This window comes from Sorex araneus, chromosome 2, assembly GCF_027595985.1.
Source record: "Sorex araneus isolate mSorAra2 chromosome 2, mSorAra2.pri, whole genome shotgun sequence".
In the NCBI taxonomy this organism is placed as follows: Eukaryota; Metazoa; Chordata; class Mammalia; order Eulipotyphla; family Soricidae; genus Sorex; species Sorex araneus.
The window spans coordinates 261200066-261340749 of NC_073303.1; the positions used below are offsets into that span (position 1 = coordinate 261200066).

The 140684-nt window shown below is 59.5% G+C and overlaps 1 protein-coding gene and 1 long non-coding RNA gene across 3 annotated transcripts; one reads left to right on the forward strand and one right to left on the reverse strand.

Moving 5' to 3' along the window:
- Positions 1–2418: 2418 nt before the first annotated feature.
- Positions 2419–55268, reverse strand: SH3PXD2B (SH3 and PX domains 2B). 2 transcript variants are annotated; one of them, XM_055127028.1, is made up of 14 exons: positions 55026–55268; positions 39183–39263; positions 34103–34178; positions 30444–30520; positions 27789–27880; positions 27169–27194; positions 20779–20913; positions 19127–19231; positions 17828–17911; positions 16097–16214; positions 15167–15393; positions 13860–13909; positions 12355–12480; positions 2419–7203 (listed from the first exon to the last, which is right to left on the reverse strand). In XM_055127028.1, exons 1-14 carry the CDS (start codon positions 55098–55100, stop codon positions 5710–5712), a joined length of 2766 nt encoding a protein of 921 aa, XP_054983003.1. In that variant the 5' UTR covers positions 55101–55268; the 3' UTR covers positions 2419–5709. The 2 variants fall into 2 exon arrangements, with proteins under 2 accessions (XP_054983003.1, XP_054983004.1); XM_055127029.1 differs by lacking the exon at positions 17828–17911.
- An 838-nt stretch (positions 55269–56106) lies between these two features.
- On the forward strand, positions 56107–71095 carry LOC129401937 (uncharacterized). Its single transcript, XR_008628454.1, has 3 exons — positions 56107–56232; positions 60444–60547; positions 70988–71095. It is a non-coding gene; the product is annotated as an uncharacterized LOC129401937 (long non-coding RNA).
- The last annotated feature ends 69589 nt before the right edge of the window (positions 71096–140684 follow it).

A 140684-nucleotide genomic window follows, 5' to 3' on the forward strand; every position in this document is an offset into this window, starting at 1 on the left:
GCGGTGCTCGGGGGACCATACAGGATGCTGGGGATCAAACCCGGGTTGGCCGTGTGCAAGGCAAATGCCCTCCCCGCTGTACATCGAGCTGCCTTATGTTTTACTCATTCTTATTTAATTTTTAGTTTGGGGCGTTTATCCCGGAGTGCCCAGGAGCTCAGTGGTAACAGGGATTGAACCTGGGGTCCCTGCATACAGAGCACAATCCCCTGGCCGCCAGAGGGCACGGTCACCACACAGAAACAAATGTCTGTTCAGGGTCCTCACAGGTCTGACCCCACAAACACTCAGAAAAACAACAACAATCTCGGTGCAGAACACCACCACTTCCGTGGCTGCTTTTGTTTGTGCTCGTCTTTCCCGATGTCACGGCCTTGTGTGTGGGGGTGGCGGGGGGTGGCAAGGCGGGCCCCTCACAGCTGAGCCCCTTCACCCCTCAGCGCCCCACTGAGTACCACGGGGACAGTTGACAGCACCTGCCTCTTCCCTCCCACAGGCTGGCAGGGGAAGCCCGGTGCAGACACTGCGGGGGTGGGGGGGCGCCGGGGGGTGTCTAGTCTCAGGACACCAGACGTCCATGCCATGTACTCACTGTGCCTTCCAGCGCTGAGCTCAGGGTAGACCCCGGGGCTGCAGGCCTGAGCGCCGGCCAGCCTTCCTCACGGGGCCTCGGACGCTGCAGGACATTCTCATCACGGAGGTTGGAGAAGCGTGGCCGGGAGGGAGAGGGTGTGGCCGAGTAAGGACTCCCTCCTGCTGATGGACTTGGCACCATGACGCGTCCTGGACCCAGAGGCTGCCGTGATGAGCCCTTGGAGAAGGGTGTGGGCTGGCAGCGGTGAGCGCTGGGTAGCGCCTGGCATCCGATGACTGCGGCTGGCCGGGCTGTGGCTCAGACACCACGTGACTACTCAGGACATCCCACCTACCTTTCTGGCTCCCGTTCTTCCTGTCAGTGCCCCGAGAGCACTCCTGGCCGTGCTGGGAGACCCCACGGCGTGCCAGGACCCCGACATGAGTCGGCCACAGCAAGGCAAGTGCCTGAAATCCTCTTGTCTCAATATTATCTTTCATTGTGTGGGGCTGGAGCCATAGCACAGCAGGTAGGGCGTTTGCCTTGCACACGGCCGACCTGGGTTCGATTCCTCCGTCCTTCTCGGAGAGCCCGGCAAGCTACCGAGAGTATCCTGCCCGCACGGCAGAGCCTGGCAAGCTCCCCGTGGCGTATTCGATATGCCCAAAACAGGAACAACAAGTCCCACCTGTGGAGATGTTACTTGTGCCCGCTCGAGCAAATCGATGAACACTGGGACAACAGTGCAGACAGTGCAGTGTCGGGCCATGCCCAGCTGTGCTCTGGGCTCACTCCTGGCTCTGTGCTCAGGAGTCACTATTGGTGGGACTTGGGTGACCCTATGGGGTGCTGGGGATCGAACCCAGGTCATGTTCTACTTGCTGTACGAGCTCTCCAGCCCCAACCAGCCCTCATTCTTTAAACCCGTGTTCTCCAACTGGCGGAGGAAAAGCTGAAAACTTTTCCCTTCCCCTGCTGGGGTGCTGGAGCCAGGCCACGGCCGCACCCCAGCCTGCACCACAACCTGGGCCCCCCGGAGTGAAAGGCCACGCGTCTCCGTACACGAGACATCTCTCATCTCTGCGTCCAGACCCGAGAATCTGGGGCAGGGGGGACACCAGCCAGTCTTAAGGAAGCTATCCTCTGGCAGACAGAAGCCATAATGTGCCCCTGGGTCATCGTGCCGGTGGCCAGGGTCAAGAGTGCGCACAGTGATATGAGTGGGGAGAGACGTGGGCGAGGGCCGGAGAGTCTGGAGGGGGTCAGGCGTGCATGCAGCTGACCCCAGTCCAGATCCTCGAAGCACCACCAGGGGTCACTCCTGAGCACAGCCAGGGGTAGGCTCCAAACTCTCTAGCCACCCCAAAATAGCTGTGACCTTGAAACACACACACACACCCACACACACCCACACCCACACCCACACACACACACACACACACACACACACACACACACACACACACACACACACACACACACACTCTGCCCAGCTGTAAGATGGAAGCTGTCACCTGGCATACTCGGGAAGACACCGGCAGAGCAGGGGACAGACCACACCGAATGGGAACAAACTCTTGGATCCTGACCAGCAAAGCTGGGTCATGGGGGGTGGGCACGCAAGGAGGACAGCAGCCGGGTAGGGACTGGTCAGACCGTGGGGGCGGGGGGCAGTGCGGTTCCACTGCCCTTTGGGAGGCCCAGGAAACCGGCTCTCTGAACCAGTTTTGTCAAGCATCAGTGTGACACAAAAGAAAGCAAACCGGCACCAAGAAAACCCACAGACTCCGCAGCTTCGCCGTGAGGCTTGAAACCAGTCAAGCACATTTTTTATTTAAAAAAGAAAGAAAGAAAGAAAGAAAGAAAGAAAATGTCTCAGGGGCAAGTACATAGTCCTACACATGCTACACCTACTGGTCCCGCCCACGCACCCCGGCCCGGAAGCGGCCCAGGGGCATGCCTGGAACAGGGGGGGTCAGCGCGAAGGTGCCCACTGTCTTGTCCCGTCAGCGGGAGGGCGCGGTCCACAAGGACGAGGTCCGACAGGCATGGGGGAGGGGGCTGCGGGGCGAGACTGCTTATTCCGGGAACCATGTGAACAGCGGGGGAGGGGGCTATCGCCGAGCTGAGACCCTTCCGGAACAGAGGCTGAACCCCGGGTCTGGCCTCCTTCCGGCAGAGGACAGGGTAGCCCAGAAATCAGGCCTCCCCTGAGCCAAAGGCTTCTCACCACGGCTCCGGGTCCTCCTGGCCGCACAAGGAGCCCCCACGCCCCCTACTCCCCCCCCCAACGACTCCTCCTTCAGGCCACACGGGCTGACTCGAGGAAATCTTTGGTCTCTGGTCACAGATGGCTGCTGGCAGCAAAGCCCTGGGCGACGCCCCCTCGGCAACCCCGAGGGGGGGGGGGGACACGACCTGGGGGGGGGGCAGCGGCCAACCCCAACCCGCAGCCAGGCACTCTGCAAGGCCAGCACCGCGCAGCCACCCTCCTGCTTCCGGGTGTCAACGTGGCCTCCATGTGTGTGGGGGGAACAACCTGTCTCCCGCCGCCGCCCTGCACCCGGGGCCCGGCCCAGCACGACCTACCAGACTGCCCGACTGTCCTTCCGAACCCGGCAGCCTGGCATCTGCGGGACCCTGTTCTTGTTCCGCTTGTTCTTAAACAGGCGCCAGAGTGCAGTGCCTGGCGGTACCAGGGATGGAGCTGGGGGGTAGTAAGGGCCAGGGGAGCCCCAGCACTCGAGCCGCCTCGGGCCACACTAGAGCTTCCCATTTGGCTTTGGTGTCGAGGCCCCCCCTGTGGTGCCGGGGAATCACTCCGACAGGCTTCGGACGGAACCCGGGTCGGCAGCACGCACGGCCGGCGCCTTCCCCGCTGGACTCTGGCTCCAGCACCATCAGCGGAGTCTTAAGGGGGACGGAGGGGACAGAGGACAGGCCAGCCCGGTCTGGACGGGTGTCTGTCCCCGCCAGCCAGGGGCGTCCTATCGATCTGTGGGCATCTGGGGGCCACGCCTGGCAGTGCTGGAGGGGGGAGCACCCTGCAGGGCCGGGGACCGAACTGGGGCCTCCCCCACATGTGAAGCCAGTGAAGAGCCCACTGGGCCGCCCAGACCACCAGGGCGGGCGGCTGCCCGGAACGTTCCCGCAGAGGAGCCGGGCTGGGTCCGGAGGGCGGGCCCACCCTCACGGGGACAGACGGCCCAGACTCCGAGAGCCGCAGGGCCCACAACCAACACCCCCGAGCCTCGGCAGCCGGGCCAGGGCCGGGCACCCTCCCACGTGCCCCAGCGCGGCACGAGGCCTGAAAGGGCCAGCCAGGGGCTGGGGTGACAGGGCAGCGGGAAGGGCACCTGCCCTGCCCACAGTCAACCAGGGTTTCCCGAGCCCACCGGGAGTTGATCCCTGAGCACAGGGCCAGGAATAAGCCCTGAGCACCGCCCGGTGTGGCCCCAAATAAAACCCAAAAGAAATTATTAAAAAAGGGCTAGGAAAGGAAATGGGTTTGTGTTCTAATGAGGGTTACGTGTCCCCAGCCCCCACCCGAGCCCGTGGGTGAGACCTCAGGAGGGGTCTGTGTGAGCAGGGTGCCCAGGCTCCGTCCCCGCACCGAGTCAGGAGTGGCCCCTGAGCACTGCCGGGTGTGTCCCCAAACCCAAACCAGCAAAACAACAGCAAAAATACACATGAAGTCTGAGGACTCCACCGAGCTGCCCAAGAGGCTGGAGCCTGCACGGGGGGCCCCAGGCTCGATCCTTGGCAGCAGGAGGCCCCCTAGTACTGAGCCAGGAGTGACACCCCCAACCCAGCACCACTGGGTCTGACCCCAAACCAACCGAACATATGATGTGGGAGGGGTGGGATCCTCCCAGCCCCCACCCCAAGCCTCCGTCACGGCAGCCCCCTCCCCCCCAGGTTCTGAGCAGTCCCGGCACCTCGGGGCGTGGCCCCAGCAGGGGGATGCAGGACTTCCAGGCGGAGGAAGGAATAAGGAACAGGCGACTGGGACTCCGAGGGAAGGATGCCACACCAGTCTTTGGCACTGCAGAAGGGCAGAGGGGGACCCCCGGATGGAGGCGGACACTCAGGGACACCGGGACTCTGAGGCCGGGCAGGCGTCTGCCTGCATCCTGCAGAAGGGAGCAGGGGGGCTCAGCCCTTGCACCCCTGGCTCCTGACACAAGTCCTGCCAGGAGTGTCTCTCTGGGCTCCGGGGTACCCCCTCTGCGGGGAGGGGGAGGGGCAGCGGCCAGCCGCGGGGAGCCATGCCACTGTGCCCTTCGCTCCAGAAACACCCCCCAACACTCCCTGCCACAGGGAGCACCAGCACCAAAGGGGGGGCCCGGGCCACCCCCTGCTCTCCAGGTGGCAGGGGGGCTCAGGGCAGCCTTGTGGTATACCAGCCAATGGATTCCAGGGCTTGGTTCCGCAGCCCTGAGAAGGGGGTCAAGTCAGGACCGCTGCACAGCAGGGGCCCAAGGCCACGCTCCAATTACCGCGCCAGTGAGTGGACTCCGGTCCCCACTGGCCAGAGGGCCGTGCAGACGAGGCGTCTGTCTCCGAGTCCCGGGAAAGTGCCGCCAGTGTAGGCTGCCGGCCCGTAGGGTCTCCCGACCGGAGGGGGAAGGGGGGCCTCCACGTCCACCCCCAGGGGGGCTGTACCCAGCAGCAACTGAGAGGTCCTTCCTAGGGCTGACCCCAGACACTCCGGGAAGGGCCGCGTCTGCCGTGCCGGGCGTTGGGGAAACCGTGCAGTCACGGGGCCCGGAGGCCTCTGGGCAGCCCGGCCGGGCATCGGGCACGGGGCTGGACTTGGTCCGCCGGTTCGAGCAGGTTCTCTGGGGGTGTTGCACGGTGCCCTGCGGCCCTGCAGAGTCCAGGCGACCGGGCGGGCAGGGCTGGGCGCGAAGGGGAAGGGAAAGCGTGGGGACGCCGTGGCCCCTGAGCCTCCAGGGGATGCCCAGGGTGGGGGGAGGCGGGTGTCACCCTCCGCCCTAGAGGGAAGAAGCCACAGGACTTGGCCCCCCCAAAAAACATCTTCCTTCCTGCGCAGCCGCTTTGGAGGTCGGTAAGTTAGAGGCGCGTTAAATATGGGGGTCGGCCAGCAGGGGCGAGCCGGGCGCGGCCGGGGGCTAGGGTTTCTTCCTGAGATAGTTGGAGGGGACCCACCCCTCCCAGGAGGGCGCCCCGCTCAGGACCTGGCAGAACCACCAGCCGCTGCCGCTCTTTTCCCGAACCTGGAACACGGTGCCCTCCTGGAAGCTGCTGGCATCCTCGTCGCCGTCAAAGTCGGCCACGGCCACGTACACGGAGTCCTTCGGGCTGTCGAGGCCGGGGGCAGGGCCTGCGGGCAGCCTCTCCCTGCTGACCGCCGGCCCACTTCTGCCCCGAGGGTCCTCGGGGGCCCCCAACGCACCAGAGAGGAAGGGTTTGGCTTTGGGAGGGACGAGCAGGGCCCGGCCCGGGCCCAGGGCGGCAGGGGGCCTGCCCTCGCTGGCTTCATGCGGTGGGCCCCTCACCTCCGCCAGGGGCCTGGGCGACGACGACGACGAGGTTTTCTTGGGGGGTGGCGGCCGCCGGGGCAGGACCACAGGCCGCTGCTGGGCCTCCTGGAGAGGGACAGGCACATTCTTGGGCAGCGGGTCTGCGATCTTGGCTGGCCTCGGGGGGACGCGGCAGGGCCCCTCCCTGGGCCCAAGCCCGTCCGGTTTGGCCGTCCTGTCCTGCGGGCGACCAGGCCCCTCCGTAGGGGTGAGGCTGCGGCTGGGGGCTCCATCCTGGCCCCCGGGAGCCTGGGGGCCGCTGTCCCCGTCCAGCGGGGGTCTCTCCGGGGCCTTGGCGGGCCGGAGCTTGCTCCTGAGGCTGCAGATGTCCACCGGGTCTTCGCCCGGAAGGGGCTCGGCTCTGGGGCTCGGGGCAGGCTTGGGCCTTACCTGAGGTTTGGACTTTAAGAAGGGGTTCTGGGGGATGGCCTCCGGCTTCTCCTCGGGGGGGTCGGCTCTGCACTTGGCCACGGGCCGGAGGTGGGGCTTCCTCACTTCCTTGGCCAGCACCTTGTGGCCACACTCCAGCCCCCTCTCATTCCGCAGCTGCAGCATCTTGCCTCTGTCCACTTTGGGCTCAGGCCGCCGGCTGTCCCGGGCCGGGCTCGGGAGCTTGGCGGGAAGCAGCGGCAGGGTCACGCCGGGCTTGGGTGAGGCGGCCCTGAGCTGTCCCCCTTCTGACTTGATGATGGACTCCTTCCGGGGCGGGAGGCTGGGCTTCTCCTCCAGGTCGGGGTCCGAGATCTCCTCGTAGCCGGTGCACGAGGTCATGTCCACAGACACCTTCCGCGGACCCTCCTTCCCGCCCTTCCAGTCTCTGGCCCACGGCAGCCCGGGGTCCGCAGCACCATGGGGGGCATCGGGCAGGGGCCGGGAGGGGCCCGTGGCTTCGCTGCCCATGAAGTCCGCCGCGGCCGCATCCCCCAGACGGAGCTGGGTGACCTCGTGGGGCAGGGGGGCCAGGAAGTTGGGCCTGGAGGCACTGCTGGTCTTCTTGTACTTGTCGATGAAGGTGGCAGGGGCCCAGCCCTCCTTGTCCTCGATCTGAATGTACCACCAGCCACTCAAGTTCTTCTCGATCACCTGAGGGAGCACAGAAGGAGGGAGCACTCAGTAGGCGTGATGCCAGGACCAGTGGGTCCAGGACAGGCTCTGGGGGCCATGTCAGCACGTGAGGCCCAGCGGGGGGACTTAGGGGCAGGGATGTTGGACTCACAGTGGCACCCATGGCAGAGCATCCCTGGTGGGTCCCCATACGGGATCGCCCCTGGCAGGTTAGCCCTGACCAATGCATTATCCCTGGCAGATCACACAGTAGATTACCCAGGATGGATTATCCCTGGTAGATCACCCATAGTGAATAGTGCCTGGTGGATCACCCAGGATGGATCAGCCCTAGTGGATCACCCAGGATGGATCACCCAGGATGAATCAGCTCTGGTGTATCACCCAGAATAGATTATCCCTGGTGGATCGCCCATAGTGAACAATGCCTGGTGGATCACCCAGGATGGATCACCCAGGATGGATCAGCCCTGGATCACCCAGGATAGATTATCCCTGGTGGATCACCCATAGTGAACAGTGCCTGGTGGATCATCCAGGATGGATCAGCCCTGGTGGATCACTGTGATGGATCACCCACGAAGAATCACCCCTCGTGGATCACTACTGGTGGTGGATCACCCATGATGGCTCAGCCCTGATGGATCACCCAGGCTAGATCGTCTCTGGTGGATCACCCATGGGGGATCAACCCAGAGCCTCTCACATGGGGTACGTTCCTCCCTCACTCGGGGTTCCCCCCAGGCAGCTCTGACACAGCTCTGAGGACAGGCCGTGGCTCTGCGAGTTGACGGAGAGAGCAGATGACAGAGGGGGGAGGGGAAAAGAGCAGCTTGTTGTGCTGGACCATGAGACGCTGCCGCATCAGGCTGTTCCCCGGAGTGGGGACGCTGATTTTCTGACCGCTAGCCTCCCGTCCCTGAGCCTGACATGGCCGGGACCCTGGGCAGAGGAGTTCAGAAGGCACAACACAGGGACAGGGAGGCAGCTGGCCGCCAGCCCCAGCGAGCGCGAGCACCCCAGCAGCACAGAGGCTGGTCCCGAGGTCACAGAGCTCAGCAGGAGACAAAACGCAGCCCAAAGTGCGGAGAGGGGCGGGGCCTCCCGGAAGACCCCGATGAGCGAAGCACAGGCTCAGCCCTGCTCCCGGGAAACGCAGACCCAGAGTACAGTATGAGACCAGCCGCAGCGACGAGAATATTCTAGCAAGTCAGCCAGTCAAGCAGCAGCGGGTGGGGGGCGGCGGGGAGGAAGCCTACCTTCCCCAGGGGTGGGGGGCCTGGCCCCGAGTCCCGCATTCCAGAGCGTCTGCAAATGACTCAGACCTCCTCCCATTCGATGCACTAACTGCACCCCCAGCTCTCGACGGCCCAGCCCGGCCCGCACACTCGGACCCTGGAGATTCCCGCACACCTACGCCTAATGCCCTCGACAACAGCCAGGCGCCGGGAACGACCCAGCTGTCCAGGCACAGAGAAGGGCTGCAGAGGCGGCTGGCCGAGGAGGGCTGAGCGGAGCCGCCCAGGTCCCCGCCTCGGCTGCAGCTCGGGTGGGACTGGAGGGAGGGCGTTACGCAAGCTGCAGTCAGTCGGGAGGAACGAGGCAAACACCAGATGATCTCACGCATACGTGGGATAGACTGAGGCCAAACAAGCCAACAGCCGAGGCCAAACAAACCAGCCTTTGGACGCTGACCACAGAAGGGAGGTTTCCAGAGGGGAGAAGGCTCCCAGCGGGGCCGCTCCAGGGGCCCCGAGGCCAGCGGTCTGTGCGGGGACACAGGGCCTGTGGGACTCTGCTGGTGGCTTCCGATGGGACTATACATCTATATTAAATTAATCCACTGTGTGATACAGTTTCAAAGCTTTATGATTTTCTTTTCTTTTTTTTCTTTTTGGGTCACACCCGGCAATGCACAGGAGTTATTACTTGCTCATGTACTCAGGAATCACTCCTGGCGGTGCTCATGAGACCCTATGGGATGCTGGGAATCGAACCCGGGTCAGCCGCGTGCAAGGCAAATGCCCTACCCGCTGTGCTATCGCTCCAGCCCCGAGTTTCAGTGTTAATGATGATCAAACACCCATCCCTCTGCCAGTGTACCTTTCCCACCACCAATGTCCCCAGTGTCCCTCCTGCCACCCCCGCCCCACCCTCTGTCTCTATGGCAGACGACTTCTTACTCTCTTTACTTTTGGGCATTAAGGTTTGCAATACAGATACTGAGAGCCCATCCTGCTTGGTCCCTTATCTACTTTCAGCACACGTGTCCCATCCTGAGTGATCCCCCAACTATCACTGACTTAGTGATCCCTCCTCTATCCCAGCTGCCTTCTTCGTGAGGCAGGCTTCCAACCACGGAGCAATCTCTCGGGACCATAGATTTTTTAAGAGGTGTGAAAAAGTACCCTTAACACAAAGTCTGGAGCAATAATGCAGCAGGTAGAGTGCCTGCCTTGTAGGCGGCCGACCCAGGTTCAATCCCTAGCATCACATACGAGTCACCCCGAGTCCCATCAGGAGTGACCTGAGTGTAGATCCAGACTAAGCTCTGAGCACTGTCGGGTGTGGCTCAAACAACAACGATTAAAAAAGAAAAAACAATTGGTTGAGGGGCTGGAGTGGTAGCACAGCGGGTAGGGCATTTGCCTTGCACGCAGCTGACCCGGGTTTGATTCCCAGCATCCCATATGGTCCCCCAAGCACCGCCAGGGGTAATTCCTGAGTGTAGAACCAGGAGTAACCTCTGTGCATAGCCGGGTGTGACCCAGAAAGCAAAAAAAAAAAAAAAGAAAGAAAGAAAGAAAGAAAGAAAGAAAGGAAGGAAGAAAGAAAGAAAGAAAACAACTGATTGAACCTAAAACTTTATTGGACAATTTTTCTCATGGAGCCAAGTTACCATTAGCAGAAGTTATGCAGGCTTCATGGAGAAATAAAAGAAATTAGGTCAGTGTCTCCTGCAAAGTTACCTGGGTGGGGGAGCCAGAAACAATGTGAGGGCATCCCCCAGGGAGACCCAGTACCTTCAGAAAACCCAGTGGTCTATTAACTGCCTAATGCCACGGAGACTCAGCCCTCGGCTCCCATTGTCTGTCCTGTGCACCCGTGTGTGTCCGTGTACCCGTGTCCCATGCACTGGCCTGTACTTTGTCTGCACTGTCTGCCCTTGCAGATTCTGGAACATTCCGAACCAGGGAGTGGTGGTGTTTATCAGCAAATGGCCAGCTAGCCAGCAAGCCCAAACAATGAGGTGTGTTTGTATGAAACGGGGGCCAGGCAGTGTCTTAAAGAAGAAAGTTTAACAGGGATTTTCAGACCTCTGGAGGAGGCACTTGGAGGACCTGTAAGACCGTGTCAGACCTTTGGATTCCAGACGGGGGTCGGAGGGAAGGACAGTTCCCAGTCTGGGCACCCAGAGCATGGGAGCCACTGCACGAAGGCAAAGGGAGGCAGATGGAGGGGAGGAGGGAGCACAAAAGACACGGCGAGGGTCACTGTGGGCAGAAGCAGCAGAAAGGGACTGTGGGCCAGGATGGCTGCAGAGGGCTCTGCTGTACGTGTGTCTACATGCGTGTAGAGGGCTCTGCTATATAAGGTGTGTGTGTGTGCGTGTGTGTGTGTGTGTGTGTGTGTGTGTGTGTGTGTGTGTATACTCTAGGCCTAAAGGACTCTCAGGGGTCTGTGTGTACATACTCTAGGCCTAAAGGACTCTCAGGGGTGTGTGGTGTGTGTGTGTGTGTGTGTGTGTGTGTGTGTGTGTGTGTGTGTGTGTGTGTGTGTGTGTACATACTCTAGGCCTAAAGGACTCTCAGGGGTGTGTGTGTGTGTGTGTGTGTACATACTCTAGGCCTAAAGGACTCTCAGGGATGTGTGTGTGTGTGTGTGTGTGTACATACTCTAGGCCTACAGGACTCTCAGGTGTGTGTGCGTGTGCGCACATACTCTAGCCTAGAGTATGTATGCATCTCAGGTGGGTGTGGTGTGGACGGCCAAGGACAACACAGCAGGGCAGCCAGGCTGCATGACCTGTGTCTGCTCGCAGGCCAGGTGGGACAGGGAGGCAACTGCTCACAGGAGAACGAGTGTGGGAGCGCGTGTCAGAAAAGAAACACTCTCTGGCGTGCAGAGTTCTGGTCGGAGGCGCCCCTACACGAGCTGCCCCACGGAGGCCGACCAGGGGTCACTTCCCAAGTGGGCTGTGCCGCCGCCCACACTGCAGAACCCCAGGGAAGCCCTGACACTGGAGAACCACGGGCCTGGCGCACCAATTCCACAGCAAGTGACTATCAGGGAGGAAGTGAGAACAACTACCGGCAGGAGGTCGAACTGCAGAGAGAGACACGAGGCAACCAACTCAGGGAAGAATAGACAGCCCCGAACAAGAACACGGCAATACAGAACACCAAAAAGAGACCTGAGGGAGGAGAGGAAGGAAGCAGCAGACTGAAGCTAGAGGGCAAACCAGCGAGGTAAGACCCTCCAAGACGGGAAACACGAAAGAGGAGCCAAGTGGCAGGAAGGGGAGGGACAGGAGACCCTGCATCTGTTACTACTATGCAGCGCCGGAAGTCAGACCCGGGGCCTCGCGCACACAGCAGGTGCTCGGCCACTGAGTGGCCGCGCTGGCCATCTCTGCCAGAGTAAAAATCAGGAGTTGAGGGGCTGGAGCGATAGCACAGCAGGGAGGGTGTTGCCTTGCACGCGGCCGACCCGGATTCAATTCCCAACATCCCATATGGACCCCCGAGCACTGCCAGGAGTGATTCCTGAGTGCATGAGCCAGGAGTAACCCCTGAGCATTGCCGGGTGTGACCCAAAAAGAAAAGAAAAAAATCAGGAGTTGATATTTGTTTTTGTCTTGGGGCCACACCCAGCGACGCTCAGGGGTTCCTCCTGGCTCTGCACTCGGGAATCCCTCCTGGTGGGCACAGGGGAACTCTGGGATGCCGCGGACGGAACCCGGGCAGACTGCAGAGCAAACGCCCTCGCTCTGGCCCCGGGAGGCATGTTGCTCCAACGATCCTTGAGCCCACGTCACACACCCCACCCCTGCCAAGGCTACGGGTGGTTCCAGACGAGGAGGAGGAATCCAGGAGGTTTGCTGGCTGGAACCAAAGAGACCACGAGGAGGGGGTGCTGGTGACAGGAAGGGGACCCCGGGGCACTCACCTCCACCTTCAGGCCGGCCTGGAAGCTGATGCCGTCGGGGATGGTGGTCTGGAACTCGGCGATGGTGTAGTACTCCTCCTCCACCTGCGGCGGCACGGGCGGCCGGGGCAGGTTCAGGCCTCGGGGCTGCCAAGGAGACACAGCTGAGCCGGGTCTGAGTGCACGGCCCGCGGCTGAGCGGGGGGCAGGGGCCTGGGTGCTAAGGGATGGGGGCGGGATTCTTTTTTTGGTTTGGGGGTACACTGGAGGATGCTCAGGGACTACTTAGTCCTGGCTCCGAGCCCCGGCTTCCCTCCCGCTGGTGCTGAGGGAGCCATATGGGGAGCCGGGACCGGAACTGGGTCAGGCGTGTACGGCAGGTGCCCCGCCTGCTCTGCGGTCTCCCCGGCCCCAACTGTCTTTTATTTTATTTTGGTTTTGGGGGTCACACCTGGTGGTGCTCAGGGCTTACTCCTGACTCTGCATTCAGGGATCACTCCTGGTGGAGCTCGGGGGGCCACACGGGGTGCCGGGGATGGAACCCGTGTCAGGTGCATGCAAAGTTAGCATCTTCCCGGCCCTACCAGCGCTCTGGCCCCTCCCCGTGAACTCTGAGCGGGGGCAGGAAAGTCAAACATCAGAATCGCACCCGGAACACACCGGTGCCTCATCCCACCGGGTTTCAAGGTTAAGGCCCACAGAAGGGCCTGGGGTCCAGGGCCCACCAAGCATCAGCCAGAGAGTCTTTGCTGCCTTGGGCAGTTTCTGGGTGCTCAGGGATCACTCCTGGCGGGCTCGAGGGACCCTAGACTCCAGCCCATGTGAACTGTATGCCAGGTAAGCGCCCTGCCCACTGGACTTTCTCTCCAGCCCTGAGGACACAGCATCTTTGGAACGAGTGAGGCGGGGGTGAAGGGGCCCAGCTGAGGTGGGGATGAGGACTCTGAGCTGCAGTGGGGGTGAGAGGGCCCCGCTGAGATGCATGTGAGGGGGCCCAGCAGGGGTGTGTGTGAGGGGGCCCAACTGAGGTGCATGTGAGGGGGCTGGCTGAGGTGGGTGTGAGGTGGGTGTGAGGGGACCCGGCTGAGGTGGGTGTGAGGGGGCCCGGCTGGGGCAGGTATGAGGGGGTCTGGCTGGGGCGGGTGTGAGGGGGCTGGCTGAGGTGGGTGTGAGGGGGCCCGGCTAAGGTGGGTGTGAGGTGGGTATGAGGGGGCCCAGCTGGGGCGGGTGTGAGGGGGCCCGGCCGGGGTGGGCGTGAGGGGGCCTGGCTGAGGTGGGCATGAGGGGACCCGGCCGAGGCGGGTATGAGGGGGCCGGCTGAGGCGGGTGTGAGGGGGCCGGCTGAGGCGGGTGTGAGGGGGCCCAGCTGGGGCAGGTATGAGGGGGTCTGGCTGGGGCGGGTATGAGGGGGCCAGCTGAGGGATGTGAGGGGGCCCGGCTGGGGCGGGTATGAGGGGGCCGGCTGAGGGGTGTGAGGGGGCCCGGCCGGGGTGGGGCCTGGGGGCAGTCCCAGGAGCTGCACTCACGATGGTCATGTCCCGCCGGGGAGGGGGTCTCTGCCTCATCCTGGGCGATCCTGTGGAAAAACAAGACTCAGTCCACTCTGGGCCGACCCGGGCCACTGTGGGAGATGAGACGCCCCAACTCCGCCCTGCGCAGGGCTGTGGGGAGCAAACGGCACAGACTGTCCATGCAGCTGTGTGGGCCGAGCCCTGGAGTCCTGATGAACCTCCAAGGCTCAGGGCGAACATAGGGGTGCGAGCAGGAGGCCCTCGCTGCTGACGGCGGGCGAGGCGGCCACCCGGGTGGGGTGGGCATGACCGGGAGAGCTCCTGGCACGTCTGTGCTTGGAGCATGAGCGGGCGGACACGGGCGCAGCACCAGCGCTCACCCTGGCACGGGGTTCAGTGGACACATGTCGCAGTGCAGGGCCCGAGCTGGGGGGACTCTGAACAACAGAGGCTCAGTACAGAATTGTGAAACAATTTGTTTTTTAGTTTCTTTGGGACCACACACAGCAATGCTCAGGGCTCGCTCCCGGAGGGTGTCAGGGAACCCTGTGGTGCCGGGGACAGAGCCTGGGTAGACCATGTGCCCGGCAAGTGCCTTGCCGCTGTCCTGACAACAGGGGCTTACACTGCACAGACCCACTCGAGGCCCAGGTTCCTTTCTCCCCGCAAACAAGCCCTGTGCTGCTGAAACACTGTCCTTTCGCCCGCGGGGACTCGGACTTACTCTCATTTATTCCTTGGTTTGGGGGCTGCTGCGGGCTCTGTGCTCGGTAGGGGTGGAGCCGGGGCTTACCCAAGCCTCTGTTTATTTTTTTTGGGGGGGGGGTCACACCTGGTAATGCCCAGGGGTTACTCCTGACTCTGCACTCAGGAAGTACTCCTGGCGGTGCTCAGGGGACCATACGGGATGCTGGGAATCGAACCCCGGTGGGCCACTTGCAAGGCAAACGCCCTACCTGCTACGCTATAGCTCCAGCCCCTTACCCGAGCCTCTGGCGGGCACAGCATGTGGCCGGCCTCTCTCCGGCCGACACTGTCCCTTTCCTTATGGTGCCGGGAACCGCACAGAGGTGCCCCCCATGCAGGGCCTGTGCTCTCCCATGAGCCACGACACCAGACTCTTCGGGTTTGGGGTCTTTTTTTTTTTTTTTTTGGCGGGGGAGGGTGTGAGGGGAAGGGGGTTTGGGCCACGCCTGGCTGTGTGCTCCTGGCTCTGTGCTCAGGGATCACTCTCGGTGACGCGGGGATGGAATCGGGGTGGCGTGAGCGAGGGTGACCTCTCCCGTCCCGGAGAGCGGGGGCGGTGGGGGCGGGTCACTCACGCTGCTTGCTGTCGCTGTCCGGCCCCAGGCGCCCGTCCAGGCAGCCGTCCCTCTGGTGGCTCAGGGGCTCCTTGTCCCGGCCCACTGAGTTCTGCAGCCGGAAGAGCCCGTCCGGCTCGAGGACGCCCGGGGGGGCGGGTGAGGAGGGGCCGGGCTTGGGCGCCAGGGGCTCCCCGCTGCTCTTCTTCAGGTAGGAGGCCGGGGCCCAGCCCTCTTTGCCCTGGTGCCTGGGGGGGGAAGGAAGGAGGCGGATGGAGGCCCGGGGAGGCTGACCCGAGGGCTTCCCTCCTGCCCCCACTTCCTGTTGCCAGAGCCTGATGCTGAGGCTGATAAGTGGGGGAAGGACTCTGGAACCCTTGTTTTATTTTGGAGAGGGGGCCACATGTGGGGATGCTGGGGGTTGACCCCTGGCCCTGTGCTCAGGGCTGCCTCCTGGCGGTCCTCAGCCCGAGTGGGCCACACGCAAGGCACGCGCCCTCCCCGCTGTGCTTATGGCTCCCGCCCCAGACTCTGTGACTTCCTACAGCAGGGACGGGGCCAGGCCGCCGTCCCCACGGGGGTCTAGCAGAGGTGGAGACGCTCAGACGGTGTCCGTGAGCGCGTCTCTGAGTCGCCGCCCACTGGCGCCCCCTGCACGAGAGCCAGCCCTAACACCCCCGCCTCAGCCCTGCCTGGTCCTGCGCTCCCCGGGAGGAGGGGGACTGGCTGGACGGCCCTGTTCCTGGATGGGTCGCACGGTCTGCGCAAAGGATTTCCCGAAAGGTGAACCGTGAGAATGACCTGGACGGGGAGGGCGGCCGGACAGACTGGCGTGTGGGGAGAAGCAATTTCAACTCTCGGGCAGAAACCTAACTCCCTCTGATCCCTCACGGGCGGGCAGGGTGCGGCTGGATCGCCCTGCGCCTGAGACCCACCCACCGAAGACGGTACCTGATTTTCCACCAGCCTTCCAGGTTTTTCTGGATGACCTCCACCACAGCCCCCCTCTCCAGGTTCATCTCGTCCTGGTCACGTGCCGCGTACGGGTAGATGACGGTGTACTTCTCTTCTGCGGGGGGAGGGAAGGACACTGAGGCCCCCGGGAGCTGATGAGGGCCAAGACTGCGAGCCATGGGCAGCCCTGGCCCCTCCCGGGAGTTCTGGGCCGCCAGCAGGCCCTCAGGGGGTTTCGGGTGACCCTGTGTGCCCGGACCAAGGACAGTGGCCAGTGGGCATGCTCCGTTCCCTCTGCAATCCCTCCTGGACACACACACACACACACACACACACACACACACACATGGATCCTCCCCCAGGTCATAGCTGCTGCTTGACCTTGGGGACCTCTAGTCTGTCTCACCCACTCACTCATTCATTCATTCATTCATTTGCCCGCCTCCAGAGCCAGGCCGGGTGCGAGGACTGTCCAGCCCTGAGGGAGGAGCAGAAGCCCCCGGCTCCCACCTAAGGGGCTGCTTAATCCCTGTAACCCCGCTTCCGGGCTCCTCTGAAGCTCGGAACAGTCAGTGTGGAACCTGAGTTCAGGCGGAAATCGGCCCCCAGGAGGGGACGCGGGCACCGCTGCTACCCCTCTGCTGTTTCCCTGTAGCTGCTTCCCAGCGCCTGGATCCAGCTGCACCTGAAGCTCGTCTGCATGTCACAGGGAACCTTCTACACGACAGCCCCAGGGTTCCTCCTACCTTCCTCCCAGAGCCCCAGACGAAGCAGCCAGATGACCCCGCCGCCCACCCAGAGAGGGGCCTCCCGCCGAGTCCCGTCCACAGCTCCCAGGTCCCCTCCGGTCATGCTTGGAGCACAAGCCCGTGGCTCGCTGCCTCACCCACTGGCTCTGGCTGTGGAGACGGAGGAAAGAGGCCAAAGGCCCTGCGGGTGGGGGGTGCTGGGGTCAGGCCCCGGAACTCCTGGGCGGGGAGTGCAGAGAGCAGTGGGGGAGGGGTGTGTGAATGGCTGGCGCAGACCTGCCCGGTGGGGCCTGGGCCGACTCGGTACTAGGTTCTGAGCTGTTCCCTAGCATGGGGAGGCAGCAGCGGGGTGGGGCGCCCAGTGATGCAGAAAGGGTCCATCTGGTCCCGTGGGAGGGGCGCATCCTGCCTCCCACATGCTGGGACGGGAGCTGATGGCGGGGGTGGGGCTGGGGGGTCTTCTAGTCTTTCTGGGCTCCAAGGGACACCCAGTGATGCCGAGCCTGAGACTGGAGGGGACCCTGCAGGCGGCATGGTGGAGACCACCCGCCTCTCCTGGGGGGCGGGGGCACTGCCAGTTTCCGTCCACACGGTCTGGCCCGTGACCCTGCGGCTGCTCCCGGGAAGGCGCAGGGCCTGAGTGGACCCGTCACCAGCAGTGCTGGGAACGGCACCACTGGAGGGTGCCCCAGGGGGGCGTCACCCCCAAGAAGGCCGTGGGCAAGGTGGGGGGACGGCCTTCTCTGGCCCTGGGTCCCACCGCGCTGCCCGCCTACCCCAGGCCTCGCGGGGAGAGGACGGAGACCCTCCCCTGCCTGCGTCAGGATCTCTCCCGCGTGACTCGGACCCTGCCTGAGGTCCCATGCGGCCCGGCCCCCTCCTCCCGCACCCGCATGCCAGCGGAGGAGCATGCAACAGGCAGGGGGCGGCTGGGGACATGCAGATGCGGCGAGCAGACACGCCCCACGGTCAGCGGCACCTGGACGCCAGCTGACGGCGTACAAGTCCCCCAGCGTCCGGCGGCGGCTCACGGGCTGGGGCAGAGACCAGTACCTCCAGGACACTAGCGGGCAGCATGTGGAGGTGAAGCACAGAAGGCAGCGGTGAGGAGAGAACGCGTCCGGAGCCCCCAAGACCCGCTGCCCGGGAGGATTAACCTTGAACTCAGGGAAGAGGCGGCCAGGGACAGGCGGGGGAGGGGCAGACCCTCAGGGAAACGGGGTTCTTCTCCCACTGCGCCTGCCGCCTCAGCGGTAAGATGCTGCCCCTTACAGAGGCATCCCAGGGGTCCCCAGGAATGGGCAGGGGCGGGGGGAGGGGAGGGAGGCACAGTGTTTCTATGGAGCATCGGAAACGCAAGAGCTTCCAGTACTGACTTTCGAGTCCCTGTGTTAGCCCAGGGGCCTGCCGGGCACCCTGTAACACAGAGCGAAGCCACGGAGAGTCTGCTCCAAGGGGCACTGGCTGCGCCTGCACCCGATGCACAGCCCCTGTGCTCTCTGGCTGGCCTCACCCTGGAGAAACCCACACGGAGGTGCCCGGCCACGAGGTTATAGGAACTATCCCACTGAGTAATTAAATAATGAAAAAATAACCAGGGGCCACACAGATGGTAGAGTTGTTGGGAAGCAGGGGCCGGAGAGATGGTACAATGGGTAGCGCGGGGCAAGTTCTTGGGAGTTGAAGCCTGTGTGGTGCATGGAGGGGGTTGTCGTAAATGTGTGGGCATGGACAGGGTCACCCCAAAAGTGTACTGCAAAGATGGGGCCACCCCAAACGTGTGGTGCACGCAGGGGATCATCCTAGCCCTGGGCCGTGAGGCCGGCAGAACAAACGGAATCTCAACGCACAGCTCCAGGCTGCAGATGGCTGGCCGCTGCGCTAGACCTCGGTCCCTGAATGACGCCAAGGAGGGAGTGTCCTGGAGGGGGCTGAGGGAGCCTCTGGGGACCGGGGCGGGGGATGGGTGGGGGGGTCTGGGCCCTACCCTGGCCGGCCTTGCCTGGTTCTCTCCCAAAGATCCCTGAGGTGGGGTTGGAGAGAGAGCGCAGGAGGCAAGGCCCCCCCAGTTTGGTCCCCGATACCACAAAGGGCCCCCCTAACACCACCAGGATAAGCCTTGGACATGGCAGCTATGGCCCCAACACTCCCCTCCAGGCCCAAAGCAAAGGTCCTCAGAGAGGTGGGCAGTAGCCCCGAGATCCGATGCAGCACGGTGGGCCCAGAACCACGTGACCAGACCCGAGGGGCACGGTGGGCGCTGGCGGCCCCTGCCTACCTTCTTCCGGCTGTAGGGAAAACTCATCCTGTACCCCGTCCTGCCCCTCCAGACAGGTGGCGGGCACCCAGCCCTGCTCCTCGGCCGTGCTGACGAACCACCAACCTGGGGAAGGAAGATGCGGGTGTCAGCTGGGCTGCTAAGGCGCCCCCAGCGGTGGACACCTCCTCCCAACAGCCACCCTGCCACGGGACGCCTGGCCAGGACGGGTGAACACACAGAGAACCCAGCCTGGGGTGGGGACAGGCAGCCTGGAAGGAGAGGCCAGATGCAGCTCCTGGGCCTGGAGGGGCGGAGCACTGGCTCTGGGCGCCTGGAGTCAGCAGGTTCAGATCCCCGGGGCCGCCGAGAAGCAGGGGCCGAGCCTCACAGCCCTGCCGGGACGCCCATGTGTCCCAGAGGGAGAGGGGACACGCGGCCGAGCACGCTGGGTGGAGGCGGGGGTGGCAGCTGCCAGGTGTGCAGGTGCCCAGACGTGTCCGGAGAGCTGCACCTCAGCCACACACATGCTGTGCGAGCACTGAGGGGCGGAGTGTCCCGCATGAGCCTCGGCCTGACCCCGCCCTTGCTTGGTCTGAGAGCCTCGACTGTGATACGGCAGCGGGGAGGGCGTTTGCTTTGCACACGGCCAACCCGGGCCCGATCCCCGGGCCCCCAGGAGGGTCCCCGAGCACTGCCAGGAGCGATCCCTGAGTACAGAGCCACAGCAGTGAGCCCTGAGCACAGCTGGGGATGGCCCCCAAACCGAAAGATATTTAAAAAAAAAAAATGTTTTTTCTTTTTGGGTCACACCTGGTGATGCTCCGGGGTTACTCCTGGCTCAGCACTCAGGAATCATACTTGGCAGTGCTCGGGGGACCCTATGGGATGGTGGGAATCGAAGCTGAGCCGGCTGCGTACAAGGCAAACGCCCTCCCACTGGACTATCGCTCCACCCCCAATTTTTTTTTTTTTTTGCTTTTTGGGGCACACCTGGCGATGCACAGGGGTTACTCCTGGCTTTGCACTCAGGAGTTACTCCTGGCGGTGCTCAGGGGACCATATGGGATGCTGGGATTCGAACCCGGGTTGGCCGCGTGCAAGGCAAATGCCCTACCTGCTGTGCTATTGCTCCAGCCCCATCCACCCCCAATTTTTTTTAAAACGAGAGAATCAGTGGCAATCCACCCCTTCGCACAGACGGGAAAAATAAGCGCTGTGAGCCGGGAGACGCTCCGTGTCCGCGTTCCTGAGCTCGGGCAGAGCTGTCGGGGCTGAACCACGCAGGCCTCCTCGCCTTCCTGAGGCCCGGGTTGGCATCGTCACCCCAGCTAAGTCTGGGTGCGGGTGGACGTGCCGGAGGGGCTCCTTCCCCAGATGCTGCCCACTACCCCCGCCCCCACTGCAGGGAAAAGGGCTCCCACGGGCCTGGGCCAGCAGGAAGAATGACCGGCCGGAGACGTCTGCATCCTAACCTGGAATCCGGCGAAGTGCTCAGTGACCAGGCAAAGGGGACAGCGGGCGGCGGGCCCGGCGTCCTCTCGGGAACATAAGAGATGACAAGAGGCATGGGCTCTGTCTCAGAGAACACAGATGCCAGCCGGGGGCCCAGGGGTCACACACAGGTGGACTCCCCGCGGCACTGTCTGGCCGGCCCTGTGCAAGGCCCCTACCTGACTCGTTCTTCTCGATGATGTCCACCGTCTGCCCCACGCTGAGGCTGATCTCTGAGCTCTCCTGCTTCTGGTAGTCGGCCACCACCACGTACTGCTCCAGCACCAGCGGGTCCACCGAGGCCAAGTCGCCCCCTGTGGACACAGAACCGTTAGAGGTCACCTCTGGCCTCGACCCATGGGATGAGTGAGCAGGAGCCAGGGGAACAGGACAGGGATGTTCCTGGACGGGTCCCCAGCACCATCCCGTCCACTCTCAGGCGCCAAGATCGACTAAGCGCCCGTCTGGTGTGGGCACTGGGGCTACAGTGGACTGTCAGAGTGACCAGTCCTGCAGACGCTGCTGGGCCAGTGAAGACACATCCTCACTCATCTCTCCAGACGCACCCCTCGGCCGTCTTTCACCCCCGTGCAGCCACGCGGGCACCGGCCCACCCGCCCACCGTCCGACTCCAGCGTCCAGCAGCACCGACGGTCTCTCCCGTCACCCAAACCACGCATCTCTTCATTCGTGATGCACCAATCACGCTCCAGGCCCCGTCACAGGGGCACCGCCAGGAGGAATTCCTGAGCACAGAGCCAGGAGTATGCCCCGAGCATCGCCAGCCGTGGCCCCCCCCCAGAAAAAGACGAACAAACAAAATGGGACGGGAGAAGGGGTGCTACACTAAGTGGGGTGCCGAGCCCTCCCGGAGGGCGGCAAGGCAGCGCCGAGAGACAGCAGCTGCGGGGAGAAGAGCAGAGCACAGAGCAGGCGGGGAGCGGAGGGGAGGGTGTGGGGTGCGGCGGGACGGGCTCCTGCACGGCCAGGCCAGGTGGGCCGCGGTGTTCTGACCGTGCGCCATAGCCGGGCGGCGACCACGGGACTCCTCCACGCAGGGCCGTCTCACGCATTCCAGCCTGCCGGGCTCGGGCCTCGGCCGTACCTGGCAGGGCTCAGGAGACTATCTGCAGTGCGGGGAGAGCACTGAGGTCGGCCACACACGAGGCAAGTCCCCGGCGGCTGGACTGCCGTTCCAACCCCTGGATTTTTTTGTGCGGGGGCTTGGTTTGGGTCCCATCTGGCGGTGCTCAGGGTTTGCTTCTGGCTCTGAGCTGAGGGTGCCTCCTGGGGCTGCCCGGGGAACCGCATGCAGCACTGGGACTGACCACAAGGCCAGCTGGGTGCAGGGGAACTGCCTGACCCACTGGACTCTCTCTGGCCCTGTTTCTTTCTTTTTTTAATTCTGCAGGAGAAAGCCAGTTTAGGAAGGGATTGGCAGGGCTGGAGTGATAGCACAGCGGGTAGGGTGTTTGCCTTGCAAGCAGCCAACCCGGGTTCGAATCCCAGCATCCCATATGGTCCCCTGAGTACCGCCAGGGATGATTCCTGAGTGCATGAGCCAGGAGTAACCCCTGAGCATCGCCGGGTGTGACCCAAAAAGCAAAAAAAAAAAAGAAAAAGGGACTGGCATCTCTAAGCAGTGACAGCTTCCAGAGAATCCCGCAGGCAGGAAGGGAGCAGCAGGGGGTGCCCGCGCTCCAGGTGAGGCTCTTTGCACAGGATGGTGGCCCCGGCGTGGCGCAGGGTCCGGGCCGCGACGTCACAGAGCCTGGGCTCCGTGTGGGAGGACAGCCACTCATTTGCGGCCGGTTTTCTCCACGTCCTCGCTGAACACATCCGCTCTGGTTCCAGACACAGCAGAGAGTCCGGGTGACGTCCATCCCCGTGTCCCAGCAGCCCTAGGGGCTGACCTGGGTGTCGCCCAACTCTGCTGGGTGGCGTCTTGTCTGAGGCTTGGGATCAGTCTGAGGCGTCTTCACTGCTGGCAAATGCTACACAGAACTTTCTTATTTCTTTCTTTTGCTTTTTGGGTCACACCTGGCGATGCTCAGGGGTTACTCCTGGCTCTGCACTCAGGAATCACTCCTGGCAGTACTCAGGGGACCATATGGGATGCTGGGAATTGAACCCGGGTCAGCCACGTGCCAGCAAACGCCCTCCCTCCTCCCTGCTGTGCTATAGCTCCAGCTTCCCCCCCCCCCCGCCCCAACAGCTGTGCTCAGGGATCAGGCCTGGTGGTACGGGGGGACCCAATGAGGTACCAGGAACCCAGCCGGGGCACCACGCTCAAGGGAAGTGCCTCAACCCCTGCCCTTTCCCCCGGGTGCGGGGAGCAGCTCCTTGCGTCGGAAAGCTGGTATCAGCATTCCCAGGACCCCAGCCCCACTTCCCCCCGCCCCCGCGTTCCCTCGCCCAGAAGCCACACAAAGCCCTTTGTTGGGAGCATACAACGCGCTGCATTTTCCAATGTGGAAAATCAGAACCGGGCCTTGTGTTGAGTCCAGGGGCTCAGGCCATTTGCCCTGTTCGGCTGGGGGCAGAGGGGCCCCCGGAGGGCCCCAGGAAGGCCCCGGTCACTTACAGCCTGGGCGGAGAAGGCAACTCCGCACAGGGAAAGAGGGAGACGATGACAGAAGCAGGACGGGGACTGTCCGGAAGGCTGATGCCTATCACAGCTCCACACCCCCCCACACACTGTCGGCCCGAGTGGGTCCCCCCCGCCTATCTCATAGGCTAGGGCCAGCTCCGGAGCACCAGCCCAGGGCACGTGAGCCAAAATCCCATTCACTGGTGCCAGCAGGATTCTCAAACTGGGCCGTGGAGGAGACGGAGGCTGGAGAGCCGAGCTCCCTAACACACTGACTCCACAGCACCGACACCCCCCGCAGGAGGAGACACTCTCGCACAGCAAGCACGAAGCTAAGTACTGCTAGGGAAGGAAGACCATTTCTTCTTTTCTTTTGTTTTGCTCTTTGGCCACAGCCAGCAATGCTCAGGGTTTCCACCTGACTCTGTGCTCGGAGGAGCCTGTGGGGTGCCAGGGATCGAACCCGGGTCTGCTGGTGCGAGGAAAGTGCCCTCCCCACCGCACTATCTCTTCAGCCCCAGTAATGTCATTTTTCCCTCTGCTTTTGGGCCAGGCCTGGCCGCGCTCGGGCCACGGGGGTCAGGGTGAGGACGGCACTGCTCCGGCTGCTGGGCCCGCGCCCGGGGCATGCGGCCCCGGAGGCTGAACCTCTGGGCCGTGCCCGGGGCCAGAATCACTCTGGGAAGAGCCGGTACGGTAATTCTCAGCAGGCAGAAACCTATCAAGGTTCCCACTGGGTTACGCTGTCTCTGCCCTGACCCCTTCTAAAGTGGACACTTGGGCCCTCCAGTGGTACACACTGAAGGCCTCGTTGGGAGGTCATTTGATTTAGGGGACTGTGAGAAAGGACATTCTGTGACGGATGGAAGTAGCAGCCTTAGAAGAAGAGACACAGGAGAGGGGCTGGAGCAACAGGACTGCGGGGAGAGCGCTTGCCTTGCACGCGGCCAACCCGGGTTGATCCCTGGCACTCTAGTGGGTGCCTTGAGCACTGCCAGGAGTGACCCCTGAGTGCAGAGCCAGGAATAAGCCCTTAGCACTGCCGGGGTGCCCCCCAAATCAAGAATTCTCTCTCCCTCTCTGTTTTTTTGGTCGGTCCCAACTGGCAATACTCAGGGGTTACTCCTGGTTCTGCATTCAGGAACTACTCCTGGTGGTGTTCGGGGGACCATGTGGGATGCTGGGGATTGAACCCAGGTCGGTCGCATGCAGAAAGATGCCATACCTGCTGTACTATCACTCTAGCCAGCCCTCCCTCTCTCCCTCCCTCTCTCTCTCTCTCTCTCTTTCCCTCTCTCTCTCTCTTTCCCTCTCTCTCTCTCCCTCCCTCCCTCCCTCTCTCTCTCTCTCCCTCCCTTTCTCTCTCCCTCTCCCTCTCTCTCTCTCTCTCTCTCTCTCTCTCTCTCTCCCTCTGTCTCTGTCTCTCTCTCTCTCTCTGTCTCTCTCTTCTCTCCCCCCCAACATTCCATTGCTCAAGTCCTCGGTGCTGTTATGTGTGCCCAGAGAGGGAGGATAAAGTGGCCTTCCCGCCCCGAAGGCATTCGCTCTCCTGGCAGCCTTGATTTGGTACATGCCTGACTGCTGAGCTAGGCGAGCGTCTCCGAGAGGGAAGGCTGGGGAACTCGGGCACGATGCTCCTGAGTCGTCGGAAAAATGAGGTTCTAGCGGGCAGCCTGTTCCCTGCGGGATGCGGGATGAGCAGCATCAGGAGCCACAGTGGACACGCTCTGCAACCACAGAGCAGACACAGCGCTGGCCGGGGGACTGGGCCTCCTCCAAGGCCTGGCACGGCGACTCAGTACTGGGACCAACCTGAGGCCCCTTTCCAGCATCAGAAGGCGGCTCCGACCATAAAGGACACGGCCAAGGGGCAGGTAAAGCAAAAGGCGCTTCCTAGCAGGGGCTCTGGGCCCAAGAAAGAAAGATGCTATTTTCCACCCAGCCGAGCTAGAAATAAATCCGTCCCCCATCATTGCCGGAAAGTGATGTCACACTGGGTCACCACAAATTAGAGCCTCGGGCTCCGCCAGACCAGTCCCCTCATCAAGCTTGTGCTGATGGGACACTTTTGTCCTCCCAAATAGAACTGACCGTTTCCTCTCTCCCTCCCACCTGCGCCCTCCAAGAAAGCCTCGGGGCCTGGGCCCAGACTGGCCTCCGCATTTCCTGCAGGACCCAGCAGCCCTGCAGCTCCCGCCGGAGGCCACGGCCCTTGGGGCAGGAACAGTAACCAGAGAGCACTTGGGGGAGAGGCCTGGGGATCCAGTTGCTTCCCGTGAAGTCCTGCCAAGGAGGGCACGAGGGCCCCCGACCCCATTCCCGGGGCTGGGAACCGCCACAAGGTTCTGCGCAAACCCGAGTCACGGGAGGAGTCAGAGCAGCCAGGGACGCTGACGCCTCCCTCGGGACCCGCTGGGTGCTGCTCTGGCGGCCGAGTGCGTCCTGCCTCACGGCCCAGAGGCAGTGACGGCTGCTGCACCTCACAGAGGACGCTGCTCACGGGAGGGGGGGCGTCCTTCTCCATTCAGGGACCATTGTTTGGCCACCTTTCTCCTCCTCCGCCTCCCGACAAACACCCCGGCATCAAAGTATTGGATTCTGAGCACTTTTTTGGGGGGAGGGGGGATTTTTGAACTACATCAGATGGTGCTCTTGGCGTACTCCTGGTTCTGTGCTCTCAGGGATGCCGGGGATCGAACACAATGGGCCATGGGCAAGGCAAGATCCTCCCCCCTGTACTAAACCTCCAGCCCCAAGGAATTCTAGAAGCTCTGACGGCTGGTTCCGGGCGAGGACCCCACAAGGACCCCACAGACACAGGAGGTGACGGTGGGCGGGAGGGAGGAGCCGGCTCCGGCTACCAGCCACCCGCGGGGCCGCTGAGCGCCGCGTCCCCCTCTGTGCGCACCCAAACGTCCACTCCCCTTCCTCCGTGACGGTCCCACCGTAAGTCACGCTGCCCGGGAAACAGAGAGAAGGAAGACAGGGGCCTGGGGAGAGGGCGAGGGTGCCTGGCCATCTGGAAGAGTAGTGGTCAGCGCCCGGCTGGAGTCGGGGGCCACACCAAAACCCCCCCGCGCGTGGGCGCGCCCCTCACGCACGGCCCCCTCCCAGCACGCCCTTCTCTCGCTCCGTTTCACCCCTCCCCAAATTCTAAGACAGAAAGCTGCGTTCTGAGCGACCACGTTCCCTGTCTCCAGCAGGGGCGGAGGGGGGTGGGGAGTCGTTTCCCCGCCCCCACGAGGCCTTTCTCGGGAGACATCAGGCCATGTGCAACTGGCAATCTTTCTTGGTTTTGTGGTACCAGGGATCAAACTCCGGGTCTCACAATAGTGCCTGACCACTCAGCCACATCCCTGGCCCCTTACCTACTCCGCAATTTTGACATACAGCGTGAGGTCAACCCAATACTTTTTGTAAAGACAGGACGGGAGATCAACCAAACACCCATCGATTCTTCACCCATCAATCCACACACACGCGTGTGCATCTGTCCGTCCGCGCATCTGTCCGTCCGCACATCCATCCGCACATCCATCCATCCATCCATCCATCGACCCACCACCCCCATCTGTCCGTCAGTCCATTCATCTACGCACCTTCCACTATCTGTCCACTCATCCGTCTGCCCACCCATCTGTCCATCCGTTCATCTGTCTACGCACTGCACTTCCGTACACCATCAGCCCATCATCTGCTCATCCCTCCCTCCCTCCCTCCCTCCCTCCCTCCCTCCCTCCCTCCCACCCCCCTGCACTGCTTCACCACAGGCTCTCAGCTGGGACACTGAGAAGGAACAAACGAAGAAAAATACCTTTTTAGCAGATTTCCCAAGCAGCGCTCAGACCCCCTCCCCCACCCCAAGGGGCCACTGCTGGTGCTGTTCGGCGGGATATGCTGGCCTCGGGACCGGCCCATGGAGGACACGCACTCCAGCCTTCTGAATCATACCCCCGGCCCCCGTGGAAAGCATTCTTACCGGCTTTCTTCTTCCCGACATGCTCCCTGTGGAGGAGAGAAGGGTGGGGGTGAGACTGATGAGGTGGCACCTTCAGTACCCAGTTAGGAATAGGGTTCTTCATCCCCCGCCGTCTCCACCCAGTGAGTGAAATCCCAGTCCCTGCCCTGCGGTCTCCAAGCCGTCACGACCCTCTGCACGCCAGCGCCCTGGCTTCCCCCTGATTTCTCCTGGGGGCTGCCAGGGAGGCCACCCTGCCCGGGGAGGGAGGGGTCCCCAAACTCATTTTTTTTTTGCTTTTTGGGTCACACCCAGCAATGCACAGGGGTCACTCCTGGCTCATGCACTCAGGAATCGCCCCTGGCAGTGCTCAGGGGACCATATGGGATGCAGGGAATCGAACCCAGGTCGGCCGCATGCAAGGCAAATGCCCTACCCGCTGTGCTCTCACTCCAGCCCCCAAACTCACTCTTTTTATTTTTTTCTTTTTGGGTCACACCCAGCGGTGCACAGGGGTTACTCCTGGCTCGTGCACTCAGGATTACCCCTGGCGGTGCTCAGGGGATGCTATGGGGTGCTGGGGATCGAACCCGGGCCAGCCGTGTGCAAGGCTGTCTATCGCTCCAGCCCCACCAACTCACTCTTTGGGAGGGTTCAGGTCCTCGGGTCTGGTCTCAAAGAACTGGAGCACCTCGTCACACTGGGAGATGTAGGGGGGCAGCTGGATCAGGGCCTGCAAGAGAGCCGCGGGTGAGGCCGGGGGACACGTGGGGCGCGGGGGACGCCACCTGCCCAGGCTTCTCGCACCGCGGCCTCGCCTGCGGATTCAAGTGTGGGTGGGTCTGTGAGGGCGCGGGAGAAGGCTCCGGAACCGCTGCGGGACAGGGAGGGGGCTGGGCGGGGAATGGCAGAGGCGGTGTAGGGTTGCGGGGAAACAGACGCCCGAGGAAGACAGGCCCTTTGCACAGACGCGGCAAGGTGGGGACAAGGGCTCAGACAGCTCCAGCTTCCGGCACCGCTGTGCACCTCCTGTCCCCGCGCCCCTTCGAGCCTCACACTACTGATTGCCTGGAGGAGACGTGAGGCCGTCCCGGGGTGGCTGTGCCGCAGTGCAGGGAGGACTCGGACCCCCTCACGGCCTCGGGGGAGCCCCGTTGGGCCGGGACACGCCGCTGCCCGAGCGTCCTGCCTTCTCAGCCTCTTTCTTTCCTTTATTGTCCCTTCCCTTCTGTCTTGTTTTATTTTTGTACTCAGCAATTCCTCCTGGCTCTCACTCAGGAATCACTCCTGGCAGTGCTTGGGGGACTCTGTGGGATGCCGGGGATTGAACCTGGGTCTGCCGGGTGCAAGGCAAATGCTCTCCCTGCTGTGCTCTCGCTCGGGCCCCTCTCAGTCCTCTCTCTCCCTAAAAAGAACAGCCCCGAGGGGTTAACAGTTCTCTCTTTCTTTTTGGGTCACACCCAGCGGTGCACAGGGGTTACTCCTGGCTCGTGCACTCAGGATTACCCCTGGCGGTGCTCAGGGGATGCTATGGGGTGCTGGGGATCGAACCCGGGCCAGCCGTGTGCAAGGCTGTCTATCGCTCCAGATTTACTTTATTTTGATGTGGGGCTTGTTCCTGGCTCTGCACTCAGGAATCGTTCCTGGTGGGCTCAGGGGCTCCTAAGGGGGGTGTGGCAGACACGGAGCCCTGGCAGGCCGGTGCGAGGCCAGTCCCCCGCCCACTGCGCCATGCCCCTGGCCCTGTGCTAAGGCCCGTGTCCGGGGAGCTCCCTGATCTCCTTCAGTGAGCAGTTCTGGCCGGTTCGGTCGGCTTAATTCCAGTCGGGCTTTTTGGTTTATTTTAAACGCAGCCCTGGTGCTCTCCTAGGGCAAGGCGCGTGGCGCTTGTGAACCAAGGCAATGTTCCGTTCCCTTTCTCGCCTGTATTTCTGTTTTGCTCCCTTGCTCGCGCCCACCGGCCTGTGCCACTCCCCGTCTGTGTCTGGCTCTGTCCTACTCTGGCCTGTCTGACAGGCCCGGTGGTGCCCGGGGGACTGTGTGCTGCCGGAGATGCAAAGACACCTGCGCTCGGCCCTCTGCTCCTTCTCCCCTGCCCCGCCCCGCCCCCTTTGAGGCCTTCCTGGCCATCCTCGCCCTCCGGCACCCCAGCAGCTAGTGATTTCCAGTCGAGAGAAATAAGCACGAAGGAGGAAGAAGCTCCAACGAAACTTGCTCCTCTCCAGTCTCTAGCCACAGCCTCCGGCCAACGAAACACATTCCGTTTCCACATCCTCGGGAAGCTCCTGGATACCCCCACTCCAGGGCTGCCCCCGCTCCTTTCACAAAACGCGAGAGTATCTTTGAGTCCTCCAGAGCCCTGGTGCGGGGATGCGCAAGGGAAGTCGCTATCATGCAGGAACGTTTAGGGGACAAGGGGGGGGGGGAAATACCATAAACTCCTGCGTATCCTACACTGTCGCCGGGGGAGACTGTGGCTAAGAGACCCCGACAGGGCTGGGCCAGAGGGCTGACAATGGAACCAAAAAGCTGGTCCACGGGGGCTTGGGATACTGGAGACACCACCCAACACAGTTTGACCAAACGACCGCCCCCCCACCCCGACATCGTGTGCACTACGGAGTAACACTCAGCCATGAAAAGGGGACTCAAGGGGAATCTGGGGGGTGAATCGAGGGGGAGGTTGGGCCACAGCTGACGATGCTCAAGGATTACTCCCAGTGGTGCCTGGGGGACCACATGGGATTCTGGGGATCCAGCTGGGATCGGCTGCCTATAAGGTAAGGGCCTCACCTGCTGTACTGTCACTGGCCCCATCAAGGAAAACGTTTTTAATAGCAGGGGCGGGGGCGTGAGGTGATTCTTATAATTCGATCTCAAAGCGAAAGAGAAAGACCAGAAACAGAGTACGATGGGTTGGGAGGACAGTGAGGCAGGCAGGGCGCTTGCTTGCATACACCCAACCTGGTCCAATCCCTGGGACCACATACGATTCCCCCCCCCCCCCCCCGATCCCCACCAGGAGTGATCCCTGGAGTAAGCCCCGAGCACTGCCAAGTGTGGCACAAAAACAAGTGGGGCACGGTCTCAGTCCCTAGCAGGGTGCACAGAGAGGAGACAGAGAGGAAAGAGGCAGGAGACTTGTGGGGTGAGAGCCGGGGTGGGGGGCTGGGGGTGGTCCCGGCTGAGTGACCTCTGGTTCTCACTGTGTCCAACTCGGCAGCTGTGTAGACCCAGAAAGAAAGAGGGGAAGCAGCTGGGGAAGCAGGGAGGCCGGGCCGGGCCCTCGGGCTCACCTTGCAGTACTCGTCGATGGGGATCAGGCGCTTGACGGCCACGTCCCGGATGTGGCTGCGGCGGAAAAGGATTTTGCCTGTGGAAGACAAGGAGCGCGGAGCTTGGGACGGTGCGGGAAGGAGCACCTGGACCCCGGGCAGCGGCCACGGCAGCTACCACGTTCGAGGCTACTGTGTGCACACGAGGCCGACAGGCCGCCCGGTGGCCGCCGCTCCAGTGAGAGGGCGGGGGGGGGGGCGCTGGGGGGATGGCTGGGGGCTTTGGGGGAGGCTGGAACCCGAGCCCGGGGTCTGGAAAAGAAATCCCTGCACAGTGCAGGCACCCCAGGGTCCCTGTCCGGCCTGAGCAGAGTGGACAGAGAGATGGGTCCTTCCCCGCTGGGGTCCAGACACCCCCTATTCTCGTGCCTCTGTGCTTTTCCCTCTCCCTGACCTTGATTCCACTGCGGGTTTCACCCAACACTGAGGAAACACGTCTGCTGCTCAGTGGGGCCGTGCTGAGCCCTGGACACGGTGCCGTGGCCTGTCCACACCGCGTGCAGGCAGAGGGTGCAGGTCAGCCTTGCGAATGCAGGCACACGCACGGTGACACGCAGGGTATCTGGGATACCCGGGACATTGCAAAGTGAAGGGTGAGATTGGCTTAAAGCCAACGCAGAGAGGCTGGCGCTGCCCTAAGACGAAGATAAGGCAGGCTGGCTCTTCCCAGTGGCCCATTGCATGGGAGGGTGGGGGAATCAGAGGCGGACACCAAGGAGGGCCAAGGGGGTGGGGGGTGCTGTTTTCCCTCTGCCACGCTTGTACAGAGTCACCAGGAGGCCCTAGGGGCCAGGGTTGGGGGGCCAAAAAGAAGGTATTGGGGCTGGGGGTGCAGCTAGAGCACATGCCTGGCACGCACGAGGCTTAGGCTCGTTCCCTGGTACCCCAAAACAGAAGGGAAAGGAAGAAGTCAAGGAAGACCTGCACCCCCAGCTGGCGGGGCAGGAGCTCCGACGAGCACTGCTGACTCAGCCGCAGGAGGTGGGCGGAGGAGAGGAATCCGGGCAAGGAGCGTCGGAGCACCGTGCAGGGACGGTTCTGCCGAGACTCCGGCCACCCCGGGACAACCTGGGGGAGGGGCCGGGAGGGAGAGAGCAGCCAGAGCCAACAGGGTACGACAGGACCAAAGGGATGTCACGGGAACCAGGTGACTTGGTTGATCACTTATTTTTTGGTTCATCCTGGGGTCACACCTGGCAGGACGGAGGGAAGGGTCAGGGTCTAACCCTGGCTCAGCGCCTGGGGGTCACTCCCAGAGTGCACCAGCCACTGTGCAGTCCTGGAGACCAGACCTGAGGCTCCCACGTGCAAAGCCCGTGTGAAGCCCGGCCCGAGCTGGGATCACTGGGTTTGGGTGGGGGTGGGCGGGGCCTGGGCTAGGCCTGATGCTGCTCGGGGCTCACTTCTGGCTCTGCACTCAGGGACCACTCCTGGGGCGTCTCAGGGGGCGCTCTGGGTGCTGGGGACCAAACCCAGGTTGACCGCGTGCAAGGCACGTACCTTGCCTCCTGCCCCATCTTTCTGGGCCGCACCAGGACTATTTCGTTTTGTTTTGTTTGGGGGCCAGACCCAGCGGTCTTCCGGCCTTGCCCCTGGCTCTGTGCTCAGGGGTCACTCTTGGCTGGGCTCGGGGACCATCTGGGGTACTGGGCACTGAACTCAGGTCAGCCCCGTGCAAGGCCAACGCCCTACCTGCTGCACTATCTCTCCGGGCCCCTGCGCTGGGAATTTTCATTCTGGTCTTGGCAGTGCTCGAGACTTCCGCCCCGTGCGGTGCTGGGGTCGGGAGCCCGGGCTTCGGCGTGCCAGCCTCTCTCCCGTCCCCCCGGCTGGCCTCACAGCTCGGCAGGGCCAGGAGCAGGCACCTGCGCACCCACTGATCAACCAGAAAAGGCCAAGAGCACTCCAGATGGGCTCGGCGGTCTGTGTGTGTACCAGGGGTCGAACCCGGGTTGGCGGAGTACAAGGCAAGCACGCGCCCTACCCACCACCCTACTGCTCCGGCTCAGAGCCTCCTTTCTTGATAACACTGTTTTTTTTTTAAATAAAAAAATTGGGGGTCACACCTGGCAGTGCTCAGGGGCTACTCCCAGTTCAGTGCTCCGCAGACCCTATGGTCACAGGGATAGAGCCCAAGACTCGATCCACAGAGCCGTCCCCCTGGGCACGATGGTTTTCATTCTGCCAAGGAGTCAAACTCCCCACCTCCTCAACCACAGGAATGGTGAGAAAGGCCCCAGCCCTGGGTCCAATGTGTTGGTTTGGGGCTGGGGGGTGGGGTTCAGAAGACAGAGGCTGTTTTGAAGGGGGTTGTCTAGATTTGGGGGCCACACCCGGCAATGCTCTGGGGTCCCTCCTGGCTCTGAGCTCAGGGATCATTCCTTGCGGTGCTCGAGGGTGGGGGGACCATATGGGTTGCCGGGGATGGAACCCAGGTCGGCCCTGCTGTGCTCTCTCCAGTCCGGGTCTTCTGTTTACCTCCTCCCCAGACCCTAACTATTCATGGTTCGTGGAGCTGGCAGGTTCTGGGGTCCTTAGGACAGCGCTGCCCTGTGTCCGGCCTGCCTTTTGCCGTTACGCGGGGTGAGTGATCCCACGACACTCTGCCCAGACAAACCCCGGCCCGGGCTGGGCCCAGAGGATGGGCGGCCCTGAGATGGGCGGGGCTGGAGGGACTGCTGAGGCCAGGGACCCGGTGGGGGGAGACCCGGGCACAGCTGTCCCCCCGTCCTGGCCTGAGGTGAACTGTTTCTTGGATGGGGGCTGGCGGGCCGAGAGCCCTCCCTCGGTGGGGGGGCTGGGCCGGGCCGGCCGCCTTCCCCGGTGGAGGAGGGCCAAACTGTAATTCTTGGTTTTCCAACCCCAGGCGCTGCCAAGCTGGCCTCCCCCTCCCCTCCCCGGGCTGGCGGGATGGAAGATCGCCCGGGCCCGCCCCGTCCCCGGAGGCCAGCGAGGCTGCTGCTGATGTGGCGGTCTGGGCGGTAACCCACCCCCTACCCCTCCGCCTCTGGGGAACCCAGGCCCCCCCCACCCCGCCCCTAGGCCAAGGCCAGAGCCCAGCCGGGAAGTCAGACTGCAAAGTCACACTGGGTTCTACGGGGGTCCCTTGAGCAGAGAAGAGGGGTCCCTGCAACGGGCTGGGCCAGACGGGGGTGGGGGTGGGGGGCAGGAGGGTTACGTAAGCTCACAGGCTTCCAGGCTGGCCTCCAGCCCTGCCCGGCCCGCCAAGCTATTTCACAGCTGCCTGGGCCTCACACGCGGGGGAGAGCGGGGGCGAGCGGGGGCTCCCTCTTTCCACCCTGTAGAAAACACTGCAAGTTTCACTCTGGCCGGGCCGGGGGAAAGGCCTAGCACAAGCCCGACCCGCCTTTGATCCTCGGCACCCCAGAGGGTCCCCTGAGCCCACCCAGGGGAGATCCCCAAGTGCCGGGAGCACGGTGTCCCCCACCATCCTCCAGAGAGGGGCCCTGCTCCCCTGCAACTTGGCTCTGCCCCCGGGACGCCTCGTGCGCTCAGAGGCCAGAGACACCAGGGCCCACGGGGGCTTCCGGCGTGCAGTCACCCGGCTGGTGAACGGCTGGAGCGTCCAACTGGGGGTCCGGCTTGGGTCCCACCCTCACCTGGCAGGAAGGGGATAATCCGCTGCTTTGGGTCCTTCTGTCCTCCTTCCATGGGGAATTTGTCCAACATCTGCATCTGAGGGGTCGGGGAGAAACACACATCAGCAACTGCTTCCGTCACTTAAAGGATCGAGGGGGTGCGGGGGGGAGACGGTGCCCCAGGCTGACACAGGCTCTGCTGGTGGGGGGGGGCCCAGGTTTGACCCCCAGCACCGTGGTCGCCCCCAGAGCACAGGTGGCAGAGCTGAGAGGCGACTCCTGGCTGTGCCGGGCAGTGACACGTAGGAGGCTCCCTTTGTTCTGCTTCCCAGAAACTTTCCCAGAATCCTGCCGGGCAGATGCGTAAGGACAGAGGCACAGAACGGGGCGGGGGCATCTGGGGCTCTGCTGGGGTGTCCAGCCCCAAGGTCGCAAATGTGAGGCCCCCCTGGGACCAGCTGTGTTAAGTAGTACTGACAGTGTGGGGGATCACAGCACGGGGACCCGGTGACCGCGGCACGGTGTGAGGGACCCCAGCGCGGGGACCTGGTGATTGCGGCAGGGTCGGGGAACACAGCTCGGGGACCTGGTGACTGCGGCGAGCCTCTGACCAGGCGAGGTTCTACTCCTAGCCACTCGCGTCCCCAGGGCAGTACCCACACCATCAGGAGCCATTCCTAACAGTCTGTGATGCTGCAATATATATATATTTAAATATTTTTTTATTGAGGTACTGTAATTTGCAAAGTTATCCGTTGCTCCCAAGTTTACAATCAGCCAAGATCAAACTCCATGTGTGTGGTTTACCCGACCTCAGGAGGCCTCAACCTCATCACACCAGTCTCAGACATTGCTCTCGCCGGGGCCCTGGGGCCACACGGGGTGCCAGGGACCGACTCCGGCTCAGCCGCATTGCAAGGCGAACGCCGTAACCGCTGTCCTGTCACTCTGGCACCGAGACTGCGATATTCCTTTTGGAGGGGCGGGGGCCATCCCTAGGGGTACCCTGGGCACGCCCTGCTCTGCGCCAGCCGTACGGTCCTGGGGCACAGACTCTCTCGGCCAAGATGGGAGGCCAGAGACCGGGGCACAGGCCTGGGGCTCACGGCCGGCTGCCACCACACTGGGCACCCCTAGGCCTTGAGAAGCCCCGTTCCAGACGCCCCAGGCTGTCTGCGGCACTGGCCGGAGGCGCATCCCGCGCAGAGGGCATCCTCAGAACCCAACGCTGCCCCCTCCCCTCCACACATCTCAAGAGGAAGTGGAACCGGGGAAAAGGGGGAGAGGGAATCGGTGGCGGGGAGGGGAGGAGCCACGTGGCGTGGCCACGTCCAAGTGGTGGGGGGTGGGGCGGGCAGCAAGCAGCTACCCTCAGCACTTTCCAGCCGCTGGCTGGCGACGCAGGAAATGCAGGGGGGCGCCCTGGGGAAAGCGCCGTCGCAGCTGGCGTGGGGCCTGCACGTGGTTTGTGTTAGCCGCAGACTGGACGTGGCCGGGTCACCCCCGCCCCCAGAAGGAGCAGGAAGTCGGGAGCTGGGGGAGGGCGGGGGCAGGGGGGCCGCACACAGCTGCAGCCTGGCGGGAAGCCACGGGGATGAGGTCTGTCCGTCCCACCAGATGTGGCGGGGTGCTCCTGGGGATCTGCGCCCACGCCCCGGGAGGCACCGAGCCTGCTGCCCACCCCTGGGCCAGCTACCTCTTCACTACACCCCTCCCTAGCCGCACGGGCCTCTTCTTATGGGACCCCCTTTCTGAACAACCCCCCCCGCCCGGACCTCCTCACTGACAGGTGCTAGTCTCACCGCGGTTCACCGAGACTCAGCGCATCAGCCAAGGAGACGGCGCCAGGCCTGGTGTGCTGCACCATATCGGGGAGGCCCTGCGCCCCACGGTCCCTCTGTCACCGCCAGGTGTGCCCCAAGCACCCCCCCACAGGGGCTTGAGAGAGAGCTCGAAGGGTTGGGGCGCAGGCACTGGGAGGCTCCTGGGTGGGACCCCAACATCACAGAGCAGGAAGTAGTCCCTGAGCACTGCCAGGCACAACACACACACACACACACACACACACACACACACACACGCACACACACACACACACACGCACACACACGCGCACACACATACATACACACATACACACACATACACACACGCACACACACATACACACATACACATACACACACGCACACACACACGCACACACACACATACACACACACGCACACGCACACGCACACGCACACACACACACACACGCATCAGCCCACAGCGAGTGAAAGCAAGCAGTTAAGTGGCTTGACCGCCACGGTCCAGGCGGGTGGGAGGAGGCGGCCGGCGGCAACAGGGTCTCGCTCCTGCCCACGGAGCCCCTCCCTGCTCAAGACGGAGAAGGGGCAGCTCTGTCTCGAGAGACCCCCGCAGCCCTGGGAGGGAGACGAGTTCCCAGTCACCCGGGCCAGGCCCAGGGGAGACGGGGTGTGCCCGTGGCCACACAGTACAGGGGCTGGGGCCCGGGGCTCCCGGCCAGGCCCTCTGCCTTTTCCATGACGGAGGCGAGCGGGCAGCTGAGAGCGCGGCCCCCCCCAACTTGGCCAAGCCACGTTTAAGGCAGGGGGACAGAGGGAGGGAGGGCGGGTGGGAGGGCGGGATCACCCTCTTCAGGGCCTCCCTGCCGGTCCCTGGGAACAGCTGGCTGGGGCCGGCGGGGGTCCTGGCCAGGGCTCCCCCTCGGAGGGGTGGGAGGCAGGAGGCGGCACATTCCAGGAGGAGCAGGACCCTCAGGAATCCCCCCACTTCCCCATGTCGCTGCCCATCTGGGACTCTTTAAAGGTGGTTCCGGCTCTGCAGCCACTGCTTATGGGAGGGAGGGTGGGGGCGGCTCTGGGAGCATCCCCCCCCCCAGGTGGAGGTCTCGATCACGGAGAAGCAGAAAGCTCACTGGGAGCCCCTCGAGGAATCCCGGGGTGCAGCCAGCGGCGGCTGGCCAGGGAGTCTCAGGAACCGAAGCTTGGCTCCAGCGTTCCCCCGTGACGTCACCTCGGGGGAGCGCCTCTGAGTGGAGGGTCAGCAGGCCAGAGCCCCACCCACGCACCCAGGGCCAGTGAGCCTTCCCTCTCCGGACCAGGGGCCCTGACATCAAACCATCCCTCCTGAGCTGGGAACCTGCATCTGACAGTCCTGGAGAAACAGCGCAGGGGGGAGGGCGTGTACCTGGCACGGGCTGACCTGGGTTGGACCCCTGGCACCCACATGGCCCCCCGCCAGGAGTGATCCCTGAGCACAGACAAAGAGGAAGCCAAGTGAGGCCCCAAAAGCACCCTCACTCCCACCCTCCAAAAAAAAAAAAAAAACCCACAAAGAACCCAAAGTGGGCCTGGGGGGAGGAGAGGGAAGCAGGCCGGGCCGACAGCTTGTGGCCGTAATGCCCCCTATGGCCAGTTCGGGGTCCCCGCAGGGTCGGCACGAGGAGTGGGCACAGTCCCACATGCCCACCCCCAACTCCAGCAAGGACCGTCATAAAACAACAGGCCCCCGCCTTCCTCAACACCGAATGCTTCTGGGAAGGGGCTTTCTGTGATTCCTGCCGGGGTGGCACCGGGATCCCTGTGCCAACACCGCCGAAGAGAAACATGGCAGCAGCAGCAGTGGGGGGAGTGAGCCCCGCAGGAACCCCTTGATCCAGCTGTGCCTGAGCCCACAAGGCTTCCTCCTCCTCTCAGACACTCAGTGGTCCCAGCCACACAACAGACTCGCTCATTTAAGTCTGGGCTGAGTGGGGTGTCCCTGCACCTGAAGCATCCTAACAGGTACACAGAGGGACCAGGAAGACAGTCATCTCCTGGCCCTGCAGTGGGTCCCAGGGGGCTCCCAAGCAGTGCTCAGGGGGCTCAATTCTTGGAGCTTTCCGGCAAACCGAGACAGTGGTTCAATGCATGGAGGTGGTGCTGCTCAGGTTCCGCAGTGCCAGGAATTACCTGGGCACTCAGGTGCCTCCAAGGCCCTCCCCAGAGAGGTGATGCTGGGACCAATGCCTCACGCGTATCCCTACCCACTGCACCATCTCCCTGGCCCTCGCTGCCCATACTCTGCTCGGCTCCTCAGGAGACAGGAGGTGCTCCTGGCAGTGCTTCCTTCATTAGCCCCCCAGACACGGCCACATCCTCACACACGCCTCTCAGCAGAGTGAGGGTGAGACGCAGCGGGTCCAGGAGGCGAAAGAGGAGAGGCGTGGCAAAGGCCTGGGGGTGGGGCTGGAGTCACAGCACAGCGGGGAGGGCGTTTGCCTCGCATGCGGCTGACCCGGGTTCGATTCCCAGCATCCCATATGGTCCCCTGAGCACCACCGGGGTGATTCCTGAGTGCAGAGCCAGGAGTAACCCCTGTGCATCGCCGGGTATGACCCCCCCCCAAAAAAAAAGACCTGGAGGCACTTCAGGGCTGAGTGTGCAGGGAGGGGCTCTTGGGGAATCGGGAGGTGAGGGTCCTCCCCAGAGCCGGAGGGCCCCTGGGCCCACGGGGCTGGCCGCAAACGTGACTGCAGTGGCGCAGAGAGAGGCTGGAGCGGGTTCGAGTCTGCAGCAGAAGGACTTCACCTCCTTCACCTCCCCCGGCTCAGGGTGGGCGCCTGCCTCATCGGGAGGAAACCAGTGTCCGAGCAGACGGCCACAGGGAAGCCCCCGTCAAAGGGACACGTTTTGGGGGGAGAGGGTGGAAGGGGGCACCCACCTGCAGTGCTCAGGGCTTACTCCTCACTCTGTGCTCAGGGAATCACTCCTGGCAGGGCTCGAGGGACCCTACATGGTGTCGGGGTCCCGCCCAGGTGGGCCGTGTGCGAGGCAAGCCGTGCCCGCTGTCCTGTCTCCGGCCCCGGTGGACGCTTTCAAGAACCACCCGGGTCACTCCAGAGACAGATGCCATCCCCGGACAGGGCCGCGTCTGTCTCTAGACCCTGCCAACGGCCGCACTGCGCAGCTCCCGGGAGGCACAGATGGCCCAGCTTGTGGCTGCGGGGGCGAGGGGCGGGGGGCACCGGTTCCCAGGGGACAGTCAGCCCCCTCAGACTCTGCCCTGCAGCTCGTGGGAAGCCCCCAGGCCTTACCTGGAGGTCGAAGAACTTGCTGTAGCGCCGGTAGATGGCCTCGGTGGAGCCACTGGACCACGTGACGCGGATGATGTAGACCTGGGGGGTCAGAGGGGACAAGGGTCAGCACCCAGGGGACCTTTACATCTGCAGAAAGAGCCGCCGGCCTCGAAGGCTCAGGCCGGGCCCTCCCGGCTTGCACAAGCTCTGAGAGGAGGGCAGGACTCAAGCGCATGGGTCACCTGGATACATACCCCCAGCCCCTTGGACAGGAGGCACCCCGGGAAGACGAGCCCAGGCCGGGCGGGAGTGGCGACACAGACCAGCGGCCCCGGGATGGGGGTTCTAGCCCGGCCCTTCCTGCCTCCCCGTCCTCTTCCTCCTCCTCCTCCTCTCCCACTGGCCGTGTGAGGGCGGAAGGATAGAGGCCACGGTCCCCAGAGGCCCTGAGCCGTCATGGAGGGCACCGAAGGGTTCCACCAGGACGTCTGGCAGTGAGGGGAGGTGCCCCCGAGCCCCACCCTGCTCAAGGCCACCTAAGCACGTAGAGGTCTCTGGGAGGCTGGACAGGCGTGTGAACACGTGAGACAGGGGCCATGCGACCAACTTCCCAGAGACCACACGTCTGCTTGGGGCCTCCAGGGTGGCAGACAGCGGTGCTCAGGGGGCCAAGGAAGGCTGGGACCGACCCCGGGTGCTAACTCCGGGGGGACTCCTCGCCCCCACCCCCGTCCCAGGGCCTACGGAACCCAGCCAGTCCCGAGACCCCTCCTTGACAGACAAACTGAGGTCCAGCAACCCACAGCCCAGGTGCCCAGGCCCGGGGACATCCCGCCAGAGCCCGGTGACCCACCGTCCAGGTCACGGCCAATGTGGCGCCCGGGCCGGGGCAAGAGGGAAGACCACGAGGTGCTGATCTTCCCCCGCAGGCCCCCCGCTGTCTTGCACACAGCCCCCCTCGGCTCTGGCGGACAGTGCTCACTGGAAGAGGCCCGGACGGGATGTCGCATTGGGTGCCGCTCTTGCTGCTTCGTGCCAACGGCTGGGGCTGGGCCGGAACAGGCCGCGCATGCTGGGTCTGCACGCCCACAGCCTCTTCCCGTGGCAGGGACGGGGGAGGGGCGCAGGGCGGAGGGGAGAGGAGGGCAGGGCGGCGGCGGGAGCAGAGGCGCTGGCGGGGCGCCACTGCCTGACTAGCGGCAAACATGATCCGGCCGCGCCCCGCGGAGACCGCGGGTCCCCTGCCAGCTGCCTGCCCAACATCTGGCCTGCACAGGGCAGCCTGCCCAGCCGCGCTGGAACTGCAACACCCGCACTTTGTTCCGTTTCCCAGCACCCCAGGCCTCTCTTCGCCCCCCGCCCCCGGCCCTGGAAATGTGCTGAGGAGAGCAGAATTTCTCTCTCCTTTACTTCTTTTTTTGGATCTTGGGCCACACCCAGCAGTGCTCGGGGCTTACTCCTGGCTCTGCACTCAGCGATGGCTCCCGGGAGGCTCAGGGGACCGTGTGGGGTGCTAGGGATCAAACCCGGGCTGGCCTTGTGCAAAGCAAACACCACCCCCCCCCCCGGTTGTGCTATCAAACCCAGTCCCGGAATTTCACTCTTTTTTGGGGGGGAGGGGCGCGGGGGCGGGCTCACCTGGCAGTGCTCAGGGCTTACTCCTGGCTCTGGTGGCGTCTGATCCCCGGCACACCATATGGGATGCTGGGGATCGAACCCAGATCGGCTGCATGTGAGCCGAGTGCCCTGCTGGCTCTATCCCTCTAGCCCCAGAGCCTCTTTCATAAAAGAAAACACAGTGAGGGGCTGGAGTGCTAGAGCGGGGGGGTGGGAGGCTTGTCTTGCACATGGCGGACCCGGCTTTGATCCCCGACACCCCCCACGGGAGCCCCTCTAGGCGACCCCTGAACACAGAGCCCGGAGTCAGCCCTGAGCACTGCTGGGTGTGGCCCAAAGCCAAGAGAGAGGAAAGAGAGAACACGGTGACACTCACTTCTGGGGGAAGCAGGGAGTGGGGAAGGCGGGGGGGGGGTCCTGGCCTGGGAGGGGGATGGCGGGGGCTGTGCTGTGCAGGACCAAGCGTGGGGGCCCCAAGACCAGAAGCTCGACCCCTGGCCTGCAGGGGGGCGTGGGGCCCTCTGATGGGCAGCGCCAGGCCCGTCGGGACGCTCCTGGCCCGGGGCCAGTCCCTTCCGGCCCGCGTCAGTGTGAGGAATCGCCCGCTCGGGCGCCAGGACAATGACACAGAGTGGCGTGGCTGTCTGCCAGCGGGGCTGGTTCCCCCCCCCCCCAATCTTTTCAATTAAGTGACTGCTTGGAACCGGCCCAGATACAAGTGCTGGCGGCGTGAACGGCTGAGAGGAGGCTCAGCCGATGGCTCTGTTCTCGCTGCTCCCTGTCCCCGGCGGAGGTGTGAGGGGTGGGGCAGGGTCCGGGTGCAGGGCTGGCATGGCCCGGGGGAGGGGGGGTCAGCAAGGAGGGGGGGCATGCCATTTGGAAAACAGAGGCCCGCTGTGTTCTAGGCTCCCTCCGAGTTGGGGGTGGGGCATAGCCGGGAGGACGCAGGCACATGGCCGCAGAGCTGGTGGGCCTGGGGGTCCCCTCTGCCCCCCGCCTGAACGGCCATCACGCCTGGCAGGAGCTGTCCCTTTGCCATCGAGCAATGCCTCACTCCCAGATTCCAGGGCGCCTCACTGGGGCCCCAGGTCTGGGTCTGGGGGCCAGGGAGAGAGTACAGTGGGTAAGGCCCACCTGGGTTCGATTCCCGGCATCCTCTATGATCCCCTGAGGCTCACCAGGGGGTCCCTGGGTCCAGCGCCAGGAGTAGCCCCTGAGCATCGCCAGCTGTGGTCCCAAAACAAGACAAGTAGCCGAGTCCTGACTGGTGCCCACTCCCCAGTCCCCCGGCCACAAGGGCTGCTGCTCCCTGGGTTCTGTGGGTCTGACCTTGAGTCCCCCAAGGGGGGGCCGGCAGACTCGGGAGGGACCCGGTGGAGGACAAAGAGGCCAACGGACACTCGGACAGGGCGCCGAGGTGGGAAACGCAGGTGCCACCACACCAGGCCCTGGCGCGGGGGGGACGAGAGTGCTGAGAAACACCCGGGCCCGCTCCACACTGCCCCAGAACTTCTGGCCTGGAAACAGAGGCCACTTTGTTGCGGTGGAGAGAGCCCTCAGGAAGAGAACCCACCATTCACCCCGGGCCCCAGCTAGAGGCAGAGGAGGAGACGACCCCACCCCACCCCAGCTCCCGGGGCCACCTACCCAGGCTGCCGCCCACAGAAGGCGCGACTGACCCACCCAGGGAAGCTTCCGGCTGCGCCAACGTCAATGGAAAAGTGATTCCCCGCCCTCTTGACTTTTGGTCTGGGGGCCACACCCAGCGGCGCTCAGCGCTACTCCCGGAGGTGCCCGTGGGGTGGGGGTTCGAACCCAGGCCTCCGGCATGCAAAGCCTGTGCTCCCACCAGCGGGCTCTCTTCCCGGGCCCCCCTGTTATTCAACCTCCCCCCCCCCGACACACTGAGCCCTGCCTTTAGGGGGACCAGCCACGGCAGCCTCTAGCCCAAGCGGCCGCCCCATGAGCCCTGGCAGCCCCTCTCCTCGTCTGTGAGGGGCGGGGAGGGTACGGGAAGCCACAAGTCTGGGGCCGTGGACGCCGAGGCCAGCGAATGCGAGCCGGCGGGGGGGGGGGGGGGGGCTGGCGCCAGGCCCGTCCTGAAATCTCCGCCCGTCCGCAGACCGACCCTCACCACCTCCCGCAAACAGCGCCTGTGACGGCCACCCTTGGCCCGCCCCAGCCCCCGACAGCACCTCCTTCCTTCCTTCCCAGCTGAGCCAGGACACGCTGGCTGGGCCGAGAGCGCGGCTCGGGCCTGGGCCTCCAGCTGCCAAGCCCTGACCTCCTGCACATCTGGCCCGCAGGGGCGCTGGCAGCTGGAGGCCAGGCCCCGCTGAAACCAACCTGCAGGCCGGCTTTCGAGGAAAACCTCCAGGGCGGGCCGAGGGGCTGGTGCAGAGGGCCCGGGCGGCTGGGGCCAGAGGCTTCTTTCGTACGGGTGGGGGCCCCTATGCTGTGCGAGGGGCTGTACAGAGCTGCCCGCCGGAACTGGGCAGCTTCCACGGGGGTACGCGGGGAGTGCAGGGCTCACAGGCCATAGGGGGAAATGACCAAGAAACAGGAAATTAAGGTCGCGGTCTGGAGAAATGCCTCCTGGGCCAAAGTGTGCTCCGGGGAGCCCCGGGATCCACCCACAGACACCGGGCTGGGAGTCACCCCAGGTCCCCACTGCCAGGCAGGGCCCCAATTCCCCTTTTGCGCCCCCAAGATCAAGGTAGGGCTGAGGGGGGACGCTGCTAAGGACAGCCCCGTGCCACGGGGCAGTGCTTTGGTGAGGAGGGACTCTGGCCAAAGCGAGGGAACACTGGACTGCACCACCAGCAGCCTGGCATCAGGACGCTCACACCCCCACAACATCGCTCCGCATGCAGGGGGCCCTGGGGTCCATCGCTGGCACCACATAGTGCCCCCTGTCCCCAAGCACCGCCGGGCGTGGCCCCAAAGCTGACAACAGAAAGAAGAGGCTTCGTCCATGCAGCTGTTACTCCCGGTGCCCACGCTCTGGGCAGATGCTTCCAGCCCAGTCCCAGGCACTGCCTGGTACCAAAGATCACAAAGCATATGGTTACTGGGGTGGGGAGACCGGGCCATACCCCAGGGGATCGGGGGGCCAGGACCCCGTGCAGGCTGGGCACGCGTGGCCGTCACCTCTGAGCGGTATCCAGTACAGGGTAAGCACGTCCCCATTTCAGGGGAAAAAAAAAATCTCTGAACAAACCATCTTTCATTTGGAGCTATTTCGCGGGTGAAGGGTCCACACTTGGCCTTGTTCAGAGGGTCCTCTGAGCACGGCACTCTGGGGTCTCTCCTGGCGGGGCTGGGGCTCAAGCCTGAGGCTCCCAGGGGCCAAACATGTGCACCAGCCCTTTGAGCCGTGTCCCCGGCCTGAACAATGCGTTTGTGTGTTCTTTCGGAGGGCCACCGCTGGCGATGCTCAGGGGCTTCTCCTGGTTCTGCCCTCAGGAATCACTCCTGGCAGTGCTTAGGGGGCCCTGTGGGATGACAGGGTCAAACCCAGATCGGCTGTGTGCAAGGCAAGGCAAGCACCCCACCCCACCCCCCACCCCCCCCCGCACAGGACTATGGCTCCGGCTCCGGCCCCTCACCACAGCATTTCTAATTGAGTCTAAACAGTCACCGCATGAGAGTCTGTGTCGGTTGTTCAATCACGCCCCACTGCCATTTAGGCTATTCCCAACACGGGGTCACATGGAGACGGTGGGGGAGGCTGCTCTAGGTGGGAAGGTCTGTCCCACTGACTCTGCTGGTGCTCGAGGTGGGAAGGGTCCGTCCCACTGACTCTGCTGGTGCTCGAGGTGGGAAGGGTCCGTCCCACTGACTCTGCTGGTGCCTCCCAGGGTGTGCTCACTCCCACATCTGGGGGTGCTGTTCAGAATGCAGCTCCAGGGCTGGAGCGATAGCACAGCGGGGAGGGCGTCAAGCCAGGTTCGATCCCCAGCATCCCATATGGTCCCCCGAGCACCACCAGGAGTAATTCCTGAGTGCAGAGTGAGGAGGTAACCCCTGTGCATCGCCGGGTGTGACCCAAAAAGCAAAAACAAACAAAAAAACAAAAACAAATAAAACGCAGCTCCAAGGGCACAGAAGCACAGGCGGGAGGCCCGCATCCCCACACCCCTGGGGCCACTGCGCCAGGAGCAGGCCCTCCTCACTGCCCCGTGGGTGACCCCCACGGAAACAACGATGCCTTTCCCTAGCGAGGTGCCAAGAACCATAAAGGTCACGACCAGATGTGCAAACAGGCCAGGGTGGATTCGGCACCGTCACGAGACACGGCTGCAGGCCCCCAGGTGGCATCACTCACGGCCGGTACTAACTAGCCTTCCCCCCTCTCAGGAGAGACAGACGTGATGTCGCCTCCTCGGTGCCCAATCACTGTCCTCTGGCGGCTGCGCCCTCTCAGTCCCTCCCCGGGGTGATCAGTGAACAGGGCATGCAGGACCCTAAATGAGACAGTTTTGGACAAACTGGTACCCAAGACATTGCCTCAAATGCGTGTGAGCACACACTCGCACGCACTGCTCTACTGAAGCCATCACGAGGGAACGTAGCGGGGCGGCCAACCGCCACGCCCGCAGCAGCGGCCCGGATCAGGGGTTTGCGGCAGTCACGGGTGAGGAGTGTCCGAGGCCTGCTGCCGGCTTCACGAGGAAGGCAGTGCCACGCGGCCTTGGGGACGGGCACAGAGCAAAGAGGGACTCGCTTCTGTCCGAGTCCAGGGCCGGCCCGCCCACCCCGAGCCCTCCCCTGCAGGCCAGCCTCGTCTGCCCCAGAGTGCCCCGTCCCCGTGGGCCCCAGGGTAGACGCGCCCCCTGACCCAGAGGGCGCTGGGCGGTCCGGCCCCAGTCACCCCTGCCAGGCCACGTCACAGCTCTCGGGCCCCGGTGGGGCATGGCGAACAGCTGGCGACCTCGGAGAGGAGAGGTAGTTCCTCTGGCCCCCCGCATCCGTGCCACGGACTGGCAGTGCGGGTGGCCTGGAGCCACAGGCTGCTGACTCACACCTTGGCTGGGGCGGAGGAAACAGTGACGCCACGTGGGGGGGGGCTGCGGGGGTGGGGCGGGGGTGTGGGTTCTGCTCAGAGAGGCAGAACAGAGCATTTGGACCTTGTGTGCTCAGAGGCCACGGTTCCCTTGGGGGACCCACTGGCTGGACCAGATCTCCAGCCATGGGAGGGGCAGCACTGTCTGTGACCTGGGGCCAAGGGCCTCTCCATCCCAAACCTCAGTTTCCATATCTGTGAAATGGGCTGGAAACAGCCAGGGAGCAGATGTTGGCAAGCTTGCACCTGCCCAGGACCCCCCCCTCCCGCCACTCCTTCCGCAACTGCACCGCAGTCTCCTGGAACTACGCTCCCTCCTTCCTCGTGCCCCTCCAGCAGCTCTGGCCATCACAGTGTCCTGCCCACTGGACAGTCAGGTGACCCGGCCGAGCTGATTCTTTCTCCCTGGACCAGGACTCATGAGAATAGAACCAGAGGCAGGGCAGCTGCCCGCCTGCCTGAGCGGCCGTGAGCTCACCCACCCCTCCCCAGAACCAGGGCTGCACACGAACACACACAAAGATACAAACACACACAGACACACAGATACACCTACGCAGGCACAGAGACATACACATAGAGAGAAAAAACACAAAGACACACATGCACATACACAGACCCAGGCACACCTAGAGACACAGATAGAGACACAAACGCGCGCACACACACACACACACACATAGAAAAATACACACAAATAAGAGACAAAAACACATATAGACACCGACAGACACAGAGACACACGCGCCCCCCTACACACAGGGAAACACATGCGCACAGACACACAGACACACACACAGGCGTACAGAACACGCCAGCTGACTGCCCGAGCAGAGTCTCTCCCGGGCCCTGAAGGAACCAGCTTCCCTCCTGCCACCTGCAGCCACGGCTCCAATGGAACCGCTGCCTCTCGCACCCGCAGCACCACTGGGCGCGAAAGGCAGCGTGAAGCGGCTCGGGCGCCTCAAGAGCCCTCGAGGAACCACGGGTTCCTGCGGGAAATCCAAACGAAACGACAGGAGGGCTGCAGCGCCCGGGTTCAACCCCCAGCGTCCCCGGGCGCCCCGAGCACCATGGGAAGGAGCCCCTGAGTACCGCGGGTGTGACCCCAAAGCAAACAGACCAAAGCTACTGCCGAGTTGGGGGCATGAAATGAATCTGAAGTTGGGTCGGGGACGGGACGGCGGGCGGGCACTGGCCTTGCAGACGCCGGCCCAGGCGCCATCCCTGCACCCCCAGGGGCTCCTGGCCCCCCCAAGGAGTGACCCCTGAGTCCAGCAGCTGGAGAAAGCCCTGAGAAAGCCCCCCCCCCCAATTTCACAAACCCCACTGGCGACCCCAGTGCCCGCACAACTCTCCCTCCCTCCCGGCCTTCTCCGGCACCCACGTCCCCTGCCATGGACAGGAGGTGGACACCCAGGCGCTGGGCCGCCAAGCCACGTCCCACCCAGCTCCTCCCAGCCAGCGGGTGGCTCTGGGGCTCCTGGCCCTCGCCTACCTGTCAGGCTTCAGTGACCTGCCCCCCCCGCCCCCCCCCCCCGCGCTCCCCTGCTTGAACACAGGCCAGGGCGGTCCCCTGGGCGGACTCCGCCCCCTCCTGCCCACCATTCCTCCCACCCACTCCGCTTGGCAGGAGCTTCCCGTGCTTTGTCACCCACCGGCCTCCCACTCCGCTTGGCAGGAGCTTCCCGTGCTTTGTCACCCACCGGCCTCCCGTCAGTCACCTCCCTGTCTGGTCGCTCCAGAACACGCACCGGGCTGGCTGGAAACCCAGTACCGGGTCCTCGGGCCCGGGCCCGGGCGGGACGGGCAGCCACTCCTCCATGAGCGGTACACAGGAAGGGGCCGAGGAGAGGGCGCCAAGGGCTGGGGCGCAGGCTCTGCACACAGAAGGCCCTGGGCCCCTCCCTGGGCCTGCAGGGTCCCCAGAGCATTGCTGGGCATCACACACACACACACATACACACTACCCCCAGTTGGGCATCACACACACACACACACACACACACACTACCCCCAGCTGGGCATCATAAACACACACACACACACACACACTACCCCCAGCTGGGCATCATAAACACACACACACACACACACACACTACCCCCAGCTAGGCATCATACACACACACACACACACACTACCCCCAGCTGGGCATCTCTCACACTCACACACACACTACCCTCAGCTGGGCATCACACACACACACACACACACACACACTCTACCCCCCAGCTGGGCATCTCTCTCTCTCACACACACACACACACTACCCCCAGCTGGGCATCATACACACACACACACACACACACTACCCCCAGCTGGGCATCTCTCTCTCTCTCTCTCTCTCTCTCACACACACACACACACACACACACACCAGCAGCAGCAGCAGGAAGCCCTGAGAATGTGGTCACCACAGCACTGCCCACTGCCGGGTCCAGCACAGGAAGAGCCTGGCAGAACTGGGCCTTCCAACCAATAAACAATGCACGACTCCCCCAGAGGGGTCTCCCCGGCCCACCGTGTCCCTGAGACCCAAGTTTCACTGGCCAGTGCGGGCTGGAGCCCAGGGCAGAGGCATGACCTGCGTGCAGGGGGCCTTGCCAGGCTCAGTCCTCGGCACCAAACCAACAAACAAGCAGCTAATGGAACCGAGCTGGGCCCTGGGGTGCACTGTCCGTCTACCAACTCAGCGCCTGGGGGAGGGGCCTGCAGAACAGGGTGCCCCTGAGATCCGAGATATACCCCCCTCCCCTCGCCACCTCCTGGAGAAGGCTCTGGGCGGGGGTGCGTGCCAGCCTGCAGCTCCCATCTGGTGAGACAAGCGCTTGGCACAGCTCGGGGCAAAGCTGAGGCCCACAGGGAGGCAGACAGCGGGCCCGGCCCACCCACCACGGCAGCCCGGCCCGGTCAGCACAGGGCGCACCCGGACCCCACTGACCCCTCGGGGCAGCGATCCAGGAAGGGGCCTCAAGAGGGTTCCCCGGGCATCTCTCTCTCTCTCTCTCTCTCTCTCTCTCTCTCTCTCTCTCTCTCTCACACACACACACACACACACACACACACACACACACACACCGCCCGCAGCTCTCACTGTCTCCTGTCTCCTTGGCCTTCTGGCGCCCTTCCTGCTGGTCACCCACTGCCCGGAGGAGGAGCAGGGCCAGGAGCAAGGGGACCGCAGAGCCACCCCGGACCTTGCGGGGGCCTGGCCACAGGCAGCCACGTGGCTTCTTCCCAAGCCTTGGGGGCACCCTGCAGGCGCTGAAGCCTCACGCGTCCACTCACCGGGCTGCGAGGACGCCCAGCTGGGGGCTCTCCTGCCTACAGCCCGGGCACCCACAGCTGGCCGGGGCAGAGGGCTAGACGCACAGCACCTCCTCCCCGCCCCACACACCCGGCATGGGAGCGTCAGCCTGGAGTTGGAGGAACGAGGCGTTGGGGGCTGGGGTGCAGATCCCAGTGTCGTCCCCCCGAGACCTTGTTTGCTGTGAGTCCACCCGGCACCCTCTCTGGGGCCAGGCCAGGCCGGCCACGCAGAGAGAAGCGGAGCGTGGGCAGACTCTCAACTCCTCTCTCTCCTCCGCTGAGGCTGGGCGGGCTGGGAATCCTCGTCCAGGGGCCTCTCTCTGCAGGGGGGGTGGGGGAGCTCCCAGAGCCCCGAGACCACCCAGGGCAGATGGGCTCTCCGAGGAGTGGGGCAACCCCCCCACTCTGGGATGGGGTCAGAGCCCAGGCAGGGGGGAAGAAAGGGGCAGGCTGGGAGGGGCAGGATGTGGGAACCCGCCCTAGCTTGGGGTGGCCCCTTTCTGTGTCTTCTGCTTGTTTGGGGTGTTTTTCTGTTTGTTTTGGGGGTGCCATAGCCAGGGGTGTGAGGGCTTGCTCCTGGCAGTGCTCAAGGGACCCGATGTGGTGCCGGGATGAGGCCCAGGTGACTCGCCTGCCAGGCGAGTGTCCTTCCTGCCGCCCTATCTTTCTGGGCCCACTGGGTGTTTCACTAAGAACAGAAAACTGTGCTCACTGCAGGACATCTGGAAAACAACTGAGAAAAGCGTGAGTGAATGAATGAGAATCCCACACCCCCAAGCGCGCGCATGCGCGCGCGCACACACACACACACACACACACACACACAAGGACACGGGTTTGATCAGCTGGACTTCTGTGCCGCAGAACCAGGCAGAGAACAGCTGGCACGGGACATCCCTGTGGCAGGCCTGCTCTCCTGATAAGCTGGTAGCTGACAGAGAGCCTCTGTTTATTCTTTTTGCTTCGGGGGGCCACACTCAGAGGTGCTCAGGGGCTACTCCTTGCCCAGTGCTCGGGGATGACTCCTGGTGGTGTGTGGGATGCCCTGCAGTACTCCGGTCCTCTGAGCCACCTCCCTACCACCCTTTCCTGCCTCCTGTTGTCTGCAGGAGGAGGCCGAGGTGGGGGCCCCTCTGTCTGCCGGGAACCATCGAACCAGCCCCCCGGTGCCCACCACGCTCTCCAGCTCTAGCTTGACTGTGCTCTGCCCACGGAGCCTCGTGTGGAAAGAGCAACGACACGGATTCCCTCGGGGGGGGGGGACAGTGACTCTCCTCTGGCCACAGGTGCAGAGAGGGCCGCGCGGGGACCCCAGCTTCCTTTGACTGATTGTTTTGGGGGCTACACCCAACGATGCTCAGGGGTTACTCCTGGCAGTACTGGGGGACCACAGGGGATGCTGGCGCCCTCCCTGCTGTCCACTCGAGCCCCCCGCCCGCTTCCTGGCTTTCTCACCAGGGGCACGGGGAGACGCGGAGCTGAAGGCCACACAGTGCCCATCTCTGACCTTGGGACAACTGTGGGAGCCTCCACAAGAGAAAGGAACAGTCAAGAGACATCTACACACACACACACACACACACACACACACACACACACAAGCAGCACAAATTGAGTGCGAACAGTAAGCACATAGGTGTGAAAAGATGCCGACCTCAGCAACAGCACGGAAACAGAAGCCAGACCCACGGGAGCAAGGTGCTAGCTGACACCCGCCCGGTGGGCCAGCCGGGAGAAGACTGAGGACTGGGGACGCGGCATGCGGGGGAGGGGGCAGAAGGCATGGTCTCAGCAGCCCCACGTGCGAGCAATGAGCGGGACCCAGCAGGACAGGATGTGCTTTTATGTCACTTTCAAACACTCGAATGGGGGAGCGGGGAGAGAAAAGGTACGTGGGGACAGAAGAGGGTACAGAGGCAAGGCGCCTGCCTGCCACGCACCACCCCAGTTCAATCCCTGGCACTGCACAGCTGTTCACCAGGGCACCACCAGGGGTCACTCCTGAGCACAGAGCCAGGAAGAGTCCCTGAGCACTGAGGGTGTAGCTGCCCCCTTCACCCTGCAGTGAGGAAAAATAAAAGGCCCGTGTTTATGACAAACCGGCAGGAGGGGTCTGCTGGCAGGGGCTGGAGGGGTGCGTGTCAAGAAAAGCCATGCGATGATGGTTACAGAGCTAAACAGTCAGCAAGTCACACCCTTACCATGGGTGAATTTCATGGTCATAAGTTAGATCTCGATAAAAACAGTCGGGCAAGAAAAATAATACCTATTAGTTTTAAAAATGTAAATGGCGGGGACATGGTGCACAGGGCTGGATAACTGGCCTGCCTACAAGAGGCCCCAAGTTTGATCCCCGACACTTCAGGGTTCCCCTGAGACCACCAGGAATGGCCCCCCGCCCCCAAAATAAAGTAAGTAGGAATGAAAAATACATGAAACCGACGGGACTTTGGGGCGGACGGGCACAGCCACGGGGAGGGCACACTGGGGATGGGGTGTACACTGGCAATGTCTTATTCCTTTTCATAAAGCAGAAGGACGGGGGCGCAAAGAGAGCACAGGGGTTGAGACGCTCCCCTTGCACTGGGCCAACATGTATTTAGTTACTGGCACACACGTGATCCCCACATTACATATGTTGTCCCCCCAACCACCAACAGGGGTCACTCCTGAGTAGAGCCAGGAAGAACCCCTGAGCACTGAGCACAGCCTCCAGAAGCCCCCCAATAAAAAATTTAAATTAGGGGCTGGAGTGATAGCACAGGGGATAGGGCGTTTGCCTTGCATGCGGCCGACCCGGGTTCAAATCCCAGCATCCCATAGGGTCCCCTGAGCACCGCCAGGAGTAATTCCTGAGTGCAGAGCCAGGAGTAACCCCTGAGCATGGAGGGGTGTGACCCAAAGAGAAAAAAAAATTAAATTAAAAATAAAATAACGAAAAACAAGGGCTGGAGGGGCCAGAGAAAGTGCAGCGGGGAAGGCCCTTGCCTTGCGTGCAGCCAGCCCAAGTTCAAACCCCGGGACCCCGCAAGGACCACCGAGCCCTGCCAAGATGGACCCCTGAGCGCAGAAACAGAAGTAAACCCTGAGCACTGGTAGGTGTGGCCCAAACACTGGAAAGAAAAAAAAAAAAATCCTGTCTGAGGGGTTGGAATGATGGCTCAGAGGAGGAGCCCCGGGTCCAAGCCCCTCACAGCATGGTCTTCTGACGCTGAGTCATAACACTGGGGCCCAACACTGCTGGCTGTGCCCCCACCCCCCCCACACACAAGCAACTCCGCCTTGGAGGGACACCGCAGTGCTCACAACGTGCAGACCACAGAGGTGGTGTTCAGAGAGGTCAGGAGACCAGCCTGAGGTCACACAGCACACAGCTGGCGAGCTCAGGACCTCATGAGGCCCTGCAGTGCTCTCAGAGAACTGGACACCAAATGAGACAGCCGTTGGGGCACGGCCACCAGCTGCCACGTTCCTGCCCTTTCCTACTGGCTTGTGGGGCACAACAGCTGCCGAGCTGGGGAGAGGGTTCCCGGCAGAGTCTCGCCCCAGGGCCCTGCCACCCGGAAGCAGATTCTCGACTCCTGTGGACAGCGCGGGCCTCCATTCAAGCCGCCACCCCGCTGCAGGGGGTGAACCCCAAGGCCTGGCAAGAGGGGACGGGGGGGGGGGGGTCCCTCTGACTCACAAGGGAGGCCAGACGGGAGGCAGGAAAGCAAGCGTGGTGGTGAAACCTCCGCGTGACTCTGACTGCCCCCGTCACGGGGACGGGGAGGCAGGCATCTCCCTGGCCCAGGGACCTCCAATCTGGCGGAGCCCCTGCTCCCCCGTCCGGGGCTGCAGGCACCTCTCACGCATGGGGGGACCCCAAACTCAAGAGCACTGGGAGATCCCTGTTGCAGGGCCCCCTTCCCCCGCGCCCAGGAGGGCTTGGAGGCTGACAGCGACGCCCCAGAGCCCAGCACCTTGGCACCCTGGCACAGGCGCAGGGGGGGAGTGACGCCAGGGGAAGCAGAAGCCACAGAGCGGCCTCGGGTGGGGTCCGGGCTTCTCCGCAGACCTGGCCCAGGGGAAGTGGGGCCGGGAGGCGCGGGATCCGGAAAACCCTGAGGCTGCACTTGTGTTTGGGGGGGCCACACCCAGCCGTGCTGGGGGCATGGGAGGCGTGCGGAGCAGGGGATAGGACCCAGGCCTCCGTCTGGTCCTCTGTGAGATGGGCACGAGCCCCCCTGCCTGAAAGGCCAGAGCAGACCCCCGGCCAGTTGACCGACGTGGCTGCCCGAGAGGCGAGTCTGTCCCGGGAGCCAGAGGCCCTAAGAAGGAACCGGTGGGCAGCATCTGAGGCAGCTGGCCCCCCAAATAAGGCGGGGATGGGGTGGGTTGGGGGAGGGACAATCTGTGGGGCGGGGGGGGGAGGGCCTGGAATTGAGGGAAACTTGGCTCTATTATTACAGGGTGGGGGGGCGCCCAGGTCACAGCCAGTGGTGCTTTGGGGCTCACTGCTGGCTCTGCATGCAGGGGTCACTCCTGGGGGTGCTCGGGCAGCCAGATGGGGGTGCCCGGGGTCCAACCCAAGTCGGCCGCGTGCAAGGCAAGCCCTTCGCCCACTGGCTGCACTATCTCCCGGGCCCCCCAACTTCACGCTATTTAAAGATGCCACAAGTCCAGGAAATAGCTTCCCACCGCCCTGGCCAAGGGCTGAATAACAGGCTGCCTGGCCAATAACAATAACAGTCAGCACGCCCGCGGCGCTCCCTCCTGCCAGGATTTTACAGGCAGTTCCTGGGGGGGGGTCAGCGCGAGGGGGGGCGGGGGCTTGGGGGGGCGCCTTGAGATCAGCCCCGGAAGAAGGAGCCTCCTCAGAAGAGGCGTCCAGGCGGAGGCCAAGTCTAGCTGGGAGGCCGGGAGGTGAATTTGAGCAGCCAACGCCTGCCTCCTGCTCTTCATTGTTCCCCACTTCTTTGTTAGCGCTCCTCTCCCTCCCTCCTGCTCCTTGCCCCTTCCTGGCCAACTTTGGGCAGCTGGACGCTGCCCCTTCTCACCGCCAGGGACCCTGGTGCTCCCTTCTCTCCCCCTCCCCAATACGCAGGGGCCTCTCAGTGCTTCATCACCCCATCACCCCACTTCCCTGCACCCAGAACCTCCCTCCGAGATGTCCTAGGGACCCTGGAACCTGCATCCTCAGCTCAGAGGCGCCCCTGGGAAGCCAATTCCCCACCTGCGGGTACCCTCCCCCCACCCCATACACACACCTCCCAGAATCCTGCAAGCCCGGAAACCAGCTGGCCAAGGGAGCCTGCCCCCTCCCACCTCTGAGCCTCAGGCTTCCCATCTCTACAACACCAAGCTTTCAGCCCATTTCTCTCCCCGCGATGCCAGCTGAAAACCATTCCTGGAGGTGCCAGGAGAAAACTTTCCCACGAGTAGAAGTTCTTGGGGGGCCGGGGGCGTTCTCAAGGTGCAGGCTCTCGAAAAGGGGTCTCTGCTGCAGAAAGGCTGGCTCGTCCAAATGGAGGGGCACGGCCCAGGCGACCCCTAGGGGGGCTCCCACGGGCCGGGCACGGCGGTCTGAGCGCCCCGGGAGGGGCAGGGCGGGCGGCCTGGGGGCGCTGCTCTCCCCCTGCTGCGGTCGGTCCGCAGCCCGCGCCGCGGCCGGACTCGGGCAGAGGCGGGCCGGGACGACGGGGAGGAGAAGCGGGGCGCGGCGGGAGCGGCGGGGGGCCGGCGGCGGGGGGAGGGGAGGCGCCGGGAGACCCGGGCCGCGCGGCGCAGGGCCCCGGGGGGCGCGGGAGGCAGAAGTTCGGGCGCGGGGGCGGAGGAGGGGCCCCCGGGGCGCGGGCGCGAGGGGGCGTGGGGGGCGCGGCACTCACATAATGCTTGTTGGGCACCCGCCGCTTCTGCACGTCCAGCACCTTCACCTCCACGATGCTGCGCCGCGGCGGCATGGCCGCTCCTGCGCGGGGCCGTGCGCGGCTGCGGGCCGGGTGGGCGCCGCCGCGGCGGGGTCGAGAGCGTGAAGCGGAGCCCGGGCCGAGCACGAGCCGCCGCCGCCGCCGCCGCCGCCGTCGCCGTCGTCGCCGCCGCCGCCGCCCTTCGCTCCGCGCGCCCCAGGCCCGGCCCGCGCCGCCGCCAGCGCCAGACTCGCCCCGCGCCCCGCCCCCTGCAGGCCCCGCCCACACGGCGGCCCCGCCCCGGGCAGGCTCCGCCCACACGCGGATAGCCCCACCCCCGCGCCGTCGCCAGCTCCAGGCTCGCTCCGGGCCCCGCCCCGGACAGGCTCCGCCCACACACGGATAGCCCCACCCCGCCGCCAGCTCCAGACTCACCCTGAGCCCCGCCCCGGGCTAGCCCCGCCCACATGGGTAGCTCCGCCCCCGCCAGCTCCGAGCTCCCACCCCTGATGCCCCGCCCCTTTAAAGGGCCAGCCCACCCTCACCCCCGCGGGTTGCTCGTGGACCAGGCTGGCTGTCCCACGTCCTGCCTGCATCGGGACCTTTGTCCCGACGCGACCAAGGGGGGGGATGGGCGCGCGCCTTCGCCATCCGTTCGCGCACGGACTCACCGTGCCCTGCCCACACTCGTTTGCTCGGTGAGCCGAGTGGAGCGCCGGGCTTTAGGGCCCGGAACCCCGCGGCTTTACGAGTCGGCTCTGTGGCCTGGAGAGAGGGTCTCCACCTGCCCGCTCACTGTTCATCTGGAAGACGGGCTCGGACCAGCCAGGGCCGTCCTCGCCGTGGCAATATCTGATCGCCACGCTCTGAACGGGGACAGTGATCAACCCAGGTCTCTGAGCCCTGGGGGTTTCGGGGTGGCGCCCGGAGCTGGGGGCTCCTGGGCAGAAAGGGAGAGGAGATGATGCACGACCAGCGCACGGGCTAGCGGAGGAACAGGGACGGGGCAGTGAGCGTGCCTGCGGGTGCTTTCAGACCCCGCTCCCCGGAATTGCTTAGGATTCTTCTGAAGCCACACCCAGTGGTGCTCAGGGCTTACTCACGGTTCTGCGCTCAGGGATCACACCCTCCCCCCCCCTCGCTGCTAGGCTCAGAGGACCAAATGGGAGACTGAGGATGAAAACAGGTGAGTGGCGTGCAAGGCAAGTGGCCTTCCCTCTGGACCTTCTCTTCGACCCCCATCAGAAATATCTTTTCTCCACCATGTGCTCCCTAGCTTTCTCTGGGCATTGAACCATTTCCCAGAGCTGCAGGCAGGGCAAATAACTGAATAAACCTCCACTCCAGAGCCCAGCGGGTATGGAGGCATCAGGACCAAACTCATGACCTCACACGTGCAAGGCAGCTAGAAACACACACACACACACACACACACACACACACACACACACACACACACACACACCCTGGAATTGGAATTGGGCTCTTGAGCACACCTTTCCCTTAACCCATTCTGAGGCTTTGTCTGTTTCACGGATCTAGCTCTGGACCTGGAGGGGCAAGCCTAAGAGCCCGGAAGTGTCCAGTTGGTGCCCATCTGGTTTCCCACACTTCTCACCTCAACTTCCGCAGAACTCAATCTTTCCTAATAAGGCAGAGCCACAGGCGGCAGAGAAGAGAGGAAATGTGTGAATCAGCTTCCTGGGTTTTCCCTGGAAGATGCTGAGACCAGGCACGCCCCGCCCCCGCCCCCTCCCCCTCTGTCTGTCACACACTGAGCACGGTGCCCGCTGCCCCTCCCCTCTCCATGGCTTGCCCCTTCAGCCACCTCAGGCCTGGCCTGGCCACAAGCTTTCCTGGCCACATGCCTGTCCTGTCAAAGGTAAGTTCCCTCCTCGTCCTCGTGTTTCTGTCAGTGAAGGGATGCTCAGTCAGGTGCAGGGACCATTCCAGCCCGCTGTTGGGTGCCAGGGCCAGCCACTTAGGCACACTGATCTGCCCCCACCGCTCTCCAATCCCCCATCCGCAGGGTGGGATAAGCACGGGGGCCAGGAGAGAGGGTGCAGAGGGAAGGCGCTTGCTTTGTACATGGCGGACCCGGATTCAATCCCCGACAACCCACATGGTCCCTGAGCACCACCAGCACTGATCCCTGAGTACAGAACTGGGAGTAAGCCCAGGTGTGGCCCCCGAACAAAACAAACACAAACTAGACAGGAAACAAGAAAGAGGCAACACTCAGGGGGCCAGGGAGATAACCCCATGGGCTGGAGCTCATGTCTTGCATGTAGGAGTCCCGGGCTTGATCCCCGACACACTCACTTGGTCCCAGAGCACGGCCAGGCCCAGGTAGCTCCCAACTACTGTGAGGTGTCGCCCCAACACCCCTCCCCCCAAATAACTACCCAGTAAAGAGCTGGGGATGTGGACTGAGCGGGAGAGCACGCACTTCGTGTCCCCATCTCAGCTTCTCCGCCCTCACCAGCAGGAATAAGTGCCTGGAGGTTTATTCGAATGAGATAATACGCAAAGGCACCTGATTTTTGCTCTTTTCTATTAGCCAGCCAAGCACAGCTAACTGTCTCTATTTGACCTGCTCCAATCCCACACTTGGCTTTACTTGTTTGTGACGGGGCCACACCCAGCTGTGCTCGGGGCTGACTCTTGGTTCTGGGCTGGGAGGACCCAATTGGGCGACAGGCATTGAACCCGCATGCAAGGCAAACACCCTACCGTTGTTCTAACTCTTCCCACACGTGACTTTATTTATTTATTTATTTATTGGCTTCCTGGGGGGGTCACACTCGGCGATGCACAGGGGTTACTCCTGGCTCTGCACTCAGGAATCACCCCTGGCGGTGCTCAGGGGACCATATGGGATGCTGGGAACATCGAACTCCGGTCGGCCTCGTGCAAGGCAAACGCCTTCCCCCGCTGTGCCATCACTCCAGCCCCACCCACATGTGACTTTAATCCTGCCATTTAATCCATTTCATCGCCTGCCAGTGCCTCCATTTCCCTCAAGCACCAATGATAGAAATGATTTATCATGTCCAGAAGCAAGTATTTCCCCATCCACATGCCTGGGCAAATGCTATTCATTTCCTCGCCTTGTCTGTGGGTAAGCTCGTCTCTGGACTTCAAAGCCCAGCTGGGATGTCGCTTCCTCCAGGAAGCCTGCTGTTGCTGGTATGTAACTGCTTCCTTCCCGGGCCACAGCAATAGGTTCCCGATATCATTCTGGGCAGATTCTGAACGAAGGTCTGTCAAACCATCAGAGACCGGGACAGATTCTTACAGCCCTCAGTTCCTCCAGCCCCCGAGGAAATGGGGTTGTCTTAACTCCCCCATCTGGCACAGCCTGGCACAAAGGAGCCCCAAGGATAGGCCTGTGGGATGAGACCATTTCCTAACCCCATTTCCTTTTTGATTTTTTTTGGGGGGGTGGGGACGCCCAGTGGAGCTGGGAGGCTACTCTGGCTCAGTGCTCGGGGGTTGCTCCTGGCAGTGTTTGAGTTTAAATGTCACCTCCAGGGCTGAAGAGATAGTCCAGGGGTTAAGGCACTTGCCTTGCATGCAGCCAACGCCAGTTCTATCCCTGGCACCACCGTGCCCTCAAGGCGTTGCCGGGTAAAATGGAGGCAATGAGATGGGATTAAATGGTAGGACTGACCTCAGGTGCTGGAGTTAGATCAGCAGGTCGTGGTGTCTGCCTTACATTGAAGACTCCTGAACACCACTGGGTGGTCCAGGAAATCGCCAGCAACACAGGGCCCAAGCTGCCACAAACCCGCCAGCGCTCACAGGGACTCCCTGGCCCGCTGGGCTGAGAACCCTTCAAATGCACAAAGGAAGAAAATGAATAAAACAAATACCATCTCTGGGACCAGAGAGATGGGTCTCTGGGCTGGAGCACACGCATGGCGTGCAAGAGGCCTGGGTTCCATCCCTGACGCCGCATGGTCCCTGAAGAGGGAACCACCAGGAGTCACCCTTGGTCACTACGGGGAGTGGCCAGCCAACTGCCAAAGCTCATCTCTGCCCAGGCTCCCCTGAAACAGCCCCCTCGTGCTCTCTCCCACGAGGCTGTCCTTTACAGCACGTCACTCTGGCTCTCTGCATCATTTGTTCTCTCCACCAGGAAGCCACCTGGGCAGTTCTACCCCCCAGCGCGAGCCCGGGCCATTAGCGCCCTCCTGAGTCTCGCGGAAGAAGGGAACGGTTACCTTTCCCACGCAAGGGCCATTTTTCCCACCACGGCTCCCCCGCGGCATCAGATCCTTCACAAACTGCTCAGCAAATGAGTGAATGAATGAATGAATGGATAAACAAATGAATGGATGAATTGGGCAAGATGAAATAAATGTGCCCTGAGATTTGAAACGGTTCCGTTTCCAAGTCACTGGCTGCGTTTCCTGGTCAGCCGCCAGGTGGCGGCCTTGTCTCAGTGAGCCCTCCGGGTCCAGCACCCGCCCCAAATAACGACGAAATCACCCCAGAGCCTCCTACGCCAGAAGCATTCTTTGGTGAATCCATCTAATGAGCCTGGCCCCGCTGGGTGGGTTTGGCTCAGCCGTGCCCTCGCAGAGCAGGTGTATCAGGGGTTCAGTCTTGGGAGCCCCGTTAATGCACTCATCAAGGACCTCAATTCCCGGGGTTTGGATTTCCCCAGAGAAATCATCTTTGTCAGAGGGCGGGACAGGGAAGCGAAGGTCCTCTAGGCACTGAGAGAAGCAGGGGAGCCCCGGGACAGGGGAAAAGGTGGGTGCAGGAGTGGTCGGGGGGGGGCACCGGCAAAGTTCACCCTGCGGGAAAGAGGTTCTGGACTTTGGGGGTGCGGGTTATATACAGAGGCAGTCGGGAGCAGAGATGACAGAAATGGCGATCGTGGTCTCTGCCCGCCCCAGACGCACATGGGCCTGGCAGCGGGCGTGGAGACTGGAGTCCAGACGTGAGGGTTCAGAAGGGGAACAGTGGAGGAGGGCGGGGAGAGGGTGCAGGAGCGCCTTGGCCTGAGATGAATGACTGAGCAGCCAGCGAGCAGGGGAAGGGCTGGGATCAGCGGAACGAGGACAGGAGAAATGCATGGACTTGAGGAAAACTGGTTTTGTTTTTTGGGGGCCACTCCCAGTGCTGCGTGGGGTCACTCATGTTGGTATCAGATCTCTCTAGCCCTTAAGTAATATATGTTCGGGGGAAGAGTTTGGGTCATACCTGGTTATGGTCACTCCTGGCAGGGCTTGGGGAGCCCTGCTCGGTGCAGGGGGTCCAACCTGGTGGGCTCGTGCAAGGCTAGCGCCTGCCCTGCTGTACTGTGTCTCTGGGCCTCCAGCTGGGGGCATCTCCAAGCTGGAAAGACACCCCCCCCATGAATCACGACCTTGTCTTCACTCGCAGGGCTTTGTGGGTGCTACGTGAGGCGTGGAGGCAGTGATTGGCATGTTCCCTGGAACAGAGCGAATGTATCCATGTCATCGTGACTCCGGCTTCTTGCTGACACCGTAAGTCATGGGAGGCGTGTGGAAGAGGCCCGGGGTGTCACAGCAGAACCCCAACAGTCAGAGTGACTGAAGGCAAAGTAAACTAGCTGTAGGGAGCACAGCTGTCTCCAAACCAGCCCTCCTCTGAAGGAGCTCCTGGAGGAAACAGCGCCCCCCACGTGTGGGCGGGGAACGCGGAAACAGGTTTGGAAGCCAGAGGCTCTCAGAGAGGGCCGGGGGCTGCAGGCTTTGCACACGGGGCCCCCAGACCCAAGCCCTGCAGACCAAGCCCTGGCACCACCGGGTGTGACCCCCCAACCCAAACCAAACAGAACAGGGAAGATCCTTGGGGGGGAGGTGGCGGGGCTGGAAGGACTCCTGGGGTCTGTCGGGGAAGAGAGTGGGGAGGGGCCGTAGTGGGTGGGCTTGAACAATCCCTGAGTTCATCATGCCAGAAAAAGAAAAGAAGCTTCTCCTTCCCGTGCCCAGTGAGCTCAGAAGCGTCACTCTGTGTCAATCACAGATCCAGGCAAAGGCCCCGAGGGACCAAAGGGAAGGGATCAAGCCAAGGTCAGCTGCATGCAAGGCCAGTGCCTTGATCCCTGTACTGTCGCCTGGCCCAGCACGTGTGGTCTTAAAGCACCGCACCCACCTATCTGTCGGTTGCAACAGGAGTCAGGTGTGACCTGGCTGGGCCAGCCTCTGAGTTTGCCTGCTCAGACTCCCTTTGGGGCTGACCCCTCGAGCCTCCCCCTTCTCTCCTGTGGAAGGGGGTCTCACGAGGCCACAGTGAGGATTCAGTGAGAGCACGGGACCTAGCAGGGGCTCATTAGAAAGTAGCTCCCAGGGGCTGGAGCCATGGTAGAGCGGGCAGGGCGTTTGCCTTGGACATGACTGACCAGGGTTTGATCCCTAGAACCCCACATGATCCTCCTAGCCCAGTCAGGCGTGATCCCTGGGTAGAGAGCCAGGAGTATGCCTGAACACCACTGAAATAAATTAAATTAAATGAAAAAAACTAGCTTTCACAGAATTTTTTGTCCTAGTGATAGCACAGCAGGTAGGGCGTTCGCCTTGCATGCAGTCGACCTGGGTTTGATTCCTCAGTCCCTCTCGGAGAGCCCGGCAAACTACTGAGAGTATCCCGCCCGCACGGCAGAGCCTGGCAAGCTACCCATGGAGTATTCCATATGCCAAAAACAGTAACAACAAGTCTCACAATGGAGACGTTACTGGTGCCCGCTCGAGTAAAAAATCAAATCGATGAACTAGACAACAGTGCTACAGCACTACCCTCTGATGTCAGCAAGGGTCCTGCACTTCCGACTCCTGCCAGATGGTGGCAGTGTCGGCCTGCTAGTTCCCTAGTACTCTGGGCAGCCCCTCGCTGGAGGGGCTTTGTCACCACCAGGGGGCTACGTCGGGTCTCTGGAAAGCAGACTGACAGACCTGTAAAGCACACGCATGTCCCCGTGTGTCTCAATCCATCGCTTCCCCAGCCAAGAGGCCTCACATAGCGCCTCACTCTGCCACCTCCCTCCCAGGGCCCCTGTCTTGGGTCTTCTAGTGAGCAGGCACCCAGGGGAGCCCCCGGGACTGTCGCCCTTGCTGGAGCAGGAACCACGGCCGACTAAACCCTCAGCGCACTCGTCTGCCTTCAGCCTGGCCAGCCCACGCGGACGCGAAGGTGGTGGGGGACGAATGCGCTCCAGCCTTTGCAAGCCAGCTTCTAACTCATTCACAATTTCTGGTGGATCCACCCGGGGCGGAAGCAGCTTCGAAGCTGCCTGTGACTCAGCCTGGATTGCCAGGGGAGGGAGGGGCCCCGAGGGGGTCCCTTCCCCCCCCCCCCCCCCCCGTGAGCCCACATACCCAGCAGCGCTTTTCAGTCCGATACTGATTGTGGCCAGGATCGGAGTGACTTGACTGAGGTCGGGCCTCTGGGGGTGGGGGAGTGCTGGATACAAACACCAAATCCGGGCTTCGAGGCATCGTGAGCCCCCTCCCCCCACCCTGTCTCCATCCTGTCATAGGTTGGTGGCCTTCGTGGGGTCCCCCTCTGAGACCCTGATCCTAAGAGAAGGAATCGGGATGGACAGGGAAGGCAGGCTTTGCCGAACCCCGCCACCACGTGGTGTTTTTTTCCTTTTTTGTTTTTGACTTCATTTTGTTTGGAGCCACACCCGGCGGTGCTCAGGGCTTCCTCCTGGCTCTGCACTCAGAGATCACTCCTGGCAGGGGCTCGGGGGGCCCTATGGGGTCCCAGGATTGAACTCAGGTGGGCCGTCTGTGAGGCCAGTGCCTGACCCACCGAGCTATTGCTCCAGTCCCCGGAGGGCAGTTACTTCTGTGGCTGTTGATCACTAATGCTGCTGGAACATTCTGGGGCCACACTGGCGCCTCCCTCCCCCAGGTGGCCCCCCTGTGTACCGTGAATGCCATCAGGGCTCATTTTGGGCCCCGTGAAGGTCTTGTCAAGTTTACAGGTGTCTCCTTGCTCAGGCGCTGGGGTCTAGAGTACGGTCATGTGCTCATCGCATGTATGTGTGTATGTGCATGGGATGGCGGATATGGATCTGCGTGTGTTCCATGCCCATGTTAGCATATACAGGTGTTCACATGGAAATGTGTGTGGATGCTCATGCATGTGTCCATTGCAAGGACATGTGTGTGTGTGTGTGTGTGTGTGAGAATATCTGAAGGAGCCAGTGTGCCCACATATGTAGGGCATAGACGTATGCCGATTTGCACGGGTGTGTTTCCACATCTGCGTGTGCAAGCATGTACTAGCGTGTGCCTGCACCTCTCAGGGACGGTGTGTGTCACTGTCACATCGCCTCCCTGGAGTCTTCTTCCAGGACCTCTGCATGGCTCAGGTATGCTCGGGCCTTGGCACCCAATGGCCTCAGAGAATACAGATGGCATTAATGAGAAGAGCAGGATGCCAGGGTGGATATGAACCCATTTGGTTGCCATGGCAACTGCAGCACGGACCGAGGACCACTCCAGAGCAGGCCAGGCCGGCTAAGGCCACCTTAGAGAAGCAGGGCCCGCAGTTGGGGGTGGGGAGGAGGTGGCCCTGCTCCAGTAGCCCCCTACCAGGCCCCCTCCCCTAGTTCCACATCCTCAGTGGCTCCTCAAAACTCCCCCACGTCTGCCTTTGTTCACTGAAGACCTACTGTGTGCAGGTTTCTCTGCCCAGTGCTGATCTGAGCAGCCTCACCAGAACACACACTCTCTCTCTCTCTCTCTCTCTCTCTCTCTCTCTCTCTCTCTCTCTCTCTCTCTTTCTCTCACTCTTCTCCCCAACCCCCGGTACAGAGCAAGTGTACATGGTGTGTTTCATAAGTGAATGGATAGACGGAGATGGATGGATACATAAAATGGATGAACAAGTGACTCCCACTGACCCCACAAATAAAGATGAAAGGAAATCAGCCATGGAAAGTTTTAGGCAAAGGGAAGGGAGAAGGCCTGGTGGGGAGGTTGGGAAGAATAGTCCAGACCCAGGGAAAGCACGTGCAAAGGTCCTGGGGTGATAACAAGCTTAGAGTGAGCATCCCCGCCCCCTTGCTTCCATAAGTGGCATTGTCCACTGTCTTCCGGGCAAACTGCTTTAAGTAAAAATCTTCCACTCTCAACATGGAAAGTTCTGGGCAGTCCCCACGGGATGAGGTCACAGGAGTATGTGGTATAGTACTGTGGAGAAGGACAGGCTGGGGGAATGACTGCCCGTAAGGAGGCTTGCCTCAGTCTCCATACCCGCAAAGTGGGGTCAGGAATAGGAAGGGGTACCTGGTGAGGTTGTCCATCAGCAAAGCAGTGTGTGGCTGAGAGGACTTACGGAACTGCAGGGACTCCTCTGGGGGAGGTGAGTCCGAGTCAGGTTCTTGACGAGGATAGCTCTTTTTCACTGAGAGGAGTGCCAGCCGGGGCAGAAAAGGCAGGCACCCCACGGCGAGAGGCGGGGGGGGGGGTCTTCCTCTCTGTCCTGCCTGACTCCCCTGGTCCCCACTCCCATGTCCCTGCACCATCAGGAAGGACACTGGGTACAGAGGCTCCACCCTTGGCCTGAGCCCGGCCCCTGCGAGGGGGGCCCTGCCTCCTGTTCCAGATGCTTCCAGACAAAAGCAAGTGTGTCTGTGCCCAAGAGCCTGCAGTGAGACCAGGCTGCGACTCCAGGGCAGGCTGGAGCCGTGTGATTCTCACCTGGAAGATTAGATGGGGTGCTCAGGAGCACCAGGCAGCCCGGGGACCTGGGGCGGGGAGAGGGGGTCTTCTCCGGGCCATGCACCGTCCCCAGGAACCCCAACGTGACAGAGGAGAATTAGATCTCGCCGGGGGACTCCCCACCCCCAGTGCCACCTCAGCAAGGGGCAGAGAAGGTGTCTGAGATTGTCCACTCTGCTTGCAGAGAACTAAACTTAGGTGGCTGCCTCAGTCTCCAGCAGGGGAGAAGAAGGTCCAGGGATGGGGGTGGGGTGGAGCATGGGCTTCTCTAGAAACAGAAAAACAAAGCCCAGTTCTTTGTGTAAGTGAAATAGTGCGTCTTAAATAGTTAAAAGGTGCCCGGCACCTTTATACAGAGTGTCGTGCTGGTTATTTAAGAAGAACAAAGAGGATTTGCGATTTGCAGGAACTCCCTTAGATCTTTAAGACTTCCTGAGAGGAAAAAAACGTGGTGGAAGATGACGGCCATGTGTTACTTATTCAAAAGTCAAGCTAGGTCACCTGCTGATGGTGCAAGGGACAGTGCAGGTGTGTGTGTGGGGTGGGGGTGGGGGTGGGGCGCGGGGCGCAGAGCGATAGTGCAGTGGGGAGAGAGCTTGCCTTACACATGGTTGACCTGGGTTCGATCCCCACAACTCCATATGGTCCCCCAAGCCCACCAGAAGTGATCCCGGAGTGCAGAGCCCAGAGTAAGTCCTGAGCACCGCTGGGTGTGGCCCCCAAACAAACCCTTCATCAGTAATGCTGCAAGTGAAACAAAGCAGAACAAACAAAATCCTGAACCGGCCCGGCACGAGCACACATTCCCGCAGGCCCAGGTAGACAAAGGTCCCAAGAAAATTCTGGGTGTCTCTGAGTTGGGAAGGATGGTCCTCCTCAAGGGGGAACCGAGTGGGAGTGTAGGGCAGACACCCCCACTTCATGGCGGTGTTTGAAACTGTCAAGGGGATCTTCTCGCACCTTACTTGTAAAATTAAACAGTGACTGTGGGGCCGGACTGAGTACAGGGCAGAGCTGACCCGGGTTTGTTCCGCAGCACCCACTGTTCCCCCAAGTCCCGCTGGGAGTGATCCGAGTGCAGGGGTAATCCGTGAGCACTGCCAGGTGCTCCCCCAAATACTTATAAATATGGGCCGTAGCAACAGTGCAGTGAACAGGTCGAGAAATAGTCCTATGTGCAGCCTTCCCGGGTCCAGTCCCCGACACCCCACATGGTCCCCTGGCCCCCACCGGCAGTGATTCTCACGCGCAGAGACAGGGGTCACCCCTGAGCATTGTTGGGCATGTCCCCAAAATAAAACAAAAAAATTTTTTAATAAAATTCAACTTTTATTTATTTAATTTTTTTTTGGCCAGAGGTCCTCTGGCCTGGTGTGGGTTTTTCCAGAAAACAGCTCTCTTCTGGGGACCAGACCCGCCTAATAGACTGCTGACCACTCCTCTCTCCGCTTCATCCCTCCACCGAGGGTTTGGACTTTGGAAAATAAGGGAAAAAATGACGAGAATGCTAATTAAAAGGCACCCCACACACACCACCCCCCGACTTCCTTTGTCCAAAAACCGTGAGAAGATGATGTTTTTCTCTAGTGTTTCAGGCCTCCAGGAAATTCCCCAGCCCCGAGGGCAAGGCTCTGGGGGTGCGGAGCCCCCAGCAGCGCTGACAGGCCCTGGCTTCCTTCCTGAGCGTCTGGGTCAGTCCCGTCCCTGGCTGGAGCTCCTTCTGCTCCTTGCCTCGACACCCGTGGTCTAGAAGCTCTTTCAAAAATAAAACGTGTTTGCATGAAGACGCGCCGAACGTGCGGCTGTGCCGTCATACGTGAGACCCGACCCCAGCCTCAGCGCTGCACGGGGAGAAGAACGTGGGGGAGACAGCAGTGTGGACGGACTCGATGGCTGTTTCAAAATTACGTTTTTGGGTCACACCCGGCGGTGCACAGGAGTTACTCCTGGCTCTACACTCAGGAATTACTCCTGGTGGTGCTGGGGGACCATATGGGATGATGGGAATCGAACCCGGGCCGGCCGCGTGCAAGGCAAATGCCCTACCCGCTGTGCTATCACTCCAGCCCCTCAAAATTACATTTTAAAAAAGAATCATTTAGGGGGCCGGAGCGATAGTGGGGCACAGCGGTTAGGGCGTTTGCCTTGCATGTGGCCGACCCAGGTTCGATCCCCGGCATCCCATATGGTCCCCCAAGCACTTCCAGGAGTAATTCCTGAGTGCAAAGCCAGGAGTAACCCCTGAGCATCGCTGGGTGTGACCCAAAAAGCAAAAAAAAAAAAAAAAAAAAGGATCATTTATGGGGGCTGGAGCAATAGCACAGCGGGTAGGGTACTTGCCTTGCACGTGGCCGACCTGGGTTCGATTCCCAGCATCCCATTTGGTCCCATGAGCACCGCCAGGGTAATTCCTGAGTGCAGAGCCAGGAGTGACCCCTGTGCATCGCCGGGTGTGACCCAGAAAAGCAAAAAAAAAAAAAAAAAAAAAAGGAGAAGAATTATTTATTTTTGGCGGGGGTCTACTCCTGGCTACTCAGGGGTCGCTCCTGGCGGATGCACCAGGGGCCATGGGGTGGCCAGGACTGACCCTGGGCCTCCGGCAGCCAAAGCCTATATGCTCAGCCCATTGAGCTCTCCCTTCAGCACCCCCTTATTTCTTTTTTTAAATTTTTAAGACATTTTTTTAATAAGTCACCATGAGGTAGTTACAGACTTACAAACTTTTGTGCTTATGTTTCAGCCATACAATGATCAAGTACCCATCCCTCCACCAGTGCCCATTCTCCACCATCAATGATCCCAGTATCCCTCCCGCAACCCCACCCCCTTATTTCTTTAATAGAGGCCACATCCAACCCAGGTGGTGCTGGGATCAAACTCAAGGCCTCGTGCCCTATGCCTTGAGTCATAATTCCTTCCAGAATTAATATTTGGGGCCTGAGAGGTAGTAACGGGGCTGCCTTGCATGTGGCCAATCCTGGGTTCAATTCCCCTCACTGCATAGAGTCCCCGAGCACCGCACAGAGTGAGGAGTAGCTGCTATCTCCCCTTTGGGTGCTGAGAGACTACTCCTGGCTCAGGAGTGCTCCCTGGGGGGGTGCTCAGGGGATCCCATGTGGCGCTGGAGATTTGAACCTGGGTCTCGGCAGCTGAAGCCACGTGCAAGGCAAGTGCTTTCCCTCCAGTGCCACCTCTCAGACCTCGAGTTCCATTCTGACGGGTGGTCTGGGATGGGGACGGTGGTCTTCCCCAGCCCCAGCTGCTGGCCAGGCTACTCAGTGCTGTGGTCAGCACCGAGGTGTGGTCCCCCCAGCTTTCAGGGCTGCCTATGGACGAGGGAGGGAGGCCGCTGGGTAGCCCGACTGATCCCTGGACCCTTGCTCGGACGGGACCCAGGAGGCTGGGCTTGGGCCGTGTGGGCGAGGCCCGAGGGCCCTGCTTCTGCGAATGGGTGGGAGGGGGCCCCAGGGGGAAACCCCAGCACCTAGAACCCCGCTGCTCACACAGAACAACAACATCTACTACTCACCAACCGGGAAGTGGGGTGGTCCCGGCCTGCCCGCCGCGAGACGTGCCCTGGGCTGAACTGAGGGTGAGGTGAAGGAGGCTCGACTCCCAGCACGGGAGCCAGGGACACACCCCGGGGATGGGGAGCACTACCCCCCATTATTCTTCATTGAGGGCTGGGACCAGGGCTCTGCATCTAACTCGGACGCCACACTTCTTCTTTGTTTTGTTTTGTTTTGTTTTGGGGGGAACCGCACCCGTTGTGCTCAGGGCTCACCCCTGGCTGGCTTGGGAGACCCCCCCTGGGATCCCCAGGTTGGCGGTGTGCAGGGCAAGTACCTGCTCGCTGTACTTTCGCTCAGCCCCGAGCTCCACCCCTTCAGCCATCTCCCCGGCCTGCATTCTTCTGGGAGAGGGGGCTCCTGACAGGGGCCGGGGCAAGCCCTGGAATGATCGGGCAGGGGCGATATGTATGTGTGTGTGGGGGGGGCTGTCCCCAGGCCTCATTGGCAGTGCCCAGGGGGCCTCCAGGGTTACATCCAGGGGTGCTCAGGGGCCATGCAGCACTGGGGATAGAACTTGGGGCCTCTCGGATACAGAGCATTATAATCCAGCCCTCTGAGTCATCGCCGCCATCCTTGTCCCTAAGTTCTCGGTGTCATGTCGCTGGTGTCGGAGAAAGGGCCTGGACACAGCCCTGCGCAGATCTGTTGCTCACCAGCTGTGTGACCTTGGGAAAGTTCCTGGGCCTCTCTGTGCCTCCTCAGCGACCCAATGAGCCGACCAACGTGTCCACACTGCAGGAGGTGCTGAGGAAGGAGGGAGGGTGCGTCGGGAAGCCTACCCATGTTGCACAGGCCTGGACAGCTCTGTGGCGGTCCCAGAGGGGCCCTCCCTGGCCTAGGAGGCAGCTCCAGGCAATCTCAGGGTCATGATCCCAGATCCTGGCTGGCATCTGCAGGTGAGTCGGCATCGATTCTAGAATGTTCAGGGCCAGCCTGGGCGCATTGCTCCCAGGGCCCCACCTGCCCACTGGCCGCCCACACTTTTGAGACGCTATGGGGGCTTTGAGGGGAGGAGACGCAGGACAAAGGAGGGGTGACTCATGGCTGACAGAGAGGCCAATCGGGGGTACCAGGAAGATGGAGAAAGTGTCTGCCTCCCCCGTGCCCGGGACTATGAGACACTCCAAGAGGGAACCGCACATCCTCAACTGCTCACGGGGCACCCGTGCAGCTGGATACCAGGGCAGGCAAACAGAAAATGCCCCCTCCCTACAGACACACTCCGTACCACACTCGGTCAACCAGGCCGCATGGTTCAGCGCTTGACTCCACAGTGCTGAGAGGTCAGTGGGGCCACCCCTATGGTGCTCAGTGGGCTCAAACTCATGCCCTGCCCCCTGGGGTGTGTCCCCAATCCCTGGCTTCTGTGGAAAGAGTAAAGTGCTGAAGCCTGGAACAACCCGGGAACACATTCCCAGTGGGAGCACGAAGTGCATGTGCAAAGGCCTTGTGGCAGGAAGGCATTTACGGCTCTGCCTGAAGGCTGACATGGTGCAGGGAGGAAAGAAAGGTCCAAAGTGGGGGTTGGAGCAATAGCACAGCAGGTAGGGCATTTGCCTTGCACGTGGCCAACCCGGGTTCGATTCCCAGCATCCCATATGGGGGATCCCCCTGAGCACTGCCAGGAGTAATTCCTGAGTGCAGAGCCAGGAGTAACCCCTGTGCGTTGCCAGGTGTGACCCAAAAAGCAAAAAGAAAAACAAAAACAAAAACAAAAAGCAGTGTGAGGGTCCATCTTCACCTCTGTCAACATCCTCAGCCCTAGCCCTACCATTTCCTCAGCGCGTGTGGCCAGTCCCAGGGAGACGTGGTCATGTGTGGTCCTTGAAGCCCAGAGAGGAGGCAGGTCCAGTCCCAGATGAGGAAACTGAGGCAGGGTCAGGAGAGTCTGGCCCAGGGTCACACACTGTGCGTGTCAGACTTTGGGGAGCACTGCCTCAGCCCAGAGCTTCTCCTTGGTTTGGGGCCACATATCGGGGTTCTCAGGGGCGATGCAGTGCTGGGACGGGGCCGGCCCCCCATGTGAAGCTGCACTCAGGCCCTTGAGAGCTCTGAGGGCTGAGGCCACACAGCCCAGCCATCCACACACTCCCTCTCCTCGGAGCCAGGGCTGGGCCTGCTCACTCAGAGGCCACGGGAAAGATCGCTCCTTCCCCGCTCACACCTCCGACTCCCACCCCTCGGCGTGACCCCCGGACCCCGGAACCCCCCCACCAAGCCATTAGCATTATCAGCCTGTGATAGGAGCCAGCTCCGAGTCCAGCTGACCAAGGAACTTCTGGCAAGAAATTCCACCCAGGACTTCTTGACCCCCTCCCCCACCCGTCCTGGATCAGGGCCCTGGGAATGGACGAGGGGGCGGGGGAGGGGGATGGGAGGGGCTGCTCAGAAAGCGACAGCGCTGATGGCGACACTCAGGGGTAAGTGTCAAAAGTCTGAAAAGTCTCACTTATCCCTCGGGCCACCCAGAAATGTCACTTCTTGGAACCTGCCCAGTGGAGACCACAGGATGTGTGCAAAGATCAATACCCATGGGGACCCGGGCGGTAAGAGGACGGGGAACCCGTCTGTCCCTCACAACCACACGGGGCGACAGGGATGTCTCCTGTGATCCTCAAGACTGCAAACACCAGCAGACGTGTGTTCTCATCTGTTCCAGCTGGCCGAGTATCTCCCGGCGTGGCCGTTGTTTCGGGACCCCTCCCCAGCACCAGTACAAACACCCGTGCCATGGCGCGGCAGCACTGCCAAGCCGGCTCTCACGCCAGCGCGTGCTCCACCTGCCTGGCCAGAGCCAGGCCCAGACGGCTGCCTGCTGTTAAGACAGCCTGAAAGTCACCGCTGCCTGGGCAAGTGTGTTCACTCCCTCCCCGACGTGGACTGTGAGGAACTGGAAGCAAGCTGAGTGCCCACCAAGAGGGGACACGAGAGCGACACGTTCATGCAGAGGCCGCTGGGCAGAGAGCAATGGAGACTCTGTGACCTCTCAGGGGACGCCAACACACACTTTTCTCAGATGGGCAGCGCGGCCAACTGAACAGACTCGTCTCCATCCTCACGGAAACCCACAGAAGCCTCGAGAAGGGCTGGGTGGAACACGAGAGTTAAAAACTGAGCTGGTGGAGCCAGTACAGCAGGGAGGGCAGAGGTATTGCACGAGGCCGACCTGGGTTGGATCCCCGGCACCTCAGAGGGTCCTCTAAGCCTCACCAGGAGTGACGCCTGAGCACAGAGCCAGGAGTAAGCTCTGAGCACTGCCAGGTGTGGCCCCAAAATCAAAATTCTCCAGGCCAGCTCCTAAACCCCTGTGCTATCTCTCCAGCCCTCTCTTGAGAGCTCTGAAATATCCAGCCTGGAGCCTGTGAGTGAGCGGAGATTACATTGACGGGAAGCAGAACCCAGAGAAGGCGAGTGGAAGACTCAACTGGGGCAGACTTGGGAGCACGGGGAGGGCAGGCGGGGTTCTGGCGGCTGGGCTGCAGGGCTGGCTTTTGTTTTCTTTACCTTCCCACTTTGTACCATGGGTTGACTTGAATGTTACAAACAAAAAAATTCAGCATTGAAGGAAAGTGATGAAAACAGACCGTGTCACTCTTAATCCATTTAGAACATTCATAAAATTAAAAGAAAGAACGATGGCCTTTGGAGGACATTACGTTTTAGCTGTCACGTGTAAAAATAGCCAGTACTTAGTGAAATGGAAGGAGGGGGAGAGGGAGAAAAGAGGGAGGGAGGGAGGGGTGAGGGAAAGAGAGAAAGGAAGTAAGGAAGAAAGAAATCTGGCTTTAAAGACGTTTCTCCAATCAATCCAGGGCATGCACAGGAGACTCCCACAGAAATCACAGCCTGGGGACGTGTATGAGGTGACCCTAAAAACTCCCAGCGATGCCAGGAAGACGATCAAGCATGGGTCACAGCCCACGAAAAGCACCATTCGCGATGAGTGTGAACTGATACCCCAGCACTGGGGAGAATCAGAGACTTGGTTTCCTTCAAAGACGTTTGAAATTTCACAATGACTAAATTTTTTGATTTTAAACATTTTAAAAAGAGGCTTGAAAAAACGTGGCCAGGAGTGGTTTGTGTAAGGGGATTAAGAGTGTTGAGGGTAAGGAAAAGGTGAAATCCATTCATTATTGATCAATCCACTAACCCCCTAATCATCTATTAATCTCCCACCAGTCCTGGAGGTTTTCAGCTTTGATGCATCACGATACGCATGACCCTTTCCATTTAAAAACGTTTTCATAGTGCTGGGGAGATAGAGAACCCAGTGGGTAGGTCACTGGCCTTGGACCTGGTTTGATCTGGCATCGACCTGGTTTGATCCTGGCATCCCATATGGCCCTGCAGCCCCACCGGGAGTGACCCCTGAGCAGAGCCAGGAGGAAGCCCTTAGCACTGCTGGATGTGCCCCTGCCCCTCCCACCCCCAAGCCCCCAAATATCCATAACCTGTTTTGCATACAGGAGGCCCAGGTTCAATCCCCTGCACCACATGGTCCCTTAGAGCACCGACAGGATTGACCCAAGAGCACAGAGCTGGAAGTAGTCTCTGAGCATCACCAGGTGTTGTCCCCAAACAAGAAAAAGAACTCAACTGGTTTTCAAAACAGTTAAGTGCCAGGCACAAGGCTCTGATTGGTGGGTGCCTCTGGGGGCTGGTTTGCCTTCTGGAGGAGAGCGGCCGGCTTGTCCCCTGGTGAGACAGACATCTCCGGAGCATGGAGGGTACCACCAGCATCTCGAGGGAGAGCAAAGTGCAGAGGACGCAGCAGCGGGAGAAAGTGGGTGGGAACACGTCATCCGCCTGACCCTTCCCTCACCTGCTCTGCTGGGCTCTGGACTCACCTACTTATGGCAAAGGTGCCAGCTTGCTTTTGACGGGAGTGATAGGAAGCTCAAGTCAATACGTTATCAATAAATACACTACAGTCACGCATTAGGCTCCGTGGAAGTGGGGCGGGGGAGGACCCTGACAGTTGACTGAGTAGGGGTCATGTGGGCGGCCCCGGGAAGTGATATGCATTCTGGGGCCACTTCTCAGAATAGCGCCCTGGAGGGGTCTTTCATGGCCATGAAACTGCCTGGAAAAGAGTCCCCCCAAAATGAACACAACCCCCTGTCCAAGGCTGGCGGGAAACTGGGGCGGCCCCTAACACTCCACTCCTTCCCTTCCCCATCCCTGGGCTCCAAAATCCTTCCCTGCTCTCTTGTTTCTGAGTTCTGATCTCAGGGGTCTTTATCCAGGTGCTGGTCCTCCCATTTCCTCCCTTGCTTAGGAAGGTGACATTCCTTCCCATCCCCACCTCTCAGGCATTTGTCTGACCTTCTCCTCTTCCTGGCTCCCCATCTGTAAAGTGGGTACAAGGTTTGAATGTTGAGGGAGAGGCTGTTGGATTGGGCCACACTTGGGGTCCTAAGGGGCTATTCCCGCTCTCTGCTCAGGAATGAACTCTTGACAGTGCTCAGGGGAACATAAATGGTGCCAGGATTTGGACCAGGGTTGCGAATACTGCACCACATGCAAAGCAAGTGCCTTCCCTCCTGTGAGATCTCTCCAGCCCCAGGTTTGTATCTTGAAACAGGATTAAATTTAAGGGGCAGAATGACATGAAGGTTGTTGTTATTGCCCAAAAAAGAAGACAACAGGGTTGGGGAAAGAGCTCAGTTGTCGGGGCACCTGCTTTGCATGCTGAGGACCCCGATTTGACTCCTGATGCTCCTTCCATACTGTAGGTCCCCGACACTGAGCCCCGTGGCCGGTTCACTGAATATCACCAGAAATGATCCAGAGGCCACCTGAGCATGGCTTAGGAGACCCCCACCCCAAAGAATCGAAAATATATAAGAATGATAATAAAATGAGGACCAGGAGCTAGGTCAATGGGCTAGAGAGCATACTTAGCACTAAGAGCTCCGGGTTTGATCCCCAGCATCTCAGGGTCCCCCAGTACCACCAGGAGTGTCCCACAAAGCTCTGAGCCAGGAGTAGCCCTCGACTCAAAGTTGCCACTCGGGAAGAAAGGAGAAACTGTGCCTTAAATGTGAATTTTGGTCAATCTGGTGCCCAAACTGCTGATTTGTTGTTGTTGCTGCTTGTTTTGGTGGCGGGGACACACCCACTGGTGCTCAGAGGGTATTTCTGGCTCTGTGCTGGGGATGGGGGCCAGGGCACATTCCTGATTCTTGGCGGGGGCAGGGGGTTACCATGTGGTGCTGAGGACTCAACCCAGGCCTCTGGCATGCATGGTTTGTGCAGTCCTCTGAGCCATGGCCCCAGTCCCAGCCCTGTGGGGCTGTCGCCCTGGTATCAAAGCGACCTTGCCCGCAGGGTGGAAGTGGGACCACAGCTAAATGTCATGTCCACGGGGAAGGGCTTGGGTTTCTTTGGAGGTGGAGCCTGTGGGCCTGGGCCAAGCTCCCCAGGAGCAGAGCAGGGTCAGGGGAGAGGGAAGGCGCTTTCCTGTGGGAAAACGTAGGGCGTGCGCCCACACAGCCCAGAGATTGGGTCTGGAGGCCCAGTGCCTATGATGTCACCCACCCTCTGTGGCTTCTGAAGTCTCTGGGGACAGCGGGGTGGGGGGAGGATGGGCTGAAGGGCCAGGATCTGGGGAGAATGAGATATGAACATGGATCAGGGCTCGGAGCTGGGGCGGCAGGGCCCCAGGCAGAAACAGCCGGGGAGGAAGGGGGGCAGCACGTGGGGGGCAGGGCTGGATGAGTGGACGGAGGAGCGAATGAATGAATGAAGTCATGGATGAGTGAGCGGATAAATGAATGAAGGAATGGATGAGAGAATGGATTAATGAAGGGACGGATGAGAGAATGGATAAATGAATGAAGGGACGGATGAGAGAATGGACAAACGAATGAAGGGATGGATGAGAGAATGGATGAATGAATGAAGGGCTGGATGAGCAAATGGACGAATGGATGAAGGGATGGATGAGCAAATGTATGTATGAATGAAGGGATGGATGAGTGAATGGATAAATGAATGAATATATAGTGAATGGATGAATTAATGAATGAGTGGATGAATGGATGGATGGGTGTGTGAATAAATGAGAGAATGAATGCAGGTGCTGAGTAAACGCGTGGCTCTCCTGCGGCGCCCCGGAGTGCAGTGAGAGTCCTGCAGGGCACGTGCATACAGGCGTGGCACTGTGACACTTGTGTGAGTCAGCAGGAAGCAACCTACAGAAGAGCATCTGGGGCGTAAATGAAGTAGAGACCTTCGTGTCCCGAGCACCCTTCATTCTGCTTCCAAAATGCTCAGCACTTCCCAGCTGAAACCCGCCCCCTCTGACTGTCGAAAGGGGTCACTTCCAGATGGCCACACCAAAGGAAGAGAGAACTCAACAACTCAACAAGGATAATCCATTCTAAACCACGCTCTCGTGTTAGGCCCCGGAGTGAGGGACTGCTTGATCCCACACTCAGCTCGCCCGGACCCGGCTGGTAAGTAGTCCTCCCTCGCCTGCTCTGCTCGCGGCCCGACCCGCTCAACACAGCTGCCAGGGTCGTCTTCTGTTTCTGCCCCAGCAGCACGCACCCACCTGGCCCTTCCCAAACACCAACTTCCTCCTTCCAGGCCCTTGGAGAGCCCCCCACCCTGTCCACCAGGCTGGCTGGGCTTGGGCTGGACGTGGTGGGGCGAGGCTCTGCTGAATGAGCCAAGAAACAAACGGGAGACACCCAGAGATTAGCAGCAGGGGTTGGGGCCGGGTGGCTCAACCTTTTGTGCTTTTAGTTCGGCCTGTGCCCCTGAAGTACAAGGCAGCTATGGCGGCTTAGTGGCCAGTCCTTTGGGCGGCTTGGGTCTGTTCCAAGTGTCATTTGGGAGCTGGGAGGAGACAGCCCTGTGCCAAAGGCCCAGAGGCCCAAAAGGGCCTGGGATCCTGGCGGGGTCCCCTCCTCCCCACCAGTCCCGTTCCCCTCCCTCCTGCTTTGAGCTGGGCTCCCTTTAATCTGGCAAGCCTTAGGCCCCTCCAGGCACTGCTGAAGAGGATGGAAATAGCCCCCAGGCTGGGCCCTGGGGAAAAGCACCAGGAAGTGCAAGAGCCTGGTACTGCAGTGACTCAGAGTAACCTACTGATATCTGTAAACAGCACGGGCCCTGTCCAGGAGGTGGGCACTCTCTCAGGAACTCTTCAACGAGAAACGGAAAATGCCAGGGGTGTGGGGGGATTGGGGTCTGCTGTCTCAGGGAGTGGCCCCGTCTAATTTGGAGTGCCAGATAGGTGCATGGGTGGGGCTCCTTCCAATTCTAGGGCTGGGCCAGCCACAGAAGGTCGCCCCCTGGAGAACAACCTCACATTGGTTCGGGAGAAGCAAGGTGGGTGGTCATTCCTGAGGGTTGCAGAAAGAAAGCAGGAGTGACAGGACCTGTGCCCACTGACCAAGAAGTGCCAAGGGGACAGGGGCAATAGTGCAGCAGGTAGGGTGCTTGCCTTGCATGTGGCGGACCCAGCTTCAATCCCCAGCACCATACATGGTCCCCAAGCCCTGCCAGGAGTGACCCCTGAGAGCAGTCAGGAGTAAGCCCTGAGCACCTACTCACAAACAAAAGTTCCAGGAGCAACTTGCTACAATCTCGGTCTCCAGTTGTCTCCTGGGGCAGGAGATGCAGCGTTCTGGAACCCTCCTGGGACATGGCGTCCCTGAAGACGGGGAAGGTCATTCATGACGGTACAAGAAGCTCCTCACTGCCCGCTCACTCCTGTCCTGACCTCTAGAAAATACTCTTGGTCTCCCCCACAAATAGGCTTAGCCTGTGGGCTTCAGGTGGGGGTGCATCTGGCCTTGGACTCCAAGTTAGGACTGAGGAGGTTGCTATGTACCCCATCCTTCCTCGCCATCTTCACGCAGTCCATGAATCTCGCACCCCACACCCCACGTTTGATCCTGCCTCTCAAGGTCACTGCCATAATCCCTCCCACATCTCCTTCCCTCCTGAAGCTTCTGCCCTAGCACCTGTCTCTCACCCTGCCACCCCCTATTTCTTGCAAGTGTCAAGAAAACAATTTTCTAAGCATCCAACCCCATCAGAAAATGAGGCGATGAAATAAACAGAAACTTTCTTAAAGAAGAAATCTGAATGGCTGAGAGGCACATGAGAAAATGCTCAACATCACTAGTCATCAGGGAGATGCAGATCAAAACAACAATGAGATACCATCTCATACCAGAGAGACTGGCACACATCCAAAAGAACAAAAGCAACCGGTGTTGGCACAGATGTGGGGAGAAAGGGACTCTCCTTTACTGCTGGTAGGAATGCTGACTGGTTCAGCCCTTTTGGAAAACAGTATGGACGATTCTCAAAAAATTAGAAATTGAGCTCCCATTTGACCCAGCAATACCACTTCTGGGAATATATCTCAGAGAGGCAAAAAAGTATAGTAGAAATGACATCTGCATTTGTATGTTCATTGCTGGACTGTTTACAATAGCCAAAATCGAAAAAACCCGAGTGCCCAAGAACAGATGACTGGTTAAAGAAACTTTGGTACATCTACACAATGGAATACTATGCAGTTGCTAGAAAAGATGAAGTCATAAAATTTGCATATAAGTGGATCAACATGGAAAGTATCATGTTAAGTAAAATGAGTCAGAAAGAGAGGGATAGACTAGAAATATTGCACATCTGTGGAATATAAAGTAACAGAATGGGAGACTAACACCCAAGAATAGTAGAGATAAGGACCAGAGGTATGCCTCATGGCTTGGAAGCCAGCCTCACATGCTGGGGGAAAGACAGCTCAGACAGAGAAAGGAACACCAAGTAAAGGGTGTTTGGAGGACCGGCTCAGGTTGGGAGATGCATGCAGAATGTAAACTATAGATCAAACACAATTACCTCTCAATGTCTCTACTGCAAACCACAACACCCCAAAGCAGAGGAGAACAAAAGAGAATGCCCTGCCACAGAGGTGGAGTGGGGAATGAGGGGTGGTGGGAGGTAAGCTGGGACCACTGGTGGTAGAAAATGGCCACTGGTGGAGGGATGGGTACTCGTTTATTGTATGACTGAAACGCAAGCACGAAAGTTTATAAGTCTGTTGCTGTACCTCACGGTGATTCACTAATTAAAAATTTTTTAAAAAACACCTTTTTTTTTTTTTGGCTTCTTGGGTCACACCCAAGTGATGATGCTCAGGGGTTATTCCTGGCTCTGCACTCAGGAATCACTCCTGGCGGTACCTGAAGGACCATATGGGATGTCAGGGATCGAACCAGGTCAGCCGCGTGCAAGGCAAATGCCCTATCTTCTGTACTATCACTCTGGCCACAGAAAACAATTTTCTTTTTTTTTTTTTCAAAAAAATTTTATTGAATCACTGTGAGATATTTAAGAAAACACTTTTATAAAGGCAAAGTTTTCAAAACCTAAAACTGAACTCTGATTGAAAAGTGAGGGTCAAGAGCTCACCTCTGAGCCAATCACCATGGCCTGGGCAGGGGAATGTGCATTTTGACGGCAGGTGGCAGGCTGTGGCTGCTACAACATTGCTCCGAATGGCCTTCCTTTGGGCTGTTATCTGTTGTCGTGCAGGTCCACCTGTCAAGGAGCAAACACACTAGTTTGTGTTCTGGTTCCTCTCCTTTATTGTCTGTCTGTGGGTCTCTGGACTACAGTTCACTGGGCCCAGAATCCCTCCCTAGCAACAGTGTTGATGAGTACAGGACAAAGGGCCTGGGGAAATGATGCAAAGGGCTGGGGCTCATGAGAACTGCCACCCCAGTCCCCAGCAGGAACCTGGGTAGGGGAGTAGATGACCCCCAGCATCATGGATGAGGATCACATGCATAGAATGTACTTTAGTGGTCAGTTCCTAGACTAGAGTGAGCTTCAAGATGGCAGGACCCGTGATCTTACCTCTATCCTCAAGCAGAGAGGTTATCCACAATTGGTACACACAGCCAGTATCCACAACCACTATGCCCATCCAGCATCCAGAACTGTTATCTACAGCCAGTGCCCACTGCCAGTATCCACAAAAAGTATCCACAGCTGGTACCAACAGAGGGTATCCAGAGCTTATTCATAGCCAGTATCCATGACATGTATCAACAGCAGGAAAACACAGCTAACCACAGCCAGTATCTGCAGTTGGTCTGGGTATTCACAGCTGGGGTCCACAGCCGGGATCCACATCAGGTATCCACAAAGGGTATCCACAACCAGTACCTATAGCCAGTATCCAAAGCAAGTATCCACAGCAGGTATCCATAACAGGAATCCACAGAAGGTATCCACAGCCGGTACCAAAGTGGGTATAAAAGGAGGTATCCACAGCGGGTGTCCACAGCAGGTATCCACAGCCAGTATTCCCAGCAGGTATCCACAGCAGGAATCCAAAGCCAGTATCCACAGCCGGTATCCACAGCAGGTATCCACAGCGGGTATCCAGCAGGTATCCACAGCCAGTATCCACAGAGAGTATCCACAACAAATATCCTCAGCAGGAATCCATGAAGGGGATCGACAAGGAGTATCCAAAGCCAATATCCACAGCTGGTATCCACAGCAGTATCCAAGCAGGTATCCACGGCTGGTATCCATAGCAGGAATCCACAGCCAGTATACATAGCCGTACCCACAGCCAGCATCCATAGTAGGTATCCACAGCAGGTATCCACAGCAGGGTATCCACAGAGAGTATCCACAGCAGATATCACAGCAGGTATCCATGGAGGGGATCCACAAGGAGTATCCACAGCCGGTATCCACAGCCGGTATTCACAGCAGATATCCACAACAGGTATTCACAGCCGGAATTCACAGAGGTATCCACAGCAGGTATCCACAGGGGGTATCCACAGCAGGTATCCACAGCCGGTATCCACAGCCTATATCCACAGCGAGTATCCACAGCCGGTATCCACAGCAGGTATCCACAGAGTATCCACAACAAATATCCACAGCAGGTATCCATGGAAGGGATCCACAAGGAGTATCCACAGCCGGTATCCACAGTCGGTATCCACAGCAGGTATTCACAGCAGGTATCCACAGCATGTATTCACAGTGGGTATCCACAGCAGGTATCCAAGCGGTTATCCACAGCAGGTATCCACTGCAGGTATCCACAGCAGGTATCCACTGCAGGTATACACAGCTGGTATCCACAAGGGTATCCACAGCGAGTATCCACAGAGGATATCCACAGCAAGTATCCACAGCTGGTATCCACAGTCGGTATCCACAGCAGGTATCCACAGCATGTATTCACAATGGGTATCCACAGCAGGTATCCAAGCGGGTATCCACAGCAGGTATCCACTGCAGGTATAAACAGCCGGATCCACAAGTGTATCCACAGCGAGTATCCACAGAGGATATCCATAGCAAGTATCAACAGCCGGTATCCACAGCAGTATCCACAGCCGTATCACAGAGGGTATCCACAGAGGGTATCCACAGCAGGTATCCACAGCCGGTATCGACAGCAGGTATCCAAAACTGGTATCCACAGCAGGTATTCACAGCCGGTGTCCACAGCCGGTATCCACAGCAGGAATCCACAGCCAGTATCCATAGCTGGTATCCACAGCAGGTATCCACAGCAGGGTATCCACAGAGTATCCACAACAGATATCCAGAGCAGGTATCCATGGAGAGGATCCACAAGGAGTATCCACAGCCGGTATCCACAGCAGGTATCCATAGCCAATATCCACAGGGGGTATCCATAGCCAGTATCCAAAGCGGGTATCCACAGCCAGAATGCACAGCAGGTATCCACAGCTGGTATCCACAGCAGGAATCCACAGCAGGAATCCACATCAGGGTATCCACAGCAGGTATCCACAACAGGTATTCACAGGCGGTATTCACAACAGGTATCCACAGCAGGTATCCATAGCCATTATATACAGCAGATATTCACAGCAGGTATCCTCAAATAGTATCCGCAGCCGGTATCCACAGAGAGTATCCATGGCTGGTATCCAGAGCCGGTAACCAAAGCAGATATCCACAGCAGGTATCACAGCCAGTATCCATAGTGGGTATCCACAGCAGGTATCCACAGCGGGTATCCACAGCAGGTATCCACAGCGGGTATCCACAACCGGTATCCACAGCAGGTATCTACAGCAGGAATCCACAGCAGGTATCCACAGCCCTTATCTACAACAGATATCCACAGCCGGTATCCACAGAGAGTATCCACAGCCGGTATCCACAAAGAATATCCACAGCAATTATACACAGCGGATATCCAAAGAGCATCCACAGCAGGTATCCACAGCCGTTATCTACAGCAGATATCCACAGCCGGTATCCACAGAGAGTATCCACAGACGGTATCCACAAAGAATATCCACATCAAATATACACAGCGGATATCCAAAGAGTATCCACAGCAGGTATCCACAACAGGTATCCATGGCGGGTATCCACAGCTGGTATCCACAGCAAGTATTCATAGACAGCAGGTATCCATAACCGGTATCCACACCCGGTGTCCACAGCAGGTATCCACAGCAGGTATCTACAGCAGGAATCCACAGCAGGTATCCACAGCCCTTATCTACAGCAGATATCCACAGCCAGTATCCAGAGAGAGTATCCAGCCAGTACCCACAGCAGGGTATCTAGAGCGGGTATCCACAGCAGGTATCCATAGCCATTATCTATAGCAGATATCCACAGCTGGTATCCACAGATAGTATCCGCAGCCGGTATCCAGAGAGTATCCACAGCAAATATTCACAGCGTGGATCCACAGATTATCCACAGCTGGTATCCAAGCCCGGTATCCACAGCAGGTATCACAGCCAGTATCCATACTGGGTATCCACAGCCGGTATTCACAGCGGGTATCCACAGCCAGTATCCACAGCAGGTATCCCAGCCGGTATCCACAGCAGGTATGCATAGCCGGTATCAATAGCAGGTATCAACAGCTGGTATCCACAGCAGGTATCCACAGCAGGTATCTACATCCGGTATCCACAGCTGGTATCCACAGCTGGTATCCACAGCAGGTATCCACAGCCTGTATCCACAGCAGGTATCTACATCCAGTATCCACAGCTGGTATCCACAGCAGGTATTCATAGCAGGTATCCACAGCAGGTATCCACAGCAGGTGTCCATAGTAGAAATCCACAGTCGGTATTCATAGCAATATCCATAGCAGGTATCCACAATGGAAATCCACAGCCAGCATCCACAGCAGGTATCTACAACGGGTATCCACAGCAGGTTACCACAGCAGGTATCCTTAGAGAGTATCCACAACAGATATCCACAGCAGGTATCATGGAGGGGATCCACAACAAGTATCCACAGCCGGTATCCACAGCAGATATCTACCACAGGTATCCACAGCAGAAATCCACAGCCAGTATACATAGCTGTATACACAGCCAGCATCCATAGTGGGTATCCACAGCAGGTATCCACAGCAGGGTATCCACAGAGAGTATCCACAACAGGTATATACAGCAGGTATCCATGGAGGGTATCCACAAGGAGTATCCACAGCCGGTATCCACAGCAGGGATCCATAGCCAGTATCCAAGAGGGTATCCATAGCCAGTATCCAAAGCGGGTATCCACAGCCGGTATCCACAGCAGATATCCACCGCAGGTATCCACAGCAGAAATCCGCAGCAAGTATACATAGCCGTATCCACAGCCAGCATCCATAGTGGGTATCCACAGCAAGTATCCACAGCAGGGTATCCACAGAGAGTATCCACAACAGATATCTACAGCAGGTATCCATGGAGGAGATCCACAAGGAGTATCCACAGCCGGTATCCACAGCAGGGATCCATAGCCAGTATCCAAGAGGGTATCCATAGCCAGTATCCAAAGCGGGTATACATAGCTGGTATCCACAGCAGAATCCACTGCAGGTATCCATGGCCGGTTCCACAGCTCGAATCCACAGATGGTATCCACAGCAGGTATTCATAGCCGGTATCCATAGCAGGAATCCACAGCAGGTATCCAGAGCAGGTATTCACAGCCAGTATTCACAGCAGGTATCCACAGCAGGTATCCACAGCAGGTATCCACGGCCGGTATCCACAGCAGGTATCCAAAGCAGGTATCCAGCCTGTATCCACAGCAGGTATCAAAAGCGGGTATCCACAGCAGGTATCCACAGGTGTCCCAGCCTGCATCCACAGCAGATATCCACAGCCGGTATCCACAGCAGGTATCCAGCCGGTATCCACAGCAGGTATCCAAAGCCGGTATCCACAGCGGGTATCCACAGCCAGTCTCCATAGAGAGTATCCACAGCCTGTATCCACCACAGATATCCACATCCGGTATCCACAGCAGGTATCCAAAGCAGGTATCCATAGCCATTATCTAAAGCAGATATCCACAGCCGGTATCCACAGGTATTATCCGCAGCCAGGATCCACAGATAGTATCCACAGCTGGTATCCAAAGCCTGTATCCACAGCAGGTATCACAGCCAGTATCCATAGTGGGTATCTAAGCAGGTATCCACAGCAGGTATCACAGCCAGTATCCATAGTGGGTATCTAAGCAGGTATCCACAGCAGGTATCACAGCCAGTATCCATAGTGGGTATCTAAGCAGGTATCCACAGCAGGTATCCGCAGCAGATATCCACAGCAGGTATCGACAGCCAGTATCCACAGCAGGTATCCACAACAGGTATCCACAGCGGGTATCCAGCCGGTATCCACAGCAGGTATCCACAACAGGTATCCACAGCGGGTATCCAGCCGGTATCCACAGCAGGTATCCACAGCAGGTATCCACAGCGGGTATCCAGCCGGTATCCACAGCAGGTATCCACAGCAGGTACCCAGCCTGTATCCACAGCAGGTATCCACAGACAGTATCCACAGCAGGTATCCACAGACGGTATCCACAGCGGGTATTCACAGCCAGTATTCATAGAGAGTATCCACAGCCAGTACCCACAGCAGGTATCCATAGTCGTTATCTACAGCAGATATCCGCAGCCGGTATGCACAGATAATATCCGCAGCCGGTATCCACAGAGAGTATCCACAGCAAACATCCACAGCGGGAATCCACAGAGAGTATCCACAGCTGGTATCAAAGCCAGTATCCAAAGCCGGTATCCACAGCAGGTATCACAGCCAGTATCCATAGTGGGTATCCACAGCTGGTATCCACTGCGGGTATCCACAGCAGGTATCCACATCCAATATCCACCAGAGGTATAATATCCACAGCTGGTAGTCATAGCCGGTATCCACAGCCGTTTTCCACAGCAGGTATCCATAGTAGAAATCCACAGTCGGTCTTCACAGCAGGTATCCACAGTAGGTATCCACAGCGGGTATCCACAATGGGAATCCACAGCCACTATTAATAGCCGGTATCCATAGCCAGCATCCACAGCGGGTATCCACAGCAGGGTATACTCAGAGAGTAGCCACAACAGATATCCACAGCAGGTATCCATGGAGGGGATCCACCACGAGTATCCACAGCTGGTATCCACCGCAGGAATCCACAGCCAGTATCCACAGCAGGGTATCCACAGCCGGTATCCACAACAGAAATTCACAGCCGGTATTAGCAGCTGGTATCCATAGCGGGTATCCACAGGAGGTATCCCAGCCAGTATCCACAGCAGGTATTCATATCCGGTATCCACAGCAGGTATCCACGGGTGGTATCCACAGGAGGTATCCCAGCCGGAATCCACAGCAGGTATCCACAGCGGGTATCCACAGTAGGTATTCCAGCCAGTATCCACAGCAGGTATCCGCAGCCAGTATCCACAGCAGGTATCCACAGCGGGTATCCACAGGAGGTATCCCAGCCAGTATCCACAGCAGGTATTCATATCCGGTATCCACAGCAGGTATCCACGGGTGGTATCCACAGGAGGTATCCCAGCTGGAATCCACAGCAGGTATCCACAGCAGGTATCCACAGCCAGTATCCACAGCAGGTATCTACAGCCAGTATCCACAGCTGGTATCCACAGCAGGTATTCATAGCCGGTATCCATAGCCGGTTTCCACAGTTGGTAATCATAGTAGAAATCACAGTCGGTATTCCCAGCAGGAATCCACAGAAGGGTATCCACAGCAGGTATCCAGAATTGGAATCCACAGTCACTATCCATAGCCGGTATCCACAGCCAGCATTCACAGTGGGTATCCACAGCGAGTATTCACAGCAGGGTATCCTCAGAGAGTAGCCACAACCGATATCCACAGAAGGTATACATGGAGGGGATCCACACCAAGCATCCACAGCCTGTATCCACCACTGTAATCCACAGCAGGGTATCCACAGCCGGTATTCACAGCCCGTATCCACAGCCGGTATCCACAGCAGAATCCACAACCGGTGTCCACAGCAGGTATCCACAGCTGGTATCCAAAGCCAGTATACACACTAGGTATCCCAGCACTATCCACAGCAGGTATCCACAGCAGGTATCTACGGCCGGAATCCACAGCAGGTATCCACAGTGGGTATCCACAGCAGGTATCCCAGCCGGAATCCACAGCAGGTTTCCACAGCAGGTATCCACAGCGGGTATCCACAGTCGATATCCCAGCTGGTATCCACAGCAGGTATTCATAGCCGGTATCCATAGCCGTTTTCCACAGCAGGTATCCATAGTAGAAATCCACAGTCGGTATTCACAGCAGGTATACACAGCAGGTAAACACAGCAGGTATACACAATGGGAATCCACAGCCACTATCCATAGCCAGTAACCACAGCCAGCATCCACAGCGGGTATCCACAGCAGGGTATCCTCAGAGTAGCCACAATAGATATCCACAGCAGGTATCCATGGAGGGGATCCACTAGAGTATCCACAGCCGGTATCCACCGCAGGAATCCACAGCCAGTATCCACAGCAGGGTATCCACAGCCGGTATCCACAACAGGAATTCACAGCCGGTATTAGCAGCCGGTATCCAAAGCAGGAATCCACATCCAGTATCCACAGCAGCTATCCTAGCCAGTATCCATCGCAGGTATTCATATCCGGTATCCACAGCAGGTATCCATAGCCAGTATCCAAAGCAGGTATCCACAGCAGGTATCTACAGCCAGTATCCACAGTAGGTATTCCAGCCGGTATCCACAGCAGGTATCCATAGCCGGTTTCCACAGTAGGTATTCATAGTAGAAATCCACAGTCGGTATTCCCAGCAGGAATCCACAGCAGGGTATCCACAGCAGGTATCCACAGCGGGTATTCACAATGGGAATCCACAGCCACTATCCATAGCCGGTATCCACAGCCAGCATCCACAGCGGGTATCCACAGCAGGGTATCCTCAGAGAGTAGCCACAACAGATATCCACAGCAGGTATCCATGGAGGGGAGCCACAGCGAGTATCCACAGCCGGTATCCAATGCTGGAAACCACATTAGGTATCCACAACAGGGTATCCACAGCAGGGTATCCACAGCAGGTATCCACAGCAGGGTATCCACAGCTGGTATCCACAACAGGAATTCACAGCCGGTATCCACAGCCGGTATCCACAGCAGGAATCCACAACCGGTGTCCAGAGCAGGTATCCACAGCCAGTATCCACAGCAGGTATCCCAGCCACAATTCACGGCAGGTATTCATAGCCGGTATCCACAGCAGGCATCCACAGCTGGTATCCACAGCAGGTATTCATAGCCGGTATCCACAGCCGGTTTCCACAGCAGGTATCCATAGTAGTAATCCACAGTCAGTATTCACAGCAGGTATCCACAGAGGGTATCCACAGCCGGTATCCACAACAGGAATTCACAGCAGGTATCCACAACCGGTATCCACTGCAGGTATCCACAGCAGGTATCCACAGCAGGAATCCACAACCGGTATCCACAGCTGGTATCCACAGCAGGTATCCCAGCCAGTATTCATGGAAGGTATTCATAGCCAGTATCCACAGCAGGTATCCACAGCAGGTATACACGGCCGGTATCTACAGCTGGTATCCACAGCAGGTATTCATAGCTGGTATCCACAGCTGATTTCCACAGCAAGTATCCATAGTAGAAATCCACACTCTGTATTCACAGCAGGAATCCACAGCAGGGTATCCACAGCAGGTATCCACAACCGGTATCCACAACAGGTATCCACAGCTGGTATCCACAACCAGTATCCACAGCAGGTATCCCAGCCAGTATTCATGGCAGGTATTCATAGCCGGTGTCCATAGCCGGTATCAACAGCAGGTATCCACAGCAGGTATCCACATCAGGTATCCATGGCCGGTATCCAGGTAGGTATCCACAGCCGGTATCCACAGCAGTTATCCCAGCTGGAATCCACAGCAGGTATCCTCAGCAGGTATCCACAGCGGGTATCCACAGTAGGTATCCCAGCCGGTATCCACAGTAGGTATTCATATCCGGTATCCACAGCAGGTATCCACAGCAGGTATCCATGGATGGGATCCACAACGAGTATCCACAGCAGATATCCACAGCCGGTATCCAGAGCAGGAATCCACAGCCGGTATCCACAGCAGGTATCCACTGCAGGTATCCACAATGGGTACCCACAGCCAGTATCCAGAGTCGGTATCCACAGCCAGCATCCACAGCGGGTGTCCACAGCAGGTATCCAAGCCGGTATCCATAGCAGGTATCCACAGCCAGCCTCCACAGCAGGTATCCATCGCAGGTATCCACAGCAGGGTATCCTCAGAGAGTAGCCACAACAGATATCCACAGCAGGTATCCATGGAGGGAATCCACCACGAGTATCTACATCTGGTATCCACAGCCGGTATTAATAGCAGGTATCAACAGCCGGTATCCACAGCAGGAATCCACAGCTGGTATCCACCGAAGGAATCCACAGCCGGTATCCACAGCAGGTATCCACAGTAGGGTATCCACAACAGGTATTCACAGCCGGTATTTACTGCAGGTATCCACAGCCGGTATCCACGCGGGTATCCACAGAGAGTATCCACAGGGATTATCTACAGCGGGTATCCACACTTTGTATCCACAGCAGGTATTCATAACCAGTATCCACAGCAGGTATCCACAGCCTGTATCCACAGCAGGTATTCATAACCAGTATCCACAGCAGGTATCCACAGCCAGTATCCATAGCAGGTATCCACAGCAGGTGTCCACAGTAGGTATACACAGTGGGTATCCACAGTAGGTATCCACAGCAGGTATCCACGGCCAGTATCTACAGCTGGTATCCACAGCAGGTATTCATAGCTGGTATCCACAGCCGGTTTCCACAGCAGGTATCCATGGCCAGTATCTACAGCTGGTATCCACAGCTGGTATCCACAGCAGGTATTCATAGCTGGTGTCCACAGCCGGTTTCCACAGCAGGTATCTATAGTAGAAATCCACAGCAGGAATCCACAACCGGTATCCACAGCAGGTATCCACAGCTGGTATCCACAGCCAGTATCCACAGCAGGTATCCCAGCCAGTATTCACGGCAGGTATTCATAGCCGGTATCCATAGCTGGTATCCACAGCAGGTATCCACAGTTGGTATCCACAGCAGGTATCCACGGCCGGTATCCACAGTAGGTATCCACAGCCATATCCACAGCAGGTATCCCAGCCGGAATCCACAGGAGGTATCCACGGCCAGTATCTACAGTTGGTATCCACAGCAGGTATTCACAGCTGGTATCCACAGTCAGTATTCACAGCAGGAATCCACAGCAGAGTATCCACAGCAGGTATCCACACAGGAATCCACAGCAGGGTATCCACAGCAGGTATCCACAGCAGGAATCCACAACCAGTATCCACAGCAGGTATCCACAGACGGTATCCACAGCAGGTATCCCAGCCAGTATTCACGGCAGGTATTCATAGCCGGTATCCATAGCCGGTATCCACAGCAGGTATCCACAGCAGGTATCCATGGATGGGATCCACAACGAGTATCCACAGCCGGTATCCACAGCAGGTATCCACAGCTGGTATCCATGGATGGGCTCCACAACGAGTATCCACAGCCGGTATCCACAGCAGGTATCCAGAGCAGGAATCCACAGCCGGTATCCACAGCAGGTATCCACTGCGGGTATCCACAATTGGTACCCACCGCCAGTATCCAGAGCTGGTATCCACAGCCAACATCCACAGCGGGTGTCCACAGCAGGTATCCACAGCAGGGTATCCTCAGAGAGTAGCCACAACAGATATCCACAGCAGGTATCCATGGAGGGGATCCACCATGAGTATCCACATCTGGTATCCACAGCCGGTATTAATAGCAGGTATCAACAGCCAGTATCCACAGCAGGAATCCACAGCCGGTATCCACGAGGGTATCCACAGAGAGTATCCACAGGGATTATCTACAGTGGGTATCCACAGTTTGTATCCACACAGCCAGTAGCCACAGCAGGTATCCACAGCAGGAATCCACAGCCGGTATCCAGGAGGGTATCCACAGGGATTATCTACAGCGGGTATCCACAGTTTGTATCCACACAGCCAGTAGCCACAGCAGGTATCCACAGCAGGTATCCACAGCTGGTATCCACAACAGGTATCCACAGCAGGAATCCACAGCCAGTATCTACAGCGGGTATCCACAGTCAGTATCCACACAGCCAGTAGCCACAGTAGATATCCACAGCCGGTAGACACAGAGAGTATCCACAGCAGGTATCCACAGCCAGTATCCACAGCCGGTATCCACAGCCAGTATCCATGGCAGGTATCCACAGCCGGTATCTACAGCGGGTATCCACAGCAGGTATCCACAGCCTGTATCCACAGAGGGCATCCACAGCAGGTATTCATAGCCTGTATCCACAGAGAGTAACCACAGTGAGTATCCTCAGCAGCTATATACAGTCCATGTTCATTGTTGATATCCACAGCACCTAGGGGGTCGGCAAAGACAGAAGTCCTATAGTAACTAAAAGGTAGTTAGTTAAAAGGGAGCTAAGAAGGGCATTGGTCCCAGAAAGATCTGTGTGATGGGAAAGTGCTAGCAATGTGCAATATAAGAACTGTTGGGAAAATATCAGTCACATTAACTCAAGGAATCAAAATCATTCTGATGGCCTCGAAAGCAGTACGATAATACAGTGAGTAGGGTATCTGCCTTACATAAGGATCACTCAAATTCAATCCCGGCACCCTATATAATTCCCTGAGCACCGCCAGGAGTAACTCCTGAACATCACTGGGTGTGATTCCACCTTCACCAAAAAAAAAAAAATGGTGCCCTTGAGGGCAGAGAAATAGATGATATATTAACTGATAGAACTACTATAGCAGTAGGGTGCTTGCCTTGCATACAGCCAACCCAGGTTCAATCCTTGGCACCACAAATGGTCCCCTAAGCCCCACCAGAAGTAATTCCTGAGTGCAGATTCAGCATTAAGCTTTGCGCACCACTGGGTATGGCTCAAAAACAAACAAAAATGCTGAAGAAGGAGCTTTCTAGTAAGGGTAGCAATTTTAGAAAACAAGCTGAGGACTCCACACGAAGCTGGAACCAGCGTAGGGGCAGGGTCAGAGAAACAGGACAGAAAATCAGACTCTAGAAAGGTTACATCAAATCCCAGGATTTAACTTCCAGGGGAAAACAGTTCTGCACATCCCGGCCTATTCTCTGCTAAAGCTTAAAAAAAATATTGTACAGATGAAGACATTGATTAATATACAGTGGGACAAAGGCACAGAGATGGGCCCTCCTATGCCCTGTGAAAGGTTGTGTCATTTCATGTGCCAATTCAGCATTTTTGTGTTCAAAATTTACACACACACACACACACAAACATTTACTGGCCAGTAATTTCACTCTAGAATCTCCTTAAGGACTGACTCAGACAAGTGCACAGAGATGTATATACAATGATATTCATCTCCGGAGTGTTTATACCAGCAATATTCTGGAAATGAGCTGCAGATCCATCCAGAAGGGATTGTCTAAATAAAGTGTTACATCCCTACTATGGAATGCCACACAGACGTCTCCAAAGGATGTTGCAAATCTCCATTTGTTGACAGTGGAAAGATGCACATGGTGTGTTGTTGAGTGAGAAAGAGAAATGGGGTACAAGACGGCACGTATACCACAAGCGGGTTTCTGTCACATGACACCTATTGTAAATCCACATGTAAATCCACATGCAAGAAGAGAAATTTGAAGGGATAATCCCTGTCTGGCGTGGAATACTGTCTGGGTAGTGAGATGGAGGGTGATGGAGGGTGGTTGTCGTATTTTCTTCATACTTTTAGATTGTGACAAGAGAAAAAACTTTCTCCTATAACTTCCAAAGGGGGATTGTTTTCTTTTTCTCCTCTCTCCCTCCGTCTCATTATTATTGTTATTTTGTCACACAGTAGTGCTTGGTTTGTTTTGTTTTTTTTTTTTTTTGCACACCTGGTGATGCTCAGGGATTACTCCTGGCTTTGCACTCAGGAATTACTCCTGGTGGGGCTCGCAGGACCCTGTGAGTTGCTGGGAATCAAACCTGGGTCAGCCACGTGCAAAGCAAGTGCTCTGCCTGCTGCACTATGGCTTCAGAACTCACCCAGTGTTGCTTGTGGGCTATTCCTACCTCTGTGCAGAGAACTTGTTCCCAGTGGTGCTCAGGGGCCCATGTGGTGCTGGGGATTGAACCTGAACCTCCAGCCTGCCTCGCAGGAAGTTGAACAGCATCCCTGACCTCTGTCCACTGGAAGCCAGTATACAGCCCCCTGCCCCAAGTTGTAACAACTATAAGTGTCTACTGATACTGCCTGGTGTCCCCTGGGGGTGCAGGGCAGTCCCCCGTTGAGGGCTATAGTCCTAGAAGAAGGCAAGCAGGCTCAAAGAATGTAGCCCCAAGCCAAAACACCAAAGAGGTGTGGCCCACCAGACACAGGAGACACGCTGACCCAGCCAGCTCCAGCCAGCTCTGGCCTAGCCACCTGAGCTGAAGGCACTGCTGGAAAATCCACTTCCTAACCCCGATCCTGCTGCAAGCTGACACAATTAATTATAGAAAGGGCTCGAGAGCCTTTCACAACTGCTTCTGCAGCTCAGGTGTTTGCAGGGCCCTTTGTTCAATGCCTTTGAGGGGCAACTGCCCTGAACGAGCGTCATTCATCCCACGGCTTGTGAATACCCTGGAGTCCAACAGCACAGGCCAGCGAGGGCAGGAGTGCCCCATCTCTTCTTCCTTCTGCCATCACCAGGCCCCACCCCCCGTGTGTGCCCTTAGCAAAGAGTTGTCAAGGAGGCCTGAAATTAGGTGACACTTGGCCTCGGGAGTTCCTCTCCTCTCCATTCATTTCCAGAGACAAACCCTTGACCTACCGAGACACTGAACCTGGCTTCTTGGGAAAGAAACCCACGTAAACTGGCGGAGCGATGGTCCCTTCGTGGGGTTTCCTAGCACCTAGGTAGTACTGAGGGCTCCTAAAAGCGTGTGCTGTTTAGGCCAGCCTAGAATGTTTGCACACACGCGCATGTTTTCTTTCATGCTTTACTCCCTTACTCAACACTTAAGAAAGTGCTTTGTTTTGGGGCTATACTTGGTGGTTTTCAGGGCTTACGCCTGGATCTGTGCTCAGGGATCATTCATACAGTGCTCAGGAGACCGTGGAGTGGTGCAATGGACTGAACCAGGGCCTGCTGCCTGCATGACCAGCATTTAAATCTAATTACTGTGCTCTCTCACGGTCCTCAACACTTAAAAAAAAGAGAGAGAGAGAGAGAGAGAGAGAGGGGCCAGACTCAAACTGGATGCCACCAGAGCCACACCCGACAGTGCTTGGGGTCACCGAGTCACTGGGGGTGTGGGAAGTGTCAGGGCTTGAACTCAGGGGCCTTGAACATGCAAAGCATGAGTTCTGCCACTTGAACCATATTCCTGGCCTCTCCACACTATGCTTTGAAGGGCTGTCCAAGGGCTTGTGCGTGTTGGTAATTCATTCCTTTGCTTTGCAGGAACGAGCCACACTGCTACTCTCAGGGGATCTTGGGTGCTTTCAGACTGGAGAGCTAGCGGCAGTGAGTCCACAAATACTTATGCCTCCTTCAACTCTCTCTTCTGGAGGCTTAATAGAGCTACTTCTGCTTGTATCTTGGTCTGCCCTGTAATAGCTTTTCTCTTTCTGTCTCTTCCTTTTCAACCACTCAGTCAACTTATTGTACGTGTGGCCGTTAGGAAGAGCACATCATTAGACTTTGTATTTGTCCCCTGGGGCTGACGGTCTTAATCTTTACAAGACAGTTATTTTGTCTATTTGTATTCAATATAATTAGTGATTTAAAAAAAAAAAACCTTGCTGGGATTACTCCATGGCTAGGAAACCGGCCTCAAACACTGGAGGAAAAGGCATCTGGGATGGGGAAAGGAACACTAAGTGAATGATGCTTCGAGGGCTCGCTCAGGATGGGAGATGCGTGCTGAAAGCAGACTATAGACCAAACATGGTGGCCACTTACCACCTGTATTGCAAACCATAACACCCAAAAGGAGAGAGAGAGTAAGAGAGAATGTGCCTTTCACAGAGGCAGGGGGCGGGGGGGGGGCGGGGTGGAGGTGTCAGGAGGGTTACTAGGCACATTGGTGGTGGAGAATGGGCACTGGTGGAGGGATAGTCATATTCCATCATTTTATGACTGAAACGTAATCATGAAATTTGTAAGTCTGTAACTATCTCAAGGTGATTCATAAATAAATAAATACACTTTCCTGTGTGATTCTTTCCCCTCTTGACTACTCTTTGGCTTGTGGTGGTTGCTTTGTTTTGTTTTCCCCTCTTCTAATTTGGAACTCCTACAACCTTTTCAGTATTTATCAGCCAGGCTGGACTTACCAAAGGGTAATTGGTAGTACCTTTTGCTTCCTCAGAAATAGCAAAGGTTTTGAAAACACCTTCATACCATCTGTCCTACATATTTCATTCTACGTATTTTCTTCGTAATTAAATTCTATGTGTTTTAATTCTACTTCTTTGAAGGCTCCCTAATACAATATTCATTTTATTAGCACTAGCACTGTAGCACTGTCGTCCCGTTGTTCATCGATTTGCTCGAGCGGGCACCAGTAACGTCTCCATGGTGAGACTTCTTGTAAAAAAAAAAATTGGGGGCCACACCTGTCGGTGGTCATGGGCTGCTCCTGGCTCTGCGCTCAAGAATCACTCCTGGGGGCTGGAGCGATAGCACAGCGGGGAGGGTAATCGCCTTCCAAATACCCAAACGCGGCTGACCCGGGTTCGATTCCCAGGATCCCACATGGTCCCCCGAGCACCGCCAGGAGTAATTCCTGAGTGCAGAGCCAGGAGTAACCCCTGTGTATCGCCGGGTGTGGCCCAAATTAAAAAAAAAAAAAAAAGGAACCGCTCCTGGTGGTGCTCAGGGACCACACAGGCGCTGGGGAAGCCGCCTCTGAAGCAAGCGCCTGGCCGGGGGTCCTGTCGCTAAGGCCCTGACGAGGCAGGGGCGCTGGTCTCTCACGTCTGTTCGCTCGCTCGCTCGCTCGCTGCTTTTGAAGTTAAGAATCGGGGACTTACCAGCGGGAGACCTCGGCAAGCTCACCGAGCTCTCGTGACAGGGAGTGAAGGGGACCCTCTGAGGCGGGCTCGCCACGTCCCACTGTCCCCACCCCACGGGGACAGGCTCCTCAGGCGGCCCGCGGCCGCGCCTGACGGGAAGGCCGACAGACCCCTGAGGGGGTCTCACAGCCGGCTCTGAGAGACTGCCGTGTGGGCGCGGGAGGCTGCGGGCGGCGAGGAGCTTAGCTGGGGCCCCTGGAGGCCTCTAAAGACCGGGCCACACCGAAGCTGCGCGTCTGAGGAGCCCCGCGTGGAGAAGGCGCCATCCCTGACGAAAGGCCTCACACACGGTGACGCTGCAGTTGGCGAAGAAGTTCCAGTACGGCACTTGTGACTGGTGGAAAATATTCAGTGCAGTGCTGATTGGTGGAAAACAATTTTCCCGCGCACTTCTGATTGGTGGAATCATTTGTCTGCGTAGTTCTGATTGGTGAAAAAAATTGGCCAGCGCAGTTCTGATTGGTGTAAAGGTCGTGAGATGGTGATTGGTGGAATTTGGACCATGTGCACAGGATCACATGTCGTTACCTTCGTCTCTGATTGGTAGAACTAGATCACATGTCTGCACATGCGTCTTTTTTTCCTCCCCTGAGGAGGCTGTCGAGCAGTGCTTGAGCCTGCAGGTTGGCATGGTCTGTGGCACCCGCCGATGCCACGTTTTCCGGCAGCGTTTGGGTTTTACCTGCCCTCGGCTGGCCCGCCTTTTTCTCTCACTGATGGTAATGGTAGGGCCTGGCCCCCAGGGCCTGCAGTGGTGACAAAGACGCGCCTCAGCAAACATGTTTGTAAGTGCTTGGCCGTCATGGTCCCCTGCCCCCTGGCCCTGTCCACTGCACATCACCCCAGATCGGGGTCGCGCTTCCCGGTGTCAGGCGAGACAGGTGAGGCGCTCGGAGGCTGTTCACACGTCGCACCCCGCTGGGGTGTGAGGAGAAGCAGCAAGACTTGTCCTGAGCTGGAGCCCCAGGGTAGGGGGTAGGTGGGGGGCGCTTACCTTGTAACGCGGCCGGCCCGGGTTTGAGCCCCGGCACCCCACAGGGTCCCCCCAGCTCGACCAGGAGTGGCCTCAGCGCAGAACCGAAAATTAACAGCCGGGCAAGGTGCACGGGTCTAAGGGGTCGCACCTGCACCCGGGTGTGGGGGGGCTCGCCGGGGGGGGGGGCCACTCCCCGTGCACCCTGCTGCGCCCCCACCCTCAGCCCTGCCGGCTGCCTGTGCTGTGTGGCCAGGGCGCGGCAGCTGCACTGCGCGGGCAGGTGGCTAAGGGACGGGCCCTCCCCTGGGCATTGCAGCCACTCTGGTTACCCTCTTGGGTTTCCTCGCCCCCCCAGCCCCGGGTGGGCATCTAGGGGCTGCTGAGGAGCTCAGAGGGTTCACTGCAGGCCGCCTCTCCCTAGGTGCTGGGGGCGCCGCCATGGAGAGAGCCGCTGTCCGGAGACCCTGTCCCCAGAGGCCACAAGGGTTCGAGACCCTGTTACTGAGGAGGGAGCTGAAGGGCAGGAGCTGCCCACGGCCACAAGGTAGGAGCCCCCCCCAGGAGTGCCCACACTTGGCAGCTCCCTCCTTGGGGAGGCTGAGGGCAGTTCCTAGGGGCCCACGGGAGGGACCCTACACAGGGTATTTCCACCTACACAAGGGTGGAGCCCTGACTCTGGTCACACCCGATGCTTCGGACTCTGTTCGCTGCAGCCTCAAGCGCTTCTGGAGTGGGGGTGGGGACTGCGCAGGGCATAGGGAAGGGAAGGCAGTAAGACCCGAGGCAGGGGTGTTGGACTTGCTGCGATTAGACCATTGGGTAGTAGCGAGAGTTTTGCTGCTGCTGTTATTTATTTTTATTTATTTTATTTATGTTTTTGCTTTTTTGGGTCACACCCGGCGATGCACAGAGGTTACTCCTGGCTCTGCACTCAGGAATTACCCCTGGCGGTGCTCAGGGGGACCCTATGGGATGCTGGGAATCGAACCCGGGTCAGCCGTGTGCAAGGCAAACGCCCTCCCTGCTGTGCTATCGCTCCAGCCCCCTGCTCCTATTTTTTAAAGCTGCGTTCAGAGCCCCACGGGAGTAGAAAACTGGGATCATCGTGTTGGGTTCTGGCTTATGTCAAGTAGAAATCAATGTATCGCCTCAGCTAATATCTCGGCGGTAGGCATCTTGTCAATAGTGACGCCAAAGCGAGTGAGTTATGGCCTTGTAATTAAAGTTTGTTCTAAAAGCAGAGAGAGCAGCGCACACCAGGTGTATGTTCCATAACCAGAGAGACGGTATTTGTGAGCTGTATTTGTCTGCTGCGGCTGACTGGCCCAGCCCACAGAAATCCACATCCCCCATCCCCCATCCTGGAGTCCCAGACCAAGGAGTCCAGGGTGAGTTTCAGCTGAGCGCTCTCTGGATTCTCACTGTGCCTCGCACCTGCTTCTTTACTCATCAGGACAGCAGTTCTGTCCAGTACGTGCTCCGCCCTTAAGACCATTGTCATAATTGTCACCTTGGTGACGCCCATGAAGGTTCCACTGGGGCACAGGGCCTTGCACCTTAAGAGTTGGAATTGTGCGGGGAGCAGGACATGAGCATTTAGTCCATAATAAGCTCCCATTGCATGCTGGCAACATGGCTCAAACATACACATGTGCATGTATATGTGCGTGAGGGGGGTCACGCACATACATGTTCACAGGGATAATTAAGATCACAGGTTCCAGGGCTAACTGGCCATCACAGATTAGCAGTGCTTCCCCCGAGGAGTTAACGGTGCACGCTTCTAGCCAGAGGGCTCTGGACTCAGATCTCGAGCCTCCCACAGACAAGCTGGCTGTGTGAGAGAGGAATAATAAGAATACCTTCCGCAGAAGGCTGGGACGGGGTGTGGAATGTGGGCCATGAGAACACAGTGCCTGTTTCATCACCTCTATTTGAGGCTTTGACTCACAGGTAATCTGGCCTGGGAGGACAGATGTGGGAAGGTCTGTGCTGTGGAGAAAGGGTGCTGTCCGGCCGGAGAGGCTCTGCCTTGGTCTCATACATGGCGCTAGTCCCTGCACCTCTCACCCATTCATTTGTCCGCCAGTCACTTTTTTATCAACTCAATTGCGCCCCTCCCAAATCATCCAGGACCTTGTTCTCCTGATTGGCCTCATCCACCTTGTCATGCAAAACAGGCTCTGATTGTTGTGGGTCAGAGGTGGGGCCCAGGGGAGGTCCTGCTAGTGCATCTGACCGCCCTCCCCCCAGCCCTCTGGGTGCCCAGGACTCTATTCTCAAGGTGGGGCGGGGCGGCAGAGTGGGAGATGATGTGGCAATACCTTCGATATTGGTGCGGTGCATTGGTGGCTTCTGTGTCTGGTGGCTCCTTGGCCCTGAACTGTCATCGAAACCCTGTTTGCCTGCTGGTCTCTGGAAGCCCCTGGGGGTCCAGTTTGTGCTCTCCTCTGAAAAAGTGAGGCTAGAGTGGGGCTGACTTCTGAAAAGTCCCCGTCCCTCTCCTTCAGCACCGCCTCCAGCATCTCCGTCCCGTTAGCCCCCAGACTTGCCTCAGTGCCCCTTGGAGATTAGCACCTGCCTGCCCCCACCTTCTCCCCTCCACCAGGGGCCCCTAAGTCAGCGAGCGCCTTGTGGGGACAGTCTGAGGTTGGACTCCACTGTCCTCTCAGTTCCTGTGTGCTGGCCTTGCTGAATTCCGAGACCCTCATCCTCTGTGCATTCTGGGCCTCCTCGGGGGACGGTGGAATTTAGAGATGAACCAGTCTTGGGCTTGGGTCATGGAGAAAAGACAAGGTATACAGACCTGCCCCAGACCGGGGAACAGACCCGTGCCTCGGTTTCAACATCTGTGAAATGGAGGTGACTGTGTTTGCAGCCTCCCCCTGTGTGTCAGTGCGTGGACAGGCGCCCCTCTGCCCCCATCAGCATGGCCTGCCGGGGTGCTGGGAGGCATGTGCTTCCCTCGCGGGAGTCAGCAGTGGAACTGGAGGAAGACCCAGGCGGGTGGCTCCGCTCTGGTCTGGTACTGCTGCTCGCTGAATTTGCGACCCATGACTGTCAGTCACGGGACTGGGGGAAGTGCGGGCTGGACCCCAGAACTAATGTCCCAAGTACTATCCTTTCAGGAAGCACCCGGGGGCTGGCGCAGATGGACCCTCCTGCTGACCTCCTGGGGCCCAGGGGGAGGCTCTGTTAGTGCATCTGACTCTGCAATGAGCTTGTGCTGGGTGTGTGCCAGGCACCGGGGCCCAGCGCGGGACCAGATTCCTGCGGTGAGATGATGCTCCTTCTCCAAGCCGGGGAGCAAACTCTCAAAGCCAGACCCTCCCCAAAGCATGTGGCCAAGCTCCTCTTTTCAGGAAAACAGAAAAATTGCTCAGCATCCCCCCACCCCAAAAATCAACCTGTTTTTGGTTTGGGTCCCACACCCGGTGATGCACAGGAATTATTCCTGACTGTGCTCAGGGGACCAGATGGGACACTGGGGGGATCCAGCCCAGGTTGGCCGCATGCAAGGCAAAGTCTCTGCTCCACGTCCTTTGACTCCAGCCCTGGAAACCCACATTCCGTAAGAGAACGCTAGAAAGTGCCCCTCAGCAGGTAACACTGCTGGCTGCTGCCGCCCACCCGATGGTTCCAGGGCCCGTTGGGGGAAAACACTCTCAAAACCCATGGTCTGACCTTAGCAGAGCCAAGAACAAAAAGACAGCAGAGTAAGAGGTGGGTGTGGGGGGGATGGGGTGATTTTATGGAGAGGATAAAGGTGACTCAGGCTGTCTGGGGAGAAGAGCATGCTTAGGAGAGGGAGTCGGCCAGTGCAAAGGCCCTGGGGCCTGACACTCATGGTCTGTGTTTGAGACACAGCAAGGAGGTTGACGGGGTTCAGGCAGAGTAAGGATGAGGGGGAAGGGGGATGTGAGGCCCGAGAGGTGAAGGGCCACAGCGAGCCTTGTAAGCACTGAGATGGGAAACACGAGCCTGTTTCCACAAGGCAGGGTAAAAGCTGCCTTGTGCCCCCGTGATGCAGGCTTAGCAGCTGCTTGTCCAGCACAGAGGAGCTGGAGAAAGGGCTTCCTGGAGGAGACAGTCAGAACCGGGCCTCACCGGATCGTGGCTGTTCCATGTGGCTGCGGAGAGCGCCCACGGGGTGGGGTGGGGGTGGCGAGAGTGTGTCTGTAGGTTCCTGCATCTCCAGCCACGTGAGCAGGCTTCTGGCCCCCCGGAACCCCCTCTTCTCCCCCAGAGAGCTGCTTGCCCTCCCCCCTAGGCACCAGGGGCAAGAAAAAGCCCTTTTGTTCTTCCTGCCTGGGAGGAAGGCCTTTCAGCCTCTGTTTGCTCAGTTCAGAGACGCATCCTGGTGGCGGGCTGCTAATAGATGCATGTTTGGATTTCCCGAGCATTTGTGGATTCCTGAGGTGATCACGCAGCGCCGGGAGCCAGCACAGAGCCCCCCCAGGTCTCACGGCCCAGCAGGCTTTGCTGGGAACTCAGATGGAAGCTGCTGGTGCAAAAGTGAGCACAGTGAGGACCCCCTGGGTGTTGCGGGAGTGGGGGGTGGGAGGTGGGACCACAGAGCTGGTTCTGGAATCTGCACCGCCCACTGGGCCAGCTGTTGTAGGGTTTGCACGCACCCAGCTGTCCTCGTGTGCCTGGACAGGATAGGGGACAGCTGTGAGGTTCTGTCTCCTAAGGGAGGCTGTAGCCCTCTGTACCTTGCTCACGGGAACACGAAGGCTCAAAGGGAAGCCTGTTGTCCAAAGCCACAGTTAGGACTCAGTCCTGCTGGCTCTATCCTACCCCAGCCTCTCAGATGAACCAAGTTAGCTCTATGGTTCTTTTATTTGTATTTATTGGGGGGGAAGGTGGGGGGAGGCACTCCCAAACAGTGCTCAGGGGACTCAGATTCACTCCCTGGATTCTGGGCCATCTGGCCCACCTGAGGATTCTGGGGCTGCTCAGGCCCTGTGGTGCTGGGGAGCGCCAAGGTCACCTGGGCCATTGCCGGGGTCTCCAGAGCCCCTCTCTGCAGCCTTCAGTGAGGGTCATGAGATGCCGGCGATCAAACTGGGATCCCACGCTTGCAAAATGTGCTCTAGCCCCCCTGCTGTCGCCTTGAGCCTGCCCAGGGGTGGGAGCGAGCTCACCAAGGGACCTCACCAGCCTTGCTTGTCAGCCAGCTGTGGGCCGCCGGGTCTGAGGGGGGAGGTGCAGCCTGTCCAGGTGGGGCCCAGGTGCTGGCTGGGCCCGAGGCTGCTGTCAGCCTGCAGTGTGTGTGTGTGTTGCATGACGGGTCCCTCCTGCCTGCCATGAGCTGCTGGCCTGCGCCTGTTGTTGGTGGATTTCCATGTATGGCCCGGGCCGGGCTCATTCTGCTAGCCCAAACAGCTGCCTCGTTTCCCGGCTGGCCCTCAGTCTCCCGGAGGAGGGCCCATGGGAGTTTTATGGGTGCTGTCCAACTCGGTGAAGCTCTCTGGGTGCTCTCCAGCTCGGTGAAGTTCTGTGCATGCTGTCCAACGTGGTGAAGTGACTGGCCATTCTGTCCTCACTGGCCAATCAAACCAGTGGCCCCATGGGGCTTTGACCCCCCCAACTCTGCTGGGAATCTGATGGGAGACCACCCCCTTGTACACAGTGGGTGACACAGTGTGGGGTGCTTTGCTGACTGAGCGTGGGCTCCCTGGTCGGAGTTTACGGGGGGAGCTTGTCCTGCACCTTGTACCCTCAGCACCTTCTGGTGGGCTCAGACCAAACGTGGAATGAGGAGTGATGGTTCACCCCTGTGCCGGGGTTGGGGGCGTGGGGGGGCTTCTGCTTTGCACCTGAGAACCCCGGAAGAACTCCTGGGAGGAAATATGCCACCAGAAAGGAAGCAGTCCATTAAATCATGGCCAAGGGTTCGCTAGATTTACATGAAGAGGCATTCCTCTCTCCCACCCTGCCCCCACTTTGCAAATGAGTATGCGGGGTGGGGGAGCGGGGGAACGTGACAAGGACAGTGACTTTTCCAAGGTCATACAGCAAAGGCGAGGGGCCAGCCAGTGGAGCCTGGAGAGCCACTCGCTCTTTCTGCCCGATGAGCTCCTGCGGAGGTGTGGGTCTGGCATCTGCAGTGGGTCACTGGGGTCTCCTTGCTCCTGCCGGTGGCGGGGGGCAGGGTGGTGGCCCCTGACACAGCCGAGGGCCCAGATACAGTGAGGGTCCCGGTGATGTAGCTGAGCCGCTGAGCTCAGCTTCACTGGTGACCTTTTCCAGAGCCCAGAAAGGCCAGTCTGGGCCGAGACCACCTGGCTGGTCTCGTCCAATGCCAGAGAGCTGACGAGGGGCCGGGAAGTGGCCACTCAGGAGGAGGGCAGAGAGGGCCGCCTGCCAGGCCGGGGTCCTCCGTGGGGGACTCCATTAGCCAGTGCTCACCCCAGCGCTTCCTCTCACCCTTCCCCGCTTGCTCCAGTTCCGCCTCTTTATGCCCAGGACAGAGCCCAGTGGTAGGGCCCCAGAGCGCCTGCAGGTGACTCCCTGGCAGCCGGCTCGGAGCTGGGAGCCAGAGCTGCAGCCCTGCTCCAGCGCCGACCTCAGAGCCACGGCCAGGGTCCGAGGAGGGCTGTACCCCAGGACCAGAGAGGAGTGGGCTGTGGCATCAGCCTCGCAGCTCACCTCCCGGGCCCCTGGTTGTGTGATGGTGTCACCAGGGTGGGGGCAGGCGGGACCCAGCAGGGAGGGCCCCCTCTGTCCTCCTCCAGGCTGGGGGGCTGTCACTGCTGGGCCGAGCAGGAATCTCGGCTGAGCCCAGACACAGGGCAAGGGTGTGCGTGGCTGTTGGCGCCCGTCGGTCAGTCGTGGGCTTGGATCCTGGCTCCCTACTCTCTGGCCTGGAAATGGGACGCAGAGGGGGAGGCAGCGTCTCCAGGCCTCAGTTTCCCCTCTCCTCAGGAAGGCGCTTGTTCTTGCCTCGGGGCGACTGTGAGGTTGGAATGAGGTTGGACCTGGGGAGGATGAATGAAGAGCTCCCCTAACCTGATGTCGTCATGCCCTGTTCACTGATTAGGAAAACTGAGGCTCACAGATGCTTCATGTGCCACAGGAACCGTCCCCCCAAAGGAAGAGTCCAGCCCCACTCCCCCTTCCCAGGGCCCCCACTAAGGAGGGGAGGCTGGGGGGCTGTAGCCCAGACCGCCTCACCAGCTCCCCGGGATCTCTGCTCCCCCCATTGCTAATTTGGGACTGGTGTGCTGGGGTGTGTCAGAGACCCCCCCCTTCTTCCCCGTGCCCCAGCCAAGGGCAGGAAATGTGAGTAACAGCTCAGAACATGCCAGGCTGTTCCAGAACGCTCCACCACGGGGGAGCATCCTCTCCCTGGAGCTGGGAAACGCCAGGGCAGCATTCCTGGCCCCCCCCTCAAGCCCCGCATCCTCCCCACATTCGTCCTGGGGCCCGGCCAGGATGGGGAGCCGTGGGGATCACAAGGGCTCTGCACTGTGCTTCCCCCACACCCCATCCCACCAGGGCACCAGTCCGCAGCCCGGGGCCCCGGAATGGGGAGCTGCAGCAATTGATTTACATGTGGGGGCTGCAGGTCCGGGATTGGGGGGTCAGCGGTGCCAGCCACCTCCATGTCCTCGCCAGCTCTTCCCTCGGAGACACATAGGTCTCTCTCGCCACCATTGTCCTCTCCGTCCCAAGGCTCCCCCCACCTGAAACGACCCCCTTGGGGCTGGAGTGGGACCCACGCCCAGGCACCCCGCTCTTCGCCCCATCACCTCTGGGAAGGTCCCCTCTCCAAAGAGAGTGGCAGATGGTTCTGAGGAGTGGGGTGACGGATGGTTTCTAGGTAGGGATCTCCGAGGGGGGCCACCTTGCCACATCTGCTGCCAGCTGGGCCGGGAACCTGGAGCTGGGTAGCCCCGGGCACACCTCACTGCTTCGGGGGCGGCGTGAGAGCAGTCCCGCCTTGTCCTCGGGTGGCACCCCAGTCTGGACAAGGGGGCAGGAGCAAAGGGCTTGTGGGTCCCCGCAAGTGAAGCCGTCGGGTCCCTGTGCTGTGAGGGAGATTCGGGGTTCCCGCAGCTGAAGGAACGAGAGAGAGGGGGTCCCCACGCTCGAGCTGAGTGGCTGGATCCTTGAATCCTCGAGTGTGACCACGGGCACCTCAGGGTGAGTGCCTGACAAGGATCAAGGATTTCGGGGCGGGGGGGGGGGTGGCAGGAAGAAAATGGGAAGACCCCGCCTCTCAGGAAGCGCTTACCTTGTGTTTAATTCATCTGCATCACGTGGGTTGCATTCCACATGGTGTAGATTGGCCCAGAATAGTTTTCAGTTAGAGAGCCGGGGAGAGGGGCAGGGTGAGGGACAGGACAGCAGGGAAGGCACTGCCTTGCTCACACAGACCCGGGCCCAATTCCCAGCACCCCGTAGGGTCCCCCAAACTCCACTGAGAATGATCCCTGCGTGCAGAGCCAAGTGTAAGCCCTGAGCACTCTGGGTGTGCCCCCCAAACAGCAGAAGGTCATGGAGGTGGAATAGGGACTGGGTGGCATGGCTGTCCATGCCATCCTGGGCACCACACGGCCCCCAGGCACCTCCCAGGGGAGCTGGAGGCCCTGAGCACCGCTGGGTGAGACCCTAGGGACCCCTGAACAGCCAGGACAGCCCTAGAGGGCCTCAGGCCAGCACATTGACTTGTTGGCCAGTTGGCTAAGTACCACCAGGAGTGGCCCCAGGCCCCCTGAAGACTGCTGAGGAACCCCCCCCCCAAAGTGTGCAGATAGTGGAGACGCATGAAACATTTTCATGAATGAGGTGTACGTCACAGCTTAAGAAGAAAAACATTTTTATTGAGGTACCAGGATTTACAATCCTGTTAATCATACTTCCATGCACGCATCATTCCAGTACCTTCCCCCCACCAGAGCCCCCGCAGGACCCCTCCCACCCCCGCTGCACCACATCAGCTCAGTTCTGCAGACAAAATGTTTCGTTCCAATGACTGACCGTTTGTTGGTCCCTTAATATGTTCCTTTTTAAAGAATTTTAAACCTCAGCTAGGGGAGACATCTCCCCCTTTTTTTAAATCGTGGAGGCGGTGGCACCTACACATAGATGAATAGAACTGATCTGAAATTCCACAAAGTTGTACATCGGGGATAAGTTAATCAAGTAAAAAAAATTTTTTCAAAAAAATGTACCTTTCTCTTTTTAGAAGTATGTAAATTTTAAAAGTTAATACTATGAATAATTCTGTGCTGAGACATTTTAAAGTTTACATGAAATAGGTAAGGACCTACAAGTGTAAAATTTAGAATTAAGAACATTTTAAGGGGGAAATCTGAATAGCCTTTTAAAAGTAAAAAAAAAAAAAAACCCACAAAAAACAGGCACTGTGCTGTAAACAGTTTGTAAATCATGGTGCCCAAAATAAAACTTAAAAATAAGTTAATGGGGGGCTGGAGCGATAGCACAGTGGGGAGGGTGTTTGCCTTGCACGTGGCCGGCGCGGGTTCGATTCCCAGCATCCCATAGAGTTCCCCCGAGCACTGCCAGGAGTAATTCCTGAGTGCAGAACCAGGAGGAACCCCTGAGCATCGCCGGGTGTGACCCAAAAAGCAAAATAAATAAATAAATAAAATAAGTTAAAAGGGTCTAGAGAGGTGGTACAGTGGATAGGGCACTTTCCTTGCATGCGGCCGACCCAGAATCGATCCCCAACACCCCCGTATGGTGCCCCAAGCCTCGCCAGGAGTGAACCCTGAGCACAGAGCCAGGAGTCAGCACTGCCCAGTGTGGCCCAGCAGCAAGAACAGAACAGAGTGCGCCTGGCAGGAGTGCAGTGTCCCTGTCAGGTCCCCGCCCCCATCACCCAGCCAGGCCCACCCCAGGACGAGGGCGAGCTCCTTGCCGGGGCCGCCAGCTGTCCCCCACAGTTCCTGGCTGCGGGCTGCTCTCCCCCCCACGCACACCCCCTCGGCTCTCTCCGTCCTTCCTAATAAGTCATCTTCCCCCGCCCAGTGCTCACTCCCCCTTTGCCCTGCACCCCCTCCAGCTGCCTGTCCTGTGGGGCCAGTGCTCGGGCCTCAGTGCGTGGGGCCTGGGTCCATCCGCAGGTGGGGACGCTGGCATGCTCGGAACCTGGGTTCCGTCCCTGGCACCACCAGGTGTCGTCCTGGAGCCCCCAGCCTTGTTGGCTTGGATCCGGTGGGCCCCAGCACCGCGGGCCCCAGCAGCACCGCGGCCTCGGGCCCTGGTACTCAATCCACCTTTCTGGTTGGCTGGGCGGTGTTGGGGTGGCCCCAGGCCCTCTGAGCACTGCGGGGGAGGCCCCCTGAAGAGCTGTTTCCTGGGCCACAGGTTCTAATTCAGGGTCTCTGGAGGGCTCCAGGAATCTGTTTTGGAAGAATGGCACACGGGGCTCAGAAGCAGCGTGACCCGGTTTGGGCTCAGAGCAGACTAAGTGGCTAGAAATGGGCCCCTCCCTCGCTTCATCCCTCCCTCCCTCCCCCTCTCTCCCTCTCCAGCTCCTTACTCAGAGCCCACACCCCAGTGGAGAGAGACCGACCAGGTGGACAGAGAGGCAGACCCGAGTCCCCTGCCCCACTGGAGAGAGGGCCTGACTGATTGGACAGAGGGACAGACCGAGGCGGACAGGAGGGCAGACCTAGGTGGCCACACCCCAGTGGAGAAAGGAACTGACCGGGTGGACATAGGGACAGACCCAGGTGGAGCGAGGACAGAAGGACAGACCGGGTGGACAGAGGGACAGACCAGGCAGAGGGTGGGCCCAGGGCAGACCAGGTGGACCGAGGGGCCTGGCTCTGCCCTCCGGGGTGGCTCTCCCTGTGGGTGGCACCGCGGCCCCGTGGGCCTGGGGGTGGCTGAGCTCAGCTCTGAGCCGAGGGAGATGTCTTGGCATTTGACGTGGAGCTGCTGTTGTTTTTGGCTCCGCTTCCAAGACTCCCGCTCGGCTAATTACTCATTGTCTTGGCAGCCCTGCCGGGAGCGAGCGGGGCGGAGGGAAGACGCGGTTGCTGGTTTCGCTCCAGCCTGAGCAGGCCGCGGGCTGGGCGGGCGCCTTGCTCCGGCCGGGCTCTCCTGAGGAGTGATCCCCCGGGCAGAGCAGGTGTCTTAGAGCCTGTCCAGTCCGTTTGCACTGAGTCCCCCCGAGATCCTAAAGCCCACAGACCCTAGAAGCCACACCTGCAGCTGGGATCTTCCAGCCACCGTGGTGGCAGGCGTGGGTGCTGTCCCGCAACTCCCCTCTCCCCCACAGCGGCACAGAGGTGCCCTCAGAGAGGCAGGGTGGAGCGGGGCGGGGCACCCGCCTCCTGGACACAGCCACCCAGCCTGACCACTTGGGGCAGCCCGGACTCCCCCAGGGTAGGGCCAGCACACGTTTGACCAGATTCGCTAGGCACCACCTGGCCCAGCCCTGGCTTTCAAATTTCAGTCCTTTTTGTTTGGGGGCCATATCGAGCGATACACAGTGCTGACTCCTGGTCGGAGCTCAGGAATTACTCGGCGTTGCTCGGGGGGCCATATGGGATGCCGGGGAGAGAACCTGGGTCAGCCACATGCAAGGCAAGCACCCTGCCTGTTTTTTCCTCTCTCTGGCCCTACTCCTGGTCTACCCCTTCCTCCGTGTGTGGCCGGGGGCCGGTTACTTTAGCTCTCTGGACCCTCATTTCCTGACTCACAAAAGGGAGAGAAGTGTTGTTCCCGCTCACTGGTGTCATCATAAAGGTTGCAGGAGAGAATGTGGCGAGCACTCAGCCCCCTGCTGGACTCAGCATCCCATGGGCAAGGAGGTGTTCCCCCGCCCCGTCCTCTGGGCTCTGTGATTGGCTGAGTGAATGGCTCTCGGTGTCCCTCCCAGGAGCTAATAGACCAGGGCGAGGTAGGGCTCCCCGTGTGAGAGGGGCACAAGGACCCCCACATGCGAGCACACGCCATGGTCCAGGCCACTTGGCTCTCCGGGGAAGTGCCCGCTCGCCCTCTGGGCAGCTGAGCGGGCGCTTGGGGGAGAGCCACGTCCTCCACAGGCGGGCCGGCTGCCCACTCACTCGGCAGACGCGTTTCCATGGCAGACCCAGGCGCACTGCTATTCTCGAGGACACTCGGTGACATCACAGCGCGGCTGGGAGGAGCTCGGACCCAGCAGAGTGACTCTTTCCTGCCCAGGGTCCCGAGAGCCGGGCCAGCGAGGGGGTGTGACTGTGCTGAGGCCCCGGTGGTGCTGCTGGGGGTATCCGCCTCTGTCAGCACAACGACGTCAAGAGAGACCGTCAGAGAGGCAGGCCCGTCCTTGGAAGGCCTCTCTCGTGACGTGGCACGGGCCTCGTTCATGTGCCCATTTGAACAGATTTCTTCTCGGGAGCTCGACTGCCCTATCCATGCTCCAGAGACGCCCGGCCTGCCCGCTCCAGCCACTGTGGGCAGCGCTGAGGTTCATGGGGTTCCCCCAAAATATGTAGAAGTAGAGGGGTTCTCTCAGATGCTAATGTGAAGTTCCAGGTGAGCCCTGAGGACCTGGCCTGATGTCTACCAGACGGACTCTTGGTGCCCGCTAGCTTTCCAGGGGCCATGAGAGGTCATGCTCTTTTCTGGGAAAACAGCCGCTTGTCACAGTAACCGCCTCGAGACACCCCTCCAGTGCACAGTCAGATGAAAGGTTCTCGCATTTTCCCTCAGTCTTTATAGCATAAAGGTCCAGGAGGAGAAAAGTGGCCCTGTCCATGGGAAGGGCTGAGTCACCCACGTGGCCTCGTCCACAGGGGGGTTGTCACCCACGCCACCTGTCAATGGGAGGACATTACCCATGTGATCTTGTTCACGGGAGGGAATGTCACCCACGTGGCATCATCCATGAAGGGGCAGTCAAATGCTGGGATAGAAAATGCAAACTGGGTCTCAGGCCTGGTGTGGGATTTTAGCCTGAGACTTCCCAACTCCTAAAGCCCGTGTGTGTGTGTGTGTGTGTGTGTGTGTGTGTGTGTGCGCGCGCGCGCGCGCGCACGCGCGCGCGTGCACAGGGGTGCTCTGAGTCTCCCATCAAACACCCCCCCCCAGCACGTTCCAGTTGAGGCCTTGCACTTCCTGGTTCCAGTGTCAGCACCTTGATAGACACCCCCGTTCCCGCCCATCCCCCCGCCAAGGGCATAGTGTCTGATAGCGTCTGGGCCCCCCCGAACGCTGTAACGGGCTTGCTGGGAGGAACCTTCCCTTGAGTCTGCCCTGCGGCTCCCTCCCACTGGGGGGCCTGGGAGTCTCCTGTGTGGGGGCTGCTGCTCACATCCCCCAACCCAAGGAATGAGATGGAAACTAGCCTTCTGCTGGCTCCCGGCCCCCCTGCTCCCACCCCCTCGCTTACATAGCACCTGAACTAGACAAGAATCTGACAGTGTCCAGATGGAAAAGTCCCCCGCCCCCACCCCACCCCTGCTTTTGGCTGGACGGCGCCTTCTCCGGGTAACCGCTGACCTGCAGGCGTGCCAGAGCCTGGAGCCCGGACCTCAGCTGCAAACTCTCTCCCGGCCGCAGAGATGGGGTTTCTCTCTCACTTTACCAGCTCCGTCCCGCCTAAGCACCCAAAGCTGCCAGGAGCCCAGTTCCCCCCCCACACCCCCCTACAGATCTGCACACCAGCCCCCTCTCCACTGCCTGCAACCCCTCGCTGGGTCCTGGATTCTGGACAGAAGGGCTGATTACTGGGCGTTTCCTTTAAAGGCAAAGAAGTTGGTGGCTGTCAGAGCATCCAGGATGGGGGGCTGGGCCTGGGCGTCCACAGGGACCCATACACGGAGGGGCGGGGAGCGTCACAGGTCAGTGTTGGCCGGACTCTTGGCAGGGACCCTGTCCTGCCCCGTGAGGGGAATGGCAGAGCCCAGTAAGGACCCAGGAGCTCAGAGTCCAGCCCAGCGCCTTCCCAGCAGCAGGGCTTCCGGGCCGAGTATCTCGAGCCTCGGGATCTTTGAAGTGGAGACGAAGGGACCAGAGAGACCTTACAGGGGTCAGGCGTGACCGCTGGTTAGATTCCCGACACCACATGGTGGGTGAGAGGCCCCCTCCCTGGGAATGGGAGGGACAAAACAGACATCAGGCGGAGGAGATGAAGAGTGTCAGGGTGGGGAAGCAGTTTTGAAAAGGACCGCCAGTATATTTTCTTCCTTCTTTCCAGTATGGGGTGGAGACCAGGGCTGGCACACTCGGCGGTACCCAGGGGTGACTGTAGGCTTTGCACTGCAGTCACGGACAGTGGTGCTCAGGGGATCTCGTGGTGCTGGGGCTGGAACCCAGGGCTAGCACATGCCGCACACACTCCGCTGGTGGAACCGTCTCGCCAGCCCTTCTCTTCCCAGTCTAAAGAGGAGGGAGGGAAGGCAGCCCTCTGCACAGGGAGCTTGCTCCAGTTCCTAGGAGGGCAGAGAGTGGGGGAGGAGGAGGAGAGAGGAAGACCCAATCGAAAGGGGGGCTGCAGGGGGAGCAGCCTGGGCCAGAGTCAAGTGTCTGGGGCACGTCTGATCCCTGGCACTCCAGAGGGTCTCCCAAGCCCTGCCAAGTGTGATCTCTAAGCACAGAGCCAGGAGTAAGCCCTGAGTGTCTCCAGGTACTGAGAGCATACTCCCAACTCTGGGCTCAGGGATCACTGCTCTCTGAGCACAGGCTGCCAGGAATCAAACCCTGGTCAGGCAAGTGCAAGGCAAATGCCCTCCCCACTGCACCATCTCTCTGGTCCACAAATAAATTTTTCCAGCTCACTTTCTTCTTTTTTTTATTATTAAATCACCATGAGATACAGTTACAAGCTTTCATGTTTGCATTTCAGTCATACAATGATAAAATACCCATCCCTCCACCAGTGCACATTCTCCACCACCAATGTCCCCAGTTTCCCCCTTTCCCACCATCCCCCTTTCCCACCCTCCCCCTGCCTCCATCGCAGACAGTTTCCCCCATACCCTCTCTACTTTTGGGCATTACGGTTTGCAATACAGACAGAGAGATTATCACGTTTGGTCCTTTATCTACTTTCAGCACACATCTCCCATCCCGAGTGATCCCTCCAACCATCATTGTCTTAGTGATCCCTCCTCTATCCCAGCTGCCTTCTCCCCCAGCTCATTGGAAGCTCAAGCTTCCAACCATGGGGCAATATTCCTGGCCCTAGTGTCTACTGTCCTTGGGTGTCCGTCTCATATTATGTTATTTTATACTCCACAAACGAGTGCAGTCCTTCTATGTCTGTCGCTCTCTTTCTGACTCATTTCATTTAAGCTCACTTTCTTCTTGCTCCAAGTGCCCGGATCCTGGGAGGATCCATCCCCTCGTCCCCACCTGGGGTCCATCCAGGAGTCAGGAACAAGCCTCCCTATCTGTCCGGCCACTCGTGGGGAGGGAACCCATCAGCATGGAGCAGACACTGGAAGGGAAGGTGGTGTAGTTAAGCTGGAGTCCAGAAAGACCCGTGTGCCGGTCCGGCTATGGCAGCTGAGTCTTTGAGCCTGGCTCTGCATTGAATTAGATAATGCTGTCTTGGTGTCTCAGTTCATCCCAGTGAGAGGAAAATGAAATTGCTTAATCACAAAGCCAGTGGAGGCCAGAACCAGGACCCAAAGTTACATTTGTCTTCAACCACAAGCCCATCTTGAAATCTCTGCTCTGTTCCCTACATGGTGTACCACCTCGGACCATTAGCTTGACCTCTCAGTTTCCTGTGTGCAGTGTGGCCTAAGGCTAGTCACTTGCCCTCTCTGTTCCCTCATGTCTGTCACCAGTTAAACAACCATACTAACATTTGCGCCTTTTAAGTCTATCAAGAGGAGTAAATGAAGAGTGACCTGAAGACATGTCCTCATGAGTCTGGGGAGGCCCAGGAGCTGGAGCAGTAGTGACAGCGGGTAAGGCACTTGCCTTGCATGTGGCAGACCTGGGTTCAATCCCCCAGCATTCCATATGGTTCCCCTGAGCCCACCAGGAGCGATCCCTGAGCACAAAGCCAAGAGTCATTCCTGAGAACTGCTGGGTGTGTGTGGCCCAAAAGGTTTGGCCCCTGAGACTCGGGCGGGAGTCGGGGGTGGGGGTGGTGCAGGAGGCCTGAGCAGGAAGCCACAAGGTCTGCTTGTGCTCAGGGTCCCCAGCATCACAGCCCCTGCCCACTATGGCCCAGGCCACTGGCAGTGGCCCACTTGTCGTTGCTGATAATAATAATAATAAAATGGAAATTCCTGAGCGCAGAGCCAGGATGACCCCTGTGCAACGCTGGGTGTGACCCAAAAAGAAAAAAATTAATAATAATAATAATAAAATGGGGCTGGGGAGATGCTCAGAGGGCAGCATTGTGAGGCCGGTGCTGGATTCCCCACACTGAGTACCCCACTGGGGCCCCCAGCAGGTACCCCACCCCCAGGCCCAAGCACTGGACTCGCACCTCGTTGAGCCTAGCATGACGGAGGATGCTCCCACACAACAAACAAAAAACGGCACGGGATGCCAGTCACTGTTTGGCGTCTGCTGGCAGCCCGCCTGTGCCCCAGGAGCCTCGCAGGCAATGTGCTAATTTCCAAGGTGGCCGTGGAAAAGACCCTTGGGCATGGTATGGTGCCCACCACACAGGACACCGGGGAAACGGAATTCTCTCTCCCGCCACCACAGGCTTCTTTCCCCCGAGCATCAGCAAATTCTGGGGAGGCCCCTGACAAAGCACCCGGCCCCTAAGGAGGCCTTGTGGGCAGGCGCTGGCCAGCGAGCATGCCCTGTCCCCTGCCTCTCCCGGCCCATCTGCCTGGCTTCTTCCTCCGGGGCCTGGAGCTTGGATGCCCACCCAGCACCAAGTCCGGGGAGCGGGTATTTCCTGGGGACTGTAGCGCTGTCCCAGGGAAGGGCTCTGATTGGTCCGCGTAGGTCATGTGCCAATTCCCTGGGCCAATCACGAGTGGCCAGGGGTGGAGTATTTAAGGTGGTTAGGCTGCTAGCAGAGGGGGTCGCTGCTGACGGCTCCTCCCCTGCCCGGGAATAAAACCAGCTGCTAGTTGCACGGGCTGCCCACCTCAGGCGGCCAGTTCACCCTTCCGGAAGCAGTTCTCACCTCCTCTCTCCTCACCCCTTCCCCACATTTGCGTCTTGCCCGGTTTGTGAGCTCCCACCCCAACCCAGCGGTACCTGCGAATTCGGGTTTGAGTCTTCATCTTTCAGGCTGGCATCCTGCGGCCCCTGCCCGCCAGTCCACCACCCTGCCTTCCCCGGAGACCTCTGACCCTGTGTCCCCTGGCTGGAGGCAGACACCTCGCCCTTTCCTCCTCCAGAGTTACTTAGCCCCCGCTGGAATCCCCCTCTGCCCGCTTGCCCCCCTACCCCCCAAGTCACTATGTCGATGTCGCTTGTTCTTTCTCCCCAGGGGGTCAGACTGAGGTCTCGGGGTGCTCTGCTGCCTGCTTTCTGTTCCTGCCCCCCCACTCTGCTCTGGAGAGGGGAGGACAGCAGCTGCCACCCCAGATCCCTGGCTACACTGGCCTGGCTTGCCACCCCGCCCCCCGGTCCTCCTAAGTCCATCCTGGGGGTGGGAGGACAGGGGTCCTGATGCCCCCTCTCTAGAGCCTTCTCTCCCCTCCCCCAGGGGCACGCCCCTCCTTCCAAAGAGACTCGGTCTTTCTCTCGCTCCTCTCCCAGCTCCCCACCCTCCCCGGTGCTGTTTAAAGGGAGTAATGGAAGTCTCAGATCCCTCACATCATGTTAATGTTAAAGTGGGCTAAAAATAAATCTTGGGTTGCCATGGGAACCCCGACTGTTGCTAGGTTTAGTCTGTGGGGGATTGGGAACCCTGCTGCAAGCCGGCCTCTGTGGCTATGAGAGCATCAGGGAGGACCCCCTCCCCCGCGCCGGGCTCGGCCCACCCCAGCCACCTCAAGCCCACTCAAGGTGGCCAGGAGTCACCTCTCCCTGGGCCGCGGGTGCAATCTGGAAGCAAGACAGGACTCCGCAGAGCCTCCAAAGAGAAGTTTCCAAGAAGGGGGAGGGAGAGGGTGAAAATAGAGGCAGAAGGAGAAAGAGCCGAAGAAAGGCAGGAGAGGGGGGGCACCAGGGGAGAGAAGTGGGAGCAGCGAGTGTGCTGGGTGCCTGACTATGCCAAGCCCACAGGAGGGGCTCTGGACAGAGCGTGCTTCCCTCTGCACCCCGCCCCCGCCGTGGCCTTGCGGAGGTTCGGAGAGGCAGCCACAGAGCAGCCCGCCCACCCCCCCTCACACTCCACTCTGGGGCCTGGGTCTCCTGGGAATTCTCCCCTCCCCTTCCCAAGTCCTCAATTCAGCCATGCCCACCCGCCAGCTTCTCACTGATCCCCACACACCGTGGGTTATGGCATGGAGTCCTCCCCATCCCGCCCTGCCATTCGGTCGTGTCTCCCACGGGCCAGCAGTAGCGTCTAGGCTTCCTAGCGTGGTGCCTTGTGACACGCGGGCATATCCATTCACCTGCTCAGTCCTGGACAGCCTGGAGGGTTCCCCTGGGTCTGGCAGTGGTGTGAGTGGTGGTGGCAGGAGTGGCCCAGGGCAGGGGCAGGGGCGGAGGGGAGATGGAGCAGGCTGGAACCTGAAAGGGGCTCCGTTGGTTGTTGGATAATGGTGGGGGAGACACAGGGAGGTCCTGGGAGTGGTGGGGTTCCCTTTGAGGGTTCCCCCATGGAAGAAGGAGCTAGAGAGAGAGAGAGAGAGATAGGTGAGGCCATCACTGATAAAACTGTAGGGAAGGGCCAAGCTCAGCTACTGTGTGTCCAGCATGCATGGACAGAAGTCCAGCCCTGGAGGAGCTTGCGTGCTGGGGGCCACCCTGTCTCCTTCTGGTGGCCAGCACCCCGTGGGGCCATCAGGGGGCTCCTGATTCAGGAGAACTGACCCGAAAGTCAACCCCAGGTTTGGGAGGTGAGAGCACTAGCAGGGGTGCAGGCCTGGCATGCGCGAGGCCCTCAGTCCAGTCCCTGTGTGTACCACCCACCTCACCCCAGCCTGCCAGATGTGACCCCTGGGACTGGCAGCACCACATGGGGCCTTGAGTGGCTCCCTGAGAACTACCTGGGAGACTCCCTCTCCAAATTTTTTTTTTCTTGGGGCTGGAGTGATAGCACAACGGGTAAGGCATTTTGCCTTGCACGCGGCTGACCCGGGTTCAATTCCCAGCATCCCATATGGTCCCCTGGGCACCACCAGGGGTAATTCCTGAGTGCAGAGCCAGGAATGACCTCTGTGCACTGCTGGATGTGACCCAAAAAGAAAAAAAAAAAGAAGAAAACTTTTTTGCTTTTTGGGTCTCACCTGGTGATGCACAGGGGTTACTCCTGGCTCTGCACTCAGGAATTACCCCTGGTGGTGCCCAGGGGACCATATGGGATGCTGGGAATTGAACCCGGGTTGGCCGAGTGCAAGGCAAACACCCTACCCGCTGTACTATCGTTCCAGCCCCTCCAAAAACATTTTTTAATTATGTGTAGTATATGGGGCTGGAGAGCTAGTCCAGCCTGAAACCTCGCCCCCCCCCCCCCCGCCACTCCCCACAGTGTCTATGGAGCACGGGGTGGGAGCAGCCACCAGGTGTCGAAAGCATTTGCTGATAGCACGTTGGCGCTGCACCCTCTCCCCCTGGGAGTGACTCTCTCACTCTGGACTCCAGCACCTTCTGCGAGGTAGATAGTAGTGAAACCTGCCTGGCAGGGGCATTTCGGGAACTAGGTGAGGATGGGGTCTCATTCCCCTGACCCTGAAGGAGCCTCCAGTGCGGCATCGTTAGGAAGGACGAGTAAAGAGAGGCTTCTAAAATCTCAGGGCTAGGATGAATGGAGATGTTACTGAGACCGCTCGAGAAATTCGACAATCAATGGGATGATGATGATGATGACGAGGTGAGGACGCCCTCCCTACCTTCTCGAACACACACTGGTTCTGGGTCTCCCCCAGGGGTGAAGAAATGACGGTTCCTTGGGGACCCCAAGTTCTGAGATTGGGGTGGCCCAGGCAGAGCAGAACTACCTCTCAGGACTGGGACTAGCAGGGCTGGAGAGATCACGGAGAGATCACACGGCAAGCAGGGCGTTTGCCTTGCACACGGCCGGTCAGATTGGATTCCCAGCACCCCGTGCGGTCTCACGAGCACCGTCAGGAGTGATTCCCGAGTGCACAGCCAGGAGTAAGTTCTGAGTATCTCCGGGTGTGGCCCCAGAACAAGAAAAGAAAAAAATAATAAAGGACTGTGAGCACGTCCAGCGATGGGAGAGCTGTTTGCTGCACACCCCTGCGTGCCCCCCTCCCCACACCTCATACTTTCCACCTGGAGCCTGGTCAGTCCTTCTCAGGGGAAGGAAGTGGGGGACGGAACGGGCGTTTGGAAGGTGGAAGGGAGATTGGAGGTGGTCAGTCAAGGTGGGCCCAAGGGGGGCCTTCGGGACCAGGGAAGCTGGCCAGAGCTCATTAGCAGATCCCAGGGCTGCTTCCGGCCATTCTTCAGCCTTCCTCCCTTCCCCAGGGTCACTCAGGGTACGGGACAGCTGCTGTTTCTTCCCTTGCAAGAGAGAGTGTTCCCTCCAGCTAAGGAGCAGCCTCAAAAGGTTCCAGAAAACGCCCACTCCACCCCCATCCCTCTTCCTGGAAGGAGAGCTGAGTGAGGCCATGCCCTTCCCGGATACTCTGACAAGCATTTTCCTCTTAGAGAGGCCGGGACAGTCTAAGGGGACTCTGAGAGGTGGGGTGGGGGTTCAGGTGGGGGGTTGCGCCAGAGAAACAGGTAGCAAGATGTCTAGATAAGGGAACAGCCAGAGTTGCCTTGGGGCAGACGGGGGCCTTGAAAGCTATGTGTAGGAGCTGATCGGGAACGAGTCTAGGGAGACGGTGCTGGACTCGGCTTGAGGGCTGATGGGGATGAACTGGGCCGTGGTCACAAATGTCGTAAAGGTGAATAAAAGGGCTGGAGAGACAGTACAGCAGGTAGGGCACTTGCTTTGAGGTTAATCACGGGCATCCCATAGAGTCCCCGAGCAGGAGTGCAAAGCCAGGAGTAACCCTGAGTATCGCCGTGTGTGGCCCACCAAAACCAAAATAAATAAATAAATAAATAAAGGATATTATGAGTCAAGGGCCATGGTCCACTTGGGACTCCCCTGAGGCCTACGATGATTTCACCCCACACTGCTTTGGCATCCACTGAGCTGCTCACACCTCGCGTCAGTCTGCCTGGGCTAGGCTGCACTTGCTCCCCTAGCTCAGCGTCTCTGCTTGATGGGGGTGGTGAAAAGTTGGGGTGCCTGGGACTGCAGCAGAGCAGGGGGGAAAGGATGGAAGGAGCTCAGGACCGAGGACGCTCACTTATTCATCCCATAAACGCTCTACGCTTAGGGTACGACTGGGGGCAGACACTTGAAGTGTCTCCTCCTCCTTTAAAGGAAATGAAATGTTGGGCTGGAGAGATACTACAGCGGGGAGGGCGCTTGTCAGGCACGCGGCCGAGCCGGTTCAACCCTCAGCACCATCCATATTTCCCGACGCCCACTGGGACTGATCCGAGTGCCAAGCCAGGAGTAAGCCCTGAGTACCACCAGGTGAGGCCCAAACAGCAAAAGGAAAAAAAAAAAAAAGGAAAAGGTACACGAGTGGAAGGAGTTTAAGAAGCCCTGAGGCAGGCAGGTGAAGACCCCAAAGCAGTGACCTGCTGGGTCTGTGGGGAAACGCAGGACTTGTCTGCGGCTCGCAAGGCGTGTATTGGGAGAAATCTGGGCGTTATTCGGAAGAGCGGTAGGAAACCCGGAAGACGGTCTGTGTGGTCTGGGCTTTGGAGAGTCCTTCTAGGTGCAGGGCAGAGCTTTGGGTGGGAGAGGCAGCTGAGGCAGACGGAAGGGGAGAAGGGGCAGGTCGACCAGTTGTCTGGGACGGAGCCTGTGGAACCAGGTCTAGAGGCAGTTTCTCCATCTTGGGTGAAGCTGAGATCCAAGCTGTGCTCGGGAGCACAGTGGGAGAGAGTCCAGTTAGCCTCAGCAGAGAGCTGCTCAAGGGACACTGTCACCAGACTTCCATTTTCTTGGCAGGAGGCTGCCCTGGTGGCCTTCAGGACGCTCCAGGCCTCGCATGTGGGGAGGCTGACTGCAGACCAGAGCCCAGCCCAGAGCTCAGAAGTACTGGAATCGGGATTAAACACTTAGGAGCTGCCCGAGCCCCGGGGGGCACCAGACTGCGTGCCCCCACACCTCGAAGGGCGGGCGGCCGGGAGTAGAGGAGCAGGCTCCTCTCTGAGCGCTGGTAGCCCACGTTCCCCACCCGTGCCCCATCTTCCTTACACTGCTTCCTCGTCTCCCTACCCCTGGCTCTGTCCCCAGGAGGTGGACGACCCCTGTCTCCATGCCCCAGCTGCGTGTCAGCCCTCTCCAGGCCTCAGGGTGCTCCCCAGCTCTCGCCTTCACCCCAGCTCCAGAAGCACAGCGGCAGGTTTTCGGGGTCCCGGCGTCTTCATGGACTTCCTGAGGGCAGTCGGTTGTGGGCTGTGGGTGTCCCGTCTTAGGAGACTGGCAGGGCAGGGGGCACCCAGGAAAGGGAGAGAGCTGGGGTGGGGAGAGGGTGCAGGCTGGTGAGCTGGATTGAGGCGGCTTCCCTGGAGGCTGCGGGCTGACGGAATGCTGGGGAGTGGGGTGGGGTGGGCTCCCGGGAGGCCTGGTGTCCTCCACGGTGACAAGCAGCATCCGGAAAGACAAAGGATTTATTCCTGGGCGGGTGCGGAGCTGGGGGAGCACAGCCTCGCCCTGCAGGCCAGCTGTGTCTTGTCCAGCCTTTCCCCTCGCCATGGGCCAGGCGGAAGGTCCCTGGGGGCCGGCTTTCCACGAAGAGGAAAAAAACAAGATGTTTCGGCCAGCCCCAAGGTCAGGGCAGTTTTCTAAGGAGTGTCTGGAGGTGGAGGAAAAGGCGTCCAGCGACTAAGCCAGGCCAGGCGGAGCGGAGAGAACTCCACACCAGGGCCGGGAGCGGCTGCGGACGGAGGAGAAGCGTGGAGAGCAGGGCGCCCGAGTCACGGCTCGGCTGTGGAATGGGAGGCTCTGTGTCTAATCCCCCCACGCCACCCCCACTCCCCACACCGCACCGCCAAGCACAGCCACCAGCAAAGATGCAGGAAAGTGGCTCTGGAGCCATTGAGAGACGAGGGGAAGATAGTACCCTGGGTAGGGGCTTGCCTTGCCCACGGCCGACCTGGTTCAGTCCCTGGCATCCGTATACCGTAGCATCCCCCAGCACTGCCAGGGGGGATTCCTGAGAGCACAGCCAGGAGTGATCCCTGAGCATCGCCGAGTGGGACCCAAAAACAAACAAATAAATAAAGAGTACATTGCCAGTGGGCAGTGTGGGGAGCCTGGGGGAGCAGTAGGGAAGGAGAGAGAGAGAGAGAGAGAGAGAGAGAGAGAGAGAGAGAGAGCTGCTTCTGTCCATCTGCTTGGCCTACTGGACCTCGCAGTTAAGGGGGGAGCGGTCAGGCGGCAGAAGCCTGAGGCGTGCCTGCGGGGTCTGCTCTCTAGCCCTCCCAGCCATCTCTCTGGGACCCTAATTCATATTTTCACATTCACCTCTTCTCTCAAATTTCTTTGTCAGCTTTTTCCACTCTGGCGAAGCCTGTGTTCTCTCTCTCTCTCTTTCTCTCTCCCTCTCTCTCTCTTTCTCTCTCTCTCTCTCTCTCTCTCTTTCTCTCCCTCCCTCCCTCCCTCCCTCCCTCCCTTCACATCTCTCTCTTTCTAAATATCTTTCAATAAAAACTATTTTTGCGGGGCTGGAGCGATAGTACAGCAGGTAGGGCGTTTGCCTTGCACGCGGCCGACATGGGTTCGATTCCCAGCATCCCATATGGTCCCCCGAGCACCACCAGGAGTAATTCCTGAGTGCAGAGCCAGGAGTAACCCCTGAACATCATCGGGTGTGACCCAAAAAGAAAAAAAAATAAATAATATTTTAAAAAAACTATTTTGCTTCACTAAAAAAGATAAGATCGCGTTTGCTTATCACCTCCACACCTATCTCTGTGGCAGTTGCTGCTGGCCATTGACTGGGCATGTGCCTGGGGCATGCGTGGGAGGGGCAGGGGGGACCTTCAAAAATTGAGTCTGAGACATTCTGAACCAACGTCAAATGCAGTTGTCACTGCAAAAGTGGATTTTCCTGAGCTGGTGGGTTCTCGAGAATTGTGCGAAATATCTGTGTACAAAACTCGCAGGATTAAGAAGTTAGAGTTTGGGGACGGAGATATAGTGCAACGGTAGGATGCTTGCCTGGCACACGGCCAACCTGGTTCAATCCCTGGATCCCATGTGGCCCCCAGAGCCCCACCAGGAGTAATCATTCCTGAGTGCAGAGGCAGGAGTCAGCCCTGAGCAGTGCCAGGTGTGGCCCCAAATCAAAAAGCAATGAAGGAAGTTAGGCTCTATCATGCAGTTTGCGTAGACGGGCCCAGGTGCCTCCCACACGTCCAGGCCTCACCTTCACCATGTGTGATGTCATTTGTCCTGTCCTGGCGCTGCTCTGGTCCCGGGTACAACTTTCTTGTCTGTCCCTTGCCTCCTGCTCACCTCCAGCATACGATGACCAGGCACCGTCCCGTGTCACTGTCCGGTGTTTGCGTTCCTAGTCTGAAATCTTGTCCAGCGGTTTCCTGGCGTCTGCTTCGCCGTAACTCCCAGCTGCCGTCTGCCCGGCTGTCGGGGCTCTGCCTGACTCTACAGTCTGTCTGGGCCCACGAGCTTTCCCTCACCGGCCTGTGGGCAGGAGCTGGACACCTCTGGTGTGTGCGTTGGGGGCACGGGAGGGCTGTCTTTGATCTGCTGCCATTTCCCACTCTCAGGCACCCCGTTATCTGTGATGATTGGTTACTGATCAGGCAAGATGTAAAGTGACCAACCCAATTCCCCTGGTGCCCTTCCCAGCCCCTCCCGCTGTGCACAGTGACCCTCTGTCCCTCCACTCTCCTGCCGTAACGAGGCCCTTTCGGCAGTCCGTTCCGCGGCTGCCTCTTCCCGTGATTGTTTGGTTAGTGGTTTTGCTGTGGGGAGCATCTGAGGAAGGAGGTAGGTGAACCGGTTCAGCCCTGAGCTGCGGGGTCGTGGGAGTGAAAGTGGGCCGTTCATGAGGCGCCTCCAAACAGACACCCACTGGCAGCAAGGACGGCTCGGCCCCCGGCCCCGAGTTTGCCCTGCAAGCCAGGGGTCGTCTTCGCTCACTCGCTGTCCTCAGCAGCACCAGGGACCGTGGTGTCGTGAGATGGACCGTGCGTCCTGGCGGCGTCTGGGTGTGACCCTTCCCAGTCGTTCCCTCTCTCCACCTCGTGCTCCCTGGAGGCCTGGTGGACAGTAACAGTGGTCCTGTGTTCCTGCAGCACCACTTGCTGTCTTGCTACGCACTGTGACGTGTTGGCTGCCATCAAGCCCATTTGCGTATCCATCCCCCTGCCTGGTTCGAGGGTAGGAAGGCTGAAGAGCAAACTCTCGTAGCAGGCCCCCGGGCCCAGGTGATGCCCAGCTGCCATCTCTGTGCTGTGCGCTAGGCCTGCCACACTTCCAACACGGGCGCTTCCACCCTGGACAGGGTGGTCCCGCTGTCCCTCACCTCCACGCCCCGGCTGTCATCTCCTTGCTCAGCTTCTCTCGGTTTGTGATTCCACATTGAGATCAGACAGCGTTTGCCCCATGTCTGGCTTATTTCACCGAGGATGACAGTCTCTGGGCTCACGCATGTCCATGCACAGCAAGCTTTTCCTCTTAGAACATCTTTTTCATTTGGGGCCTGTCCCTCGTGGTGCTTGGGGCCTACTCCCACTCTGTGCTCAGGCTCACTCCAGGCAGTGCTCGGGGGATCATGCGGTGCCAGGGTTGGAACCTGAGTTCCCCACGTGCAAAGCGTGTGCTCCCGCACTTTGACCATCTCCCAGGCCCCGAGAATCCTTCCTTCTGTAAGGCTGACTAATGCTCTGTTGTAGAGCTACAGACCATGTCTTCTTTAACGACCCATCCATCGGTGGACACTTGGGTTGTTCGTGTATCTTGCTGTTATGAACAGTGGTGCAGTGAATATTGGGGAGGGGGTTGTTGGGGGGTGTAGCCATCTCCTTGAGAGCCTGTTTCACTCCCTGCAGATACATCCCCAAGGGCGCCATGACAGGCTCCTGTGGCGAATCTAGTGCAGATTTCATTTTCAGAATCTCTACACTGTTTCACATCATTGGCGACACCATGTACCTTCTCCACCAACCCTGCACAGGGCTCCCCTCCCCTCACACGCTCGCCAACACTTGCTATCTTTTGTCCCCTGGATAATAGCCATTTAAACAGGATGAAAGGGAAAGCCACAGGATCAGCTCCGTGGAGAAAAAGCGTTTGACAAAGTTCAACATCCATTCATCGTAATAATAGTATATATGTAAATTTTTTTAAAAGAAAACCCTCGACCAAGTAGGTATAGAAGGAATTTTTGCTTCAGCACAATAAAGCCCGTGTTCTGGAGCCTCAGCCAACATCGCCGTGCATGGGGAGGAAATGGAAAGTGTTCCCTTGGAGGACAAGACCATGCAGAAGACAAAGGTACCCACCCCCACCATTCCACTTTGTCCTGGAAGTCAGGTTGGAGCAGCTGGGCAGGAAAAAGAGGTAAAGGGTCTTGGAAAGAAAGGTACATTATCTCTCTCCATCTTCAGGGACTGTGCAGGAAACCCCCAAGATGCAGAAGATATACCTGTTAGAACTAACAGCACACCCAGGAAAGCTGCAGGACACGGAAATCAAAGCCTTTGGTTTTGTCTCTGTAGACAAACAGCAGACCAAAAAGAGGAAGTAAGCAAGTAACGCATCCACAGCAGCAGCGGAAGGAGTCGGAGACTAAGCAGTAAGGTTAAACAGAGACGGGAACAGCCTTCCAGAAGCACCCAGAGTGGGGGTGAGAGGGTGGGCACAGATGAATGGAGAGACACCCCATCTTCCTGAATGGGGAGAATGACTGCTGTTCACAGGTGTGTAGGTCCCCCATCTGCAGAAGAGTCAGGGGGAACACCTGGAATTGCACACGGCACCACAAAGGAGCTCAAATAGTCAAAGTGAATCTTGAGCAGGGAAAACCACACTGAAGGCCTCGGGCTCCCTGACTTCCGGGCAGATGAAACAGTGAGGCCTTGCCTGGAAGCCCACGCAGGATAGTGGAACAGAGTCGAGCACTCCAGAGTGAATCTGGGCACCCACGGTCAGGTAGTCTTGGACGGGTACCAGGTGGCATGAAGGGCAGCCTCTCCAGTTAGTGGTTTTGGGGAAAGTGGACATGTAAGCGGACGCTAACTCACACCGTATCAAAGAATCTGCTCCAAATGGATTCAAGACTCACTGAAAGACTAATCATAGCAACCCTAGAGGAAAATATGGGCAAAAAGCTTTTTGACGTTGGTCCATGATATTTTTCGTTTGTTTTGGTTCTGGGAACCACACCTGGCCGTGCTCAAGGGCTACTTCAGTTCTGTGCTTCGGGGTCCTTCCTGGGCGTGATCAGGGGAACATGTGATGCTAGAATGAGACCCCAGGCTCCTGCGAGCAGAGCATGAGCTATCCCTCTGGTCCTGGTCAATGTTTTCTTTAGGGGGGCACGTGACCCCAAAAGCACAGGCAACTGAAGCAAAGTAAAAGCTGCTTCCCGGTAAGGGAAACACGCGACAGGCTGGAGCGCTGGCCTGGGGAAGGAGGGTGCTCTCTGTTTAGTAAGGGGCTAGGATCCAAACCCAGTGAGGAACTGCATGGCTCCATAAAGTGAAAAAGAAAAAACACCACATATGTACTAAGAGTTAAAAATGTATAAAGGGCCTGGCCATAGAACAGCACTCAGAGCACATCCTGGCAGGTGCCTGACCCACATTCAATTCTTGGCCCCACGTGGTCCCTTGAGTATTGCTGGGTGCAGCCCTGAGGGTCCTCCCGAGCACTGTCAGGTGTGGCCCTTGTCCAGGTGAGCCCTGCACCACCGAGCACAGACTCATCCTCAGGCCTTTGCGCTGAACCTTCCTGTTGCCTGAGCATCACTGGTGAGGGCCTCCTGAGCACCACTTGGGAGCAGGGGAGCGCCAAGTAAAGCAAGACAAATGTACCAAGGACCTGAATAGGCCTCCCCCCAAGGGAGCCAGATAAATGGCCAGGAGATGCGTGGGAAGGAACCCATCACCCCTCTCAGAGAAAAATCCCAATCATAGCATGAAGGTGTGAGAACACACACACACACACACACACACACACACACACACACACACACACACACACACACACACACCCCATGGGGTGAGGATGTTGAGGAAGGACCTCGTGCACTGGAATTGGGGGGGCAACCACTATGGGAAATAGGATGGCGATGTTCCCAGATGTAATAATAGGGCCCACCCCCTGAGCCAGCAAGTCGACTCCTGGGGACAGAACCATAGAGAATGAAATCAGGGTCCCCGGGAGACATCTGCACCCCTGGTCCACTCAGCATTATTCACACTAGTCGAGGGAAGGGAGAAGGGTCCATAGAGAGGACAGTGGGAAAATTGCACGCGGCTGACCTGAGTTCAATCCCCGGCACCCTGTAGGGTGTCCTGAGCCCTGCCAGGAATGAGCACTGAAGCAGACTCAGGCGTAAGTCCTGAGCACAGCTGGGTGCAATCCGATGAAGCAAAAATAAAAAGGGGGGGGACGACCCAAGATCTTATGGGGAGGGAGGGAAGTGGGCAGAGATGTGGAATGAGACTGTGGCGTCAGAGGGACAGGACAGGATCAGGGACGTTCCTTGCATGCAGCAAACCCTGGTTCAATCCCCGGCCCTATGTGGTCCCTGGAGCACCCTCAGGAAGTGACCTCTGAGCACACCACCTTGGGAGTAGCCCCTGAGCACCCCAGGCATGGCCAGCCCCTGCGCCCCCAGACAGAGCATCTCTTCACTGGCCCTGACCCTGATGTAGCCGACACATTTTGTTCTCATCTCAGAGACAGTACTCATGTGTCATCGCTCACGGCTCTGCCACTGTTAGTTCAAGTGCTCACTTGGCCGAGCGTGCCTCGGTAGGCACTAACTGAGAGAAGTGCCTTGGTCTCTCTCCAAGGCTGGCGGAGAGAGGGCCGTCATTCTGCCCTGTCCTTGGCGGGGTCTCTCCGAGGCTGGAGGAGAAGGGCCTTCATTCCGCCCTGTGCCTTGGTCTCTCTCCGAGGCCGGAGGAGAGAGAGGGCCGTCATTCCGCCCTGTGCCTTGGCGGGGTCTCTCCGAGGCTGGAGGAGAGAGGGCCTTCATTCCATCGTGTAGCCCGAGCGGGTTCCCTTTTGCAGCTGCTTCTGGGGACCCGGGTTGGGTCTGATCCAGAGAAAGCCGGAGGTTCCAGGCTGCTGAAGTCACCACTTCTCTTGGCGCTCCGACTTTGACCCTAACCCGAGGGGCACATCGAACTTCTCTGGGGCTGCTTCGGGGAATCCCTGCTTTACACAACGAGACCCGCCGTGCTCCACAGCCCGTGGCGCCTGGCCTTTCACGGCCACAGCTCGGGACTCTGCGTCCACCCCGTCAGTCCCAAGGGTGGGAGGGCCGCACCCCTTCTGCAGCGCACTCCAGTAAAAGTCTTTCAAAGCCACGTTCTCGTGAAAACATGATTTCTGGGTGACAAGGGCTACCCCGGCTGGAGCTGATGACAGCTGGTCTCTTGGGGCCTCTGCTGACCTTGTGCCTGTTTGGGAGACCCTCAGGCTGTCAGAGTTGGCCCAACTGCAATCTGCCAACAGCCGTGCTGGGTCTCAAGTGCCGCCGTGGGGCCTTTGGACGTGCTGTGCCTCACCGAGCTGTGAACGCAGCCCCGCCTGTCGCGACTGGTGCGCTTGTTGTTTAGGGCTGGGCTGTCTGCAGGCACCATGGAGGGTCCCAGGAGTAGTGCCCAGGGCGTGGGGGCCACTGTGTGGCTGCCTGCCCAGCCCCCAGGGAGGAACCATTTCCACCCCAGGGACTAAGACACAGCGTTTCGGGCCAGCTTTTGGTGCCAGCGCCTGGCACCCAGATTCCAGGCTGGCACCAGGCTCGGGGTCTGAGGCTTTCCCGTCATCGCAGAAAACAATAGGGGTGCTTTCCTCTGGCCCCTCCACCCAGAGAGGAAGGTTGGGTGGGGGACAGGACTGGCCAAGTAGCGACCTTTGAATCTGTCACTCTTTGCAGCCCCGCTGGGGACTGAATCAGTCCAGGACCCAGCGAGGAGGGTGGGGTGGGGAGAGGTGAGGAAGCAGCACCCCACCTCCGGTCTCGGGGAGGGAGCAGAGCAGGAGTGCAGCCCCTGCACCCCTCGGGCCTGCCTGCAGGGAGGGGGCCCAGCGGGTCTCAGAGCCAGCTTCTCTCCTCTTCCCTGCCCTGAGCCCCGTGGAAGCTTCCTGCCGCCAGCTCAGCCCACAACGTGGGGCTGCAGGGTCCTGGGCCAGATGCTGAGGAGCAGGTGTGGGGACAGAGGCGCCACAGGACAGCGGTCATCCCGTCTTCATGGAGGGGACACGGAGTGGGAGGGAAGCCGGGGCCCCCACCCACTGAACTAGCACCGCGGGGCCTGAGACGGGAAGAGCAGGGGGAAGAATTGTTCTCAGTGTGACTGCGGGTGACTCGGGACTAGAGGAGGTGGGCGGGGGTAGCGGGGTGCTGGGAACTTAGTCTCACTCCCCGGGTTCTGTTTCTGTGTCTTTATTTGGGGGTGGCATGCCTGGCAGTGCCCGGGGCCTACTCCTGGTTCAGTGCTCTGAGAGGCCATGCAGGACTGGGGGGTCGAAGCCCAGCGCCCCGACACGCGTGTGAGCAGGGCCTGCGCTCAGCCATGTCCCCAGCACCCGGGCTGGGCAGGGGTGGGCCTCAGAGAACTAGTCTGCCTGGCCCTCAGCTGTCCCGGGGGCAGAGCCTGGCTCCAGCAGGGCAGCCAGGGCCTTGGGGGTCTCGGAAGGGCCAGGCGGGAATCTCAGAGCCTCCCCCTGGCCCCGAGATGTTCACTGGGAGTGGGCCGGGATTGAACACGGTCTTACCGGGAAGAGGGTGGCTGGCGGGAAGAGTGAACTGCATCCACCACGGCGCAACCCTGCCCAGTACATCAAAAAGCAAACGGGGAGGGCCGGAGTGGTAGTCCGGGGGTGGGGTGGCGAGCTCACTGCACACGCAGCAGCCGCGCTCCACACCCGCATCTCACAGGCGTGATCCCCGAGTGCAGAGCCAGGAGTCAGCCCTGGGTGTGGCCCCCAGACAACAGCAACAAAAATGCAGGAGGGACTGGAGAGATGGGACGGGAGTTAAGGCACTCGCCTCGCTTCCGGCCGCCCTCCGGGAGTAGCCAGTCGCCGCCGCTGGGTGTGGCCCAAGTCTGAGCCCAAGGAAAAGTAGCCCCGCTGGAGAAGGCTGAGTCCCGCGCCCTGCAAGGGGGACAGAAAGGACGCATGAGCCCGCCCCGGGCCCTCTGGAAACTTGGCACCCGCATTGTTTGCTCTGAGGAGCCGCACTCGGGGAGCCCCCGCCCCACCCTTCCTGTCACGCGAAGCGCGGGGTCCAGTTTTCACGCTGAAGGAGAAACTGAGAGCCCGGGCGTCCACTCCCCCCGCCCCCGCCGCCGGGCCCTGGGCTGTGGGCCCCTCCTGAAGACCCCGCCTGGCTGCGCCTCTGCGGGTCACTGTCCCGTTGCTCGTAGCTGTGGCCGCCGGCCTGCGGGGGCTCCTGGGAGCAGTTCTGTCCAGCAGGGCAGGGCACGACGTCCTCCCGCCGGGCCTGAAATAGATTTCCTGCACAGAACCCGGCCCGGAGGCTATTTTTGGCCACCTGGCCGACCAGAGGCGGGCCCAGGAGTTGGACGGGGTGCCAGACCTGGGGAGCCCAGGATCCGTCACCAGAGCACGACCCACCCAGCGCTGTGCGAGGGTCCAGGCGCAGGGGCTGGACTGCGGGGGAGAGGGTTCCGCGGTGGGACTTCCACGTGGGGGTTCTGGCCAACCCAGAAGCATCCCGGAACACGCCGTTCTGGAGCCTTCCTTGGGGGGAGGCGCCAATCAGGATGGTCTCTCTCATCTGGCAGAGATAGTTGCTGACACCTTAGAGGTGGGGAAACAGGCCTAGGGGACCCACCAAATACCCCCCCTACCTGGAACTCGGACTCACCGTCAGGGCTACAGCCTGGTCCTACCACAGCGCGCGCGTCGTTCAAGACACAACGACAGAACCGCAGCTCAGGCTGACGCCGGCCTAGGAAGAGATTCACTGAGCCACAGAGCTCAGAGAGTGCCAGCGTGTGGGTTTCAGGCGAGGCTTGACCGGGGCTCCAGCACTCTCTCTCCTCGTCTGACAGCTCTGCTCTGGCGTGCCTGTGAGGTTCCTCTCTCCGCCGACATCCCTCAAGGCAGCCAGATCGGGTCCCCTGTCCGCAGGGTCTGCGTGAGTGTGGCAAAGAGTCTTTGCTCTGCGTTCCCTGCCCGAGAGCCGCCGTGACTGGCTGCACTTCGGTCCCTGCTTCCCCGAACTGCTTGTTGTGGTGAACTGCTTGTCCCAGTCCAGAGCTGGGAGGAGCGTTGACTTCCAGGAGACGTAGGTTTAGGGAGAGGCAGGCTGAGCGGACTGTTGAGTGACTACCAGGCAGCTGAGAAAGGACCATGTTTGGAGGTTTCATATGGAAACAATCACTAAAGACCCTCCCCCCCCCGCCCGCCCAACACACACTTGTGCTTTTGCTGAACTTTTCCAAGATTTTCTTTCTTTCTTGTTCTTTGGGCCACACTCAGCAGTGCTCAGGGGCTACTCCTCACTCAGTGCTCATGGGGGGACCATGCACTACCAGGGATGGAAGCCAGGCCTCCAACATAATAAGCACACGCCTGACCCTTCAAACCATCCACCCAACCCCTCCGGCACAATTCTGAACACACTGCAATGAACTCTGTTGCTTCTCAGTCTCTCCGTCTGTAAAGTAGGTGCACAGACAGACCAGGGCCTTCACCTCGAGATCTGCCATCGGCTTTTATATATTTTTTTAATTATTTTTTTCTTTTTGGGTCACACCCAGCGATGCTCAGGGGTTACTCCTGGCTCTGCACTCAGGAATTACTCCTGGCGGTGCTCGGGGGACCCTATGGGATGCTGGGAATTGAACCCGGGTCGGCCGTGTGCAAGGCAAATGCCCTCCCTGCTGTGCTATTGCTCCAGCCCCTGCCATCGACTCTTAGCCACCTGTGGCTCGTGACACTGTGAGCGACTGACTCTCTGGCTGTTGGAACGTGTCCCTTGATTTCCCACACCCTGGCCTGAGCCCCAGACCCTCTGCAGCACCTAGTCAGGGCCACCCGACCCCAGGCCTCCTGCCCACCGCACCAGCCACTGTCCCCAGGAGGGGAGAACTTTGCCGCCCCGCGCACTGCCCTTGTCCGGCTCACGAGCTCGTGGGCAGCACCCACAAACCAGCCAGCCAGAGTCAGGGGCTGCGGGGACAGAGACGCTCCCCTCTGAGCCCCCAGCTGACCGATGGCAAATCCCCACACCGCACTTCCCCGGGGCCCCCGTTTCTTTGGTTTTAATTTGCAGTCCTGCTGGTGCTGCTTCCTCGGGTCCGTCATGGTCCCCACTGCCCTCCCCCGGGCCCGGCCTCCCCCCCTCATGCTCTTCGGTGTGGTGTTGCTTGGGAGGCCACACCTGGTGTGCTCGGGGATTCCTCCCAGCTCTGCACCCCAGGACCATTTCTGACGGTGCTCGGGAATCATCCCGGGTGCTGGGGTCGTGCAAGTCAAGAACCCACCCTCGTCACTGTCTCTCCCCACCCCTCCCTGTCAGTGCCCCTCCCACCTCAGTTGAGTGGCTTAGCTCTCCCGCTGCGTTGCCCCCTTGCCCTGTCTCAGGCCCACCTAGGAGAGATCTCTGTCTCCGACCCCTCCTGACGGTTTCAGCACGATGCCCGCTCACTCCCTTCTCGTGCTGCAGACAGCGTGACTTCTGGACCGCTGTTTCTCTGCCTGCCAAGCGGGGGCGCTGTGCCAAGTGGAGAGCTTGTGCCGCTGACATTGCCCCCTCCTGCCCGTCCTCCCACCCCCGCTGGCCCTGGGCGCTTCTCAGCAGGCCCACACGCAGGGTCTGGGTCTTCTCCAGGGGCCAGCAGTGGCAGGGGGGCTGGGGTGGCAGGGGGGCACCGGGGGCCGGGCAGCCTGTTCCCAACCCCGTGGCCTCGGACCCCGACCCTGCAGGAGTGCACACACAGAGGGCCCTCACGGTGCCCAGAAACAGCCCAGTCGCGTGTCCTGTGGACCTGGCGCGGCGGGTGTGAAGGACGAAGCCCCCTGACCCTGTCTGTGTGGGGTGTGCCGGCCACGGCTCCCCACCCCCTTCTCCTTCCAGTCTCCTCCTTCCCCTGTCTCAGTCTCTCTCCGTCTCTGTCTCTGCCTCTCTCAGGCCTGTGCCTTTGCCCTCGGAGGGACTTCTCCGTCTGTCCGCCCGCCCATCTGTCCATCCATCTGTCCGTCGGCCCGGGGTTCCTTCCGCAGCTCTTGCTCCCCGTTATTTAGTGCACGAGAGGGCCACAGTCTCCCGAACGCCCACGGAGCGCATATTTGAGTGCGGCTTCTTCACAGCCTTGCAGAGAGACAAGCAGCCCCCACAGTGTTCTTCCCGCGCACAGAGGCTGGGGGGAGGGCTGCGGCGCTGAGCCCAGGGCCCCGCCCCCCGCACGGCCGGGGCACCAGGCTAGGGAAGGGCGTTGGTGACTGTGGGTGTCGGGGGCAATGCAGGGGCAGCAGGTGGTGGCCCCGGGACCCTGCCCGAATCATGTTGTCACCGAGTGCCCGATGCCAGCCAGAGCCCACGGGGTCATGGGCAGCTCTGTCATCCCTCAGATTCACTGATTGCCCGTGCTGTGAGCCCCACACCCACTCCCGGGGTGTTCGAGCTTGAGGGGTCCCCAGCAGGACCACTGGGGGTAAAGAGCTCCTTGACAGGCCAGGGCGGCAGCTCTGTGGGAGACAGTCCTGCATCCAGCAGGGGCAAGTGGGCACCCGGCATCCGCCGCCCCCGCCCCATGTGGAGGGAGAGAGAGGGGAGAGAGAGCCAGAGAGAGAGAGAGAGAGAGAGAGAAAGGGGGGAGAGGAGGGAGAGATACTGGAGAAAGAGAGAAAGGAGAGAGAAAGAGGAGAGTGAGGGGAAGGAGAGAAAGGAGGGGGGAGAGAGAGACAGAGGAGAGGGGAGAGAAGAGAAAGAGAGGGGGAGAGAGGAAAGAGGGAGATGGTGTTTGTGTGTGTGTGTGTGTGTGTGTGTGTGTGTGCGCACGCGCGCACGCACGCACGCGCTGCTAGGCCAGCTCATTCTTCACCAGTGGCTAATTCAGGAAGAGTTGTTGAGTTCTGGTCCGACAGTTAATCAGCTCACCCGCCCAGCTCAAGATGCAGGGGCCGGAGGACAGAAAGGGGTCTTGGGTGTCACATCCTCTGGGACGCCTCAAGGCCATCTTCCTTGGGAGACAGAGTGGGCGTGTCCTGCAGAGCTTAGGCAAGGTCCCAGACCCTTCCCTCTCTCAGGCCCAGAGCCTCACACGCATAAGGGGTGAGCTCTGTCGTCAGCCACAGCCCCAGCCAGACCCGCATACTCGCTGAAAAGGCAGTGCAAGACGCGTAAGTCAGAGCAACTCACACAGACACACACACACACACAGAGCAAAGCAAAGCTGGTGCTGTTTGGAGCCATGAATAAGAACCTCTATAAAACAGTAGACCCGGGGCCCTGGACATTGGCTATGGTTGGGTCACATGGTGGGCGGGGAGCTTCCGAGCAGGCAGTATGAAAGGGGAAAGAGGCTCAGCTGCTCATATGATAGTCACAGGGAACCCTTAGATCATTTAGGGGGGCTGTTTGGCCACATCCCGCGATGCTCAGTGGTTATCCCTGATTCTGCACTCAGGCATCACTCCTGGCGGTGCTCGGAGAGCCATTTGGGATGCCAGGAGTCAAACCCGGGTCAGTGAGGTGCAAGGCAAGTGCCCTACTCACTGTACTATTGCTTCAGCCCCCTTAAATAATTTTTTTAAAATGTCCATGATCCCTTTTGAAGAAATCAGTGCCCCAGAGAATGGCAGTAATGCCCTTTCCCTACCCAGGAGATAAAATCAATTACATTGTCCATAATTATAATTACACCCAAAAATCTATAAATAGAAGAGGTAGAGCAAATGAATAGTACTCAAGAGGGCAACAGAAATCTTTTAAATTCAAATCACTTAGGAGAACCGTTTCAAAGCCTCCGTTCCCTGGCAGGAAAAGTCTGCCATACAACTAGGGTGTTGGACGGTGCCAGATAGTAACATTCTGTTGGGTGCTCCCCTCTGGGGACACCCCATCCTCACCCCGCTCCTGGGGTTAGGCGAGCTCGCCCACGGTCGTGCACCTGTGGGGCAATGGGCGAGGGTGAGCTCTGCGTGGGGAGGGAGGGCAGGGAGAGAGGGCCCGGTGCAGACGCCCGCCCACGGGACCCCGCCCGCCCTGCCATGGCCGGCATCCTTGCGGGCGCCGCAGGTGATGGCCGTCCACGTGTCCCCTCAGCCCTCCGCACAGTTCCACCTTCCTGCCAACGCGCGTTTCGGGTCCTCAGCCTGAGTCCCCATGGCGAGTCTCTGTTCCCAGCTGGCTGCCATCTGGCTGCTTCCAAGATAGATGGGAGAGGAGCTGGGAGGGAAGGTGGACAATCTGTTTCTTGAGCGAGCCTCGCTCCCGAGCTCTGGCTGAACATTACCTCACCCATTCAACAGAGGCAGCTCAGAGATGCACGCCATTGGGCGCGGCTCAAAGCTCCAGCCTCAGCACCGAGAGCACCGCGGAGGTGTCCCCACTGTCGGTGTGGTGCTGGCCCTGCCACAGAGCTGAGGTCAACAAGAAAAACACAAGCGCCCCCCGCCCCCATCCCCCCACTGTCTCTACCAGCCTATGACAGTGACAGGGGCCTAATGAGGCTTGGGGCGGGGGGAAGCAATTGCCCTTGGAGGAAACAGTTTCCAGATTAATTAGTTTCATTAATCTGGAAACTAAATGATAAGGAGAAATCGCCCCAGCAAGGAGAGACTGAAGCCTGCCAGGCAGAGGGCGGGGCCTGGGGGAACGGCCTGATTTGGGGAGGAGCTGATGGGATTCCAGGAAGGGTTAAATTAACCAAGAACTTGCGAAGTGAAGGGGTGGGGGAGTGGCCTCAGAGGAAATGGGCAGGGGTCAAAATCATGAAAGGCAGGTAAGGCTTGGTTTGTCCTGATGAATTTGCTGGAAATTAGACCCCCTCGCAAGTGAATGCTTTCTGCAAGTCTGTATTGTAGCTGAGAGCAGACTCAAAGCAGTTTATTGGATGGACGGATGGACAGATGGATGAATGAGTGGGTGATGGGTGGAAGATGGATGAATGATGGGTCATGGATGGGTAGGTGGATGATGGATGGATGGATGGATGGATGGATGGATGGATGGATGGATGGATGAGTGGATGGGTGGATGGATGGGTGGATGGATGGGTGGATGGGTGGATGGGACGGATGGTGGATGTGCAGGTGGACGGGTTGATGTTTGGATGGTCATTGAATGGATGATGGACAGAGGGATGATAGATGAGTGGTTGGATGGATGGGTGGAGAGGTGTTAGGTGGATGGTGGAAGGATGAATGTGTAGGTGGGGGGGTTGGTGTGTGGATGTGTGGATAGATGGATGATGGATGAATGGGCAGATGGATGGAGCAGACATTTAATACAATCATGTGTGGAGAGGTGTGCTCGTTAACAAGGAAATATTCCTGAGACTAGGTCTGATCAAATCAATGAACATTAGTAACAAGCCGATATTGATTAGTTGGGTTAATTCCAGCATTGAGATGATCAAATATTCCTGAAGAAAGTGCTCACGGCAGCCCAGAGAGATAAAACAGTGGGCAAGGCAATTGCCATGCCAGGCTCCATCCCTGCCACCCTGTGTAGTCCCCCGAGCACTGCCAGGAGTGACCACAGAGCACAGAGTCGGGAGTAAGCACTAGGCATGGTCAGGTGTGGCTCAAAGACAAAAGAAAAAGTGCTTATGAAATAGTAGCAAGTGATACCACACCCATGCGTACACTCACAGACTCGCTCAGCATAGACCATTCTGGAACTCTCCACGTGGGGCTGTACTGCTGCTGACCTCCTGGGGAGAGCGGTGGGGGCACCGGGCCTAGGGTGGGACATACACTCCCTCTTCGTTGTAGAGATGTTTGATGAGCGTGCTTTCCTTAAACTTGTTTCACTTGGCAAGCTCCCCGTGGCGTACTTGATATGCCAAAAACAGTAACAACAAGTCTCACAATGGAGACGTTGCTGGTGCCCGCTCGAGGAAATCGATGAGCAACGGGATGACAGTGATACGGTGATTTAAAATAACTTACCTAAATGTATATGTGTGTGTGTGTGTGTGTGTGTGTGTGTGTTTCCTTTTGGTTCACACCCAGTGGTGCTGGTAGTCACTCCCAGCTCTGTGTTCCAGGGACCTCATGGTGCAGAGGCCGAACCTGTGCTCAGCCCCCCGACACTCTCCACCCACACACTGTTTGCTTAACCCTTTTTTAAAAAATACCTTCAGAAAAAAAAATAAAAAACTTTCAGGGCAGGAGAGAGCCAAGGTGCCGACTTTGGATGCTTTGGTCGCAGGAGGCTCAGTCAGCCCCGGCACTGCCAGCAGCCCCCGCTAAGCTAAGCACAGAGCCAGGTGGGGTCCTTGAGCGCCAGCAGCTGTGGCCCCCAAACCAAAAACGACATTAAAATGACTTTCACTAGAAGGGAGCCCTGGAGACGGGAACTAGCGTACAGCAGACAGGAGAGCCTGCCTTGCACACGGCCTGCTTGGGTTCAGTCTCTGGCACCCATGTGCCCCCAACTCAAGCCCTTTAGGAGTTCCTCCTGAGCACAGTACCAGGAGTAACCCCTGAGCAGGTGTGGCCCAAAAGCAAAACAAGAAAAGAAAAGAAACAAAACCCAAAACCCCATAAAACTTTTCCCCTTACTGGTAAGTAGGTAAAGTAGCTGTGGGGTAGATACCCGATGGAGAGGAAGGAAGGAAGGAAGGAAGGAAGGAAGGAAGGAAGGAAGGAAGGAAGGAAGGAAGGAAGGAAGGAAGGAAGAGAAGGAAGGAAGGGAGAGAAGGAGGGGAGGGAGGGAGGGAGGGAGGGAAGGAGGAGAAAGAAAGAGGGAGGAAGGAAGGAAGAAAGGAGGGAGGGAAGGAGGGAGGAAGCAAGGAAGGAAGGAAGAGAAGGAGGAAGCAAGGAAGAGGAGGAAGCAAGAAAGCAAAGGAGGGAGGGAAGGAAGGAAGGAAGGAAGGAAGGAAGGAAGGAAGGAAGGAAGGAAGGAAGGAAGGAAGGAAGAGAAAGAAGGAAGAGGGAGAAAGAAAGAAGGAAGGAAGGAGGAAGGAAGGAAGAGAAGGAGGAAGCAAGGAAGAGGAGGAAGCAAGAAAGGAAAGGAGGGATGGAAGGAAGGAAGGAAGGAAGGAAGGAAGGAAGGAAGGAAGGAAGGAAGGAAGGAAGGAAGGAAGGAAGGAAGGGAGGGAGGGAGGGAGAGAGAGGGAGGGAGGGAAAAAAGGAAGGAGGGAGGGAGGAAGGGAGGAAGGAAGGAAAGAGGGAAGGAAGGAGGAAGGAAGGGAGGGAGGAAAAGAGGGAGGGAAGAAGAATGGAAGGAAGGAAGCAAGGAAGGGAAGGAGGGAGGGAGTGAAGGAGGGAGAAAGGGAGGAAGGGAAAAAGGAAGGTTCCCTCCTGTGACAGCAGGGATAGAATGATGGTCATGGAGAGTGAGATAAGTTAGAGGGAGAAAAGCAAACAGCAGGTGGATTCACTCACGGGGAATATAAATAGCCAAAGCAAACAAACTGAACAAGTCACAACAAAAATAACTTAGACTCTGAAAGTAAGAGTGGGGGCTCTGGGTGGGGGGAGATGGCAGGGGAGAGGGTCAGTTTGCAAGCGGTGGGTGGGTACAGAGTGGTATAGACACCCACTGAGTTGTTCCCCGAGTCACACAGCATCTCTGTCAGCCCGTGGAGGGTCAGTTCGGGCAGAGGGGGCAGGCGTGGGGGGAGCGCGAGGTCTAGGGCCGCTGCTGTGTCTGAGCCGATTCCCATGCCACCGACCCCCAGGCTCTGCCCAGCGCGGCTCAGAGGCCCCCAGCACCATGGGCTGCCCTGGTGGTCCTGAGCAGCCTCATCACCTGGCCCGGCGGGCAAGTACCGCTGGAGGGCCCCCGCGGAATCCCCTCCCCCACGGCAGGGACGCAGAGAAAGGACTAGAACGTTCTAGGGAGAAAAGACGGAGCCACCGTGTGCTCGGGCGTTAGCGGGGCTGTGTCTGGGCGAGGGGGACCTTCTCTCTTGCCTCGTTCGTCCCTCGGGGTTTCCTTCTCTGAGTCCCTGATGCCGCAGAGGGACCTGACGCCCGCGCAGGCGTTTCTGGGAGCGCTCGGGGGACACAGTGGCGCCCGGGTGGCAGCCTCCCAGCTCCCGAGTCCCAGCACAGGCTTGGCTGCGGCAGACGGGACAGATAGAGCTGGGGTCTGGGGACCTGCGCTCAGACCCCGGGGCAGGGGTGGGGAGAGGGGAGGTATCGTGAGGGCACCCCTGCAAAGCCTTCCCTCACACAGGCGAGGGCAGGGCACGCTCGGCCCAAACAGGCATTCGCGGCCTCGTCCTCTCAGTCGTTCACAGGCCGGTCCAGCAGGTGGGTCCTCGGTGACGCCCTCGTGCCGCTGGGTCAGCGTGCAGCATCCAGCGAGGCCATTGCATCTGAACCTAGCAATGGCTCCCGCGGAGCAGAGCTGGGGGAAACTGAGGCCTAGGGGTGTCTGCAGATACAGAGTCTCCAGTGCCCAGAGGCCGTGTGCAGGGTGGGAGGCGGGAGAGGAGAGCAGGAGGGAGGGCACGTGTCCCGCACACAGCTGGCCCGGGGCCTCTCTCTGGCACCCCAGAGGGACCCGAGCCCCACTCTGTGATCCCTGAGGCAGAGCCAGGAGCAAGCCCTGAGAACCGCTGGGTGTGACCTGAAACTTTTTTTAAAAAGTAATTTAGATGCTAATTTAGATGCAGGGGCCAAGGCTGTTTGTTGTTGTTGTTGTCTTCCTCGTCGTCGGTCCTTTGGGAATTGACTTTTCCTTCCCGTCCTTGTTCTCTCTTTGATCCCCAACATAGCAGGAAGAAGCGGGCTCTGATCTCACCAGGCCCAGAGCACGGCCCCCCCCAGCACCTCCTAGACCCTCCCCCCCACCCACTGGCCATCAGCACACAGGGACAGGCTGTCACACAGCCCCCCCCCCCCCCGCCCGGCCGGCACTGGGCAGCCCAGCCCCACGCGTGACCGACCCTGCGGCCGCCAGGGCCGGGCTGCTCTCACTTAGAATCCCCCACCCCGAGGCCCCGCCTGCCTCACTGGCCCCGGCGCGCACCTGGCAGTGCGCAGGGCTCACTCCTGGCGGCGCTTGGGGGACCACATGAGTTGCCGGGGATGGAGCCCGGCTCGACCGCGTGCAGGGCTGGCGCCTGGATCCCTGGGCTGTCCCTCCCGCCGGCTTGGCTGTCTTTTCCTTCCCACACAAGCTCTTGAACCTCGGTCCATCCCTCTTCCGAAACAGAGAAGCCGAGAGGCCCACCCGGGTCACAGACGGAGGCGGGGGCTTGAGACTGGAGTCCAGCTCCGCACTCTGCCGCCCTCGGCTCTGCCATGGCGGGGAGGGGCGAGGTGGGGGTGCATTTGGACCCCCAGAGGCCTGTTACTGCTCATGGCCACATCCTGTTCCTCCACTCGAACGTCCTCAGCGGATGCCCAAGGCTGCACCTAGTTTGGCACAGGCCGAAAAGCACCACCTGTGATGTCTCAGGAACAGCGCTTGGGGCCTCGAAGCGGCCCCCAGCAGTGCTCAGGGGACCCCGGCCTTGGGGACGCCACAGGCCTGCGTGTGCCGTGACCCCAGCACTGTCTCCCCGTCAGTGTCCAAAAGCTGAGCAGCTGGGGCCCCAGGCGCCCGTTGGGGGGCTCCCGATATTGTCTAGAGGAGTTTTGAACGAGTCCCCTGCCCAGAGGTGGCCCCGAGGACTTCCTGTGCTGCCTGGGGGAGTCACTTAGACCTCTCTGGGCCTCCCGTTCCCACCCGTGAACAGGCTGACTGATGGCTCTCAGGGCTGCTGTGAGGGTCACGGTGTGCCCCGCCTGTGGGGTGGGGGGCGCACCGTACCGTGGGTGCCTGCCCGCCCTGAGGCCCGCCCCCCAGCTCCCCCAGACACCCAGGGCCGCCTTGAGCATCTCCAGCTGGAGCCTCCCCCTCCCGCGCCGCCCGCTGACTCACGGTCTCGCCCGAGCTATGGAAAAACAAACCTCACTTGTTTTCTTGGTGTGTGGGTCTCCCCCACCCCCCACCCCATCCCCCACATGCGCGCATGTGCACGCACACACACACATAAACACACACACGCAGCACAGACTCAATCAGCATCTTTGAGGTGGGGGAGGGTCACGCTTCATAGGTGTGTCCCCAGTCTCACAGTACTCACACTCTCTTGCGCGCGCGCGCACACACACACACAAGGTCTCCCCCGCGCTGTGCCCCCATTATGCTGCCAGAGTTGTTTTCTTCTCTGCTCTTGTAGAGGCACGCGGTCCATAGGGCGCTGCTGGGGAGAGGTCTTCGAAGTGGGCACACGCTGGGGGTCCCCTGAGCCGCGCCACTGACCCTTCCCTCCCCACCCCCTTCCCACCCGGCCTTCTCCCACCCTCCCTGCGACTGGACTGCGCACAAGAATGTTCTAAGGCAAACACTGTCTCCCCACTAAATCAAGTCTGCAGACACGCGCGTTCCCCTCTGAAAAATACCGCGTGAGGGGGGCTGGAGCGATAGCACAGCGGGGAGGGCGTTTGCCTTGCACGCGGCCGTCCCGGTTCGATTCCCAGCATCCCATAGGGTCCCCTGAGCACCACCAGGGGTTCTTGAGTGCAGAGCCAGGAGTGACCCCTGTGCTTCACCCAGTGTGACCCCCCACCAAAAAAAATACCGCATGAGCGTGGCTTGAGAGGCAGCTCTCGAAGGCCGAGGGGTGCTGGAGGGCGACTCGCCGATACACTCCCCACCGCCACCCCAGATGTGGCGACCACGTGCTTCCCGGGGGGCAGGCGCCGAGGCCTCCCGCAGCAGAGGGCCACGCGGATTCTGTCTCAGGGGGGTGAGCCCAGAGAGGTTCTGGGGACCAGCCCAGATCCCCCAGCACACGGGGGGAGTGCACGCAGTGGGCCCAGGCCTGTCTCAGGTAGAGGGTGAGGAGGGCCCTCCTCGGGGGCTGCCCTCAGGACCACCCGCTGTCTCTCCTCTTCGCTCAACAGGCCCTTCACCCCCAGGGGACAGGTGCTCGGGGTGGCGGGGGACACTGCCTCTGGGGTGGTCAAATGTCTCTTCTACTCCATGCCCGAACCCCCAGACAAGAGTCGGGCCACAAGGGGCCTCCGCTAGCGGTCAGGACAGTGAGGGGGCTCCTGCCTGTGCCTCTCCACAGACAGGGCCCAGCGGGACGGGGGTGACAGGGTGGGGAGAACTCCCCACAGGGCCTAACGGAACGGGGTAATGGGGAGAGAGCTGCCAGCGGGGAAGGGTGGCAGGAGGTGACGGCGGTGTCTCCCGCCGGGGTGGCCAGCATCTGGGCAGCATCTCCAGGAGCTGAGCTGAGCTGAGAGGTGGGGGGCGGGGAGGAGGTGGCAGGTGCAGAGGCCCTGTGGTTAACTGAAGCTCAGGGCATAGAAATGGGCCGTGGAGAGCACAGGCCAGCCCGGAGAGAGATGGGGAGAGAGGACAGCCCGAGGAATCACACCCCGAGGAGGGGCCCGGTGGCCGCGGCGAGAAGTGGCTTTACCACTGGGGTGACGGCCGTGGGGGCTGTGGTCGGCGGAGGCCGCGGGTGGTGGCGGAGGAAACTGGACCCCCACTGCTAGTCCCTGGGGGACCACCTGGCGAGTGCCCCAGAAACCTCACTCAGACCACCAGGATTGAGCCCCGAAACCCCCCACGCACACCCCCTCAAGCCGCCGCTCTGTTCCCCTGCGCCTGACGCCCCAAACAGTGACTCACGGAGAGACAGTCGCGCTGCTGCGCGTGCCCGCGTGGTACTGAAACCCCAGGCGTGTGTCTCCAGTGCAGGGGTGCGACCCGGCTGCTTTATTTAAGGGATTGTTTGGCTGGTGTGAGCGGATGTTTATCCGAGCGCTTGCTCCACGTGGGGAGCCGGGTGGGCTGGGGGGCAGGCAGGTACCCGTGCTGCTTGGCTGCTAAAAATAGGGGCACCTTCCGGGGCAGGCCCTGAGGGAGCCCCCTCCCCCTCCAAGGCCCCTCCCCTCCCCCACCTGGAGCTGCTGAGTCGGGGAGACCCCCGGCTTCCTTCCCCAGGTCCTGTCACGACCCCCAGGTCCCTCCATGGAGTGGCCCCCGACTCCTCCCCAGACCCACCTTCTTTGGCCTTGCAGGAGGGATCCCTGCCAAGGGACGTCCCAAGTCCTTCCATGAGCATACCGAGACGAAGGCCCAGAGAGGTAACGAGTAGCTCAGGGGTCACACAGCAGGGCCGGAGCTGGGACGCACCCATGGGTAGGAGGGCTAGAATATACCTCTGGGGGCTGCGCAGGGAGACTCTCCAGGCAGAACTTCCCTTTGGTCTTTAGGCCACTCTGCAGGAATTTCATTTTGTGGGACGACCCCCTGTGGTGGCAGGAATCGAATCCTTGCTGGGGGCAGGGATGGGGTGTCGGGCAGGGGCCTCTTGCCCCGGGACCACATCTAGGTCGCCGCTGGAAAACTGGGAGGTTTTTCTATTGTTGCTTTTATGGAGGGG

What these genes read in the sequence shown, in the direction of transcription:
- SH3PXD2B (XM_055127028.1), bottom strand. Translation starts at nt 55,100, where the DNA reads ATGCCGCCGCGGCGCAGCATCGTGGAGGTGAAGGTGCTGGACGTGCAG. An exon ending in CCATCGACGAGTACTGCAAG is followed by an intron (nt 27,881 to 30,443) that starts GTGAGCCCGAGG and finishes GCTCTCTTGCAG; the next exon opens with GCCCTGATCCAGCTGCCCCC. An exon ending in CGCCGTCAGCTGGCGTCCAG is followed by an intron (nt 16,215 to 17,827) that starts GTGCCGCTGACC and finishes CTCCCCCCGCAG; the next exon opens with AAGAGAAGTACACCGTCATC.